This window comes from Vicugna pacos, chromosome 3 (assembly GCF_048564905.1).
Source record: "Vicugna pacos chromosome 3, VicPac4, whole genome shotgun sequence".
NCBI classification, from domain to species: Eukaryota; Metazoa; Chordata; class Mammalia; order Artiodactyla; family Camelidae; genus Vicugna; species Vicugna pacos.
In genome coordinates, this window is record NC_132989.1 from 10,936,932 (window position 1) to 11,081,110 (window position 144,179).

Here is a 144,179-nt window from a genome sequence, read left to right on the forward strand (position 1 = left end):
TCATTTTACAGGTGAGGAAACTGAGACTCAGAGAGGCCAAGGTCAGGAGCTGGTGGGTGGCAGCGCTCAGTCTGAACACACCTTCTTCCAGGATCTCAAGACCTCTCCTCAAGAGCGCTTCCTTTACTTCCTTTAAAGGAAATCAGCCAAGGAAGCGGCCACCTCATCCAACGTTGAAATTACAAGCTGAGCAATCCCTCAAAAATAGAATAGAAAGAAAACCCAGAGGACCAGAGAGAGATTCTCATTTGCTCAAGCTCTACTGTGTGTCAGAGTTATTAGTGCCACAGAGATACATAAAGCTCCTATTTGAAATGATTAGAGAAAAATTAGCTGTTCTTCTAGAGAGTATTGATCACGTATGCTAAAAGAGTTCAGGAAAAAAAAAAAAAAACTAGAGACAGATTAGTGGTCAGGACCAGGAAAGAAATCCTGGGTGGGAGAATCAGTATAAGGAGATAGGGACAGACAAAGCTTCTACATGTAGCAAAATAGGAAGTAGTGAGGAATAAGGTATGAGAGGAGCAAGATCAAGGTGGGCCTTGGAGGTCAGGTAGCAAGGTTTGATCAGTGCACAAGACTTGGGCGACCAGAGAACATACATATTAAATAAATATCTGGAATACTGGGGGAAAAATATTGGTACCTCTGAAAGGAGAGATGATAAAAAACAGGAACAAGTTGTGTAAAATGTAATCTGTGAATGAGTACTGACTGTTTACTGAGCCTTGCACTGTGCAAGGATTAGGCAAGAAAAGACTGGCCAACGGCCAAATAAAGTATGACACATCTAGCCAGTGGAACAGCATGGCAGCCTTAAAAAGAACATGGTAGCTCTTGATGGTACTCTATGGAACAATCTCCATGTGTGAGTGCTAAGTAAAAAAAGCAAGGAGCAGAAGAAGCATATATGATGTGCTACTTCCAAAGAGGAGGAGTCATACAGTTTTGTATTTACATAGACAAGCTCTGGATGTATATACAAAACACTAGTCCCAGGAGTTGCCTCATGGGAGAAAAAGAGGATGAGGAAGGAATAAAAAAAGAATTTTTACTGTACACTCTTATGATCCTTTTGTCTCTTATATTAGATGAACATATTGCCTACTCAAAAGTAATTTTTAGGTGGGGAGGGTATAGCTCAAGTGATAGAGTGAATGTTTAGCATGCACAAGGTCCTAGGTTCAATCCCCAGTACCTCCATTGAAAAACTAAATAAATAAACCTAATTACCTACCCCTTGCAAAAAAAAAAAAAAGTAACTTTCAGAGATGTAAAAATAAAATTCAGTTCTTCTTTGGAAGTCTCACCAGTTCATGTCACAGATCCTGTATTCTCATTTCACCTGTTTCAAAATATAAACTTAACCTCTCCAGATGTACCTTTCCTGCATCTAGACTCAAGAGGAGTAGTTGATGTATCTCTCCCGCCTTGGCTGCCCTCAGCAGCAACTGAGCAATGAAAAAGGAGAAAATGAGGTCCTTTGGCCCAGGTATTCTTATCCACTTGAACTGCCCTCCTTCCACCTTCAACACTATCTGATACCCATGACTCTTATTGAAACTGCCTCCTACAGGACAGAGACATTTTCTTAAGCTGAGGAAGATGAAGGAATTAAAAAAAAAAAAAACAGGGAGGAGGAGGAGGAGAAGTTCGGTCACATGTGTTTTGCCAGCCCTGGATTGAACTGCATATTTCCTCTTAGCTTTCAGGAGATGTCCTTTCGCAAGAAAGATGTTTTTACCTTCAGTCAAAATGAACCCAAACCTTTTCTCTTATCACGTGCCTGGCCTGAGCCAGTCAGCTGCTCTGTAACATGATCACCTCAGCCAGCCTCCCAGCTCACCGGGTAACCGCGGGGTGAGGCAGCAGCTGGCGACAGCATCCACCAAGGAAGGAGCTGAAGGAAGAGAAAGCAGGCTTGAGCCGCGGCCGGGACCTTGGAGGAGCTGGGAAACAGCCCACTGCAGAGGTGAGCGGGAGCTGCTGGGTGGGAAGCTGGTCGCCAAAGTCAGGATGCACCCAAGTTCGCTTAAAGAAAGGCAAAGCGCATCCTTCTCACCTCCGCCACCTCTCTGCCCTCTCCACTTACAGTACAGGTGTGTTTTGCCTCTCATCATTGTCCTGGGACGTTTCCTTAGTACACAGAATCCCCTGCATGTCTCGCTAATGTCTGTATCCTCTGCCTGCGTTTGTACCATCTACTTCCTGTATAGTCTTGTTTTTCTAGCAATAAATAGGTAATTGTGTTAACCGCACAGGATTTGGCTTCAAAACCATGTGAAGGAGAAACTCCCATGTCAGAATTCAGAAGAGCAAAATCCATCTGGAAGAGACTGCCAGGAAACAAATGAGGCTGAATTGCTTCTCCTCTCTCATCTGCCAGGGTCACCTGGAAGGGATGGGACCAATTACAACAGGCTTAAAATTGCAAAGGCCTAAGACAGATGTGTGGGCTAGGAACTGGACAGACATCTCAAAGCTGTTTTGATGCACCATACTGGGACTTATCAACAGAGGCTCCAGTCTTAGACTTGCTAGTGTCCTGGTAGTCCCGCTGGAAGAATTCCAGCAGAGGGCACTGGAGAGAGGGATAGTCAATGTGTATAGATGGGGGTGAACAATGAGCCAGTGGTTATCAGGGCACTCATTCAGCTCCTTCGGGGCTTAAGGTAAACAAGACAAGGTACAGACTTCTAGGTTGCTTCAGTTTCAGGTGCAGTTCCGACTAAATTTCTCTAGATATAAAGATTCGATTCAATTTGGTAAAACATACTTTGAGCATTAGCTTCTGACCTTAGAAAGGAGAGTCTGCAGTACAGGGAAAGGTGCTGAAATGTCCAAGAGCAAATGCTGGACACATTCTGAGGGCAAAGAACAACACTTTTTATTCTTTTCCCCTTCCTTGGTTTACCTGACTGCCTGCTACGTGCCAGGCTTGTGTTTGGTGCCAGGGGTCTCATAAAACAGGCGGGCCTTCACCCTGCGGGCATGCGTTCACGCGGCACAGCAAATCACAAAGGTTTTAAGGACCCCCGGCAAAAGCAGTGAAGGGAGCACTACTGAAACTACCCAAAGGGAGTCATTTTTGTCTGAGTTTAACCTTTTCTCTCATGCATTTTATCTTCTTGGATGAACATCGTTTCTCTCTATAAAAGCCTCACTTCCATACAGACCTTGGTCATAGCAGCTCCTGAAAACCCTCTTCACCAAGACTTCAAGCTGTGTGATTACATTTCAGGACAGTCTCCTCAGCCCTGGAGGCAGATGGCTCAGCTTCTCCCAAGAACACAAACAGCTGGAGAGCAGAGGCTGGCGTAATGGGAGTTGTAGTCCTCAGGAGAGCAGCCCCCTCCCCGTCATTTCCCACTTAGGAAATAGAATTTGTGCTTTTCCAAAAACACATGTGGCACAAGAAAAAGTGTTAGGAAGCCTGGATTTTGCCAGAAACTGTGTGGAGTTTGGAACAAGTCAGTTCTGCTATCTAGGCCTACCTCCTTAGCTATAAAATGGAAGAGGGAGATCAGATGATCTTTGAGGTCTTTTTTTTTTTTTTTAGTTCTAATAATTTCACAAGATATTTACACAGGAACCATGCACATTTATATAAAGATGATATATCTTAACACCTATAAAATCGGAAACTTCATCAACCATCGAGCATATCCAGGAACCCAGAATCTGAAAGAATCAGGCTGCAGGCAAATAAAATTTAAAATTAAACTGTCTGCTTCTCCCACCCCTATCCCATTCCCCTGCCCTGTATTCAGATTTTTGAGGTCATGAACATCACCTATGGCTTCACTGTGTCATTTACCTAGATTGGGGATTCTGCAATAAAAAGCCTGCACAGTCAAAATCATCTGCTTTCAGAAGAACCACCCTTAAAAGTATCCAATTTGGCTAATCTCACAATATATATCAAATTCCCTTTAAGAAGGAATCAGTTCATTGTTATAAAGGATTAGAATATTTACTTTAAGTGTATTTCATTTCCTTCTCTTCTCTGAATGCATTCTCATAGTAAATGCTAGTCCCTATTCTCTTCCTATATACTTTCTCATTGGAAAATCAAAGTTACATAGTACTACTTTAATAAACAGGGCCAAGAAGCATGCCTTATACATCTTGGTATCCCCTGTGGCTAGCATTGTATCTGGCACACAATAAATGTTTCTTTTTTCTTTTTATTTTTTACAGGGGGGAGGTAATTAGTTTTATTTATTTTGTTAGTTTTTCAATGGAGGCACTGGGGATTGAACCCAGGACCTCGTGCATGCTGAGCACATGCTTTACCACTTGAACTATACCTCGCCCCACAATAACTATTTCTTGAAAGAATGATTAATATCTTAGAAAAAGACATGCTCTATTTTGCCTTTTGTATTAAAAAACAAAACAAACAAAAACCACACACACACACACACACACACACACACAAAATATCCAATCCATTATTTGTGGCTAATAGAAGCTGATCTCATGCCTTTGTGTCTCTGCAATCTGAATGCCCAGTCCTGTATTTACTGACATCAGTGCAGTCTGTACTTTTTGCAGACTCAACTGGTGTAAGAGCACTGAATTCAAGTTCTCCCACTAAGTAGCTGTATAATTTGAAGCTGAATAGTGAATATTTCTATGCCTCCATTTCTTCAAATTGAAAATGTGAGCATCAGAATAGATGAGCTTAAGACATCTTCTAGTTCTGAGATGGGAGACTTCAAAAGGTAGAAAAAAGAGAGAAGCAGCACCATAAAAATGTAATGATTATAGAACCTTAACATATTACATATTTAATCATTGTTATTTGCCGTATTTTATTTGCCAAAATTTCTAACTTGAGCACTACCACTGGCAAACAATGTTAAGGAACTTCTTTGGGTGAAGACACATCTGTCCACTATATTTGAGGTCTCCCCTAGAAACTTTCTGACTCGGTTCAGTAAAAATTCAAAACAAGTCTACAGACATAGAGGGGCACAGAAAACAAGCTGCTTTGGCATAAAATATTCAGAAGAATGATACGGTTGTGTAGCTTAGAGGAGTCAGCTATCTAGATAAACATCTCGGGACATAGCACATGGGCTTACTGGCTCAGCCAAAGAACAAAAGGTATATTAAGTAATACTTCGTTGCTTCTAATGAAATCAGAGGTCAAGCAATAATACTATGACTCATACAGTTAAAGGGGCCTTCCCACCACTGGAAGATACAGTCACTTTCCCTTTGGCCAGAAGGCTTATGTGGAGCAAAGGGTTCCAAGTTTAAACTTATATATCAGCCCTTAATCACTCAGTCCCAGGAACACGAGAAGGAGGGGGAGACTCAGAAAAATTTATCCTGTCATACATTCAAGTGGAAATCTCAAACATATTCCTAATTATTCTCCTTCTAGCCAGATCTTGTTTGTATTTTAAAAGGCATTCATGCATGGCATTCCTATCTGTTTACTTTTCCACAGAGCTGTTCATTGGTTTCAGAAAAACCATGGTCCTTGTTTTGAAACTAACCAACAAACAAATAACAAAGAATACAAAACTGAACCAACTCAAGTTAGAACTACTCTTTAAATCCTGGTTAAATCATTCTTTTCTCTTACAGCAACAACTCTTTTTTTTTTTTAAGCAACTCTTTAATTACTGGGGGGAAATGAAGAGGTAATGAGGAGGTAATAATTAAGTTTTTTTAAAGGCTTATAATGTGTTCTAAGCATTGCTAGACCTAGCGCCACTCGTCCCCTCTCCTCCACTACTTTTCTTCCTTTCTGGTGTTTTCCTGGCTAGTCCTGCTTATTTGTTTCTTCACTTAAATTTTAGAATGAGTTTGCCTGATTCCAGGAACAGCCACAAGCCAACAAATCTGTTGGTGTTTGAACTGAGATAACTCTGAATTTCTAACTTAATTTAAGGAAAACTACTGTCCTTATGATGCCGAGTCTTTCCGGCCAGTTATGTGGTGTGTCTTCCTGTTTGCTCATGTCCACTTTTGTGTCCTTCAGGAACGGGAACATTTTCCTCATCTAGGTTTTGCACATTTCTTGTTAAAGTTACTGAGTATTTTGTTGTTGTCTCATCCGTTATTTCTTCTAACTAGTTACATATACATATAGGTTATTGATTTCTGAACCTCCATCTTACATCTTACCAGCTAATTCACTTCTCTTACTGTTGTGTTAGTTTTACAATGGATTCTCATGGGTTTTCCTGATATACAATCATAGTATCTAAAAATAATAATAGTTTTACCTCTTCTTTCCCAATTCTTTACCTGGACTTATTTTCTTTTGTCTAAGTGCCCAATTATCTTAACACCTGACTCCATGTTAAAAGTAGTGGTGATGGTGAGCATAATTCTCTTGTCCTGGACTTTAACAGGCATGTGCTATCTTAAATTTTAACCCCAACTCCAGGCCCAGTTCCTCTCCATCCCCATCCTGGACCCCTTCTTAAAAGCCGTTCCCTCCCCAGTCACTGGGCTTCATCCACTATCCTGTATTGCTAGATTTGGTCCCAAGTGTCCCGGTCCTGTACTGCCCTGTGAGCCCCAGTGTATCCACTCGGGGCCACAGGGCCTTCCACAGAGAAGGACCCCAGCCAGTCATCCTTGGTTGATTACAATAGGTGCATTAATTTCATCATGTTGGTAATACCTCCCTCAGTTTTGGAGACTTCGGGAAGAACCTGTCCTGAACAATCCAAACTTCCAGCTTCTGTTTTCTGCCAAGAAGGAGTGGGAGTTGGGAGTAGGTGAGGACATTTTCAAGAGCCAGCTCCTGCCCCCTGCACCTCCAGTGACGGCCAGTTCTCATCTCACTCTGCCCTCGTTACCTTTACCCACCCACAGTGCACTGCCTAATCAGCCTGGGCAGGCAGTGAAGCCCCTCCTTCCCACTGCCAAGGCACTCGGCCAACCCCCAAGGGCAAACGGCTGCCAGACTCCAGGGAGGCTCACAACCACCTCAGAATGAGTCTAAAACCCGTTTCTGAGGCTCCATACAGAGAGATTCTGACTTGGAGAGTAGCCTGGAAATCTGGCTTGCAGCCAGCCCCTAAGTGACTCCAATGCAGGGGTTCCTGAGGCACATCTGGGGAAAACACGGGCCGATGAACCACACCCTCTGCTTGATTCATCTGCTGCACATATGCTAAGCAGATACCGTGTGAAGGCCCCAGGAAGGATACACAGGGAGCCTGCGCTTATGACATTTACTGCCTCCCAGCAGAGACCGCAGGAGTGGCAGACACTTTCTCCCCATTTTCCTCTCAGGAAACTGTCCTTGGAGAGGACAATCTGACCAAGATCACATGACTAGTAAGTGACTGACGCAACTGACATGTGACCTTGAGAAAGGTGTCAGATTCCAAGGTTCACTGTCCCAATGATTTCTGTATATAAATATCTTTTGAATCACGTTGAGCAGTTTACGAAATGCTTAAATTTCGGTCAGCATTACAAATCCAGCCCATGTGTGTGGTACTCTTGACTTCACAGAGGTTAAGGAGGCTGTCCAAGCGAGTCTCAGGCAGGACCCTGGATCCTTGAGGCCATGTGAGGTTGGCACTTAGAGTACAGTGGGGGTTCAGAGGACAGAGACTTCTTCTGAATGAGATGGGATTGTACTGAGGCGGAGAGTGAAGCTATTCAAAAAAAGGAATCCTCATAGCCCATCTCTTAGAAAGTCAACCAAAGTACGACTGCCAAGCCCCCTCAGTCATGTTACTGATGCCCAGATCAGTTCAGTCTCTGGAGGTGGCACCCACCAAAGGCTGGGTTTTTTCTTTGTTTTCAGTTTGTTTTGCTTTTGAATTTGGTTAACTCCCAGGTGATTCTATTGAGAAGTCAGCAATAAAAATCACAGCTAGCCCACCACAGCCAAGACATGGAAACAACCTAAATGTTCATTGACAGATGGGTGGATAAAGAAGATGTGGTGTGTGTGTGTGTGTGTGTGTGTGTATATATATATATATATATATATATATATATATATATATATATATACATATATATGTGTGTGTGTATATATATATATATATATATATACACACACACACATAAATACATACACACAATGGAATACTGCTCAGCCATAAAAAATAATAAAATAACGCCATTTGCAGCAGCAACACAGATGGACCTGGAGATCGTCGTTCTAAGTGAAGCCAGAAAGAAGAAAAAAATACCGTATGATATCACTTATATGCAGAATCTAAAAGTAAAGGACACAAATGAACTACTTACTATTTATAACTTAGATAATTGATTTCTTGAATATGTGTAAGCACATTTGACTGTCCTTTATGACTGGATTATCACATTCTGTTGATTCTTATTTTGTGGTTGGCTTTATTCCTTTGATAACTATGTAAGTTTAAAAACCTAAAGCTCTAAACTGCTCTTAGAAACAATGAACAGTACATATATGTAAATTTTAAAATGATTTTATCTCTCAGTGAGTTGCTCCTCCTCGGAAAAACTTTACCAAAAAAGAAAAAGCACATTAAAAAAATTCTGACATAATGAACTAATGCTGAAGAAAGAAAATTCTTCTAAAAAAAAAATCACTGCTAGCCATTCACCTCAACTTTCTCCATTCCCTACTTCCTTGATTGCATGGGACAGTGACCTCCAGACTCAGCTGTGCTGTCTTATTCCAGATGAAGGGAGAAGCGGGAAGTACGCTGCACAGTGAGAAGCCAAAGCAGGTAAATGCCAGCACCCAACCCACCACACTGGTGAGAACGCAGCAGTGTCCCCACATCTGCACTTGCAGCATTACTGACATCTCCCACGAGGTTTAGGGATAGTGATCCCATCAGTGATGTGCTTGTTTCAGTAGCTGAGCAGAATCACTTGACTCCAAGCTGCCTTAAAACCAAAGCCTCTTTGCCTGCAGGAAATTGCCGGAAAAGCCCCATAGCTGTCCTACCACAGTCTCTGGCCGTAGAAAACCCCACACTTCAGGCGTGGAACCACTTCTTTCTACAGCTGCTCAGGGAAAAAGGCCCACTGGGGGTTGGGAACCATCTGTTGACTCCAGATAAGTTCTGTGCTGCTGCTCCTGCACCTCACAGAGTCCTCTGTCCTGTCTGCTCCCTGCACTAGGGCTGCTGCAGAGAGAAAACAGCACAGTGCCCGGAAACAGATCTAATCCTAGACGTGGAACTGATGTTTTAAATTTGACTTAGCTTGATTTGATTAAACTCAAATGAAAAGTTCCTAGTGGCTGGAAAAGCTCATGAAAAGCATCCTGTGAATCCTTAAAAAAAGAATAATTGGGAAAGCCCAAGGGTGATCTTTCAATGGCCTGTATGAAAGAACAAGTTTTTCTGGTCCTGGCAGTCCAGCCCTCAAGGGAGGAGAGAGACTCTGGGGAGAGATACTGAGAGCAAGAGAGACTAGGAGAGAGAGGAGGTCCTTTTCAGAGCTCAGGACCCTGAGGAGTACTAGGCCTTCAAAAACCTTTTCACTGATCATACAAAATGACTTACTATCTTCTTTTTGGTCTGTAGATCAAAAGTTGGGTGGGGTAAGCTAAGAAGAGATGATTCCGGGCAGATTTAGGTTGCTCTGAATGGGTCAACCAAAACAATGTGCTCCTTCAGACCTCCGAAGCCTGGATTAAAATGTCGGGTCCTGTTAGGTCAGCTTCCCCCACAGCAGTGCCCAGGCCCGGTTCACTAACTGCAGATGAGCGGCAGGCACAGACCTACAGGGACCACCACCTCCAGTTCACTCTCATGAAGAACACAAGCAGGCTCCATCCAGCCTTAGAACCATAGGATGTAACGGACATCTGTCATTCCTGTCCACGGTACTACAGAAATTGGTGACATACCTGGTTTTTCTTCTCCAAATCTGGGACCTTTTTGTTTGACCACTGAGCTCGCAATGATGGCTGCTGTAGGCATTTGGAGGAGATCGTACAAGGACATCCCAGTGATTGCTGGGAGTCTGTTCGTTGCCCCTAGAACCACTCACCATCATGTTCACCTGGCAGCCTGGTCTAATCTACTAGAAAGCAGAGGAGTAATTACAAGTCAGAAGATGTGTTTATTCACTCTTCTCATCAGGGGCAAAAGAGGTGATAGGGTGGGAAAACAGGCCTGGCCCATGAACACAGTGAAGTTCCCGTGTCCTCATCAGGGATTCAGCAGGTCCTTCTGTGATGGCCGTCTTAGCCTTGCCTGCCCACTGGAATTAGCTGGGGAGCTTTAAAAAATAGGGAGGCCCAGGTCCCACCCCAGACACTCTTATGTAATTGCTTGGGGGAGGAGCCTGGACCTAGGGAGTTCTAAAAAGCTCTGAGGTGATTCCAATGTGTAGATAATCAGCACCTCCGTTCAACAAGAGGACTGGTGCTGAAATCCCATGGCTCTTGGAAGGATCGCCTGTCCTCCTCTGGGTGACAAAATTATCTGCTAGTTTCTCTGAGTCAAGTTTGCTCTCTCCTCTGCCCCAACCTTGAGCTCTCATTATCACACACACCCACACAGCCTCGGAGATCCTGATAAGGAAGAGGCTCCCATAGAAGCTGGGACAGGTCAACATGTGCACCGCATGGGTGTGACTAACATCCTGATATCACAACCCTCCTGCCAGGCCTCAGCAGGGAGCTGCATGTATAGGCAGGAGGCTTGTTGGGGCCTGTCACTCTCTTGTCCTCCCCCAGGAGGGACACCTCTGGGGCTCCATGAGAAGGACGGCTTTCATCCTGGGCTCTGGCCTTCTCCTGCTTGTGGCTCTCTGGAACTCGGTCACATGGTGAGTCTGCTCCACCAGCTCTAACTCAGGACCTGGGGGCCGGGGGGTCATGATCTGGGGGCAGGGCATGGATTAAGGAGCTGTCTACTCACCAGTCTTCACCCAGAAACTTGAATGAGTTTTCTTCCAAGGCATATTCAGAGATTCTGGGGTGCTTCTGGCTGCTTTTGGCAAGCCCAGTGGGAGAGGCTGCTGTCTACATGCGAAGGGCAGGAGTGGATCCTCTACATTCTCGGTGAGATTCCCAGGCCACCAGCGCTGAGGTTTGGGTACATGGTTATAGCTAAATCCTTTTTCTATTGTTTTGTTCTTTACTTCAGGACTTCTCAGTGTATTATTCCAAGGAATGAGGACTTAACGTTTAGAACAGTGGGAACCCCAAAGAATGCTAAACTTGTGGGCAATCTGGAATGTGTGTCTAAGTAAAGAAGTTGAAATCCTCTCCTTCCCCCAAATAGAAAAATAAAGAAATAGTTGGTGTGAGAATGAATGCATGTGTAGAGCAGTAATTACGCTTGTAGATGCGCCAGGGCCACAAGTGCCGAGGACTGCTCTGTCTCACGTGGCTTTACGTCCTTGGAACTGGTGCAGTCTAGCTCTTGGGGCTCAACAGCAAATGCTCACTCAGTATTACTGACAGTGCCAAATAAGTATTGACAGTCAAAACAAGTCTAGGAAAGCACAGAGGAAGAAAAAAGCCTATTGTAACACAGAAATTTATAACAGCATCATCTACACTGGTGACACTGTCCTCACACATTCATTCACTCAAATAATATTTATTAAGGTTACTCTGTGCCAAACTCATAAGGAGGGTATAGATATATTTACAATAAAGTCTTAAGGTATAGTGTCTATCCTGTTAAAAAAAATTATGTCACAGTCCTGCTGGAAGAAAATAAACAAACACACACACACAGAGAACAATCAAAAAAACCTATGTCCAGTCCAGTCCAGAAGGGGAGATTTTAAAAAAAGTGTCAGCTATCACAAAGCAAAAGTATAAGTAAAATCTTTCTGTCCAGTGTTTTTAGCTAGAAGGAGAACTTTGAAAATGGGCTGAATATGAAATATGGCAGGTAATGGAGTCTTAAGTTCTCATTGGAAAGAACAATGCAGATTGTAAACGTATGTGGGGAAAGTGGTGGGAAAACCCTTCATGCGTCTCTGTTACAACAATGGGAAAACTACCTATCACCTCAGTGATAAGCAAATACCAGAGACAGAAAATATTTGCAATTTGAGACGTTAGAGCTGGAAAGTGTCCAGGATCACCTCTGGTGACTTGCATTCTGTACTCCTCAAGGAGCCCTTGGATTGACAGGTAGGCGGACACCTCAGGGATGGCCTGCTAGGCAACCACCAACTAACATTTTTTTTCCCCAAATAAAATCGTTTCTTACTTCTGAGGATAAAAGTAAATACATGACCATTGTTACAAGTAAAAGTCAGACAATTCAGATAAGCATAAAGAAGGTTAAGGTCACCCATCCTTCCATAGCCAAGAAGAAGGCCTCTATTCATCTATCAGTATAAATCTCCTACATACTGGATATATGGCTGAACTTAAAAGACACTATCTTTTGACTGGTTTTTTTCCCACTGATTAGGCTATGGACATTTTTCCGTATCAGCTGATAAATACTTAATATTGTAAGCTGCCCTGTCTATTCCACTCTATGGAAATACCCTAATCAATTTCGTCCATTCTCTACTAACGGACATTAAGGTTACTTAAATGTTCTGTGGGGTTTTTTTAAATGCTAAGATGGACATTGGTGTGTTTGAATGCATGTGTCCTTTTTTTCTTCCTCCCTGTCTTTCTGTCTTTGACTCTCTGTCTCGCTCGCGTTCTCACTTCAGACACTGCCAAATTGCCTTCCAGAGTACATGTGCTCATCACATTTCCCCAGATTGCTAGCCAAGTATTTTTCAGGTATCAGCTGCAACAGGCAGGAGGGGCACAAGAGGAGGGATACAGAGACAGACCGTTAAGTAAGACACCCTTGCTCCTTGGGATATTAAATTTAGAGGTGGAGGCAAAGCACAGAAAAATAAAGTCGATACTACAAGAGTTAGATCACTGTAAGGTCACTAGAATGACTGCCTTTTGGGGTGGACACAGTGCTTATTTATTCACAGTCAGAGACTAGAGATACTTGGGATGACTTCATGGAAATGCAGGATGTGGAGCAAAAGGCCATATCCAAATTTTAAGTGTTGATCAGCATTTTCTAAAATATACTGCAGAACATGAGCACCGTGGGATGTTAATAGGTGGAATGGCCATATGATTTATCATCCAAATGGGCATTTGCAAGGGTGAAAAAGGGGTTTTAATAACAATGCTGGAATGTCGGATGTAAATTGAAACTGTCCTGGGCAAATAGGGACATGTGGCCATCCTATCCTGAGACGTTTTGAGAAAACAGTTCTGGGTAAAGAATAGCTTGGGAAAGGCTGAGTTTAACAAAGTCAAACGGGAGTTCCCAGAGCCGTTACCACAGTGGTCCGGACACTGACTCTCCAAGAGGGTAGGGTATGAAGACTTTTCCAGGAGCCCCTTGAGAGATGGGTTTTCCCGTTCAGGAAGTACTGACAGGACATGTGAAGCCCCTCCGCTCATTTCGTAAGGTAACGGGGGTTAGGCGAGCCCTACACACTAAGCTCTTCCTTTGCTTCCTTGTTCCTCAGCAATTCATGAAGGGCTCACAGGGCAGACTCCCAAATGTCAACCTCAATTCACTTTATCTACAGTGTGTCATATATCTCAGCATAAATCTTGTATTGTTTTTGTCTCCAACCACCTAGAAGGCTGTTGTCCCCATTTTACAGCTAAGAAAAGAAACAGAGACACTCCTTAAGTGACCTGTCCCAGTTCCCACAGCTAGTTTGTCACCCCAAGATAACGGCAGGACCCCTGGCCCTAAGCATGAAAATCTCCCTGGCAGGGGATCGTCTACAACACAGCCTCAGTCACCACCAAGCACATGTTCAGGTAATACACTCACGGCCAGAACCTGAGAGTGCCCTGATGGTTTCCTTCTGTTTCCCAACCTTAGGTGCCATCCAGGTGCCCTTTCTGGTCTACTGGAGCTTCAGTGGGCTTTTCCTGGTGGTTGACACAACGGGAAAGCCTAACTTCATCTCCCGCTATCGAATTCAGGTCGGCAAGAATGAACCTGTAAGTGTTGCTGGGCTTCTCTGGTCAAAGCACAGAAAACAAGAGCTAAAGGCACTCCCTCAGCATTCTCCCTGCTGGCCCAGGAGAGCCCATGGCCATTGGGAGCCAAGTGATCCCGTATAAGGCTACTCCAATTTAGAAAGTTCGAGAGAGGATATTCTACTCCCCAAATCCCAGAGCAGCCAGTCAAGACTAAAGTTCTGGTCTTCTGACTCCTGGCCCTGGCTCTCGAACTTGCTTGTGCAGCCTCAAGGCACTGCAGTCAGCACTTTAGGAACAGAAACGATTGTCTCAACCTGGCACTGGGCCGAGTCCCGGAGATGTCAGGCAGCTCTCCACATGTCCACAGGAGCAGGGACAGCGGTGGCGAGAAGCTGAAACCGTGGGAAACAGCCGCCCTTGTGAGGGAGGGAGACAGCTCCTAAAACAATGCAGCCCACTATTAATAGAAGGAGAGGATGAATTCTGAATGTGTGGGTGGTGGTGGTTTTCTAAGCAGATCTCCCCTCCCAGTTAGTCAGTTCAACCACCAGTGCATAGTTTATCCACAATAAACAAGGCCTGCACCCTGCTGACAAGGAACTCCTGGCCCAAAGCAAAGAGAAGGCCAGCCACACACATCTCCGACTTACATCTGGGCCTGGGAAGTGAGCCCCCACTGCCCACTGCTCCCTGAGCCTGGCTTGGTGCTCTGACAACCCCCGGGAGCCTTTTATTACACAACAAGGAAGTTGATTCTTAAACCCGGTTGTTTTATTCAAGCATCACCCAAACCATATCCTGGCTTTTTTCCCAGAGGAGCCAGTCATCTTTTACATCTTTTAACAACTGGCCTGGGTACCTAAGTGAGTCACCTCAGCTCAGGGAATTCTGCTCAGCCCAGAACTCTTGAAAAGCAGAGTGGCTGAAAAATAGTGCCCTTGACCCAAGCTTTCTGAACAGTCCCTTCCTGAAGCAGGGCTGCTGGCCTGGGTCACAGTTCCCCTCACTTAGGACAAAGCTGCCAGCCAGCCAGGGAGCTTCCTCCTGAACCAGCTTAAGCCGAAGGGTCAAAGCCAGTGCTTAGCCCTTGAGAACTTCTCACCTGCCAGATCACGGCAGTCTCCTTACCAGGCACCAATGACTAAACGCTTACAACCTCAAGGCCAAGTACTGTAATAACCTTCATCGTTCAGATCGGGAAATGGAGGCCATGAGATGACATGGGTTAGAAACATGATTTCCCCTCAAGCTGACTCCAGGGCTTCTGCTCTGAACCACCAGGCCACAACCAGCTCTCAAGACAATCACCTAACACGGGAACACTTCACAGGCTACAAGGAAGGGAGGGCCACACAGGGAAGGTCTCACTGCATTTTGTAGACGCCGAGGTTCAGAAAGGTACAGTGACGTGTTTAAAGTCAGACTGTTGCTAGGAAACAAAGTCAGGGCTCGTCTCATCTGACTCCAGGTCCAGTGCTCCTGCACTGTGTGCTCCCTCAGCTGGTTACACAAGTAAGAAGGGACCCCCGGAGGCCATTTAGTCTTTGACCCATTCCAGGAAGGCCTGACGCCTGACCTGAGACATCAGAAGCAGATCCTCAAGTGGGGCCGGTATGCTGCGGCATTCCTACGATCCGCCGCTGCTCTGTTCAGTCTCCCACTCTCCTGGAAAGGAGAGCTAGTTCACTCCTCCTCCCTCCTCACATCCCCAACCCCTCCTGCCTTCCCCTCCTCCCAGAGGACCGCCTTACCTCCTACTTCACTAAGGAAATGGAAGCAGACAGAGGAGACGCCCACAGCTGCGCACACACCAGCCTGTGGGCAGCACCTGCATACACATGCTCTGCCTGCCCACCTGGTCTAAACAGGTGGCCTCTGCCAGCTCCCATCCACAGCCTGCTCCGCCACTCTCTACGCTACACCCATCACCTCTTGTTCACGCCAGGAAATTGCTCCAGCAATTCTTCCTTCTCTTTCTCGTATCCTTTTCTTTGGACTCTTCTGGATTATTCCTCTCGGGCTTATTACCAACATGCTATAATTTTCCCCATCTTAAAACCACACCAAAAAGAACCCCTTGCCTCCATCCCCCATATTCACTACTGCTCATATTTTGGCTCCCCTTGGCAGCAGAGCTCTTTCGAAGAGTTGTGAATACAGTTTCCAGTTACTCTCTGTCCACTCTTTTTCCTAAAATTTTGTGATGACGAAAACCTGTAAAGATATATTAAAAAGTTGAAAATTGGGACACTGATAACCCATTTACATATCACCTAGATTCACCAATCTGAAACATTTTATAATATTTGTTTTCTCTCTATATAAAAATATAAATATCTATGCATCTGTAATTTTTTCTTAATCATTTAAAACTAATTTCCAGACATCATAAAACTTCATCTAAATCCTTCAGCCTGCATCTCCTCAAATAATCACAAAACCATCGTCTCGCCTCCTCCACAGACCTCCTCCAGTCAGGCCTGCACCTCCACTGCTCCACCAGAATTGTTCTGGGCAAGGTCACCAGGGATCTGGTTGCCAGCTTGTCTCATTACACCTACCAGGAGTGTTTTCACAGGTGCTCAACCCCAACCCTTGTTAAAGCTTCTTACACTGACTTCCAAGGCCCCAGTCTCTCCTCCCACCTCACTGTTCACTCCTTCAAAGTCTCCTTTCAGGTTCCTCCTCAACCTCCTCCGTCCTCTTCTCTGTCCTCATCCCTTCATTTACTTCTTCAAGTGTCATGACTTTAAATACCACCTAAATGCCCACAGCTCTAGCGCAGAACTCCTTCCTGAATCCCAGGCTCAAATATCCAGGTGCCTCTTTGATGGATGCCAGTGGACATCTCCCATCCAATGTGTCCCGAGGAGAATTTCTGTCCTCCCACCTGCCAAAGCCTTTGCTACCCACAGCTTCCCCAGTCAGAGCTGGGGAGCCACTCGGGCCAAAAGCCTTGGAGTCGCCCTTGACTGCTCTCTTTCCCTCACACTCCACATCCAATCCATCAGGAAACCGATTTCCAAAAGAGAGCCAGAATCAATCATGTCTTACTACCTCCATTGCTACCTCCCTGGTCTGAGACATCCTCTCTTGTCTGTATTTTTGCAATTCTCCTTGGTCTCCTTGTTTCTATTCTTGTTTCCCTACGGTCTACTCTCAACACAGCAGCCAAGATAATCCTGTAAGATCTTGTCCCTTCTCTGCTCACAACGTTGGAATGACCCCCATTTCCCTTGGAGTAAAAGCCAAGGTCCTCAAAGTGGCCTGCGGGCCCCTTTATGCACTGGCTCCTCCCCACCTCTTTGATCTCACCTTCTACTTCTCCACCCTCACACCTCACTCCTCTCCAGCCATGTATGCCAGAAATGTGCCTGTCTTAGAGCATTTTCCACCAGCTCTTCCCTTCCCTAAAAAGTCTTCCCCCAGATCTCCGTTTCCCTTACCTTCTGCACCTATTTGTTCATATCTCACCATCTCAATGAAGCCTACCCTGCCCATTCTACTGAGTAGAAACTCAGTGAGGGCAGGAATCTTTGGTTCATTGCTCCCTTGCTGGTACATAGAACACTGCCTAAAACGTAGAGGGCACTCAGTAAATATATCCCCTGGATGAATGAATTAATAAACATATGGGACATCTTCCTCTCAGTCCCAGTTTCCAGAAGAGGTGCGTGGTTTCCTTTACAGGTGCCCTCCAACCAGGCTGGCCAGACCTGGCTTCACTATGGGATGGAACTGAAGGCTTAGAGAGTGAATTCTGGTCACTCAATACATGCAGTGCCTGGAGAAGCTGGAGGAAGAGGAAGGCCTGAAGTCTGAGGATCACTCTAAACCTGGCCTCACCCTAGGGGCAGCAACCCTCCACCTTGCAGAATTTCATAGGAATAAATCCCTTTTGACAATCCCAAACCAGTTCATCAGGACCCAAGAAGTGACCTATGGTCACAGGGCTATGTATTCCCAGGAGTTCTGGTGCTCTGACAAAGGGCTCAGGGGGTTTCTGGTTCCTGTGGAAATGCTGGCTATAGTACTGAGGCTGGATGGGGTATGAGCATGTGAGGCCAGCTCCCCACAGTGACCTTGAGGAGAATGTCCAGGCAGGCCCCCATCCTGACAGCTCCACCCTTGAGAACCAGAAAGACCTGGTCACAGGAAGTTGGTCAAGAGGCCAGATAGGAGCTCCCTGGCTCACATCCTTCTTTGTTCTGGGCCTGGTCCAGTGCGATTGGACCACAGGAGGAGGCAAATAACCTTGACCTCTGCACCTGATGGTGCTCAAGGCTCTCTGGATGAGGAGGGTCTAAAAGGCTGACTGAGGAATCCAAGAACCCAAGAGGCTCCCCAAGATGCCTGTCGGGAATACATGAGGTCAGGCCTGGCCAGAGAAGCGGGGAGGACAGTGGTAGAAGCTGCAGAAGCCTGAAGAAGGCTGACTCAGGCAGAGACTAAGGCTGCGGGAGGGGAGTTGCCAAAGGCAGGGCATTGCCAGATGGTTCCTCCCCTGGGCTGGGCAGCAGTCAGGGGCTGCTGGCCACGGCCAGACATCACTCCTAGCATCCACCCAAGTGAGGACCTCCCGAAAGTGGGTCACAGAGGAGCCTAGTTCCTAGAAGGGAAGGACCTGCTTCTCACACTCTCGTGCATCTCTGTTCTTCATTCCATCCCTTGGGCAGGTGGACCCCGAGAAACTACACCGGGCTGTCCGCACAGTTCTCTTCAACCAGTTCGTGATCTCCTTACCAATAACAGCCTTCCTCTATCCCATCCTCAAGTTACGGGGAGACCCCTGCCGCCGAGAGCTACCCACCTTCCACTGGTTCCTCCTGGAGCTGGCAGTCTTCACGCTGATTGAGGAAGTCCTGTTCTACTACTCACACCGGTGAGTGAGTTGCTGCCTGAGCACAGCTGGCTCCTCGCTCTCACGGGTTCATTCATCAAGGAGAGAGGAGACCTCCAAGTGTAGGGGCAGGACCAACAGCACCAGGCCTCAAAAGCCTCCCGTTACCTAGTTAACACGGAAATAACTATTTCTTCCTCAGCTGACAACTTGGGACCGCTGATGGGTGTCCAGAATCTCCATCCATGTGTGCAGCAGGGCAGTTTCCCATTCATTTCCTCATTGAATCCTTTCTGACCATTATCCCCAATTTGCAGCTCATACAACTGAGGTAGAGAGAGGCGTCACCCACCTCAAATTATGCACCATAAGAACTCAAAGGCAGATCTGTCTGAGTGCCAATCCACTGTGATTTCAACTTTGCCCTGTGGATGTAACCTCTCCTTCCTGCCTTTGGTTTCTCATGGTCTGGTTGGGGAGGGAAATGGGGGGCTGGAAGATTATTAACTGTTACCTATTTTCCCAGGCTCCTTCACCACCCAACACTCTACAAGAATATCCACAAGAAACATCATGAGTGGACAGCTCCCATTGGCATCACCTCTCTCTATGCTCACCCTATCGAGCATGTGGTGAGTAGACATTTGCTCCCCCCAGAGGAAAGAGCAGAGGCCTCAGCCCCCTTCCCTAAGCTTCCTGCACAGAATTAGACTACACCGGCTCTTTCTTCCTACAGCCACTGTTTCTTGTGGACCTGGCATATGCCCAACATAAGTTGTATCGCTTAATCCTCCCAACAACCCTTTAAATCCTCATTTTGCTAATGAGGAAGTTGATGCTCAAACAGTTCATAACTTGTCCCAACTTACAAAGCTGAGGGACTCCAGCAAATCAAGCTCCAGAAACTCATCCAGCTTCCCCAGATCTAAGTCAAAAAAGTTTACCTGGTACCACCCCACGGTGAAGTAGACACCAGCCTGGGTCCCCTCCGTCTTCTGGGCTCCACCTTCAAACAGCCTTCTCCTTGCAGGTCTCCAACATGCTGCCGGCGATGGTGGGTCCAGTAGTGATGGGTTCCCACTTGTCCTCCATCACCATCTGGTTTTCCTTGGCCCTGACCATCACTACCATCTCCCACTGTGGCTACCACCTACCCTTCCTGCCTTCACCTGAATTCCATGACTACCACCATCTCAAGTAAGGCACCCCTTGCCAGTGTGGGTCCCTGGGCAGCAACCTCCACCTTCACTCTTGGAAATTCCCATAGCAGACACTGGTGTCTCTGTTTAAACATGGGTCTAGTGGAGGGAGAGGTCTGGAACGACCACACTGGAACCCAGACGACCTTTCCCTTTTCTTTTTTTCTGACACTGGATTTTCCTGCAACTATGAGTTTTTACCTGTATTTAGGGCCTTGAGCCTTTGAGTATCTCGTGTAAGCTATGGACACTGCCAGAAAAAGTGCACACATGCACAAATTCTTGTGTGCACTCCAAGGGGAGCTGTGTGCTCTCTGGAAGCCTACAGTTTTTGTCGTGAGGTTTAGGAACCTCCGGCCCCAGAATCACCTGAGACATTTTTTTCGGATGCAGGCTCTTGGGTTCCACTTTGAATTGAAGCAGCAGGGGCAGCAGGGCCTGGGAAGTGCATTTTTTGAAGTGCACCAGGGGATTGTGATGGAGGCGACCCAAAAACCTACCTGAGCAAAAGATGGGCTCGGCCACAGGTCCTGACTTATGTGCCTCAAAATCACAGAAGAGAGCTGTTCAAAGGAAGACTGTAGATTCTGCATCCTGGAGCGGCCCCAGGAGTGTGTGCACAATGCCCAGGTTACTCTGAAGCACGTGGTCAACATGGTGGGGACGGGTAGGGGGTAGGAGGGCTGAGAAATGGGTGTGAGGCTGGTACAGATGAACGGAGATCAGCAAGCTGGTCTCCAGCACTCTCCTCTCTCCTCCAGGTTCAACCAGTGCTACGGGGTGCTGGGGGTGCTGGACCAGCTCCACGGGACTGATGCCGTGTTTAAGCAGACCAGGGCCTATGAGAGACACACGATCTTGCTGGGCTTCACCCCACTCTCACAGAGCATTCCTGACTCCCCAAAGACAGAGTAAGAAGCGGCCCGAGGGCCATCCTGGCTGCCCCTCAGCAGAGGACGGCTAAGGTGGCCTGAGCCCTTCTGGTCACACCTAACAACTTGCTCCTTCAGCCACACGCTGTAACGGCGACCCCTGAAGGGCAGGGGGGAGGTCAGTCCTGGAAAAGCAGGGCCAACGATGGAGCCAGGGCTCCACCAACTGCCCCTGTTATTCCTCAAGGGGATGGGAGAGTAGATTAAGGAAAGAAAAAAAAAAGTTCCCCAAAAGGGAGGCCAGTCACAGGGAAGAAACCACTTTGATTGGGTTCTGGGTAAGTCCTCCTGGTCCTCTGTTGTGGAAAGGGAGAGGGACCCCAGATGACACCTTTGTGGCCTAGACAAGACAGAGTGACAAGGGTGGCAGCAAGACAGGAAGCTGCGTGGCTCCAGAGAGCTCTTCCTGGTGCTGGGGTAACCTAAGACGCTGCTTTGCCCCTTCCTGTCCCCAAAAGCCTCTCAGTCCGTTCAGGCCAGGGCCTGGACACCCCAGCAGCAGTTCTGCAGTCAAGTCCCCACTGTCCCCCAGCACACACACACACGTAGTAAGTATATCAAAAGCCCCACTTCAAATGGACATCATCCCTCTGAGAAGAAAGATACCAATCCCAGGAGTCCCTCCCGGGGTTACACCGGAGATACCAAAGAGGCGCAGTCCAGAGCCCAGTACCTTCAGCTACACACGGAAACCAGAGGCCGAAGCCCGCGGCCCTGCTAAGCTGGGTCCCCTTTACCCAGAGTTGCTGACCCTTGGGGACATCCAACTGAGGCCCCTTATTAGTCTCTGAAGGACCAAAAGGGCTAGAACCCTCTTCCTCCATGAAGTCAATAAATACATGGCTGAATGAAGGGCAAAATCCTCATTTCCCTCAAATGATGAAACCATTGTTTCAGCACCATTTTTATAGGATGCATTTAGCAATGATGCCTTTTCAGATGAAACCTCACCATCTACAACAAAACCAGAGCTGCCTAGGTTGAAGCAGTCCCGACCCTGGGTTCCCAAGAACAATTTGAAGACCACTCTGACCGGAAAGACCACTATTATCAGTTCCTAAAGCCTGATGCATTTCTGAACTTTCAGATCGCCTCCATCCAGAAAACCACCCACTGTAGTTTCATAAAATACTTTAACATCTGATAGGGCTGAGTCTCCAGGCAGATCTGACAAAAAGGACCTCTCCCTACCCAGTAGGCCAACCCGGCGGGTACCAGGTCACGCTCTCCTCCGCCCCTTCCCGGGACAGCACGGGTCCTTAGCTTCAGTACAGCTCCTGGCCCATCAGTGCTGTAAGTGCCCACAGCTGAGGCCTGCACCCACAACCTGTTCCTACAAATAAACAATTGGAAAACAGCCCATCTTCAGTGAATGGAGCAAGGGTGGGCTACGTGGAGTGTGGACAAAGAGGCGGAATGGATACATTTCTCCCTTTAAGGACTTTAGACCTGGAGGTGCCGTCAGGGCACAGAGGGATGAGGGGCGGTGTTCTCTTACCCTTTTTCTTGGGCAGGTGGTTGGGCCTGGCCCTGAAGTTGTTTCCAAATGGGCTCAAGCAAAGGCTGAGATCTCAACACTCTCAGCAGGAAATGTGAATGTGCAAGAAGGCATAAGTAAACTGATCTCCTTTTAATTCCAACGGTGACTCCAGTTTTTCTCTCCACTCCGACGCTCGTTCTGGCACTCACACCACAGGGTGTCCAGGAGCCACCACAATGTGGTCAAACACTGGACCTCTCTCCTTGGGTCCCTAACAGGCTGGGGAAGTGAGGTTGAGCTCACTGTCTTCCCCTTCTAGACTTTCCTCTGGCCCCTGGTGGCCACTGGTAGTGTGAAAGTTCCTGCTCACCTGATACAAGGTGGAATCATCCGGCAAATGCTCTGGATGCTCAACTACCAAGGCTGGGGGACAGCTGTCAGTTGAATGAAGAAATAAGGCTCACTTTAAGTTTACAATGACACACCTGGACCATTCTAGCATTCAGAATGTTACCACTGCCAACGCCTGGCCTCACAGGCTGAGAAAAAGCCACCAATGGGCCAGGGGCCAGTCACGGTGGGGGTGCTCATTGTGAAGGATCCCAGGGCTCCGTGGCCAACCTGGATTACATTAAGGCTGGAGCGTCTGTCACTCATTCACACCCTGCAGGGAAATGTGTTTGAGGAGGTATCACAACAACTTCTTTCTTCCTGGCTGTTTCCAGACAATGCCAGGGCACAGAGTCCTGGAATTCTGTCTGCTGGACTGGTGTCTATTATGCGGCACTGCCCACAGCTCCCACGTCTCGCTGGAGAGAAGGCGGCATGGATTCAAGGCTGGCAAACTCTCAAGACCACAGAGGAACTTGCCTGGAACCATCAGCAGCCTTAGAAGCTGGGCAGGATCTCCAGCCTCAGATGGACTCCCCAACAGCCAGTGCCAGAGCCTCGTAAAGGTTTCACCAGCCCATCCCGAGTGCATGTTCCTCTGGATCTGGTGTCGGAACCCTAACCAGGTTCCATCCCTCACTCCCAAAAGCCGTACCCAAGATGGGAGACCAGCCAGCCTGTTGCCTTTTCAAGTTTTTATTTTTATACATTTTTTTGTATTAAAAAGAAAAGCATAATTACCACAAATTACAAAGGACTAAAGCAGGACTAGAATAATGAATGAATCACTTCAGCCTGGAAAGCAGATACTCAATAATATTAATGTTATAATACAAGCTCATTCAAGTATTTTACAGTTTTTTTTTGTCCTTTTAAAATGTGATATCCTAGCACATGGTAAAGATAACGTATTATGAGCATAAGGTGGAACCTTCTCCGCAAAGCCAGATGACAGGTTTTCCTCTCCAGTCAGAAACGGGCTGTACCTTCTGATCTTCTCTGCCTCTGCCAGTAACATGGCTGAAGGCGGGGGGGGGGGGGGGGGGCGTTGGGGCAAGTCCAGGGAGCCTTCTACACAGGAGATACTCTGGGGTCCCACTCAGGACGGCACCAGACGATTCCGACCGCTCCACCAAAGGCTTTTGGCAAAAGCCCGCCCCACCCTCCCTAGCTACTTGACTTCCCTGCCCTGCCTCCGCACTTCCAGGGCGTCCAGGGCTTCTTGAGCAGCTTTCTTTTATAAAATCAATCTTCAGGAAAGGGAAAAAAGAGCTACAACAGAACAAAACAAAAACGTAACAACTTTGACGAGGGGGCTCCGCACCTCGATCTGAGCCGGGGGGTCCAGGCTGGGCAGCCCCTCCCCACTGGTAGTGCATCTGCTCCCAGGTTCAGGAGCGCGCGACAGTAACGTGCCCCTTAGCAGGGCTGGGGTATGCAGACCTTCTGATGTCTGATGCCCAAAGGTTCTGCTTGCATGGACCAATCTTGGAAGGACAGACAATGAACAGAATGATTTGGGCAGGCTCTTGCTTTATGTCAGATCTTGGATCCCCATGGAAGATGGTAGGTGTGAAGTGGCATGCCCTGATGGCCCTGGCCACTCCTGGCATGCTTGTCACAGATACATCGGTCCTAAGTTCAAGTGTCTTCAGAAAGTGAAGATGTAAACTACTCTTTGCAACATTTAACTCCTAACATGTTACCAAAAAAAAAAAAAAAAAAAAAACAAAGAAAGAAATAAAGAAAAAGAAAAAGAAAAAAAGCCCTCTCCCCCCACACCCTCAGCCCATGTTGAGTTGAAGTTCTCACCTCCCCTACAAAGGGGCTTCCTCTTCGGGGGTATCTGTGGGATCAGGGAGAGGATGGCAGCCCCTTTGGCCTGGGAGTAAATGCTAGGTAAGAACAGCCTTTCCCTGCACCCCCAAGGACTCCTTGTGCCCCCAAACCCAGCAGAGGACAAACACTGAGGTTTCTGTGGTGCTGGATACAGTACAGGGCTGAGCGACCCAAAGGAAAGGAAGGGGGAATAAAGGAAAGAGGGACGCAGGAGTCCAGTGTCTGGCACGTGGTGGGGCAGACACCAGACTGGGCAGGGAAAGGCCTCAGACCCCACTGTCAGAGCAGAGACCAGACACTCTTTCTTGGCTTTTGAGACAACTGGCTCATAGGAACTGAGGTGGGCTTGCCCATGCTAAACAGTGGAAGGGCAGAAAAGGGGGCACAGGCCAAAGCAATGAGGTGCCCCAGAGGGCAAGCCCTTGCCAGCCTGAGATACAGTCTCTTACTCCCAACTTTTGGGCCCAAAAGAGGAAGCAGTTGAAAAGAGGGCCAAAAAGTGTCAGTGCGTGATCAACACCACCATGGGTGACCGTGTTGTCTGTCACGCCCACACCTGGCACCCAGCCCAGTCCGTGAGGTTCAGTCCTCAGTCACCCTCCCTAGCTTCAGATTTCAGGAGACTCCAGCCATTCCGTTGTCATCATAGCCCAACCCAAGCAGTCAGCGGCCGGAGAAGAGAAGTCAGGTATACTCTATGTCCACATATACCTTTCTGGAACCAGCAGGATTCCCCCCACCCCCAAAGCCGCCTTGCCTCCCGTTCCCCGGTAGGATCAACTGGAGGGTGGGCAGAGACAGCTTGCAGAGGACGGATGCAAGATGGGGACACCCTCCCGACCTGGGGGAGAATGGCATCTTTCTCCACCTTTGTGAGACAAAGCCTCCTTGAGGTCTCAGAGAAGAACTGTTTCCAAGCCTCAGCTGCCCAGTGTCCACCTTTCCCCTCTGAGGTGGGGGAGACGGTCAAGCTGAGGACAAGCGTGTCCCAGATCCAGGCCAATACTGTCCTTCAACAGTTTGAAGCAAACCTGGCCTTGGGGTTCCAAGGGTAGGATGAAGGGTGTCACGGCAGGATGGGGCCTGGCGTGAGGCAACAGCAAGCAGAGCGAGGACATGACAGTGGCAGCAGTGTACAGACACAGGACGTCAGCTTCAAATGATGCAACAGAAGGGACATTTCGAGCACGGCTCTGATCTGAGCCGCCCCCAACTCTCTTGCCTACAGGCAGGAGGCACTGTACATGCAACTCGGTCCAGAGAAAGATTCTAGCCAATCCAGCCCAGGCACATCCAGAGAAGGTGGGAGCTCTTCCAGGTGACTCCACCGAGGAAAACAGGCATTTGATTATTTCAGATTCCCGCTCCACAATAAGGCAACTTTTAAAAAAATATTTTTTCCAAGAACAAAACAAAAAAAAAGAAATTCCAAGAGTAGGGGAAAGACATCACTTTCTGTGGATTAGGTGGGGGTTTTCTGATGGTTTTTTTTTTTTTTTGGTCTTTTATGGTCGATTTTGTCTTTTTTTTTTCTTCCATTTTCCAAGGATGGAAAGGTCAGAGAAAAATAAAATAAATCATCTTTCAATAGTCTTTTCTGGTATGAGCAGCGTCTCTCTGGGCTGGGGAGTAAAGGGTATGGGGAGAGGGGAGTGGAGAGAGGCTGAAGCCCTCCCCACCCCCACTTTTAGATCCTTTGGTTTCCTTCTCCCAAAAGATGGCAGAAGGCTGTGGTGGGGACAGCAGGGAGAGAACACGGTGATGGCAGGCCCCAGATGACCCAGGGACACTGCCAGAGCCTTGCGTGGGGCAGTGCTGGGCAATGGGGCCCACAGGACCTTCTTGTGGGCTGCATAGTTGGCTTGAGGGGGAGCAGGAGGAGGCTGTGGTGGGGACCAGGGTTGCGGCCTACCAGCCGTGGGCAGGGCTAGAGTGATTTTGGTAATCCAGACGAACTATCAATAATTTAAAACTTGATATATATATATATGTATATGTATATATATATATATATATATAAAAAAAAAAACCTTCCTCCTTAGCCTCCCCCCCCTTTAGAAGAAGCTAGGACATGAAGAAGAGTCATGGGGACAGAAGGGGGAGGAGGTGTGTGGAGGCTCCTGCCCAGGGATACCTCTCAAAGCCGAAATGGTATACACACTGCTACTCAGCACAAAGGCCCATCCTAATGACTTGAGGCCTGTCCCTCCTCTGTCCCCTCTCCTGGGACTGGGCACCCCCATGGACTCTCGCCTACCCCCCAAAACCCCAGGGCTAAGGAGCTTTTCACTTTCCCAAAGTCTGTATGTCCGAGTGCTGGCTTGTCCATTTAGCATCTTCCCGGATGGGCTGGCCAGTAGGTGGTGTGGGGGGTTGACTGATCACGGTGGCGGGCCTGCTGGAAGACTGGGAGGGGCACCGCTTCCGGCCCTCACCACTGCCACCTCCTGCTGCCACTGGGTGTCGCTTGTGGTTGCCCTCCTCACCCATGGGGGGCTGTAACAGAGGAGGGAGTCATGGGTGATTAGGGAGCACTACCCACACCCCCTTCCTTGACAGGACTGTCTAGAAACCCCCTACTTCCTAGCTCCTAGTGCAGATAATGACTAGGTTTATAACCCTACAAACCAGTTACCAGTTTTATTAAGCACATCTCCAGGTCAAGATGCCAAACCTCATGCTGATATATCTACATTCTCTCATAGGGTCTACACCACCCTTTGATGTAGACAAGATCATCTGATTTCACAGAGGAGGAAAGTGAAACATACAAAAATAATCTGCCTGGGGCCACTGAGCTTGTGAGTGGTGAAGACAAAATTTAAGCCAGGTCCATCTACCTCTGAAGCCCAGGACTTAATCCCTATGAGTTTCTCCTCCCCTTCTAAGAAGGGGCGTTGCTGCTCAGGAGATGATACATGGAATGTGACAGGCAACATGCTGGGACGCCCCAGCTCAGAAGGCCCAGATGCTCTTGGGAACTGCCTCATCCCACTCAAGGGATCCCCTAAAAAGGACACTATCTTAAGAATAGCCTAGGATTCAGTCTAGCTTCACCAATGCCAAAGGTCTGAGGATGCTTCCTCCCCTTGCTGGGCGCCACTGCTGAGCCCTTCTTGTTCTACCCCCAGTAAGTCTTCCTATGACAAGGCTTCTCTGTATGTGTGCCCTGCTGCAGGCCCCCAAAGGAGAAAATCCTTCAGGATGGTGGACAACAGACTCATCTTTCTATCAGGAGGCCTGAGCAGCACTGCCACTATCCCACTGGGTGGCCACAGGCTTCAGTTCATCCACTGCTATAGTGATGGTAACAATAAACCCTGTCTGCTTCACATTTTAAAGGTTAAATGAGATCAATGTAAAGTGCCTAGCACAGTGCCTGACACATAATAAACTCAATGTCAATTTTTTAAATACATGTAAGGACTATCATTTACTTCTATTTGCCCTTTGGCTAAAAGGTTTCATGGAACTAAGATGGCTGGCATCTCCCTACTACATTATAAACTCTTTGATGGAAAAGTCCCCAAAGCACCTAGCACAAAAAACCAGTAGCAATAACCCTGATCCACCACTGGATGTCACTGTTGAGTTGCTGCTCCAAGAAGAGGTAGGTAGAGGGAAGAATTGGACATAAATACTTCTGGGGTTGAAACTGAACTCCCCCAGAAAGAGTAAAGACATTTACCTTGGGTACTCATCTTGATCTTCTAACTAGGGCACAGCAGCAAGGAGGATGTGAGGTAGGAGGGGAAGAGCATCATGATGGTTTAGCCACATCCACCATGGGAAAGGGAGGGAGGAGCTACCATACATCTTCCAACTAGCCTTCACTGCCCACTTACCACCCTCTATTTCACACAGAAACGGAGGCCCAAATGGGGGCGGGAAGTATCCCTGGGCTAGTGGCACCAAGACCCAGGTACCCTGATCTCTGGTCTAGTTTTTTTTCCAGGACAACCAGGGTGGGAAAGATGAGAGACTTCCACTCACATCCACTCGGAAGTCTTCGAGACGTCGGAATTTGCCGAGGTATTCTTGAAGTTTGGGGTCAATGTCCAAATTTTTGGCTTTGGAATATTTCAAGAAGGCCCAGAATTTCTCCAGCCCATAGAGTTGGCCTGCAGGAAAAGAGGAGAGACAGGTAGAGAGAAGCTCTGCTGCAAAGCTGAGTAGAGAGGCCCAGAGGACAGAGAGGTGTGATGTGATACGGACAAGCCCAGGCTTCTCAGAGGAGCTGGGGGCCGAAAAAGAAGACCTAGATGACCAGGGCTCACAGAGCCCCAACTCTGACTCTTACCAGCTTCGTAGTCCTTCACAGTTTCCTCCTGAAAGTCCTTGAATATGTCCAGCCGGAACTTCTTTTCCAGGCCGTAACTGTAGTATCGAAAAAGGCACTCCAAACCATATCTGTAGGAGAACACAAGTCAGCGAAATCAGAACACAATTTACCTGTAAAACAGGAAATACACCTGGATGACAGATGACCTATGAAACAGTTTCAACACATAGTTTATTAAAAAATGGTAAGAAAGTGTAAGCCTTTGAGAAGGCTAATATCTAAAGCTAGCTTATATGGGTCCAGAATTCAGTGTTTGCCAAAAGTCAGTAAACATAGGTCAAATGAATCACAAACAGCCCCCTGCCCACACCCACGTGCTGACAGAGCACCACTCACTGCTTTCTGCTACGAGAGCAGAGTCTGAGTAGCTACGACAGAGACCTTAATGTCCCAACAAGCCTAAAATTGTTGTCTGCCCCTTATGATACGTTTGCCAATCCCTGGCATGAGGAAAGCCATTTGACCATGCCAATTAGTAGGTTTTTTCTGACTCAAAATTTCACTTCTAAGAACATATACCAGAGAAACAACCAAAAATGTAAATTTAGATTTTACAGACATACAAAAAATTGTTCATGATAGTATTATTAAATGAAATTTAAATGTCTGAGGGAAGCAATTAAGAAAAAATCATGGTAACTTCATACAATAGAATAATAAAACCTATTAAAAATTGTAACATAAATATATACTGATGAGATATAATGAGAGATGTTTATAGTATGTTATAAACTAGAAGTTATGTTTCAAAGTGTTATATGTAGAATGAGTCCATTTTTGTGGGAAAAAAAAGTAAAGCGTGTAATAACTTCTGTAAGGAGGCAAAAAGGTTAAATGTTTTAATAAAATGGAAAAATGTTCATGCTTAAAAATGATAAATAAGACACAAAAAGGCACTCATTGCATCATTCAAATATATTAAATACGGTAGAACATTAACACTGGCTGTCTCAAGACTGAAGGGTGTTTTCCCGTAACTTCTTTAAACATTTCTGTCCTTTTCAAACTGCTTTTAGAGGTAACATTTTGTTTTGGGGAAAAAAGTGCCTTTTTAAGTTTTGTTTTTTTAAAATAGCAAAATATTGAAAGCAGCCAAAGTATCTATTAATAGGAGACTTGTTAAATAAATTACAGTGTAAGACCATACATTGTATATAGTTCAAAGCCATAGAAAAGAACAAGGAAAGTTATTTATATATGGAAATGGAATGATCTCTAAAATATAGCATTAAGTGAAAAAGCAAAGGTGCAAAATAGTATCTAATAGAGGCCATCTTTTGTGCAAACAAAACAGGGGGTGTGGTGTGGTGTAGGAGACTACATAGATATGTCCTTACTTACATAATAAGCAACGTACTTTTAAAAAGGACCCACAAGATTCTAACAATACTGGTTGCCTGAGGGGAAAGGAACTAAATGGCTGGGGAACTGGGATGAGGAGACTTCTCACTATATAACTTCCGACCTCTTTGAACCTTGAACCATATGAATATATTAGTCATTCAAAAGCAATAAATTTTTTCACAAAGTAAATGAAATATATGTACAATAGGTTTCCAAATACAGTTCTGGAAGCAGACCCAACCAGGACCCCTCACTATTCCCCAAGCACCAGCGGGAGACTCCACCCCAATCCCACTCACCTGTAGCCTTCTTTGGCATCCTCCAGAGCCAGCTGCTTGAACTCCTCATACATCTTTTTGTTGAAGTGATCTCGGAGGAAGAAGGACCAGAAGCGGAAGAGAGTGTTCATCTCCTGAGACTGGCCAATGCCCAAGCGTTTCCGTTCTGATGGGGGAGAAAGGAGTAAAGACGTACGTTAGGCCCAGGCTCCCTGTGCTCTGGGGGAGAGCTGATCCTGAGGCTCAAGGACCTAGGTCTTTTCTTCTCCCGATTTACTGGCTTATCACTTGCCTCTTTAGTCTTTGCAGAGGTATTTATCGAGCCTAACTACCTCTGTGTCAGGCCCTGCTGCTTGGCACTGGGCCTGAGTCACCCCAGAAATAGGTGGCATCAGCTTCTGAAACCAGGTCATCTTAGCTCTCTACTTCTAACGTTACTGCTTTCAAGTGTAGTTAGAACAAGGAAAATTACAAACAAATAATCTGTGCATTCCAACGAATTATATTCCGCTATATTACCAAGAATGATTTCAGTAGTCCTACAATATTAGTAAGTCCAAAATAGTTCCATTAAAAAATACTATAATACCAAAGTACAAGAAACACAAGAAAAAATACATTAATTTGATATCATTAAAAAAATGAAGAATCTTTGTGCTTCAAAGGACATGATCAACCTGGTGAAAGAACAACCCACAGAATGAGAATAAACATTTGCAAGTTATACTATCTGATAGGGACCTGTATTCCGGATATATAAAAATATTACAACTTTATAAGGAAGGATCTGAATAGACATTTCTTTGAAGAAAATATACAAATGGCCAATAAGCACAAGGAAAAAAACGCTCAACATTATTAGCTACCAGGGAAACACAAATCAAAACCATAAAAAGATTTCACTTCACACCCACAAAGATAGCTATACTCAAAACACAAACTATAATGAGTGTTGAGAGGATGCAGAGAAATCAGAGCCCTCATACACTGCGGTTAGGAATATAAAATGGTGCTGCCAGTTTGGAAAAGTCCTACAGTTCCTTAAAAGTTTACACAGAATCACCCTATATGACCCAGGATCCCATTCCATGAAGATAAAGAAAACCTAAATGTCCACACGAAAACGTGTACAAGAATGTTCACAGCAGTTTTTTATTCATGATAAACAAAAAGTAAAAACCCAAAATGTCCATCAACTGATGAATGGATAAACAAAATGTGGTATATCCATATAGTGGAATGTAACTTGATAATAAAAAGGAACTGACACATGGTACAACATAAATGAACCTTGAAATTATTATGCTAAGGGAAAGCACCAGTCAGAAAGGACCACATATTGTATGAGTTCATTTACATGAGAAGTCCAGAATATGCAATTCCATAGAAACAGAGAGTAGACTTATGTATGGCTGCATAGACCTGGGAGGAACTGGGGTGAGGGAGAGATGGAGAGTGACTAGGAAAGGGCACAGGGTTTATTTTTAAGGTAATGAAAATGTTCTGAAACGGATTCTGGTGATGGATGTACAACTCTTGAATGTACTGAAAGCCACAGCATTGTACACTTTAAATGAATGAACTGTATGGTATGTGAATTATATCTCAATAAAGCTATTACACACACACACACAAAGATGGAAGCAGATTAACCAAGCATTTAGCAGCCGTATGTTGCTGAATAAACAGGGGCTGAAGTGGCTTAACAACTTTAATTTAAGTGAGCATTAAGATCGATCGCGTATCTTTAGAGACAACTGACAGAAGCCTGCAGTTAAAAGACACCTCCTTTTGTGATAAAAAGAAACACGTGAGAGTATCCAGAGGTTCTCTCCTTACACTCTCATCTAGAGCAGGGGTCAGCAATCTTTTTCTATAAGGAGCTGGAGAATAAATATTTTAGGCTTTGCAGGTCACATATGGTCTCTGACATAAATCCTCCCCTTCCCCACACAATCACTTAAAATAAATGTAAAAAACTGTTCTTAGCTCCAGGGCTGTACAAAAATAGGCTGCTGGCTGGATTTGGTCCATAAGCCATCGTTAGGCAACCCCTATTTATAGAATATATGCTGCCTCATGCATACCCTTTTGTGACGGACAGAGGACCACACTGGACAATGGGTAAGTCGGCGGTCTTGCCACAAACAGGAAAACTCTTGATAATTTTTATACCAATAGAGAAAGATCAAGGAACAGGAATGTTCTAAGCACCAGATTCTTTTCACCTCCTATACTCTAAAACTACCAGGTCTGAGTCTAACTTCAATCCTTCCTGCTGTAATGTCAAGTCACTTCTTGCTCTGAGGTTAGCGAAAACAGCTATCCGCTCCACCACCCCTCACAGCGGATCCGAGTAGGGCCCCAGGAAGCTCAGCCCTCTCCCTCTACGCTTCTTACCATTAAGGCAGCGCCTACGATACTTGTGGTAGACGTGTTGTGTGAAGCCATTTTCCTTGAGCAGCTCATGGGAAGGATGTTGAAACTTGGGCAGCGACTGAGGGGTACAGCCATAGCTACCAACTGCAGGCGTGCCTTCTGAGGGGCTGGAGCTAGAGAGACCATGAAGAAGACGGTATCAGCAGGGTCCCCAGGGCAGGCAGCCATCAGGTTAGGTGGGGTTCCTCTGGCCCCTTCCAACAGCCAAGACTCAGCCTCTCATAGTGCAACAGAGACCCAGGTACTGTGCTGGGCACTTAAGTTATTATTACATTCATGGGTATGACTTACTTTTTGCATCAGCCTCTGGATGGTTTTTACCGAGAGGTCACTGGGGCTCACAGAGACTAGGAGTCTCACCCTGGGTCACACAGGGCTAATATTTAACACCCCAGATCTGTACCCAAACCTGAGCTTTTAGCTGTTTATTTAACCTCCGTTAACATTTAACTTTCCTTATGAGCTATAATGGGTTAATGCATCTATATTTTTCTTAAAACCATGCCTATCTTTGCAGGGAGTAGAGTGCATAGGTCAGTGGCTCTCAAACCTTGCTCTGGAACATGGAACCCTGGGGCAATTTTTCTGAAGATAAATAAAAAGGAATCTGGGTCCTAGAAGTCTGTATTTTTATTCAACTCCCTGGCTGTCCTGAGGGAGGCAGCAGATACCCACTTTTGAAACCAGCCAGCTCCTTTTCTTCCTGAGAGAATGCCATGCAAGCACAACAGCACATCAGAAAACAGCCTTCCTCTTCCTGGAATCTGCATTAAGTTCTCCAGACTACTCCTGTGTTTTTAGATTTGGATGAAGGTTCTTTCCTTAAATTTTCTCTAATTCGCAGACCAAAGAGCTTCTCTCTTCTTGGTCCTACAGATGTCATGGCTTTCCGGGCCACCCTGCAGCCAGCCTAACCTCCCCTCTCCAGTGCCCGTACCTGATGGAAGCAGTCCGGGGCCTGTGCTCACGGGAGTCCATCACCCAGCCCACATGACTTTCCAAGGGCGGGTTCGAGCTGTGTCTTGTTTTCCTTTTCCGAGGCATCTGCAGAGGTCAGTCCAGGATTTGTTACTAATGACTCTGAGGAGCATCAAGTACTTGTAGGATGAAGATCTCTTTCTATGTGTGAGTTACCTCAAATTTACAAAGAATTTTCATATCTATTCTCACACGATGTCCATAACTGTAAGCCAAGAGCTTATTTCACAGGTGAGGAAACTGAGGTTTAGGAGCGATTTGCCCAAGGACCCACACCTGATCCATCCTCCTTAGGTTTTATTGTGACTACAAGGGGCCACCACTCCCACGCCCAGTCCGTCCTGCAGATGTGGTAACTCAATCCTGGGTGGGCCCACCAGCCTAAGACTACAAAGCAGGTGTGGGACTTGGCACTTCCTTGGCTCAAACAAGGCAAGGGAGAGAAGAAGAGCCCTGGAATGCAGTAAAGTGTGCCCAAGACTCTTAACAGCCCAGAAGGAGCACCTCACCTTAGCATCTAGTGTCCGACCTTCCTTCACCACTGGGTAAAACCGTGAAGTCTGGCTTGAGTCTTTGAGCTGTGGTGTCCGGGGAGTGCGGGGGGTCCTGGCATTGCGGTAGTTTGGTGACTCTGGGACAGTGGTTGGTAGAGAGCGGGCAATGGTGGAGGGCTCAGGAGCACCAAACAGCTTGTTGGCCAGGGCATCAGTGGGAACTGCCAAGACAAAGTGGGGACAGTAAGCAGGGGGTAGGCCTGTGATGGCCTGTCCCTGTAAGGTCCCCATCGGAGGGCTCCCGACCCTCCCACCCAGGCCAGGGTCCTAGATGTTGCCTCTCACCTTGCTGGAAGCGGGGTGGTCCAGGAGGGACCTCCTGGTTGGGATCCACAGGAGGCTCAGGGGTTAGTGTGTCAAACTGCTCCCGACTGATCATGTTGACTTTCTTGAAGTTCTCGACTTCTTGCTGCAGAGAGTATGAGATGGGTGGGGGAAAGATACTGGTAAGAAGACTGTCCTAGCTGTTTAGAAATCAAGACGTACAGGAAATGGAAGACGGCAGCTCCCATGTCCACAAACGTGGAATTCTGGTCCCCAGGCTCTCGGGTGCCCTATCACCATGCCGCAACCCGTTTCCCTGGAGTGAGTGTGCTAACCCAGAAGGAGTGAGTACTTGCCCAGCCCTCTCCACAGCAGCACCGAGGCCAGGACTCCAGTTCCCCAGAAGCTTGCTGCAGACTCCCCTCTGACTCTCCTTCTGCAACTCTCTCCTAAACTCCACCGAACACACTACTGCTCACTACACAGGCTCACCAAAGGCCAAGCCACCACCACACATATCCACTCCGTAAACATCTACAACCTAAGTTTTGTTTCCAGGAAGCAGTGACTTTTTTATTAAAAATATTTTTTTTGTATACACAAACACACACACTGAAGTATAGCTAGTATAGGTAGTATAGATAGTTTACAATGTTGTGTCAATTTCTGGTGTACAGCACAATGTCCCAGTCATGCATCTACATACATATATTTGTTTTCAAACTTTTTCCATTAAAATTAAAAAATATTGAAAGTAGTTCCCTGTGCTATATAGCAGAAACTTTATGTTTAAATCTATTTTTATATATAGTGGCTAACATTTGTAAATCTCAAACTCCCAAATTTATCCCTTCCCACCCCCCTTCCCGGTAACCATAAGAGTGTTTACTATGTCGAAGCAGTGCTTTTTTAAAAGACCTACCTGTTCCCCATCTTCCACACTCAAAGCAAGTTACTTAAAAGGTTTTTAAATTTTGATACATGCCTAAATATTTAAGAATAAAAATAACAATCTAGGAATAGAAATGACAATTTCATCCTTTCTCTACTCATAAAAGTGCCTAGCCAACTTACAACATTAAATGCGAATGCCCAAGACACAACCATCACCTCTCATACAGGCCCAGCTTACAGTGTTTACAGATCTCTTCTCATTCCTAGTGCCTAACAGTATCAATCACCACCCCCTTTTATTAGACAAGGATACTGAGGTTCTATGCCCACGGTCACACAGCTTGTCAGCCTTCCTCTTCCTCATGTTACACATACCCTGGGCCCCACTGCCACAGCTACGCTGGAGCCTCACCTTGATCTGGGAATACTCAGGTTCGAACTTCTCAGTCCACAGGTCCTGCTCGTAGTAGAAGAGCCCATCGTTAATGACCTTGGCCAGCTCAGCGCTCATCTTGGCACGCGAGGTGTGGTTGCCTGTGCGGTCCCCCCCTGGGTGCCGGCGCATATAAGGTGGCGTCTGGGTGACAATAAGGATCTTGTTGACATCTCGGTCATCAATCTCATAGTCAGAGTCCTCATCAGACCAGGCAGTGAAGGTGTTCTTCCGCCCATCCATCTGCTCCATTTCCTCGTCAAACAGGAAATCCAGTTCCTCTTGTTCATCCTGATCCTTGGACATCAGCTGCTGAGAGGGCAGTTGCTGAGGCAGAGTGGTCGCGTGGAGGAACCTGGGCTCCTCTGACTTCTATAATGGGGGCAGATCAAAGAGAGACGGAATCACCTCAGACTAGGCTCTGTCACTGTCCTAGAGAGACAGAAGCCCCAGCCCCTCAACACAAGACTGTTACAACTGTGGCCTGAATAATGCCAGCAAGTCACAACTGTCAGGCCTGGAGTCAGCTTCCCGGGGAAAAGACATCCCATAGGGCTCCAGGTTTCTCCTCTCACGGATCACATCACAGCCATTCACAATGAAATGGCAAGTTCCCTGTATGTAGGAACTGTGCTCTCATTTACCTAAATATATATCCCACACAGCACCTGGCCTGGGAGTGGGCGCACAGCCTAACTTCGACAAGTTGATTCATCCATTTATCCAACCTTAATACCCCCCAACAGACTTGGAAGCTTCATCAGGCAAGAATCACAGCTGCCTTGCCTTCCATCAAATCCTCAGGGCCGGGGACAGACCTCACCTACCTTGGGCCGTGCTGGGGAGGGCCGAGGCCTTTTCTTCACTTCAATCCAGTTTTCAGAATCCAGGTCAGGGAGGCTGGCAGACAGGCCTTTGGGCAGTGTCTTTAGATTGCTGACCTCCTCTGTTTTGGTTGGCACTGGGGTGACCGCACGGGGAGAGCCAGGCGCCGACTCTGAAGGGTGGGAAGAGGAGGTCTTCATTCCTCCAGTCCTCCTCCTGATGCCAGCCCTGAGGAGGGCTGATGGCGGAGGACAAGGGCAACAGAGAAGCATCCACGTGCTAGCCTACCTGTTTCCTTCTGGTAGTGCTGGCGTGGCACAAACTCTGGGCAGTTGAGAAGCTGGGAGAAATCGGTCTGGGAATAATCCACTATCGGAGGACCAGGAAGAGGCCATTTCTCCGGCTCCTCCCTCCTACGGACTTTCTCATCAACGATCTCCACCACCTTGCTGTCCTTTAGGGCCTGCAATAGGGAGAAGGAGGGAGAGGATGCAGGGGAAAGATGCGGACAGATTGAGATCTTGGAAGCTGTTGAATGACTGAGTTCCATGAGCTCAGGGATGAGCCCAGAGCTGGCAGGAGTGTAAGAAAACTGGCACCATCTTCCATGATTGGAGAAGTGAGATGTTCAAACTTTTAGGTACTAACATGAAAAACACCTGTCCTCTGACCCTGTAGTCTACTTCCAAGAATCAGCCCCAGAGAAATATCTGTACAAACAGGTGACAATATGTGTAAGATCTGGATAAAATGCTATCTATAAAAGAAGAAAAATGGAAAACAACCTAACTTGCCACCACATTGCCAATTTAAACCAATTATGGCATATCCATTCGATGGAACACTACTCAGGCTCAAAAAGTAGCTTCAAATGCGCTCAGCTGGTAAGAGCCACAAAAAAGTTGGTCTAGGTCAGTGAGCTTAAGATCCCACCAGTGTTTATTTTTTAAGTAAAAACATACAAATAGACACAAATTTTTCTAGGATCCAGATAAACTGCTATGGATGTTTATCTGGGGAAAAGGAAAAATAAAGAGGGGAGGGGCAACTTCTTTTAAAAATCTTTTATATGGAAGAGGAAAATATTTCAACATGTGACAACATACTCTGTTGGTGAGGCTAGGGAAAAGAGGCACTTACATATTGCTGGTGAGAACACAAAGGCACACATGCTAGAAAGGGAATCAGGCAACACCAAGATTACACATGCATCTGCCCTTCAGTTCAGCCATCCCACTTCTAGAAATCTACACTGAAGACACACTGGCTGAAATATGAAAAGATACATGTATACCTGTGAACAGGAACGAGGACTATCTCTCTGTTACTACCAGCACTATACGGTCAGCTCCCAGACATATTAAGTGAAAGTATAAAAACAGGTGAAGAAACACGTGCTGTAGGTTACCATTCATCTAATAAAGGTGAAGTATACAAATACACAGAGATATCTACTTTTTTTTTTAATGGACGAATTCAAAAAAGGTTGCCTATAGTGAAAGAAAGGGAAAAAGGTAGAAGCCAGACTTTCATGAATACATCATGCTGACTTTGGAACCATGAAAATGTCTTCTATAAATGTAAAACAACAAAGGAATCAGGGGGAAGAAAGCAATTCCTGAAACCCGAGAGCAAACCAAAACTAACATAACTGAGTTACAGCAAGTTAAAGACACAAGCATGTAAATTAATTCAAATAGCTTGAAAATGTAGTCATTGTATAAACAGAAAAAAAAAAATTCAGGAATAGGAAAGGTATTACAAGTATAATATGTATAAACTGTAGAGTAAGACAAATGAATAATTATGTTAATGTCATTAGGAAATGGTATTTTTGGCAGGGGAGAAAATATAGTAGTTATAAATAAAAGATCCTTTGGATCTTGAATTTTAATAAAAAATAGCAGTATAATCTCATTATATATATAAAGCTTTGGAAACAACAACCAATCAAGTAGCAATAAACACCTCTATATAATTCGAACTGCAGTATCTAAATACCATAAACACCATTTCCTCAAAACAGAGGACCAAGAGTTCCTTGAAAAAATGGCCAATTCCAGATCTGGGACAGGAAATACACACGATGAACCAGGGTCCCACCAGCCAAAGGTGGGGCAATTTGATTCAACATAGTAAACGTAATAAACTGAAATAAACAAAACGTTTGATTCTATAATTTTGTAATGACACTGACACTGAAAGAAAAAACAAACACACACCTGGCTGTTCACCTCTGATGGTTATCAGGGATCTGCTCGTAATTCTGAAAGCTGGTTATCGAAGGGAAAGATCAAGCACTTACTGCCCGTTCTATACAAACTATATACTTCTTGGTAACCAAACAGTGGATAAGGCAAAGTGCTTCCTTAAGGAGGTAGTCATGGTCCCACAAGTGTAACAAATGAAGACTGGAAGAATACAACCATTTTTAGTCCCCACTGAAGAAACAGGCAATGACTGTCGACAGCAGCTTGTATGGCAAAAGAGAGAACCAGGCGGAGCACTATGCACCACCTGAGAGAATGTATCACTACCTCGAAGTATTCTTGACGAGGAGGAGAAAAACAAAACAAAACAAAAAGCAACCAAAACCAGAATCTTAGCAGGCCTCTCAATTACCAATTTACAAAAAATGTGGAGTACAGAAGCTGTGAAATGACACCACTGAGACCTAAGGAAAATTCTACAAGATACACAATCCAGCATAGTCAAATCATAAACTGCAAGGAAAAAGAGGGGGAGGAGGAGACGTAGTAAGATAATGTATTAGTCTTATTTGGATCCTGATTATCATAAACTACTAAAACAAAATTTTTAAAAGTGGGGTGAATTTGCAACTGATTAAATATTTATTAAAGAATTATTAGTATTTTTACATGTGATAATGATACTATGATTTTTTTTAACAAGTACTTATCTTATAGAGATAGGTATATTTTTAAAACAGGTCTTATCTTTTAGAGATAGGTACCGAAATATGGATGAAATGTCAGGTTACCAGAGACTTCTTCGAAGTAGTTTGGGAGAGGAAACAAACAAGGAGATAGATGGAATAAGACTGACCATGAACTGTTAATTGCCGAGGCTGGGTGTTGGGCTCATTACAGCATTCTGTCTACTTCTGTAAATTTTCCATGTCTGAAATTTTCCATAATATAAGGGGGAGGGGGAGAAAGAGAGAGAAGAAGGGATGGAGGGAGGGAGGGAGAGAGGGGGGCTGGCCAAGCCTTGGAACCTTAGCATAAGTAATCAGATGGAGACTCCTCCAGGGTTTTCTGCCTTGGCCCAAATTCCAGGTCCGTTAAGTAAAGACCTTTCTTTCCCCCTGCATCCCTGCCCCAGGGAGGGAGACATACCGCAAAGATGAGTGAGATGTCAGTGGTGAGGGCCTGCACTCGATGGAAGGAAGCAATAAGAGTGATGGGAAGGAAACCGTCAGCATCCATCTTCCGACGCAGGAAGAAGTCTCGCTCTAAATTGTCCACGCTGAAGTAGTACTCACTAGGTGGAGGGGAGAAGATGCAGGACTGCTTCATCATTTATGAATACTCCTTCCTTGTTCCATACATTCCAGAAATCTCACAGAGCCTCTGACCAACCCTGGCCCTACACACTCAGTCTTTAGGGCTGCAAAGAGATGATGTTATCCTTTCCTGGCTCCCTAACCTTGGGTCAAACCATTTCCTCTCCCCTTCAGCCTCTTTGTATATACCTTGTAAGCGCCTCACTCTCCTTTAAAAGCCAGTTTCAATACTGTTGGTCACTTTCTCTTCTGCTCCTAAAACACTTATCACACTTTACTATAATTATCTATTTCTTTGCCTGGCTCCCCCTGGATTTGAGAGACAATACATTGGCGAGGTAAGGAGCTAAGGTTTTGTAAATCAGAGAGAAATGGACTCAGATCTGTGCCCTGTCACTTACCAGTTGAGCAAGTTACTGAGCCTGTTTGCTCATCTATAAAAAGTGGATAAGACCCAGCTCACGGGAATTAGGTAGATAACTACAGGATTAAATAAGAGAATGCCTGTAAAGCACTTAGCACCGAGCCTCTCCAACAGCGAGCACTTGCAGCACTCTTGACAACACTGCTGTTTTGAAGAAAGGCATAAAGCAGGGTAGAACCAGGCATTTCTTCCTCCTTTTTATCAGTGGTAATTTCTAAATTTCTTAAAGGTGACATTATTTCTGTAGTCAACATTAAATTTATGAAAAACTGGCTTGAAAGGCAGGAGAAAGTTATCTTTTTCAACTCCAGCCGGAGGCAGGCAACTGCTGCCAGCAGCAGAAAGGCCTACCCAGCCCCACTCTGCCCGGCTGCCCTCCTCGGGCAGTCCCCAACCTCACCCACACTTCCAGGAAGAAGGTTCCTGTCCACTCACATCTGGCGTTTGATGTAGTCTTTGAGCAGCTCCTGGTCCACGCTGTAGAGCTCAGTGCTGCTGACATTGTCAAAGTAGTAGGTGATGTTGTTCATGTACTTGGGGGTGCGAGGCCCCTCTGCACCATCAAACTTTCGGTAGCCAAACTGGTAGTCAAAATGGGCTACGGGGGAAACGGGCCCTATGAGGGAGAGAAGACCCCTGCCCACCACCCCGCCTCACTCCCTCGGACATCCCGGAGCCCAAAGGGGCCTCACGTACTTCGAGTGCCACCCCGGCCGCGTCCCCGGCCACGACCACGCCCCCGTCCACGGCCACGGAAGGAAGCCCGCGCCCCACCAGCCCCATCACTCTTCACACTCGATGTCTCATCCTGGTCGTGCCAGGCAGGCTCCGATTTGGTCTCTGGTTGCCAGGCTGGGGTGGGGGGGGCCACGGGCACAGGCACGTAGGTGGCAGGTTCAGACCCTAAAGGGAGAGGGGCACCAGGTCAGGGTTGAGGGTGACTCCCACACCCAGGCCCTCCATAGTGGGAGAGGCAGACCTTTGATCTCCCCACGGTTGGCAGGCGTGTGTCGTGGCTCCGGCGGGCGAACAGGGCGCGAGACCAATTTCTCTCTGGGCACTTCAGGCTTCATGTCTATTTGCAATGGAACCCATTTGTGTTTGTTCCCTGGAGGACAGCACGAGCATGAGAGAGGCTTGAAGGAGAGGTCCATCCTGTATATCCCTAACCCCAACCCTTCTGCCTCTCCAGGGCTTCACGCCTGAATCACCACCAGGTGACCCTGGGCAAATTCCTTTCCCTCACTGGACCTCATCATGATGGACACTCCTGGTGGACTCCCAACATCAATTTCTCCAGGGCCAGAGAACCCCCTTCGGAGCCAGACACATGGCTCCCCAGAATCAAGACTGCACCTCCAGGCTCCCTTAGAGACATGTCGAAATTCTGCCCAGTAGAGCCACGTGGAAGTACTTAACTCCAGGGTAAGTCCCTAAAAGGCAAGGAGCTACTCTCCCCTTTCCCCATCTTGCTAGGTGGAGTGAGCCATCTGGGATGAGAAAAGCCAACACACAGCAAGATAAAGGAATCAAAGAACTGCCATTCTAGGCCTGGTCTACTTCCACTGAGCTCACAGGTGAGAGAAACAACCTTCCATCTTGGTTAAACCACTGTTACTTTGGATCTGCAAGAGAGCAGCCAAACCTGTACCATTATGGTACATTTCAGCCAGAGCAACGGGAACTCCTGTCTTTAAGTGAAATGTAACATGGAACAGTAATATATCAAAATAAAGAATAATCTGAGGTGGGGACCTCTGTTTTATGTGCTGTTAGAGCCCCAGTGCAGAGAACAGGGCTTATCAAATGCTTGTTACAGAAGACAAGGAACTAACAGACAGACAGGTGAAGTCAAGCCTGCCAGGTGAGGGGCCCAAACCAGCCTCCGAAGGACTTCTTGAGGGCTCCTGAGATTGCTCCAGCAGCCCCCGGGTTCTGATGTTCCCAGTCCTGTCCTGCCACCTTCACCCAAGTCTTGCTCCAAGTCACTCACCTTTCTTCTTCTGCCCTCCTCGCTGGCAGTCCTCGTCCCCATTCTTCTCCTCCCCTGATTCGTCCGATTTGGTTTTCGGGCTCTCTTTACTTTCGTTCCCCTCTCCTTTCTCCTGTTCTTTCATGTCCTTTTTGGGTGGCAGTTTGCGGGCAGGCTGAGACTTGTGGGGCTGTGGCTGCAAAGAGAAGTAGAGGAACAGGGAGGGGAGGTGAGTCTGAGAGTTTCTTGGGATGGGAGGGAAGGGAGCTCCCTGTCACTGGAAGGACAGGGTAGAGGAGCTGGAGCATGTGATGGGATGTTGGCCTGAACATACTGTAAGGTCCTATTTTCACGCTTGAGATGCTTTCACTGGAGAGAGTAGTCAGAGGCAAGAGGTGGAAGACAACCTGTCTCTCCAGCTTCCTTAGGTCTAAGTGACAGAGGCAATTCCCAGGACAGAGGGGCTGTAGCCCTCAATGGCCAGCTGTTTACTCCCTACAATAGGACCACACAGTCCAGGTCATCTGTGGCATGGAGGAGATGCTGGCCCCTGGCCTGTCCACACCAACTCTGGGAACTGAAGGCCATAGGCCAGAGCTGCTGAGGGACCTAGGCCCAGAGGAAGAGGACTAACCAGGAATCCATATTCTGGTACAGCTCAGGCGAGCTATATATATGCTTCCCCATGACCTGTGGTCTGGAGGTGGGCATCTGGCTTAATGACCACTCTCCTGTTTCACTCACAGGCAATCCAAGTGTAGTGATGGAGAACACAAGCTTTGGAACAACACACCTAACTTCCAATCCCCACTTGGCCATCGAGGGCTAGTAATTAACCTCCCCCGCCTCAAGGGCTTCATCTGTAAAACAGAAATTACTGGAGGACCTATCCAGGAGTCACTGAGGGTTAGACAAAATGATGAACAGACAGCACTTGACAGTCCCTGACACACAGAGAGGGTTCAAAGTGGATGATTCTTAGCTATTTTAATGTTGATACAGTACCAACCACTCCTCTTAAAAAACTGAGAAAGGTAAGACCTGAGGTTCTGAAAGCTTGAGGCCAAACACGTACATGTACATATACTTCAAAGCTGCCCGTCCCTCCCCACAGACTCACCTGCACACTCTTGTGGGCTATCTCTCCAGGCGTTGGCCAGTTGATTGCATCTCCAAAGTCACCAACCTGCAAGGCACATTCTGTGAGGACCCCAGGGTAACCCTGCCTCCACCGTTCAGCCCCTCATTGAAAATACAGCTCCACTGAGATAAAAGGCCAAAATCAGCCTAGCCACTAGAACCATTCACAATGAAGGCTCAGAAGAGGGACCCCTGCTATTTAGAGAGAACGCAGAACAACCTCAAGGCCCAGAAGTACTTGATACGACAGAAAAGAGGCTACCCACCTCCAGGAAGTCCCCCTGGGTTGGCAACCCCCATTTCTTACCTTGCTTCCTTTTCGCTGTTTAGGAACTGCTGCCCTCACCACCTTGGCCGGAGCAGAATGCTCTGCGGGAACAAGAAGGGAGAGATGGTTATGCAAAGCCTGTGGGAGGAAGCCACCACCAGCACCTCACCCTCATCACCACCCCACTCCACCAAGCAATCTGCAGGTTCCCAAAGGAGGAAAACATGGTGGAAATGGGAAGGGCACGTGCTCAAACTCCAGTATCAAGTTTACCAGCGTCTTTCTGAAGAAATCATGGAAAGTAAAATCACAGCAACAGCTAGCAGCCAAATCCCCAGTCAACTTGGAAGACTCTCACAGCTCTATACCCTCTTGTGAAAAAGGGACTGAAGCCAGGAGAAGGTAAGTCCATGGCAGACTGAATCCATGCCAGGGTTAGCTGTGTAATTCAGAGCTCCCGAATCATAGCTGATTCCACAAAGGAAAAGGCCCTCTCAGGCTCTAACATTCTAGAAGTCTCTGTATAAGCAGACTTGGGAAGGCAAGATAAGAACCCTAAGCTGGCAATCAAGAATTCAAGGGACCTCTTCCAAGCTCCCCCATGCCAGGGCCAGCTCTGTCTGTCCTCAGTGACCTTGTGGTCAACGGAAGGGTGAGCCATTCAAAGAAGATATGCTTGCCTTCCAAGTTTCCAAAGAAAAAGTGAGACCTCATGCTGACTCAATGGTTCCACTGTTAGGAATTCATCCTAATGATACAAATCAGACAAGTGTTTAGGGTTATGTGCAAAGATGTCCAAAGTGCTATTCATAATTCAAAATACTGAAAACAACCTTTATGTCCAACAGTAGGGGGAACTGGTTAAATAAATTAAAGTTAAACCATTTTTAGTGGTCATAAAAAGATAATCATATCTACTGATACGAAAAGATAAATACAATAAACAAGAAAAGTTTTAATTTTTTTTGTAAAACAAATTGAAAATGTATACATACACATACACACAGTAGGAACTCCGGAAGGACACATAAACAAGCATTACCGGGAGTTAAATAATACGTTTACAGTGATTTAACTGTGTTTGGGATTCTCCAGTAGTTTCAACAAGGACAGACAGGGGCTTTTTAAAAAGAAAAAAAAAATTTTTTTTTAAAGGAAGTGGCTCTAATAGGTCTGGTCCTTTCTACACCTACATTTGTTTTTCCAACTTGCTTCTGAAGACCCAGAGCTTCAGCAACACTCCTCCCTGAGACCCATGGGGAAATGCCAGGGCGCTCTGCTCATCCACTGCTCTCCCATCACCTTGCCTCCACTGTTGACCAGCCGTGCCAGGGCAAGAGCTGCCCGCAGTTCCCGAGCAGAGAAATTTGTCCAGCTGGTCTCAAAAGGAATGTTCTATTCCTTTACCAGACACATGTTCCCTTAATGAGCAGAGAGTCCTTGCCTCACTCCTAACTATGAGGCCACTGCGTTCTTGGCTTCCACCCCATACCAGAGCCACTGCACCCTCTAGACACCCCACATGCCAGAAGAGAGCAGGAGCTCTGTAACCCAGCCCACAGCACCCCCATCCCCAGTGCTGGGCAGTGGAGAACCAGAAAATCTCAGTCCCAGGAGGATGGAGTCCTTAGGCCCAGGGAGCCACTTACTCCATGCTGATATTCTTGCTAATCCTGGGCTGGCCCAGAGAAGTCTAATACCACCCAGTCCCCTGACCAGGACCCGGCAGAGGCAGCCATTAGAGGATGATCTTCCTCAGCTACACAGGAGCTATGGCCATAATCACTTCTCTAGGGACCCATTCTCCAGCCCCCAACAACACTCCCTGCATGCTACCAGGACAAGAGCAGGCCAAAAGGCCCACAACATCAAGGTCATCAACAAGAGCTGGAAAGGGGAATCAGGTTCAGAGGGCAAGGTGTTCCTGAAAACTACCGGAAAAGGTTTAAGGCAACGTTTCTCAAGTCACTGTCTATTTTTTCTAATAAAATTTTTTTCAAAATTGGGAAGAATTAGATCCTGTCATCACCCTGCCTGACATTTTGTTCACCACAATCACAAAGGGACATGGTAAAGTATTAAAGTTCAGTCTTCAAACAATGGGAGCACACTACTGCCACTAAAAGACCCCACTGATTCCCCAGTCCTCCGTTAAACCTAAGCTGACCAGGGTATGTGGCCAGTCTGGGCACACACAGGAAAATCCTTCCATTAGCCCAGTGTGAAGTCTGCTGAAAAAGCCTCACCTCCCTCTGTCCCCAGGACCCACAGCGCCCTGCTCTGCTCCGCTTCCAGCCAGGGCCTCAGGCTGCCCCTGCTCCAGGGAAGAACTTCCCCAGCGAGACAGAAAATTCCTCCAGGGACAGAGAACTACTTCTGCCTTTAAGCAAAAATCTCTACATCTGTTAAAATTCTGTGGGGCCTTAAAAAAAATTCTGTGGGGCCTAGGGGAACCCAGGAAGGCTCAGCTGAGCTGCTGTCAGGACTTGAGGCAGGCTGGAAAAAAGACCAGGTTTCCTGACTTCAATTACACATCCCTTTCTGGGTTCCCTCCCAATCACCCACCGTACACAGAGTATAGATCACAATATACAGGGTCTGGCATCTGAAATGGCTCCCAGTGAAAACCAATCCTTTGTGCAAGGTGCCAGCCCCTACGTCCAGCACCATCCCAGAACATCAGAGGACAAGCCCCCCTCCTCCCACATCTCTGGTAGCCTGAAGCTGGTGCCAGTCGCCACTGACCCAAGCCCAGCTCAGGAAACACTCCACTCACCACCCTGCACCTGCCCAAGAAAACAGATGTAGAATGTCTGAGCAGCAAAAAGGACCATGGTTCTAAGCCTCTTTGTTTGCAGATAGGGAACTCAAGCCCCCAAGGGGAAGGGGTTTCCCCAGGGAAGAGCCAGGATGGGAGCTAGAAGCCTCAACTCCCTTTGTCCAGTGTGCCTTCCAGCTCACCAGAAATCCTAGTGTCCACTGGTGGGCAAATGCTGCAGCCTTAGGGTACTTTCCTGGTAAGGAGTCACTGACGGCAGGGGAGAGAGAGGCAGAAGTGTGGTGAGGTGGGCCCTAGGTGAGGCCCAGCATTTCAGGGGAGCAGGATGGCAGACAGAGGCTCTATGAGTGTCTTCCTCCCCAACCAAGGCAAGTCAAGGGCTACCGGCCACATGGGAAAGGAGAAAAGCCACTTTCTGTCCCACAAGACCGCTGTCAGCCAAGAGCCAGTACTGGCTGTAGTTCCAGGGGGTCAAGGGGCTTCCTAAAAACACACATGCACTTGTGTATTAAATGAAGCACCCCAGAACCTCCATGTGCAGTCGGGGGTTGGGGGAGAGGCCAGGAAACTTTTCGTGAAGCTCTGACTGGCAAACTCAGTATTTTCACTCCAGACTGACAGTGGTGGGGAGCAGGAGACCTAAACCACTCCGAGATGATGAGAAACAAGGGGCAGAAGGTGGGGGCTGAGGGGTAGCAGGGCAGAAGGGACTCAGTGGGGTAGTGACAGCAAGGAGGGCAGCTCCCCTGGAAAGCGGGGGTGGTACCACACCACTTCGACTGTCTAACCTCTGGGATTCTGTCTCTATGTGCCTTAACTTCCAAGTGTGTGATACCCCTTCATTCAAACAATGTGCAGGAAAGCAATACAGCCCACAGTGAAGCGTGTGGACTTTGTTATCTGACTTGGTTTGGAGTCACTACTCACTCTACCCTGCGCAGAGCCCCTATGAACTTAAGTCTCCTCATCTGTAAAACTGATGTCATAATGATCTCACAGGGCTGCTTTGACTATTAAATGAACAGAGCATAGTAAGAATGCCCAGCACACAGTGAATGCTCAATAAATGCTATCACAATTCAAATTCACAAAGGAAGTTTCTTAATATTTTCCAAGCAATCCCCATCCTCATCGATAAAAAAAACCCATCAAACTATGTCTCAATGTGAAAAAGATTAGTGGGTGAGAAAAAAAGTCTTGGAGATCAGCTGGCTCAATTCACTGATTCCGATCACAAATGAGCCCTCCTGTCCCCACAGCGCCTGGCTCTTCTTCCGGACACTGCCCTCCAGGGACAGCCTAGACCAGGGCAGGTCTTCCCAAGCAGGCTTTGGCACAAACCCCTGCCACACTAGAGAGGAAAGAAGGGAAGCGGGAAGGCCTGGGGTTCTCCTTCAGTTGGAGAAATTTAGTCACTCCATATTTTACTCAGCACGGAAGAGGAAGAGAGCCAGCCCCAAGGAGTCTCTCAGCCTACAAACGGGCTAAACCCATAAACACACGGTACAGAGCTAGGTAAAAACATCCAGTACAGCTGACCCCTGAAAAACACAGAGGTTAGGGGGTGCCGACCCCACCCCCAAGCAGTCAAAGACCAACACTGTGTAGTACTGTTTTTACAACTGAAAAAAAAACCTGCTTAAGTGGACCTGCACAATTCAAGGCGGTGTTGTTCAAAGGTCAGTTGTACTTTCTATATTGCTTGTTCTGGAAAGATCCTAAACTGCTGAGCTTTTAAAAAAAGAAAAAAAGCTGCCCAGAAGGGCCAGATCTAGGAGGTCCAGTGAGCAAGGACCTGGATAACCAGTGGGAAACTAGTGAAGGATTTTAGGGGGAGAAGGCACATGGGTGAGTCAAGCTCATCAGGTTGTGGTGATAAGAACTGGTAACGGAAAGACAAGAACTGGAAATGAAACTGAGGGACAAGTATGGGTGCCGAGTAAGAAGGGGCTGGGCTAGATGGGGGAAGGCCTGTAGGACTGAGGGGCTGGCTGGAGGGAACTGCTAGATTTCAGGCCTTAGTGCCAGGAGAACAAGGAAGGCCAAACATCTACTTCGGGGCTGGTACCATCTCCTGGAGATTGGTGAGGTACCTGAAAAGGCTGGGTTTACCCTGATTACAAAGAACTTCTACCTTGGGGAACAAGGTAACTTGTTAGGCTTAGGGGCAGCATTCCTTGAGTCCTTAATCACCCATCTGGTGCCCATACCTGACCATTAGGTTGGCCTTCTTGGGGGAGGCCTCCAGATCCCAGGAGAAGTGCCAAAGGCTCTGTGCTTTCACTGCATTGTTAGCTGCCTGGTTAACCCACATCCCACCCCAATATGCAGGGGCACAGGCAGCTTCAGAGCAGGGAACAGGGTGCTTTCACCGCAGTGATCTCAATGTCTAGCTCAGGGCAACACTGCTGACATTTGTTTAGTGAATGGCATTCACACACCCATCTCTAGGATTTCACATCAAAGAAGAAAAGAAGCTTTGCTTTCTAAGCGCTAGTTCCTGAGGCTATGGTCTCAATCCTCTCTGCCTTCAACCAGAGCTCCCCTCTAGGCAGAGAGGGCGGGGTTCCCTGAGGAATCCATGCCCCAGCCCTGCCTTGACTCTAGAAGCAACGGATTACTGGGTCCTAGTCCAGACTCATCAGTTGTAAAACCCTGGTGACAATACCCACCACCCTCCCCGGGCCTCACTTTCCTCAACTGAACAAAAGGTTTATCGTGGTTAGAAGTAGAGGGGAGAGAGGGCAAGATCTCAGGCACTGAGATCATCAAAGCAGAAACAATGCTAGCAACAAGCTGTGGTTGTGATAGCACTAACGGAATAAGCACTTACTAGATGTCATGCACTGTCCTAACGCTGAGTTAGTTCCTCTAATTGGTCTCATTCTACAAATGAGGAAACTAAGGCTCATACTGGAAAGGTTATTCACCAAGATTACAGACAGCAAGCAATAGAATAGGATTTGAAGCCAAGTAATCTGACTCTAAAACCCGTGCTCTCAACCACTAGGAGGAGGGTCCAAGTTACCTCCTCACTGTGACCAGCCAGGCTGTGGGGAGTCATTTCTACAGTACAGAAAACCAAGGCCCACTGCAGAGAAACCTAAGGTCACAGAGCAAGGAAAGTGACACTCCTAGGATTGGACACTGACAGCTTGCGAATCCTTCTCTCCCCGACCCAGAGGAAGGCAAGGGAAACTGCCACCAAGCACAGCTAGCGGTAGTTCCTAACCCCTCACACCCCCGCAGCCCTGTAAGGAACAAGGCACTGCTTCCAGGCCCGCTCACAGTTCCTCCACTCCTGCCTCTGCCCAGTGAGGTGGGGGAGGGGGTCCAGCTGACACGGATTCTGCCGCCACCACTGCCTGAGCTGCATGCAGCCTAGGACCCAAACTCTGGAAGGCAGAGAAACCATTTAAGGGGAGAGGGAGGCAGGCAGGAGTCTGGATTACATCACCCACCTGTGCCCGTCCCTCCCAGGCCAGCCTGGGCGCAGATAGAAAAGCCTGGTGTATTCTCAGCTGTCATCCAGCCTGGGGGTGGGGTGGAGTCACAGAGGAAGAGCTTGGGGACCAAGGGCCTTTCATCCCATCCCCACTGATCCAATACCACCGCCACCCCTCCCCCAGCAGGAACATTCATCTATAGAGTAAAAACAAAAATGCTGTGTTAACCATCCTCACCTTGTTTACCGATTCCTACTGTTGCCACCACCTCTCAGAAGCCTCTCTCTGCCCAGCCTTCCCACCCTAATTTTCCCCAGACCCGTAGATGAAAGAGGAGGGGGTTGAAGGATGCCTGTGTGGAAAGGAGTGGGCAGAGAGGGGGAAACATTCAGGTCAGACCATCCTAAGGCTCCACTCAAAGGAAGCTTCTGCAGAGTCTGCGCCCCTTGGCCTGGGAGGAGGGGCAGGGGCGCCGGGCTCTGGTCACATGATGCTGCCCGGCCCAGGCCCAGCCCAGGCCCAGCCCAGTCAACTATCTTTAGCCTGTGGTGACCCAGGCAGCCCAGTGTCCCCACTCTCCCTGCCCAGACAGGGACCTTGTTGTCCGGGGGTGGCTGTGGTCACACTACTGGTACCAGTTCCTGAAGTCCTGCCCCAGAGCTAATTAATACTCATCACAGCTGAAGTACGACAGCCGCCAATGAAGCCCCGGGCCTCCAAGTGCCAGCTCTCTAACCCAGCCTTCCTGAAGAGGACATTGGTTCTATTTAGAATAGTAATCCTAACAGCCACCTTCGAATGGGTGCTGACTAGGTGCCAAAAGCTGGTCTAAGTTGCTATGTGTGACTTCGCTTAATTGCTGCAAAAAGACATTCCAGTTGTTCAGAAAATTAAACTGAGGGAAGAGACTTGCCCACGGTCACATAGTATATAATTCTGTGTACATTACTCACAGATCTCAGCATAAATTCTTCTCAAGGAGGCCTTCCCTAACTCCCCAACTAGCAATGCTGGATCAAGTTCTAATTCAGTCTATCATGTGGAGTTCTCAGAGCACTCATTAGCCCCTGAAACAGCTGCATTCCCACTAGACTAATCAATCACTGAGCCCACAGGCTACCCCTGCAAAGTGCTGAAGTTCTTTACATGCAGTAGCTCATTTATTTTTCACAGCCATGCTAGGAGGCAGTAAGATGATGATGACCCAGTCTGTAGATGAGAAAACTGAGGCTCAAAGAGTACACCTGCACAGTAGGAAGCAGAGCTGGAACTGAAACCCAGGTACAGCCTGACTCCACCCTGGACTTCACTAACATGCCCTATGTGGACGATGACTGGGAGTTTCACGGAGGTGGGGATCTTCTCTACCTTGCTCTCTGGCCCCTGGAGCCCAGAACTGCAGCCTGTACAAGAATGGCCCACAGTAAGTATTTGCTGAATGAAGAAACTTACACTGGTATGGGTGCTCATCAAAGGACTCCCAGAGCATTGTCTTCTGGGACAAGAGGTTAATTACCCCTTTGGATTATGTCTGAACGGCACAGCTGTGCAGCCTGGCAGCTGCAACCCCTGGAGACCAGACCTATGCCCTCTTCTTGGAGTGGGAATCAGTGTGCTTCAACCCAAACACCAGACATCAGCTGTGGGAAACAGGACAGAGAGGGAGTGCAGCAAACAAAACAGCACAGGAACTCTCCAGAGGTCCCAGACTTAACGCCTCCAGGCCCCAGGACATACCGTAAAGATTACATGGCTGGCTGGCTGGGAAGCACAGGCACCAGCTAAGGGGGCATTTAAAGAGCAGTCAGAGCTCCACCCATGAACACAGGCTTACGTTGCTAGAGCTTCTGAATTTTCAAGAAAACTAGAAAAATAAAATTGATATGGGAGAGAAATTTCCCACTTTCTAAATACTGTTAACGGGTTCACATTAAAAAAAACCAAAAAACACAAAACACCCTTCTTTAAGCCATGTTCAGTCTGTGGGCTCCCAAGCACTCTCTCAGGTCCTGAGAGGCAGGCCAATCCTCAAGGCAGCCTGTGTGCTCTGCTGCCCTCACCCGCCCCGCCTCCTCATCCTGAAGCGGAAGACTGCAGACATCAAAGCTGGTGCTCTCTCATCCTTTTGGGCACCCACCACCCTCAGGAAACGCAAACTCATTTTTACTGTCCCAAATCTAGGACATTCTCTGCTGCAAGAGGCTTCTGAATCCCCAAGAAATTAAATTACTTTGGATTATCTCTGTTATTGGACTGGAGAAGCTGGAAGGGATCTGAGAACTCATTCTACTGTAGATAGGAAAACTGAGGCCCAGGAGGGACTAGGCTATGCCCAAAGTAACCAGTAAATTGTTGTGGAGCTGGCACTGAAAAATCACGTTTCTGCCTCCCAACCCAGAGCTTTTCCCACAAGTCAGGAAGTCAATTTTCCCACTCAGCAGAATAGGCTCTGTGCGCAACTACACCCACTCACAGGGTAGGGGACAGGGCCTCAAGGGACCAAAGCATTCCAGGTACTGCTCCCCGTAAGTACTGATGGTGCTGTAATAGAGTCCCGGAAAGTTTCTCTGATTCTGACATGGAACTGGAACTCATGACAGAAAAGGAGGGGTGCTCTGGTTGAAGTGGATGGGACTCCACCGGCGACTTTACTTCTTCACACTTCTCCAGGGAGGCTCTCGGCTCCTCTGGAAGGCATGGAGGACCTGACCAACCATCTATGCAGTGTGGCAGACTGGGCACCCCCACAAGCCTCAGTTTCCTGCTCTCCGGTCCTAATGGCTCTAGCCATGCAGGCTGGGGACACTTGGTAACCGGAAAACAGCAACAGAAAATGGGAGAGACTCATCAAATGGCTCAGAAGCACAAGGGGAGTTGGGAGTTCTTGGGGTAAAGACTAACTCCCCCAATTCAGTCCAGCCAGATATAGGCCTTGCTTCCCAGAAGCAGCTGATCTGGCTCTGCTGCTGAGTTTGGGCCAGCCTTGGAGGCCTCTTCAGTGCTCATACCATACCCTAACTGGGAAAGAGCAGAGCCCTGGGACGCCATGGATATGAAGACAGGGTGTCCACCTGCGGGTTCCCCACCCTTGCTCACAGTTGCCCTATTACATCTCTCCCTCTTCAGCAAATGTAGAGGGGATCTGACCCCTACCCAAAACCCACCTCCTCCACCACCAATTTACTAGGCCGCTGGACTAAGAGACAAGACAGAACGTGGACTCTGGAGTCGATATGAGAATGTTCTAACCACCAGCTGCCATCAATTAAGTACTTCACAAGGCCAGGCGAAATGGTCAAATCTGACCAGTCTCTCATGCAGCTCATAACCTGACTGGCATTAACTGAGCCACAGGTTCATCAGGAGGCAGAAAGGCAGCTTACATGGACAATACTAGAGCCAGACTTCACCTCCTGTTTACTGAAACTATGAAAGGGGTTCATGATAGCTGCTTGTCACAGGATTGTTTAAGAACTTAAATGAAGTCCCAGTTAAACAGAGCATGGTAGGTGGGTTTTTTTCTTAAATCTCTTTGAAGCAATTCTTCAATCTGTATGGGGCTTCAAAAAAAGGACTATGGTTGCCAGATTAAGCAAATTTCAGATAAACAAGTCATTTCTTAGATTAAGTATGTCCCATGCAATATTTGGGACACCTTATACTAAAAGATTATTTGCTGCTTATCTGAAATTCAGATTTAACTAGGCATCCTATCCTGTACTTTAACTTGCTAAACCTGGTCATAGCAGGAAGGAAGGACCATTGCCCCCATGTTCCATGACAGTGGGGCAGTGACGTCCAGGACCCAGAGCTAGTAGTTGGGAGACTGATGCCAGTCCTGGCGCAAACACCACAGCCCTTGCTTGACGAATTCCCCTCTGAGTGCCTTCAGTTTCTCCACTCAGAGGCCTGTGGTTGGGGTGGGGGTATCCTGTCATCTGCAATCCTAACATCCTTTGATTTTACCCCTACATTCATTGATAATGCTAATCACAACTTAAGATGAAACCACTTTCCAGGGATACAAACTACCTACGAAACCACTGCTACAAAAGCCTTTAGTCCTAAGATTCCAGGATGCAAAAGAATTATTCATCTTCTGAGGAGCTTGTCAAAATGCAGATTCCTGGGTCCCATCCTCCAGAGATTTTTGCTCAGGAATGGTGGGGCCAAGAATCTGCTTAGGAATTCTAAGGTAGGTTTTCTCTGAACACACCTGGAGTTATTTTGATAAACCCAATGAGTTTCAACTGTTAATTCTGATAGAGGTTACTCAGAACCATAGTATCACATTTGGTATTTTTTAAAATTTTTATTGAAATATAGTTGATTTACAATATTGTGTTAGTTTCAGCTGTATAGCAAAGTAATTCAGCTATTTTTTTTCAGATTATTTTCCATCATAGGTTATTACAAGATATTGAATATAGTTTCCTCTGCTATCCAGTAAATCCCTGTTGCTTATCTATTTCATATACAGTAATGTGTATGTTAATCTTATACTCCTACTTTGTCTCTCCCCCGTTTCCCCTTGTTTGTTTTCTATGTCAGTCTGTTTCTGTTTTACAAATAAATTCATTTGCTTTATTTTTTACATTCTATATATAAGTGACTTCATATAATATTTGTCTTTCTCTGTCTGTCTTACTTCACTTGGTGTATCTCTAGGTCCATCCAGGTTGCTGCAAATAGCAGTATTTCATTCTTTTTATGGCTGAGTAATATTCCACTCTCTCTCTAGGTACCACATCTTCTTTACCCGCTCATCTCTTGGCAGACATTTAGGTTGCTTCCATGTCTTTTAAATAGTGCTATTGTAAACAGTGCTGCTATGAACACTGGAGTGCAGGTTTCTTTTCAAATTAAGACTTTTCTCCAGATATGTGCCCAGGAGTGGAATTGCAAGATCACATGGCAAGTCTATTTTCAGTTTTTTAAGGAACTGCCATACTGCTTTCCATAATGGCCACACCAATTTACATTCCCACCAACAGTACAGGAGGGTTCCTTTTTCTCCACACCCTCTCCAGCATTTGTTATTTATGGACTTTCTGAGGATGGCCATTCTAACTGGAGTGAGGTGATACCTCTTTCTGGTTTTAATTTGTGTTTCTCTAACAATTAGCAATGTTGAGCATCTTTTCATTTACCTGGTGGCCATCTGTATGTCTTTACTAGAGAAATATAGCTTTTGGTCTTCTGTCCATCTCTTGATTGGGTTGTTTTATTGATACTGAGTTGTATGAACTATTTACATAGTTTGGAAATTAATCCTGTATTGGCTGCATCATTTACAAGTATTTTCTCCGATTCTGTATTGTCTTTTTGTTTTGTCAATGGTTTCCTTTGCTGTGCAAAAACTTTTAAGTTTGACTAACTTCCATATGTTTATTTTTGCTTTTATTTCTTTTGCCTTGGGACACTGATCTACACATTTAGTATTCAGAACTGTGCTTCTTTTTTTTTTAAACATTTTTTATTGATTTATAATCATTTTACAATGTGTCAAATTCCAGTTTTCAGCACAATTTTTCAGTCATTCATGGACATATACACACTCATTGTCACATTTTTTTCTCTGTGATTTATCATAACATTTTGTGTGTATTTCCCTGTGCTATACAGTGTAATCTTGTTTATCTATTCTACAATTTTGAAATCCCAGTCTATCCCTTCCCACCCTCTACCCCCCTGGTAACCACAAGTCTGTATTCTCTGTCCATGAGTCTATTTCTGTCCTGTATTTATGCTTTGTTTTTGTTTGTTTGTTTGTTTTTGTTTTTTAGATTCCACGTATGAGCAATCTCATATGGTATTTTTCTTTCTCTTTCTGGCTTACTTCACTTAGAATGACATTCTCCAGGAGCATCCATGTTGCTGCAAATGGCATTATGTTGTCGGTTTTTATGGCCGAGTAGTATTCCACTGTATAAATATACCGCATCTTCTTTATCCAGTCACCTGTTGATGGACATTTAGGCTGTTTCCATGTTTTGGCTATTGTAAATAGTGCTGCTATGAACATTGGGGTGCAGGTGTCATCCTGAAGTAGATTTCCTTCTGGGTACAAGCCCAGGAGTGGGATTCCTGGGTCATATGGTAAGTCTATTCCTAGTCTTTTGAGGAATCTCCACACTGTTTTCCATAGTGGCTGCACCAAACTGCATTCCCACCAGAGAACTGTGCTTCTTAAATTGGTAGCAGGTAAATGGGTTCTTGTTTCAGTGTTCTTTTACTCCACATTTATGTTTTTTTGTATTTAGTATTTAATAATTTCTTGAAAAGAAAAATAAACAGCAGAACTATTCTGGCAGAAACAGAACCTAAGCCCCCTTTCTACTTTACCTCCCACTCAGCTGGATTTCCTGAGCAGAAGGCTGTATGAAAAACTCTTCACAGCAGTGAAAACAGGAACAGGTGAGCTAGCGGGCTTGCAATACCACTTCAGTAATCTAAGTTAAAATGCAGATTCCTGCCTCCCCCAAGCTCCAGGAATCAGTTTGGGCATCTGCGGTTTTAACAAGACTCCTGTGCAATGCTGATGCCAATTAATGTTTGAGAACTGAACTGCCGATGAGTGAGACTGGCAGGAAGGGACCCTGCTCTCCAAGTCCCAGTCCAGGGTCTCCCGTTTGCAGACAGGAATTAACTAGCTCATTAAGAGTAGGAGTGTTTTAATTACACACACAGACAGCAGCCAGGGGAGGGCTGCATGAGGAGCTCAACCACTCTTACCCACCATACAATCTCCAGCATCAGGAACCAAGACTGGCAGACCAAGCCACAAGCTGAGTGTCCTGACAGACGTGAGGTCGCAAAAAATCAGTCTAAGCTGGGTTCACGGCTTTGTTTCACAAAGGGCTTCCAACTATGGCTGTGCCATTAGAAGAATGAAGTTTCTGAAGGGAACTGCCTGCCTCCTCCTTAGAGCCAAAGAGCCCCCACTCTTCCCCAAAGCCTGGCTGTCTGCTCACCCAATGCCCTGAAGTCTGGGTCCGTTAAATAATGGCTACCACTCAGTAAGCATTTGCCTCAGGCCTCCTGCTGCAGGTTTTGGGCATTTTAAAAAATCCTCACAATGTCGGAGCTATCCCAATTTTAGAAGAGACTCAGGCCAGGTGCCTAGCTAAAGGTCACATCCTGAGACAGTAGCTGACCCCAAGGATCTGGAAGTGCGGGCTACCCTAGGCGTCTCAGCACTGCGGGAGACAGACACTATGCTCTTTACGTCCCCAAAGGGCTCCAGCTCAAGCAGATTCTGCACGGGACTGAAGCCATCAGCACCAGAATCCAATTCTCTGAGCCTGTTAGTTCACCTGCCAGGCAAGGATAATGCCACTCAGCACAGGAAACAAGGGCAAAGGACAGTCAGGAATCAAAGCACTGTTTATTGTGAAGACAACGCTCTAGGGCCACCTGCAACCCAAAGGCCTGGGCTCTGGCCAGCACCAAGCCCAGGAGAATTTTTGGCTCCTCCAGCAGATCAGAAAGGAGAAGATGAAAGAAACTGCAGAGACCTTATAGGACAGAGTACAGGCAGGAGAGGTGAACAGAACATAAACCACCCTTTCAGATAAATTACCTTTCCTTATCCTTGGTGACCACGGCTGATCAGCTCATAAGGTACTTCTAACCTATCACTGAAGCTAAGTCTCAAAATCTCAGTCTGAGGTATGAAGGGTAGACATGGTTCTCCCCGTATTACAGAATGAGACAGAACTGAGACACAATGAGCTTCCTGGCTTGTCCCAAGAATATCAACTTGCTTTTGGAAATGCCAACCCTGGGTCTCTGCCACTCTATCATGGAACTTGACATGAAGGGTCTATGTGACAAGCACTGGGGAAGTAATGGGAAACAAGACAGTCCCTATCCTTTGAGGGCTCAGCTCATGTAACACCTTGATCTTAACTCCACCTGTAATTGTAACTGGTTGAACTCAGCTGCTTGAGATGCTGTACTGAGGATTCTGAGACAGGATCAATTAGTAACATGTGCTGTGGTCAGAAGGGACAGCAGCCAAAACATATTTACTAATACGTATAAAATAGATGAACAAATTCATTCTGTTCAGCACAGGGAACCATATTCAATATCTTGTAGTAACTTACAGTGAAAAAGAATATGAAAATGAATATATGTATAATCCTGTATGACTGAAGTATTGTGCTGTACACCAGAAACTGACACAATACTGTAAACTGATTATACTTCAACTATATATATGTTAGAATATGAAAACAAAACAACAAAAAAAGTATTTACAATTCCAGTTTGGCAATGACTGAAAAATGTTCTTCATCTCAACAACTTTTTAGCCCATACTATGTACTGTGGATACAGAAGTGGGTAACACTGACAAGGGTCAGCCCATGAGACTAATGACTAACAGGAGAGCTGGGTGGTGGTGGGTTCAATGCACTTTCCCTCCAGGGATCACTCTGTCCTCACCCCAAGAAAGACCTGCAACCCTTAGGCCTAGGGTCTTCCAGAGAGATTAAAGCAAGGCCCAGGAAGAACAAAATGCAGAAAGAAACACAGATGAGAATTATGGAATGGGGGCCGCCTCTGTGGAGAGCACTGGGCTGCTACTTCCCCAAGGTCAGCCTGGCTCACCCTACACCCCCACCAGCAGCAGGGCGGTGCAGTGGTTAAGAGAGACCCTGGGCTCCAGAGCTCTGGCTCTGCCACTTCTATCTCAGTGATTTCTGTAAATGAGAAGAGCTTCTAACCTACTGAGATTCTGAGGATTAAGTGAGCTGATATTTGTAAAGTGCTTGGAAAAGTGCCTAGCGCACAGAAAGTACTCAATACTTGTTAGCTATTATTGTGGAAGTTTATAGGTATCTCTGAGTTATATGATTGAGGCCACTGACAATTTTTCCCACCCTATCTCAAGCTCATTGGTGACCTTATTAAGCACCTAATCCTGGATGTTGCTTAGTGCTCCTCATCCCTCTCAGAACCATGCTTTAAGCTCTGTCTTGAAGAGCTCATCAGTAAGGCAGAGGAGAAGGGTGGGCCTGTTTTTCAGGACATTTTGAGCACTTCTGAGCAATACTTCCATTTGGGCAGGCCTTCCCTGGCTTTCTAGGGGCTCGGGGGTGTCAACGGCTGGCCCAGTGTGGTGGAGGGAAGAAAGGTGAAGGCTTATACCGGGAGGACCAGGTTTGACAGCATCTGTACAAGGTCTGCACTGGGGCTTGTGCTGCCAGGCCTAGTCCCTCTTCTAAGCGCTGCTCCTTCAGCACCAACCATTCGAAGGGCCTCCCATTTCTTTCCCTGAAGGAACAAGGCAGAAAGAGAGAACTATAGCATGGGTACCCTGATTCCTTTGGTGCCACCTGAAAGACTTTGGCTAATAGATAGCCTCAGTTTCCTGCAAAATGAGAAGCGACCAGATGGCTTCTAAAGCTCCTCTGGACCCTGGCCTTCCTCAACTCTAGGATCTCCAAAGAGCTGCCACCACAGAGGGGCAGTGACGTGGTAATGCAACTTAGCAAGTGTGACAGGGAAAACCTGGAATGGCAGAGAACATCCCAGAGCAACTACAAGCCCAGCTGCAGCCAATGGAGAGCTCTAGCAGCCTCTCCACTCCCAGCTAGGAGTCTGGCACTCCCAGGCTGCCACTGCCCTCAAACCTCTCCTTCTCCATACTCAGCAAGAGCCTCCCGCTCAGCAGATAAACTGCTATGCCCACAGTTCCTGGATAGACAGGTTGGCAAAGTCAAATATCTTTAAAAAATAAAAATCGTGAAGCTACTATTGAGCCCTTAATAAGTATGAAAAGTGCCTTCTTTGCAATATCTTACTTAATAGGAAGACTGATGCTTATCTCCTTTTTACTCTCCTAAATTTTTTCCTTGTTAGTTGTGCTTTAAGGGGACTGGCTCTGCCAGTTTCTAACTCTGAAACTGGGCAGGTCCCTTAATCTCCATGAGCCTATAGAGAAAGAATTTCTCCATAAAAGGGGTCAATTACCACCCACCTCAAGGGCACTGTGAGATATGAATAAAGTGTTTTGTAAAGTCTCAAAAGGCTATTCCAAAGGCAGTACCAACCCTTTCAATCCAAGGATATGATGAGTGACTAGATCCCAGAAGATAACAAAGGATGGTGGCTTAGAATCCTTAGCTGTGGCAGGCCACCTTGGACAGTGTCCCACCTCAGAGCAATAGAGTGCCCAGGAGTACAAACCAAGCCACTTCCTTGTTACCTGAAGCAGGCCCCTCCTAGCCTGTGGAGACTTGGCTCAAGGCTGCTGGGTGCTACAGTGATGGGGGAGGAAGGCTGGCTTCCGTGGATCCAATTATCAGTAATCTGGTCACCTTTACCTGAAGGCCAATCCAAGGTCTGCTGCTCATCCCAGCTCTCCTATGAAGGGGCAGGGGATGGCCAGCAGCAGACTACTAATATACTTAGAAGGCAGCCCCATTTTACAGGCTGAAAAACCAAGGCACAGATTTGGGTGTGGGGAAAGAAGGGGAGGAAGAAAAAGAAACCAAATCTCAGACCTGCTAAGGAATGAAGTTCTTGCCACAAAAGTGGCCTGGTGTGAGGCACATGTGTCCTTGCTGTTCTGGAGGGTCGGGGAGGCACCATTTGATAAACTAATCGATCATTTAAGGTTTCTAAGTCCTGACCTCACCCAGGGCAACCCATGTCCCTTTCTGCACCTACTCTAGCCTAGTTAGTCTTTTTCCTATTACTGGCCAGCCTCCACTGGGGATGTGCTGTGGGCTTGGGGGCACCCTAGGACAAACACAAGTACAGGCTTCTGCCCAACCCTCACTAGTTTCCTCTTTGTACTTGTGTATGTTTTAAACACTGCATCCCTGTATGGCGCGCCTGCTCCCCTCGGCAAAGGGTGGTGTGCATGCACGCAGTACCATGTGAATTCTGAAACGGGCTCAGTGGTTGCAGACAAACTCCAGGAGCCTGCAGGGGGCAGTGGAAAAGCAGAGACCTCAGGCAGAGAGCTGGGGTGTGTGAGTCTGCACTGGCAACTACGTAGTACTTGGCCAGTTTCTTCACCTTTCTTATCAGGACAATGTGACCTTCCTTACCAAGGCTGCTTTGAAGGTTATAAAAACCTGTGCCTCCGAAAGCCTATGTTTCTAAGTGGGGGAAAAAATTTGGCTCACAAAATATTATGATCTCACTTTTTAAGTGTGTGTCTATATATAATATATACAAAACATACATATGGGTCTGTGTATGCATGACTCACAAAGTCTAGAAATGTGCTGTCCAATTCAGAAGTCATTAGCCACATGTGGATACTGGACACTTGTAATGTGACTAGTTTGAATTCAGAAGTGCTTTAAGTGTAAAAGACATATCAGATTTCAAAGCCTAAGCACAAACAATAATTTTTATATTGATTATATGTTGGAATGAAATCCTGATTATTTTGGGTTATATTTAAGTTGATTTCACCTGTCTCTACTTTTTAAAAATATGACTACTAGAAAATTTTTCATTAAATACGTGACTTGCATTATATCTCTTTTTTTTTTAACTGAAGTATAGCTGACTTACAATGTTATGTTAGTTTCTGGTATACAGCAGTGATTCAGTAACACATATATTAGTTTTCACATTCTTTTTCATTACAGGTTATTACTAGCTATTGAATATATAGCTTGTAATAACCTATATACAACTTGTACAGCCTGTGCTCTACAGCAGGACCTTGCTGTTTATCTGCTTTATATACAGTAGTTTGTATCTGTAGATCCTGAACTCGCAATGTGTCCTTCCCTTCCTTGCACTGTATTTAGGTAGCACTGATCTAAAAGCATATGGTTGCTTAGCAGTATTTATGGCAGCTGATGAGATACATTATGAAGGGATTTGTTTTCTCTTCACTAAAACATACTCGGACATTTTTCTACAATGCACTGGCGCTGTCTGAATAAGTAGAAAAGATTTCCCCTCGAAAGAAGTTAAAAGACCCAACACATAATATTATTTCCCATTCCCTTTGGAAACCCAGAGCCAGAGAGCCTCCCAATGCCAGTAGAGAGTCACCCCAACCCCTCCCACTGGCCCAGAGGCAATGCCAGAGAAACCACAAGGTCAGCACGGCTCTTTCTAGCAGACTGCACATGGCCTGACAGAGCTGAAGGGGACCATCTCTGTGGGAAGAGGGACTAGGGCTACCAGCAAGATCCAGGGACTGGCTCACACCCACAGAGGGTGGCCAGGGAGGGCAGGGTTGGAATCTGCAGGCTGAGCCACCAGGGCCGTGTACAGATTCCTGCTGTCTGAAGATTTGTGTGGATCCTCTCCCAGAAAGTTTTCCGGGTAAAGTATGTCTACTTCTGTGCTCTGGGAGAATACAAAGCCAAATGGTAAGTAAGGCAGGAACTCTGAAATCCGTGTACTATGGGCTGGAATCCCAGCTACTAGCTAACTACTGTTCAGCCTTGAGCAAATTACTGAACCTCTCTGAACTTTCTGGTCTGTAAAATGAAGATCGTACCTATAGCTAGATCCCATAGGGTTGTGAAAATGAACCAATATAATGAATGATGTGTGTGATGGCTCAGAAGTCTGATAATCAAGTGAGAACTGGTGAGTCTAGGGCATTCTGGCCTGGTTCCCTACGGCATCTGTCTTCAGCAAACTACCCACAAGGCAGGTTCAAGGACACCTGGCTAAGCACAGGGACATGATAAAGGCACATCAGTGATGGATCAGCAACATACTCATGAGCACAGATCCAATCCCTTCATACAAGTCGTGAGAAATGAGGCCCATCCAGGAGAAATTAGAGAGCAGGGCTGAAATCAGAACTTGGATCCCCAGACTTTCAGCTCAGGCAGCTTGCTCTGACCCCACCCTGAAGTTCTTACCTGAAATAAAAAAGCCACCACAGTTTCCAACAAGAAGTCAGGAACAGAAAACTATGACAGAGTCCAGGTGGGGCTCATTCTCTGTCCCCAGACCCCACCATCCCTGGCCCCATGCTGTTGACCCCACATCCTCCCTCCACCTCCAACCCAAGCATGGAGACTGTAATTGGCCTGGGGAAGCAGGCTCAGGCAGGGAAACCATTCAAACTCCTCCTGGCTCTGGGGCCAAGAGACCCTGCCTGCCTCAGGCCACCCTTCTAATTAACTGGCACAACTGATCTGGCTTCTGGACAGTATGAAAAGAGGGGAGGAAGTAAGTAAATACCAATCAGAAAACTTCCTCTTAAAGTGGCCAAGTCTGGAGCAGGGGGCAGGGTGTGGGATGAGACAGGACAGTAAATTAGCTAAAAAAAATCAGACCAAAGTCACCATGCCATCATCCATTCCTCTCCATCTCTTTTCTGGACGACTGCAGAAGTCTCCAAGGAGTCTCCCTGCTTCTAACCTGACCTCTTCCTGCCTCCACCAGAGTCCATTCTCCACATAACAAAGAATCCTGGGTCCTAATGAAATCAGATTGTGCCACCTCTTCCCTTGCTTTCCGAGTGAGATCTAAACTCCCTGAGCTGGACTCCAAAGGCCTCTCATGTCAGTTCCTTGGAGAACTCTGAACTCATTATCACCTAGTACCTGCTTTCCTCTAGGCTAGAATGCTCATCACCAGGCTTCTCCTCAATCTCACCCTGGCTCACCCTTGGAGGCATTTCTTGACACCCTGATTGAAGATGCCCTCACCATTTCTCCCCTGGTTGCCTGACTTTGCTTCTTTTACAGCACTTAACCACTATCAGAAACTGCCAACCAGCATTAGAAATGGCAGCAAATTGACACTCCTCCCATTGAAAGGCAGGGTCCATGGCCCCTTCCCCTCATTCTCGACGGGTTCTATGACCTCTATCAACATAATACGGCACTACAAGGATGTGCTGTACAACACAGGGAATATAGCAAATGTTTCATAACTATACCCTAACCTTTAAAAATTGCGAGTCACTATATTGTATACCTACAACATGCAATATTGTACATCACCTATACTTCAGTTAAAAAAAAGATATTGTAAAATAAAGTTTTAAAAGTTAAAAAAAAATAACATGGCAAAAGTGGTGTTGTGCCAAGTGCTTAGGCCCAGGATTTTAGAATACTGACTGTATTTACTTCCTGTCTCTTGGAATACTTCCTCTGGGAACCCCAAGCCACTAAGTAATAAGTCTTACTATTCTGAAATCACCACACTGAAGAGGGCACCAGAAGGCACTCTGGTTCCAGCTGAACCTAACCTTCCAGCCATCCCTGTCAAAGTTCCAAACGTGTGAATGAAGTTGTGGTGGGCCATCCAGACTAGGGCCTGCCAACTCTATCACTGCCATATAAAAAACAACCACCCTCCAAGGGGAAGGGTATAGCTCAAGTGGTAGAGCGCATGCTCAGCACCCAGGCGGTCCAGGTTCTATCCCTGGTACCTCCTCCAAGCTGAAATCAATGAAGAAACCTAATTATTTCCCCCTCAGAAAAGTAACCACCCCCCCAGCTGAGCATTGTCCAAATCCTGCCCCATGAATCAGTGAATACAAGGGTTGTTTTTTATGCTACTAAGTTTGCAGTGATTTTTTCAGGCAGTAACAGATAACCAGAACTACCTGGTGGTTTACTGTGTCACCCCAATAGAATGTAAACTATGGGGGCAGGCCCCTTCTGTCTTATTTCCATGGTCTAACGACACTTAGCAGGTTACTGAAATAAATGTGTTAAATGAATGATTTTCACTTTGGTGGCAGCCAAGTTAGTTCCTTTCAGACAAACAAACGCCAGACTCAAACCCCGTCCTTCTCTCAGGTAAGCCTGAGGACTCTGAATACTCAAGACCATCTCTTGAGATGGATCGGCTTTCCCATCTACTGAACTGGTTGATACTTGGACTCTGGCCTCCACCAGTGCTAGGTTCTATATCTCAGGGCCAGAAGGAGGTTCTCAGCAACTACTCAATCTAACTCGGCACAGGACGTCTAAACCTTCTTAACAACGTTCCTGTCAAGGGATGGGCTACCACTGTTTGCATACTGCTGGGGGCACTCACAACCTTCTAAGGCAGCTCACCTCAGCCCAGAAGTCTAGGGCAGAATCTCATAGCTTCAGCCAAGCTCTTGGGGATGACACTAAAGCTGGACCAAACAGGTGGGGAAAAGCAATTCCCATTAGATGAAATCTCTCTCAACAAACAGCAGTTAGCTCTCAAGACAGCTGTCTACTGCTGCTGTGGGGCCTCAGGCCACAATGCCCAGTGGTGTCCGGTCTCCCCATCACATCCACTCTCCCTCAAAGAGGTGGGTAAGGAGACCCCCTTCAGGGACTGCAGTTCCTGCCCTGGGCCTTAAAGTCTTCCCCACCCTCTCCTCTCAAACACTTCTTGAAGAAGACTGCTCCACAGCTTATGGGCTGGACAGACTGCTGTCCTCTCTTCTTTGTATGATACAACATACAAAGCCTGGGCCCACAGGCCTCATGCAGGCATCCTCATCTAAAAGGAGCTAGATCTTGCTCTCAGGGAACCTAGATCCTGCCACTGGACAACAGTCATAAACAGAGGCTCACTGTGACCAGGTCTTCTCATTTTTTCCCATAACAGCTTTATTGATAAAATTCACATACCATGTTATTCACCAACTTACAGTATACAATTCAATTTTTTTGTGTGTGGTAAATTCAGAGTCTGACTTCTAAAAGAAAAGTTGTAAATCTCCAGGTTTCCAAATACATCTTGATTTTAAAACATGGACGATTATTTTATATTGTTTTTAAATGTAAGGCCAATCAAACCTTGTCTGTAGGCTGGACTGGACTTCAGGAGGTGAGGGGAGTATATGCCCATTTGTAATTTCTGTCTTTCAGGATAAAAGCCCCATCATGGCAGCAATGTCTTGTTTACTCCTGAATTCTGAGGCCTGACACCTAACAAGTACTCAAAAATTTTGGAACGAACAAATCTAGGAAAGTACTCTGTACAACTTCACCACTGCAGAGCCCTACAGCAAATCGCCATGCAAACTTTTCAAATACTATCACCATGTCAAGGAACTCAGTACCTGCTGCGGCAGCTGAATCCATTTGGGAGCACTGCTGGAAGTTTCTACTTGACCAGAGCCAAAACCTACTGACCCCGCACCTCCCACTTGTCATCAGCGCTTTACCCATAAGGCCACATGAAGCAGGTCTATTCGAACACTGTAATTCAGAACAACTGGCATTCCCACCCTCCCTAAACTTTGATTCTCTGAGGAAAATAATTCTAGTTTCTTCAATCATTCCCTCCTCACAGTAAGGTCTATGTGTCCCAGTGAGCTGCTGCCTCTGTTTATTTCCTGGTTTCCTGTCTGCCTCCCACATTCCCTTGAAGCAGCATCCAGCCTCCTACACCCAACCTGGTTCTCACCATGTCCAAACCCCACCCATTACACTCATCTCCACTCTGGGCAAAACCCAAACCATCCATGCAACTGGTCTCTCTTCCTCATATCGCTGTAAATATGTATACAGAACAGGAAAAGCAGAGACCTCCACTCCCCCAAACAAATCCAAAGCTGCAGAAAGAAACCGAAGTCAGGGCAGGAGAGTTTCACTACAGAACACCTGAGCCCGTCTCTCACTAACATCCTACCACTAAGGTATTCTCAAGTGCCACAATGTGTGCTTCTCATAGCAGGATTAGAGCCCCCAGTAATCCTTAAATTCCCTTCCACTATGGAGTTGCATGACAGCCTAGGGCAGGGTCTGAAGAGTTGGCTCTAAGTGGCATGAGCTGCCTTCCTGTGTATGCTCAGGACTAAACAGCAGGGATCAAGGAGTAGAGAGGACCCAGGAAGAGAGGAAGCCTGGCTTCAGCACTTGACTTCTGTTAGCAAATTGAAGACCTGGGTCTAATTCAAAAGTCCTCAAAAGAGGAACCATCAATACTCATGATTATCACTTACCAGCCAGGCTCCGGCTGAGCGCTCACATTCAGTGATCCCAGTACGTGAATACTCCAGATATAACTCCATTTACTGAAGCCCAGAAATTACCAATCTACCAAGGGCATTCACTTGGTAGGTGGCTTGGCCAACTCAAACTGGATGACTAACTCCAAAGTTCACGGTCAACCACCCCAGGCTACTTAATCCTCCAAAGGTGGAGTGAAAACAACCAGAGTGGGAGCCAAGAGATTTGAGTTCAAATCTCAGTGGAGGTGGGTGGCTTCTGATGGGTAGGAAACCTTGTGCACACAGCTATCTGTGGAAAAGCCCAAAGAGGCGAGCTGCAGAGAGGCTGGTGGCAGGCAGCCTAGCTATAGACCTAGGAAGTCCTGTCGCATGGGGCTTCCCCTGGTGGAGGTGGGGATTCCCACCTGGAAGCCTGTCCCCTTGCCACTACTTTCAGGGCCACCACCTCCTCTTCCCGCCTAGATGCAGCAGTGGTGGCAGGCGAGGAGCGGATCTCCACTTGAGCGTGAACTCAGCCTTGGCCAGTCCATCAGCAACTGTGCTTCTTCCAGCAACTGAAATGCATTCCAGCTAATGTGGCCTTCTGAAAGGTCAGAGAAATCCCATAAACTGGAGCTGGTCCCCAACCCTGAGGGACGACAGCTGATAACTGCCCTAGACCTATACTTCAGAAATGACTTGGAATTCTGCTCCCTTTTGTAATCTGGGAACCCTGCCCCAAAGGATCAGACAGGACACCCCAAATCATCTATTTTCAACCTGAGAGGTTCTGCCATGTGCCCAAAGCAACCTTTTAAAAGTAAAACCAGACCATGTCCTTCCGTACTTAAAATCTTCAAAGGCTCTCCACTGCCTTCCTGTTAAAATCAGAATTTACCTTTCCAGTCATCTATACTACAGCCACAGAGAATTACTCACTTTCCTGAACCTCAGGGCCTTTCATCAGCCAAGAACGAGCTCTCTTCCCAGGCTTTGCTCAGATAACTCCTACCCATCTTTTCTATTTCAGTTTAGGCATTGCTTCCACCAGAGAGACTTCTCTGACCTAGACTGAACTGGGTGCTCCCTGCCTAAAGAATTCTGCAGCTTTCCTCCACTCTGCATTCTGAGTGTGTGTGCTCTTTGCCAACGGAGATTTTTATCATTCACTGTGGTATCCTCTATGACAGACAAAATGTGAATGATGCTGTTAAAAGTATGAGATTCATCCATTCATTCATTAATTGAATGTTCACTTAACTGCTTACTATATGGCAGGCATGTTTAGGTGCTGGGGATAAAGCAGTGGTCAAATACCAAAGACTATCTGAACCAATGGTGATAAAAGCTAAGGAGAAAAATAAAGTAGGGTAAGAGAGACAGGGATACAGAGTACAGGGTATAGGCTTGCTATTTTATATAGGGTGGTCTGGGGAGGCCCCTCCATCTCAGTGATATCTGAGAAGGGACACGAAGAAAGTGAGGGTGAGGGTGTGGGCTGTGCGACTTCCTGGAGGAAGAGCATCGCAGAACAAAAGCCCTGAAGCAGGAAAGTGCACAACATGCTCCAGGAAAACAAGGACCAATGCTGTTGAAAGAGAAAAGTGGTGAAAGATGAAGTTAGAATTCAGGGTTGGGGCAGGGGAGGTCTGGGGAGCCAGATAAAGAGGAACCTCCAAGGACTACGGATTCACCCACAAGGATTTAGGGCTATACGGAACCACGAGGGGATTCTGAGCAGGAGTGTTAGGAGACCAGTCCAGAGGCTACTGCAACCATCCAGGTGAGAATCAACAGTGTGTGGACCAAGCTGGCAGCCAAGTAAGTTGTAAGAAGTATCTAGCTTTCATCGCAGTTTTTAGGAGCCAAAAGGATGTACTGGTAAATCAGACATGAGGTGACAGAGAAATAGAGGTGGAAAGGATGACCCCAAAGTTTTTTGGTATGAGCAATGAGAAGGACACAGCTGCTTATTAACCTGTCCTGTGTTTCACTTTCCTCATCTGTGAATCGGGGATAAAAAGAGCGCCTGCTTAGCAGATTACATGGGATAATTGCAGTATCACTATTACTCATCTTGGGGTCATCAGGAGCTTCAATAAGCTAGTGGATGTGGAAAGGAGAGCAAAAACCACAGATCCCAGGTGGACCATGCATCTAGACGGCTCCCGGCAACTGTGGGACTTTAGTTCCTCTGAGAAGCTTGCAACTTCATGTTTAAAGCAGGGAAGAGAAAAGGCTACCCTGAGTTGCTGGAATGTGAGTCCAGAGGGGAAGGTGGTTACCCCAACATTTGGAAGGTTGTTACAAAGCACCCTGTTCACAAGGCCTCTGATTAAGGGGTCATCTGAAAGTGAGATGGTGATGCCCCTCGCCACATGTCGGGTTCATCTGGCCAGCTTTACAAAATTCACCATAAAAGCCCACACTCCTCACCCCCAACAAGGGCTTTGCCAGTCCAAAGGTGCAGCCACAGGGAAGGTGCCACGTCAAGACGGTCCCTCTCATTCTCCATAGGCTATCTGTCGTGAGAAATTGGCCAGTTGGCCCTGGCAACTATTAAAAATAGTGCTACCTGAAAATTAACCTAACTCATGATAAGCCAGCCTCACTTAGGATAGGCATGGTAATTACCTCAAACTACATATACAGCTGACCCGTGAACAACTCAGGGGAGTTAGGGGCACTGAACCTGGGCTCAGTCAAAAATCCACGTGTAACTTTACAGACTGCCCTCCGTATCTGCTGCTCCTTCACATCTGCAGTTCTGTATGAGCATGGACTCAATACAGCAGTGTAGTAGTTTAGAATTTATTGAAAAAAAATCTGTATAAATGGACTTGTGCAGTTCAACCCCATATTGTCCAAGGGTCAACTGTACCTGGCTTTGGAATGGATCTTCTGGAATCTAAACCACTTACATTTGTGTGGGAATTTTTTTTAATTGAAGTAGTCAGTTAGAATATGTCAATTTCTGCTGTACAGCATAGCCAGTCACACATATACATATATTCATTTTCATATTTTTTCATTATAGACTACTACAAGATACTGAATATAGTTCCCTGTGCCATATAGAAGAAATTTGTTTTTTTAATCTATTTTATATATAGTAGTTAATATTAGCACTTCTTGAACCCCCAATTTATCCCTTCCCACTCCTTTCCCCTGGTAATCATAGGTTTGTTTACTATGTCTGTGAGTCTGTTTCTGTTTTGTAGGTAAGTTCATTAGGGTCTTTTTATTTTTTTTAAGATTCCACAAGAGTGGTATTTTTCTTTCTCTTTCTGGCTGACTTCACTTAGAATGATGATCTCCAGATACATTCACAACGCTGCAAATGGCATTAGTTTATTCTTTTTATGGCTGAGTAGTATTCCAATGTATAAATATACCAGCTTCTTTATCTAATCATCTGTCAGTGGACATTGACGTTGTTTTCCTGTCTTGACTACTGTATACAACGCTGCTATGAACACTGAGGCATGTGTATCTTTTCAAATTAGAGTTCCTTCCAGATACATGCTATGTGGGACATTTTAAGTCATGAAATGGGCTATTCCATAACTCAGTATCAATTTGATTCCCAAAACAATCTCAGTACAGGGGTTAGTCCCATTCTGTAAACAAGAAAAACAGCATGTTCTGATTTAAACCTCATCACCTAGCTCATTGCTCCTTGACCCTGCTGTTTACTTATTTTCTTTCATGAACCCCTAGCAAGGTAAGGCCATCCTCTCTCCTGGCCACTCCCTTAGATCACTCCAGACCAGCCAGAGAGGTCTGTGAGCCCTCTGGAGGCCCCAACACCCTAATTACCCGCTTTGAGGTTGTCTTGGATTTTGCAAACAGGGGCACTCCCATCTGCCGACCTCTCCATTTTAAAGGTTTTTGTGGTTTAAAGCCAGCTCCTCCTCCTCTCTCTACCCTCCTCCCAAAGGGAGGGAAAGAGTGCTGAGTAACATCTCTGAAATGCTTACTCTAGCCTAGGTTCCATTGCAGACAGGGGGTGGGTCAGCCAAGAGACTCCGCCCCTCCGGAGGTTCGGGGATCTAGACTGCTGAGAGTACTCCCAAGCCAAGGGCCCAGAACCACCTTTGAAGCACCTCTCCTTCCAGGCAGACACTCATTTCCCAGTTAGTGTAAAACTTAGACTGCCTGCCCAGAAGAGGGGGACAGGCAACTGAAGGTTCCTGGGGAAGGTCTCTTCCCCTTCTCTCCTTCAGAGGGTGTCCTGATTGTGTTCTTTCTTTATAAAAGAAAGTTACTTGAATACAGAAAAAGAGCTTTAGGCCCTCATTTATGGAGGCCAACCTAGCAGTTCTTTGCCGGAGGTGCACAACATAACCAGTTATGTCGTTTAAAACAAACAAACCAAACAACCATAATGCCATTAGCAACCCTGAAAAGTAACTCCTTAATATAATCTAAAATGATCAGATATCCTCAATTGTCACCAAAATTTCTTCTTACAGCCTATTTGTTTGCATCAGGATTCAAACGAGATGTATGTACATAATGCATTTGATTGATATCTCAACTCTTCATCTATGATAGTTTCCTCTTTTAAAAATGCCATTTATTTAAGTGTAGTTGGTGTACAATATTATATAAGTTACAGGTGTACAACATAGTGATTTCACAATTTTTAAAGGTTGTATTTCCACATATAGTTATTACAAAATATTGGCTATTGTCCCTGTGTTATACAATATACACAGCTTATTTTCTACATAGCTCATACCTCTTAATCCCCTAGCCCTATACAGCCCTTCCCCTTCCCTCTCCCTAGTGATAACTTCTAGTTTGTTCTCTGTATCTGTGAGTCTATTTCTTTTTTGCTATATCCACTAGTTTGCTGTATTTTTAAAAAATGCCACTTATTTATTGATACAATAACTTGTCCTGTAGAATTTCTCATATTCAGAAATCGGTTAACTGCTACCTCACAGTCAATCAATGTGTCCCTCTATCCTCACAGATCTATGGTTCTATTAGTTATGGGTTCAATCTTTATTTGATGGGGGGAAATTTTTGTAGACCGCACTGTGTACTTTTCTATTATCATATTCGTTGTAAGGCACCTAATTCCAGGTTGCTACCATGTTGCTCTGATACGCACTCCCAAGCAATTGGCCTAGGCTCCTGAAGCCAGAAGTCTCTCCAGCCCTCATAGAGTTTGGATTCAAAACTGGAGTTCTTCTTAACATACATGTATAAAAAGCTCTGCTTTGTAAAAATTGTGAATCACGATGTTGTACACCTGAAACTTACATAATATTGTAAATCAATGACTCCATAATTTAAAAAAAAAAAAGCTTTGCTTTGGTTTCTTTTGTAGAGGGGGGGTTTATTGGGAAAATAAGTGTTTTTGATACCACAAAAGCTTTGAAGACATTTAGACCTCATCCAGTTCCCTCAATTTACAGATGAAGAAACACAGGCACAGAAAAAGTATGAGGGTTGCTAGTGTCCACAATGCTGGACACAAGCAGAATCAGAAGTGGAATGAACATTCCTAATAATACTGATCATTTATTATAAATTTTTAAAATAGTAATCATTAAATACTAGCACTTATTAGATGCTCTGTACCTGGTATTATCCTAAGGGCTTTATAAACATTACATACTTTGATTCTCACAACCCTATGAAATAGTTACTACCATTATTCTCATTTTGAGGATGAAGGAACAATGGCTCAGAGAGGCTAAGTAATTTACCCAAGACTGCACAGCAAGTTAAAAGCAAAGCTAGAACCCTAAATTACAGACTATTTAATTCCAGGGCAGAGCTCTTACTTCCACCCAGTCCATTTCAAGTGGTGGGGAAGGAAGAAGCCAGGGTATGAAGTAGCTCTGACGCTGAGATCTCCACGCAGTGAAGACTGATACCCCATATTCACATTTATCTCCTACTGAGTACAACCTTACAACGGAAGGTGGGGGAGGGGAGTGCCCGGGAAAGGGCCGGAACTCAGGAAGGAAACTGAGACAGAGAGTGGAGGTTTACCTGGGGCCAGCTCAGTGAGGCAGAAGATCGCTGGGGTTGCCATGGGTTAGCTGGTATTACATTTTTATTTTATGCCATCAGTCAGCTGCACTTCAAAGGGACACAGAAAAAAATGATGCCCAGAACATAAATTTTCAAATCTCAGACCCTACCCCTGACTTTCCTTTAAAAAGAAATGAAGGAAAAGATTACAGTCCTGGTTAGTCTTCTTAGTACACAAAGTTAGAGGTGTCACACAACCAATCGGCTGATTCCCCTCTAGGGTTGGTAGAAGCTTGTAGGGATGATACATTCTCAAGCACCAACCTACGGCATGTACACTAGCCACAGCCGACGTTTAGTTCAGTTAGACTGGCCTCTCCCCACAGCCCTGAGAGCACATGTACACTCTGCCAAAAGGTAATCTTTACAAAAGTTAAAATAAATTAAAACTTAATTTTAAACATTCTTCATAACACATTGTGAAGTAAAAATAGCTAATTCTTTGAGTCATCAACCCATATTATCCATACTATGTCTTTCTTGTCTGTGGATAAGGAAGAGTCCATTTTTAGGGACATAGATCCCATATATTTCATGAAGTATGGATACAATACCAGAAAAGGAAAGTACTGCATTCACCAACCCCCTCATTTTATAGGTGGAGAAAATGAAAACCCAGAAAAAGTCCCAGAAATTCCCATAGTTTCAGTCTTCCAGACATAGTATAACAGTGAACACATACCAGGCACTGGGCTAAATACTTTACACATATTATCACAGCGAATGCTCATTCAGCCCAATGAGGCAGATAAAACATAATTTAATTTCTATTATACAAATGGGGAGGCCAAGGCACAGAATGGTAAAGTATCTTGCCCAAGGAGACAGAGCTCTACCGCTACCACAGAACTGTGGTGGCAGTACAGCTACCATGCAGTTTTGACCCCAGAACCTCTGCTATATATCATTTCTTCTTTTAACTAAGACATCTTGCCTCTCTCATACTTCAGAGTTGTGCCTAGAACAAGGAAACATTTTTAAGCATTTTCAAAATATTCCAGGGGAGGGAAATAAAAAACCAAAATGCAATTCCAAGACTTAAAACTACTAAAACACAGAAGCTTAAACCAGAAGAGAGACCCCCCCACAAGAAAGGGGAGATATCACAAAACATCTTTCATTACTATTTACTGCATGTGTCCCTTAAAGAACTAAAATACTGGCATCTGAGCCAAAAGGAGAGCTAAAAATAGGCATCTGGCAAGCTTTGGAAAGCTTTTAGCTTGCTTATGAGGCACCAAAAACATATGCATCACAGAACACAAAATTTCCCAAGACCACACTGCCACTCCATTGGTGTCACATTTAAACTTGTCCAAGCTGCAAATAAAATCAGGGCTGGAAAAGGGCCTTAGCGATCCATGCACTTCAAAAGAAAGGGCCACCATCTAACCTGACCACACAATTCTCTCGCAAAACCATCCAAGCCCTAACAACAGGCTTAAACAGGGAAGCTACTGGATCAATTCAGAGCTCTGTCAAAGACTTGTAAATGTTCAAAACCAGTGAGTAGACAAGACATTTTCTTGCCTTAAGATTCCAGAAAAGGTGGGAGGCTATAGCTCAAGCAGTAGAGCACATGCTTAGCATGAACAAGGTCCTGGGTTCAATCCCCAGCACCTCCTCTAAAAATAAAGAAACCTAATTACCTCCTCCCCACAAAAAAGATAATTAACACAACTATAAATAAATAGAATAAAGAAAAAAAAAGATTCCAGAAAAACAAGGACAGAGTAAGTCTACCCGGTTTAGTCCTGCTTTGGGCACTTAAAGCAAGTTGGCTTATTCTACTCAGAAGTAAAGGCCAGATGCCAGCCAAGCTGTCTTCTTCCCACGATCAATAACCCCAGTGACGCACCCTATCAAGGGCCCCTGGATTTGCACAAAATGCCAGCTCAGGCACCCAATACTACCTGATGTCATGGCTGATTTAAAACCCACAAGGCAGGTTCACCATTAGCTAAGCAGCAGCAGCAGCTACGGTGAGTAGCCCCATTTAAACTTCTGAGGAGTGTTCTCTCCTGGGGATGATTATACCCCTTAGAGTTTAAAGAGGGGGGTAGGACCAAAGAGTGTCTTAAAGTTGCTTTCCCTCCCTCTGTGGGTGGATCAGGAGGGATTTGCAAGAAAATGGAGGTTTCAGCACTGCCCTTTGCATAAGAGGGTTCTGGAAGGAAAAGGGGGGAAGGGGAGGAGGGCAAAAGGAAGAGAATATGGTTTGAGGTACTATTAGTAAACCCCAAATGTCCCCTCCTACAAATGAAGCAACCTTAAAAGAAATAAAAATTACAACACGCCATTTTCAGAATTGGCTCTTTCCCTAGGACTACGAGTGATTCTATTCTTTTGCATGTGAAAGCATTAAGCTCCCCTTTCAACTTTCCCCATTTTGATGGTTTAAGCCAGTCAGCTTCAATCAGCGACTACAGAAGGGGAGGAGTTTTGAAAATGCACTAGGGCTATAACCAAAAGCCATCATTCTAGCTCCAAGCGCGTTTATTAGTACCGGTCCACTACAATAGGGCCAAAGAATCGAGCCCCACGGTATCTCTACATGCCTGCAAAGGGAGGAGCGCCGGCGCAATTCCCACCAAAGCCGACGATCTGTTCTCGGTAAAGGGAGGCCGAGCCAGGGGCTCCATCTTCTGCACCGCCGCTCTCTCCACAATGACACGGCTCTGCTGGGATTTCCTGCACGCCCACCTCCCCCAAGGGGCCAGGTCGAAATGGACCCAAAAGCCGAACAGGGAGAAGGAGGGCGCGGGGCGCGTCGGTCGGCGGTCACATGTCGCTCCCCGCGCGGGGAGGCACCACGTTGTCCCGGCTGCGGAGGAATGCCGGGAAGGGGGGACGCGCACTCACACCGGCGCGCACACACACACTCCCGGCCGCGCCGCCCGCCCGCACCCGCCTTCCACCCCTAGCGCCGCGGCGGGCGCCGAACGCCGAGGCCGAGTGGCCACGAGCGCCCGCGGGCCGGCGGAGCTGCGCATGGCACCCAACTGTCACCCGCCCGCCGGGCCCGGCCACTCCCTCCCCCGCCGCCACACGCCCCTCGCGTCGCCGCATGCCCCCTTAATCGCCTCACATTTTCCGCCAACCCCTTCACTGGATCCCCCACACACTCGCCATCCGGCTCCCTCTCAAGGCGGAAGGTCCCCAGGATCAGGGAGGGAAAGCACCGAATTCAATGACACGTTGGGTTTCCTCTTCTCTCCATTCTCCCCGTAACCGACCCCTCAACCCGTCGCCAATGGTGATTCTACCGCTTACCACCACCTACTCGGGAACAAAACTTGTTAAGTTTTAAAACCTGAATCTGTGCCGTCAGTATGAACTCATCGCCGGGCGCTTTGCTGCCCATGACATATGCTCATTAAACATTTACAACATGGGGACGATCACAACGCTACCAAAACGGGGAGCATGAGGCGGGATGGTAGGGGGCTTCCCGAAGAAGGTTCAAGCTAGAAACCGTCTCTTACACCAACACGCGGTAAGGGGAGAGGGCCCTTTTCACCGAAACCAGCGCCCACCCTCTCCCAGCGAGGTAGGCCCGGACCACGCCGTTGCCCACTAACCGCTGCGGCCCAGGCAGTAGCCGTGGCCTCCTGGCGACCAGGTCCTCCGGCAGGGACAGGTTCCCGAGTGCGTCGGGGGGCAGGGCACGGCGACCCGAATTAGGAGGCAAAAAAAAAAAAAAAAATCCCGAGTCACCACGACCAGCGGCGGACCCCTGGGCTCTGGAGGCCGCTGGGGGAGGGGACGCCTATGTCCCCGGAAAAGGTCCCCGAACCCAGGATATCAAGCAGAGAGACCCACCTGGAGGAGACTGTCCGTTCACGGTGGCCAGGACGGGCGGGAGGGCGTTCTTAGTCCACGGGTTCACCTTGGGCGGAGGGGCCTCCACGAAGTCTCGGCGCCCGGCGCCCGCGGCTCCTCCGCCACCGCCCGGCTCGCCGCCGCCGCCGCCCTCCTCTCCGTCGCTGACGGCCAGGCCCTCGGCGCCGGGCGGCTGCGGCGGCGGCCGAGGGCTCTCGCGCTCCAGCTGCCCGGTGCCCTCCTTGTGTGTCTTGGCGCAGGACAGCCGAGGTCTCCGGGCGCCGCCGTCCTGCTCCCCCCCTCCGACGTCGTTCGCCCCGGGCTCGCCCTTGCCCTCAGGCGGCGGCGGCGGCGGCGGCGGCGGCTTCTTCCTCACCAGCCCCCCGTGCTCTTCGGCCTGCAAGAGCGGAGCGCCCCCGGGCAGCAGCGGCTCCACCTGAGTGGCCATCTGCGCGCCCGCCCCCCCGGAGAAGCCGGGCGCGCCCGAGGCTGCCTCCCCCGCCTCGAACTTGGCTCTCAGAGCGCCCGCGACGCCTTCCTCCGGGGCGCTGGGCCCCAGTCCTTGCGGAGAAGGGTCGGGGTTCACGCTAGGCGCGGCCCCCCTCCCGGTTGGATGCAGCCGCCGTAGATCCAAGGCCCACTGGCGGGGCGGGGGGGGGAGGAAGGCCCCCCACTCTGCGGTCCAGGCCTCCTCGGCGTGCGTCCCCCCCCCGCCCGTTCCTCACGAGGCGCCCCCACCCCGAGCCTGGCAGGCTTCTCGTCCCGTCCCTCCCTCCCCCCAGCCCCCGGGGCGGCCCGGGCTTCCCGGCTCGGGGGCTGCAGCAATATGGACGGACGGGGGAGAGGCGCGGCGAGCCGAGCTGACCACGCGATCCGCGGCAGGCGGCGGGCGGGCGCGCGCCTCGCGACGCAGCGGGCGAGGGGAGGGGACGGCGCAGCGGGGGCGCGCCCGCCGGGGCCGGCCCTGGGCGACGGGCGGGCGAAGGCGGCGGGAGGGCGCGCGCACGGCTTCGCGGCCCCGCCCTTTACCCCGCCCCTCGCCGCCGATTCCCCGACGCACCTCGGAGCCTGGGGGTGAGGGGTACTCAGACCCGACGGGGGCGAGCACGTGCCTGATGCAATTCGGGAGGGGGGGCGGTGAGCGGGGCCGGAGAGGTAGGGTGGTAAAGAGGGGGAAGTGCCTTAAAGGGCCAGCGCGTGAAAGCGGACGCAGGTGGAGCACATGGGAACGGGCCACGCGGCCGGCCGGGCCTGCTCGCGCTCTTTAGTTTGGGTGCGCCAGATTACGCTGGGAAGGAGCCATTAATGTCACCCTCGATTTACAGGATGATGGAGAGGGGTGCTGCCGGCTCTCGGGTGCCCCGTGGGCCTGGCCCCTCCAGGCCCCGCCTGGGTGACCTTGGGCGAGCCGCCCTCACCTCCGCGGACTGTGCTCGGCTCCTCCCAGCCCGCCCTGCCGGGACAGTGTCCCGAGTTGGATTTGACGCCCGGCCCGGAAGGCAGGCCTTTAACCCTTGGGGCCATTGGGCACCTAGGAAATGACCAGGGAATTACTAGCAGACCCCAACCCGGCCAAGCCCCGACACCGAGAATTAATGGACAGGAAATGTCTTTTTTGTCAAGTGGATTTCATTTTTTATAAAGATTGCTTGCGGCGGGGGTGGGGGAGGGTAGATAAACCAAGCCTGATTGGCACTCTGGAGATCTGAGATTTTATCCGGACCCTGCCCCTTACCAACTCTGCAGCAGTTGGGCCTCAGTTTCCCGATTGTAAAATGTGTAAGTGGTATACGGCAGCGGTTTCAAATTTTAGTGCAATTAAATATTTACCGACCTCGTACTATGGGGATTCTAGGAAGCAGGGTTTGGAAATAAAACCAGGCTAACAAGGTCCCTGTCCTCATGGAATTTACATTCTAAGGTGGAGAAAAAAGCAAATTAACTGATAAGCAAGTGCTCGTTTTGTATCTGAAGACAATAATTACTACAGTAATAGGTTACACTAGATCCGCTATTTTAGTTTGTACGATGAGGGGAAACCCTGAATGCACATTCTGACGCATTTGGAATCAGGCATGTCTTGGACTGGATCCAGAAATCTGCATGTCTAACAAGACCCTTTGGGTGCTTGTGGCCCCACACTTCACTTGGCAAAGTCCTGGCCTCTGGCACATAACCAACTGGACAGAGGAGAAGGCTGATTGAAAAGCCTCTTGGAACTGCCCCAAGGGAAAAGGCCAGTTGCAGGGTTGTTGTAACCAGGACTACTGCAGAGAGGTGCTGGTGGCAACAGCCAGGCAATCTGATGTCTAGTCCCAACCCTTCCATAATTTGTAATGTGGCCTCCACACCCTGGCCAGCTCTCAGCACTTCGCCTGGGCCCCCTTTCCTAGTTGAAAAATGGGATAAATTATGCTTGACTTGCTCCTACCTTCTCAGCTCTTGTGAGGAGTCAAGTGATATGTGAGTCAAAGTGCTGTGTAAATTAGAGACTGAGGCTTCAAAAGAGGTACCAAGGGAAGTAATGATTAAATGATTAAATGGATCTCAATGAATTTAAGCAGGATTCTTCATAATTATATGTAACCTTAATCAAAGGCAAATTATTGTGCATTGCAACTAGAATGCACTGTTTTTTATTTATTGATAAGTATTTCCTGAAGAGGATTCACATTAGACCCTCTCTGAACTTTTTAAGACAGGACACAATGGTCACTGTTGGTCATTCTTTTGTATATTCCTATAATTGGAGGCAGAGGGGAGAGGTGATCTCATACAACTTTATGAGGGAACCAGGGCTCTGTATGGACAAGTAACTAGTTCATGCCACCTAGCACTCAGTCCAAGCTGAACAAGTATCACCAGGCCCTGTATGGAGATTGGAAGGGCACTGGGATCTGCATACCAGTGCAATGCCCCAGAGAGGGGCTCCTGAACATTCATGTGCCGTTTTACAGATGGGCAAACTGGGGCCAGAGAAGGTAAGAGACCGGCATGAGACTACATCTTAGACTGAGGCTGTTAGAGCTGGAAAAAGGAATCTTAATGATTACTCAATCCCCTTGCTTTTCAGGAGACTGAAGTTCAGAGAAGTTACTTACTTATCGTTTTTATTTGTTTGGGGAGGAGGTAATTAGGTGGGGGTTTTTTAACTATTTTAATTGGAGGTACTGAGGATTCAACCCAGAACCTCATGCACGTAAGGCATGCACTCTACCACTGAGCTATTACTCCCCCACCCCAAAAAGTTACTTAACCAAGGTTACATAGCTAGTCCATGGTAGAGTCAGCTGTCACACCTGAATCTCCTGATCCTAAATCCAGTAGCTTTTCCTACTAGAAATGATAGAATGGGGATTTGAATTCAGTTTTTTTTTTAATTCCTGCCCCATTATAGCATTCTATATACATGTGTTCTAAATATTAATGATCAAATAGTGCAGAGTAGCTACTTTCATTAAGTAACTACTAACTATATGCTAGGTTCTGTGAGAAATATGTGACATTCATTGTCTCCTTTAATCCTCACAATAACCCAATGAGATAGGTATTATTTCCACAAATATCTATTGTGTCCATACTATGTGCCAGGCACTAGGCTAGGCCTTGGAGCTGTTATTATCTTCATTTACAAATGAAAGCAACTGAATTTCAGAAAAAGAAAGTAAGGTGGGTGCCTGCAGTCCCAGGCAACAGCTGACTATCAAGTGGGCTTCTTCCAGGCAGTGTAACTCACCAGGCCTGTTCTTACCCACCACACCACACTGTGAGGCCTGCCTCTCTTCCCTCGGCTGTCATATCCACAAGTATTTATGGAGAACTCATCAAATACATAGGACTGGGAAAGATACTAAAGCACTGAATCCTGTCTGCCCAAAAGATAAACTCTAATTGAGGGGACCAAGGAATTAAGTAATAGGTGATCTCCGGCCAAAAGAAAAGATAAATAAGATTAGCTTTAGGCAGAAAGCAACAAGGAACAGACTAACTTGTGCTGTGTCCTGGGCTTCAACACATCACAGGCTTAAAACTCACAGACACACAGAGTGAGAAAGTCAAACTTCAAAAATAAAAATAATAAAGTGGGTCCAAATACCAATTTGTAATTAATTATGTGCGTGTTTGCTCTGGGTGCTGGAAACTTCCTAAAGGAGACGGAGGAGGCCAGATGAGGGACAAGAGACAGGAGACCTGGTTTACAGCCTGGTCCCATCTCTGGCTCGGCTGAATGACTTGGGCAGCCTCCTGAGCCTTCCTGGACTTTCATGTCTCCATTCTCAACACGGGAAGCATACCTGCCCATCAGGCTTATGGATGTGAAGAAAGATATAGTTTCCCTGAAACTATTCTTTTGGGGAAGCATAGGTAAACGGAGGGTGGGGTTCATGACGTTATCTATGCCTGGTGGGAAGGAAAATTTAACACATTTGGATATTCAATTTTATTCCTCTTTGGGTTTGATTTTTCAAAGGACTTTGTGTTTCTGGAAGAACTTGGACTGTATCACTAACCTGATACCAGGGGCTCCTGGGCTTAAGGCCTCTTTATACGGATGTGGAGGAGTAGTGGGGTTAGCAAGGGAGGGGCCTCAGCCAAAGAAACTGTATGGGCTGGGGAGTGTGCTCCCAAACCCTAAAGACTCTTGGGCCTTCTGGCACATGCCAAGAAATTTATTTCAGTTCATGAGAGGAGACTCAGCCTAGATCTCCTCTTGTGAAGTAGAAGTGAATAGCAATTGTTTACTTAAGGGGGCTAAGGAGCACGGGAGGGTACTGGCCATTCCCTTAATACCTGGTTAACCCCCAGGGCAACCTTTTTTTGTAAGAATGATGATCCCCATTTTATGGATGAAGAAGTAGACTTAGAAGCCACCCAATCCACCTGGCAAGCTTGGTGAAAGAAGAGGATGGGTTTGCAGTGAACGAGGTCTGATAGAGATGAGTTAGAGACAGGCACCACCCGTGGCCTCTTTTCACTGCATTCTACCTATACAGCCCCTTCCCTCCGCCCCACGACCCTCCCTGCACGTTCTCAAGTCATCCCCTGATGGGCTTCCCCACTAACTGTTCTCCCTGCCATGCAGCGTGCCCCCACCCTGCCTGACCCATTTCTCTGGGTCTTTGATGGACTTGGACAGGCCCTGCTTCTGCTCAAAAATCTCCGAACTCACATCCCTGCCTATACTGTTACTTCTAGCCCCACACCCTACACTACAGCGACAGTAGACCACTCCCTGTTTCTTTCATTTGACAAGCATTTATTAGATATCTACCATGTGTCAGCTACTGCCCAGGCCCTGGACATGGAGAGGTGAGCAAAACACACAGCTTCCATTCCTTCAGGAAGCTCCCCATCTAATGCCCTGTGGGCCTCGTGTTTTGCTGCCTCAGTCGGTTACTTCTCTCACTGTGACATAGCTGTTCATAGTGAGATCCTCTGTGAATCCCAGCTCGACCGTCTTGTGACTTTGGGCAAATATTTAACCTCTCTCTAAGCCTCAGTTTCCCCATCTGTAACTTGGAAATGATGATACTACTTTTCTCATAGAGCTTCAAGTGAGCCTTAAATGAGAAAATGTGTGTAATTCCATAGCACAATGCCTGGCATGTAGTATGCGCTAAGTAAACATTACCTTTCATTACTTTCTTATTGCAGTAATGACATCCTATTTCCATTTGTCCAGAATTTTACCAGTCTTTCAAGGCTCAGCACAAAATGCCAACTTCTTCACAAAATTTTATTTAGTCTCCAGAACTGGAATAGATTTCTCCTTACTCTGAATTCCTAGTGGCAATTTCCCTAAAGCATACAATATTCTTTACTTTCTTTCTACCCTCATTTATGGTTATTTATGAATATGCCTTAGCCTCCATCTAGATTATAATATGCTTCTTGAAGGCAAGGATTGTACCCCATTCTTCTTAGTGTCCCTTGTAATAATCATCAGGGCTGCCTCTACACAGTGTGTTTTCTGGACAAAGGAATGAATGAATGAATGAATGAATGAATGCAGGATCACATCTGATCACACCAGTGTTTTGGTAAATAGAACAATACTGTCAAACTTGTGGTTTCCAAGGGGGCAGGGGGTGGGAATGGGATTTCAAAAAGTAGAATAGATAAATAAGCTTATACTGTATAGCACAGGGAAATATACACAAGATCCGGGTAGCTCAAAGAGAAAAAAATGTGACAATGAATATATATATGTTCATGTATAACTGAAAAATTGTGCTCTACTCTGGAATTTGACACAACATTGTAAAATGATTATAACTCAATAAAAAATGTTGAAAAAAAAACCCAATACTGTCAAGGGCCAAGTGCTAAATTTTATATATAAAATACATAATGTATATTATATATTGAATGTACAATATTTATTATACATAATAAATGTATAAATTATATATATACTTTTAAATGATAAAATATAATACAAAATGAGCTAACTTTAGCAAACAGAAAAAAAAAATTTAAGCCCAGAAACACAAAACCCACCTATAAGCTCACAAGCCAAAGGCAAATCCCCTCCACATAGTCAGTGAAGTATCATCTATTGAGCACCTATGGTATGCCTTACCTGACAGCAGCCCACCTTCTATTTGTATCACACTGTATTTCCCAAAGGGCCTTCATGGAGACAGGACAAACGTGATTATCCCCAGTTGGCAACTGAAGAACAGAGCCCCATAGAAAAACAACAAGTTTATACTGTATAGCACAGGGAACTATATTCAATATCTTGTAGTAACTTATGGTGAAAGAGGATAAGAAAGCGAATATATGTATGCTCCTATATGACTGAAGTATTGTGCTGTACATCAGAAATTGACACAACATTGTAAACTGGCTATACGTCAATAAATATATATAGAGAGAGAGAAAGATAAAAGAAAAAGAAAACAAAACAGAACAGAACCCCACAGAAATTCCATGACTTGCTCCAGGATGCTGGGGCAGGAGAATCAAGATCAGAAGCCAGGTCTCTCCCCTACCATTCCAAACCCCTGCACATCACAGGTAACATATACAGCACACACTGAGAATGCAAAACTCCCACAGTTGAACGAAGGTAACCATGTTTAAACATTCCAGGGTCAAGAAACATCCAAGTTCACGGAGACAGGTGGAAATCAGCAGCCAAAATGAAGGCAGAAAGCAATTTTCCCGGCAGCATGACCGTAAGTAGTCACAGGTACTGAGCTCCAGGACAGAATGGCCCTGACTTAGGGACTGGAGTAGAAACAAGAAAGGGCAAGACGTGTTGTCTGCCCCAGGGAACAAAACTCCGTATACCAACACACTGTTCTCTTCACAGGCCACTTGACTGTCCTTTACCTGTGGCACAGAAAAATAGGGGAAAGGTTTTGGGGTCAAAGAGTTGGGTTCAGGTTCAGGTTTGCCCACTTCCTAGCTGTGTGATATCAAGCAAATTACTTCACTTCTCTGACCTTCAGTGTTTCCATCTAAAAAAATGATGAAAAGGGAAATATTTGCCTGATAAAATTCTGAGAATGTCAAATGAACCATTATTTGTGTAAGGGTTTTATACTCCCAGCTCTACCACCCACCAGCTCTGTAACCTTGGGCAAGTTCCCTCATCTCTCTCTGCCTCAGTTTTCTCATCTACAAAATGGATATAACAGCACCTACCTCTTAAGATTATTTTGAGAACTGAGTGAGTCAATACTTGTAAAGTGCTTAGAACAGTGCCTGACAAATGCTAAGTGCTGAATAAATGTCTGCTATAATTATTAAGAGTGTAATAGTCATTGGCCTAGAGTCAAGGCAAACATTCTTCAAATCCCAGCAGAAAGCAGAGCCAGTGTTACCCTAAGGTACAGATAGGGAAATTAAGGCTCAGAAAAATTAGGTATTTATCTGGACTCATGCTGCTAGTTGGAAGCCACTCCATGAGGTCTAAAGATTCCAAATGCAATGCCTTCCCCTCTGGATAATATCCTAGCTGTTGTGAGCTGTCAGCCCTATGGCCAATTTCAGCCCACAGGCATGTTTTGTTTGGCCCACAGGATATTTTTTTTAAATTGAATTTAACTGTGATTAGATGGGCCCAGCACACACTAGTGAGCCTCAGGCCCCAGCCTCCCCAGGCCCCAGGTCTGTCACTCCCAGCTAACCACCCTCATTTAGATCCCTGCACAGGTAGATGCCATGCCTGTCACTGAACACCTGGTATAGACAAGTTCAAGAGACTAAAGGGGAGGCAGAGAGGAACACAGGCCAGAGCGATGGGGAAGAGGCAGTCTGGGAAGACTTCTTGGAGGTACCTGAGTTAGGACTGAAAACTGGAGAATGGGAATTGTCTAGATTAAAAGCGAGGTGGGGAGAGTTGGGGAAGAGCAGATCAATTTGGCATTTGATGACCTTCAGGGATGTTTATGAGTTTCCCTGCCAAGACTTTCCCTGCCAAGATTTCCCCAGGCCTCTTCCTCGGTTGAGAAGAGGAAAGAAATGAGTTGCCCTTTAGCTCTGATGAGGTCATGTGACCCAGCAAGTCCACAGTCAATACATATTGTCAATGTTGTCAATGTTGATTGGATTACTGATCTGTGTCATTACCCCTGAAGACTCAGCACTGCACAAGGCACCTGGAGGGAGGTGTGATCTCAGAAGGCAAAGTATGAATTATGGCCTGTCTAGCTGTAGCCATCTAGAACTAAGTTTCTTCCCATCTGAGCAGTCTTGACAGCAGTTTCTAACATTTCACACTTCTACAGCAAAGAAGGTAAGTCCTGGTTGCAGGAATGAGCTGGAGAAAGGCTGTGGCAAACTAATGAAGCTGCCTGACTGCCTGTCCCAGTGGCAGTCACTGGATCAGAGAGGTTTGCCAATTCCCACGGGTCCTACAGCATTTGAGTCTCTGGATCTGTGACACATGGTAGGAAGTGAGAACTTGAAGTAATGCGAGTGGCCTAATTACCTAATTGTGGGTAAAGGGCATAGAGATCACTGAAGACAAGGAATAGCCAGCCGGGCTCATTTTGCACTGGTAGCACTGCCTGGCGTGTTTGCTGCAAGCCTCCAGGGTGACTTGGCTCCCAGGGAGCCCCTCAACTGGGAAAAGCAGGAAATGTTACCGCTCATCTGGCACTCCCTTGCAAAAAATCTCCAATGGCTTCATAGTGCAATAAATATAAACTCCAGACTTGTCACCTCAGCCCACAAGACCCCATGTGCTCCAGACTCCATCCACCTCCGACTTGCCCTCTCTGCTCCCCTCTCCTGCCCCGCTGTGTGCCAGCCCCTCAAACATGTAGAACTCGGGGCTCTAGGGCATAGAATTCCCACTGCCTGGAACACATCCCCCCAACATACACACACAAACAGCAAACATTTCTCATCCTTCAAGCTGCAGTATAAATGGCCCCTTCCTGGAGAGTTCTCCCTGGATCTACTCGGCTGAAGTACTCCATGTTCTTCACAGCAGAGATCACAATCTCTGATTTTATGTGTTGACCTGCTTTTCGCCCATTTCCTCCACTAATGTGTAAACTGGGGCTTGTGGCTATTTTGTTCACCCTTGGTATTCCCAGCCCCAAGTACAGTGTTTGGCACAGTGACCCTTAATACTTTGCTGAATGAATGCTGTGTGACCTCTGGCAAGTTGCTTCCCCTCTCTGGGCCTCAGTAGCTCCACAGGTGAAATGCAGTGGCTGAATGAGGGGCTGCTGAGAACCCCTGGGGCTCTGACTGTGGTTCGGTGGCTAACACCTGGGCCTTGGGCCCAGGAGTGAGCCCGACGTGTTGCATCTCCACAGCACTGCACACAGGATACTGATTTAATCAGGCAGCAGACACCCTGTAATTTAGTGCTCTGCTGTCCCCTCCTCCCTAGTCCCTGGGCTGGAGACCATGCTGTCAGATTTCCAGGATGATCCACACACAGCCACCTGTTCTCCCAGCTCACTGATCCCAGTGCCCACGAGGATGGGCTGGTTGGCAGGCAGGACGGGCTGGGAGAGTATGTTCAATCTGGAAGCCTGAGAGCCAAAAGGACTTGTCAATGTCATGAAATGAAAGACTGGACTCTGTGAGAGTTTTCATTAAATCTTATACTCTGTGGTTAGAAGGGACCTTCCAGGATGCCTGACCCAACCCTCAGCCTTCAGCATATCTGTTCAGTGGTGATCACCATCACCGAGACTCCACTTGAAGTGCTCAGAATAGGGGCCTCACCCCCTCTCAGAGCTGCTCATCTTGTCAATGAATGGCTTTGTTTAGGAAGTTCTTTAATTAGCACCACAGTGAAATAGGAGGCAGCATAGCACAGGAGTGAAGGGCCAGGCCTCTGAGCCAGGTGGCCTGGGAGGAATCCCAGCTCTGCAACCTCCTTGCTGTGTGAGCTTGAGCAAGCCATGACCCCTCTCTGTGTCCCCATTTCCTCTTCTGTAAACAGAGAGAACCCTCATTGGGCTGCTGGGAGAATTACAAGTGTTAATACCTAGTGAGAAGGCAGTAAATGTCTGCTACTATTAACTGCCGCTATGACTGTTCTTGTTTTTATTGTTTTTAGTTCTTCAGGGACTCTGTTCTCTTGTTTGCAAAAGAGACAGTGAGGCCCAAAGACACAGGGCTGGGCCACCAGAAGGCTGTGCTCCCTGGTGACTGTGAGAATATTCACTTCATCTTTCCAGGCCTCAGGATCCTCACCTGAGAAGAGGAGAGGACATAATTCCTGTCCTGCTTCCCACCATAGAACTGATGTATAGATCGAATGAGAAATGGACAAGAAAGCTTTGAAAAGTGAAAAATGCTGTCTAAATGTGAGGGATTCATCTTATGTTCTTGGAGAAGCCCTGATATTTTCAAGCAAAGCACATTCGCTTCCAAACAGCAAAACAGCTAAACTCAACCTATTTGGCAATGTGTTTTGGGTACCTGTCGTGAATTTGAAGCTAATCCCTTCAGAATCTTCTTCCATTAATGTACCAGAGCACACAAATTTGAGAAGGGTTTACTTACAAGTATTTGTTAACTTCTTACAGGATATAGGGCTTGCTTTGGCTGATTTCTGCCATCTTTGTTTATTGTTACAATTATTGATTATTTCTTCTGTGTCTCTTCTTCAGCAATTTGATTGGCAGGTGAGATACATTCACTTTGCAAATGTTAGCAGGACACAGGAGCTCTGCATAACTTCAGGAAGTCTCGCGTGACTTTTGTCTAATAGCTGTCAGGCCATATGGACCTACAGTGGGAGAAGGCCCCTAGAGACAGCTTCTTCATTGTACAGATCAGAAACCAAGGCCTAGAGAGGCAAAGACACCAGCCCAAAGTCACACAGCATGTTGATGCCAGAGGCTTGACTAGGTAACCAGGTCTCTTGACTCCAAACTCCGTACTCTTTCCAATAGTTCTGTGGACCCCTGCAATTTCTCTAAATTAGCTGATTGTGTGTTAAGCTCTTGCAATTCATAGAGGTTTACGTTTGTCAAAACTTATTGAACTGTACACTTCCTAAGCCTGGCTAGGACCTTGGCATTCATTTAAATTCCTTCTTCTAACTGGAACATTTGTGTTTTATCTGTAACACTGGCATTGAAATAAAGACCACACAGTTAGAAGAAAAACCAAAACCTACTGAACTGTACACTTAAAATCTGTACGGTATATTGTAGTAAATTTAATTCAATTTTTAAAAAAAGATAAAATGCTATGGCAGAGTCCTGTATCATGGGGGGGGGGGGTCAATGTCAAAGGTTAACACTGAGAGCAAAAATAACAGATAACATAAAGGGCTCATGAAAAGCCCTTAGGAAGGAAGAACTTAAGAGCCAGCATAGTCTCTCAGACAGGGTTTCTGCAAGCATTGTAACAGCCTGCTGTTTCTTCAGGGGGACCAGATTAGATGCTGTCTGGTGTGCAGGGATCAGGTTGTAGAAAAAAGAATGCATCTCTACAACAGGGTGATAATTCAGTGTGGTGAGATGCGTACATGCAAACAAACACTGCTAAGGGAATGGCAGCTTGTAAAATCTTACCTTAGACACACACAGACATACGCTCACACACACACTCACACACACGGGTGCATGGATCCCCTTGAACAGGTTAGCCAAGGGCCTGAAGCCAGCGACCAAGATTTGAAGGCTCCTGGGGCCGAGTGTGTAAGTAAAATCAGGGGAATTTCAGGGCCTCAGATGGGGAGGGCTGCGGGGAAGAGGATGGAGTCTGGCTGGAAAGCTAGAACAATGGAGAACACCTCATTTAAGAGGAGAGGGCAGGGGTAGGGAACTGAGGAAGGAGGAGGAGATTGAAAGCTTGGAGGAGATCAAAGAGCGAGGCATTGGGAGGCAGCTTGGTTTCTGAGAAGGAGAAAGAAGTATGAAGCCCTGACTGGCTGCAGCCTCACAAAACTAGTAACTGTCCTTCGATAAGTAAACGCCCTAAAATTTGGAGAGATGGAGGTGGGAGAGGCTAATCCACAAAGCCGAACACTTTTACTGAGATTAAATTTGATACATTTCAGAACAGTTTGTTAGTCATTTACATATAAAAAGGAAGATTCCACACTTCTCAGTATCAAAAGGGTCTCCTCTTTTGAAGAATTTGAACATTCCCCCTAGAAGCGTGTTAAAACAATGCCCTTGTTCACCTCATACTCAATAGGATGGCTACTATCAAAAAAGGGAATGAAAATAACAACTGCTGGAGACAATGCGGAGAAATCAGATCCCTTGTACACTGTTGATGAGAATGTAAAATGGTGCAACCACTATGGAAAACAGTATGTAGCTGCCTCAAAAAATTATCCAGCAATGATCCAGCAATCCCACTCTTGGCTATATATTCAACAGGATGGAAAGCAGGGTCTTGAAGAGGTTATCTGTACATCCATAATCATAGCAGCATCATTTACAACAGCCAAGAGGTAGAAACAACCCAAATGCCCATCAGTGGAAGAATGAATAAACAAACGTGGTTCATACAGACGACAGAATATTATTCAGCTTTAAAAAGGAAGGAAACTCTGCCACATGCTACAGCGTGAGGACATCATGCTAAATGAAATAAGCCAATCACTAATCACTAAAGATACTGTATGATTCCACTTCTGTGAGACATCTAAAGTAGTCAAATTCATAGAAACAAAGTAGAATGGTGGTTGCCACAGGCTAGGGGAAGGGAGAAAAGGGTGCAGAGTTTCCGAATTGCAAGGTGAAAAAGATCTGGAGATCTGCTTTACAACAACGTGAATAAACTTAACATTACTGAGCTGTACAATTTAAAATGCAAAATTTGATGTTAGGTGTCTTTTATCACAATAAAAAAAAGAACAAACAAATAAACAAAAACCCAATATATTTTCCTGTAGAGCTTCCTTTACTCACTGAAAAACAGCTGGCTATAAAACAAAAACAAAAACAAACAAACAAAAAGCTTGTTCAGTGTGATACTATTTGTGTCAAATGTCCTATCTTGTTCTAATATATGCACATCATCATCATTAGGATGAGGCCAAAAGTAAACAGTAGTTATTTCTGGGTTCTGATTTTGTTAATCTGCAAATCTGTATTTTCTAACTTTTTTTAACAGAGTATTTTGTGACTTATTGAAACAACAACAACAAAAACTTCACCCCATTCCAGCTTCTGTCTTTGATGTCCACAAAATTTACAGACATTGAATCTGTATTTTTGAGTTTTATTTTATATACAATTAGAAATCACTGTTAATAACTAATTTTAAGGGGGAGGGTATAGCTCAGCAGTAGAGCGTGTGCTTAGCATCCACAAGGTCCTGGATTCAATCTCCAGTACTTCCATTAAAGTAAATAAATTAATAAATAAAAGTTGAATTACTGCCCCCCCCAAAAAACATAAATAAATAATTTTAAAATAATAGTTAATTTTAAGATAATAATATTAATATTTCCTATGTAGGGCAAGCTTAACCTGTGCCAGATACTTGTCCTTTCCATGAATTATCTCATACCATAACCCTCTGAAGTAGGGACTGTTATTAAACCCATTTTGCAGATGAGAAAACAGGTTATGTAACTGGTACAAACTCATTTATAAATGTCAAAGCTATGTTCAAACCCACAGCAGTCTGATTTCAGAGCCTGTGTTACTGGAAGCCTGACTATTTGGCTAGACCTGCATGATGTACTCACCTGTCATCCTGTTCATGGGTCCCTTCATCAGCCACAAACATAATTTATGTGTTACTTAAATTGTCCACACAACATCCTTATCATTCTCCCAATGGTTGTAGGGTATTTGTTTCAAGGATAAAACAAAGGTCAACCCCTCCAGAAATCCCAAGCCATGTAACATTCCAGGTGAGTCCAGACAGAGCTGATGAATGGGTCAGTCTTGAGTGGTCTGGGACCCTGGTACTGTACCTGGGCATTCCCCTTCTTCATCCATATACTGACCCCACTGCCCATACATACTGACTACAACCAGTCCAGACACACGCTCACTTCCCAGGACCAAATTCAACCCAAGGGGAGGGCGATGTGCAGAAGGAAATTACAATATGGCAATTGTAATATGATTTATCTCAAAAGAACGATTACAATTATGTAATTAACACTTTGTACTCAGACATTTCCCTCTCCAAGGATCTCTGACAGTCTTATGGATTATTTAAATATATATCACATAGATTTCTGGAGACAAGGCTATAGTTTTAGAAGATAATTAAAATTCCTTCCCCTTTGGAATTAAGAGAATTGCCTATTGGATGAATAGAATGCCCACCAGACATACAAAGAGATCTAAACCTGGCAACTCTGAACACAGGGCGGGAAAGGATCCTGAAGAGCAACTTGTCCAGGAAAGATAAGTAAATTTCTAATAAACACAATACCAATCTTGAACCCCCTGCTCATGGCAGAAATTATTAACCAACCATAGCACTCGATCACTAAGCCTGGCCTTGCCCTCAGCATCTTTCTCAACACAGCACTCTCAGCAGCCACCACCACCTATCGAAGTCAAACCCTATTTGCCATCCTGGAAATTAGTCCACTCTCATCCCTCCAACAGGGAACAGTTCCCTTCAGAGGGAACTGAAGTTCAGAGAAGTAGATTAATTTGTTCAAAGTTCCATAACTGGTAATGCAAAGCTGATTTTTCCAAATGTTTGCTTTCTTCTTAATCTCCACCCCTGATTCTTTGCTCTGTTCAAAATATACCTGGTGGATTATAGGTTTTGTACCAGATTCCTCTTACTTGAATGAGCTGTTTAGAATGTCTCTACCGATGCTCTGCTGAATGACAATGGGCCTATTGCTGAAAGTCTTTCAGGATCAAGTGCTTTTATGTTGAAAATAGACATAGTAACCTGGGTTCATATCCCTGCCTCTCTTACTGGCAAACTGGGGTACTCTTTTGAGAAATGTGAGCTGCTGATGAAATTTCTATGACTGTAGGGAAAGGATGAGAACATCTACTCTGGGTCCTCTCTAGGCTTCTCTGTGTTCCTGCTGAAATGTGATTTTGCTCTGGAAAGTGTAAAAATGAAGTAAGACATTGGCTGGCTGTGGTGATCTGGGTATGCTACTGGGAAGGAAGTGGCACTTGAGCAAGACTTTGTAAATCAAAAGGATTAAATGCTTCTTATGATTATAAAAGAATATGTGGTCACTACACAATTAATGGGGAAGATAGTATGTCAAGAGGAAAAAGAAATCACCCCTACTTTCTTTATAAACCATGTCAAAATTTTGTTTTATTTTTCTCTTCTAATATCTTTTTACTCCATACACTGGTATTTGGGTTCTTTTCTCTCCTTTCACATGGCTGTTAATCTATGTATACCATTTTATATTTTGATTGTTTTTTAAGATTTAATACACTGAGAGTGCTCTAAAGTCCAATAATTCTACTCCTAAGAAAAACCAACAGAAATGCATACATACATATGTTCACCAAAAGGCACGTGCAAGCAACACTTTTTATTAGAGACCCCAACTAGAAACAACTTGAACATCCATCAATAGAACAGATAAATCAACTACAATATAGTCACAAAATTGAAAACTACACAGTGATGAAAATAAACTATAGCTACACACAGTAATGTGGATGAATCTCACAGATATAATGTTGAGCTAAAGAAGCCACAGAAGAGAACACACTATAGACCTATTAACATAAAGTGCAAAACCAGGCAAAGCTCATCATGGTATAAGAAGTGAGAACAGTGCTTAACCTTCGGGGACATGGCTAGTGACAGAGCGGGAGGCATCCAACTGCAGATTACAAAGGATAAGCACTTGATGAAAATGTATCAAGCTGTACATTTATGACTCATGTAGTTTTCTACATATAACATTAATTATATAGTTGCAGGAAAATACATTATCAAGCAGAGAGGGCCAAGAATGTCACTTTGGACCGAGGAAACAGCACACACAAAGAAACACTCAAGAGTGGGAACTGGAAAACAATCCAGATTGCTTGCAACATTGATATTACAACAGTTTGCAAAAACAAACTATCCCAAAACCTAGGGTTTAAAAACAACCACATTTACATGCCTAAAATTCTGCCAGTTGGCAATTTGGGCTGGGCTCCGCTAGACAGCACTGCTAGTCCATCTGGGTTGCTCACACAGACGTATTCACAGAGGTTGACTGGGGCTGGATAGGCCAAGATGGTCTGCACTGTTTACCCTTTTTGTCTGCTCTAGGAAAATGGATCTGGGCCTTTTCAACATCTTTTTCTTTTGCTGGGGGCAGGATTATCAATTTTGTCAGTGGAGGGAGCTGGAGGGACATTAAAGTAAAAAAGGGTTTTAGCTTCCTGGTTTCAGTGGGAGGGCTCACCAGGCGCCTGCACTCTCCCATGCCCAGCTCCTGTAAAGGATGGCTTCTCCAGCTTCAGGGTCCTGCAGTGCCCAGCAGCCAGCAGCCAGCAGCTGACCCAGGAATCCCTATCAAATGCTTTTGTAGCAAAGTGTCTCTGGTGAGACATTTCTGTGAGTGGCTTTCCTGGTATTTGAGAGGGTACATTTCCAGCAACTTTCAGAGAATGATTTCCACCAAATCCACCGACCTGGCATGGCACCACAGTGACTTCTCTGCCATTCACTGGGCACAGCCATGTCCTCTCCAATAGGATCTGGATTTCAGCCCTGGATGGCAGGAGTTAGGTAGGGGAAGTGGGCTTTTCCTCAGGTGCCCTATGTCAGCCCTAGGGATAGTGGCTGCTCCTTGTATCTGCTATTCCTATATTCTTTAGATTTCTCTTTACTTCTTATTTGTTGGTCCCTTGTTACTTCAACCCCCATTATAATGAATAATTATTTATATTAAAGTTTCTCCGTCCAAAGTACTGAGTAGGTTTGCTGTCCTGGTTGGCCACAGACAGATCTACGCCTCACTCATCTCTCTGGTGGTCGATGCTGGCTCCTGGCTGTGCCATTCTCCCCACATCAGCAGGACAGGCTCAAGTTTGTCTGTCTGTCTGTTTTTTATGTGGCAGCTGGATTCCAAAAGGACGAATGCTGAAAATGCAAGACCTCTTGAGGTCAAGGCCCATAATATCACTTCAACTTCTATCTATTAGTCAAAGTGAATAAATGGATAACAGTTTGTAAATTGCTTTCAATTTCATAATTTTAAACTATAGGCAGAAAAGAATTACCTTTCTGTAGTCCTAGATATTGCGCCCAGAGAAGACTTGCCTTGACTAAGGTCCACTAAGAAGTCACTGGCCTTGAATCCAGAACCAGAACAGTGCGTTTCCCCACTCTGCCAGATTGCACTGTAAGGTAAAGGTCAAGAGCCTCGTGGGCTTGGGTGTCACGTAGACCTGAGTTTAAATCCCAGTTCTGCCACTTACCAACCGTGTTGCCTTGGGAATTTTCCATGAACTTTTGCAGCTTTAGACCCTTCGCCTGGTAAAGTGGAGATTATAATAACAGGAGATACTCGAGATAGTGCTATAGAGAAGATTAAAGTGAGCCCATGTGTATAAAGTACTTGGCAGAATCTCTGGATCTGTAAAGAGGGGTTATTGTTTAAGGGAGGTTCAGCATGTTGAACAAGGTGCCTTATTTCTGTGAGTTTCAGAGACTCAAACCAATGATGCAACATCACCTTTCCCTCCCTGGGGCTTAGGGGCTCTACTGGAGGGTCATGGTTCTCCTCATGCAAAATACCCACTCCAAGTCCTGCCGGTAATCTCACACCCTTGAAGGCAAGGGTGCAGGTATCTGTACTTCCTAAGGGTCTTCAGGACCCTACTGCCTGCTTCCCTCCTGCTGAAGGCCGCCCTGAAGCCTGGCAGTCTGGAGTGATGTCAGGGGAGCAGGGCTGAAAGATCCAGCTCTTTCTCTGCCACTACTCCTGGAGACAAATCCACATGACAAGTAGTTAAGAGCACAGAATCCAGAGGAAGGCAGACTCGGGCTCACATTGTAGCCCCACCACTTCCTAGTTGTGGGATATTGGCTCAGTCCCTTAATTTCCTTGACTCTGTTTCCTCATCTGTATAATGGAGTCGATAAAATATCTACTTAAAGAACTGTTTGAAAGGTTACATGAAACATAATAAACAGTACCTCTTATTTTTTCTCCTATTATTTTTTTCCTGCAGAACACACAAGTCAACAAACAAGAAACAGTAGAGCTAGAACCAGAACCTGTGTCTTCAGACTCTCCCTTTCCCCACTTCTGCCCACACCACCCCTAAAGTATTCGTGCCTTGGGGTCAAGGCAGTGCTTCCCAGCTGTTCCCATGACAGCACATGCCAACATCCGGACGCCCTCTGGGTGAACATAATGAGACTGTTTGAGGCCTACAGGTGACTGTCCTGTCAGAGCTGGGGGCTCTGGCTACCCTGGGCTCCACCTGAGACCTGCAGCCTCTATATCTCAGCATACTTATAACCTGTCACTCACTGTCCCCCAGCTGGGGACCTTTGGGTTAAGGTACTGACAACCCCTGGAGAGAGCCAGCATTGCATTGCCCAGAAGTGACATATTAATCCATTTTTGGTAAATCAGTCCTTGGCCAGTTACTCAGTTTCCTGGTGGGAGTCCAGAGGCCAGAGCCCAGGACATGGAACCTGGGAGGAAAATCAGATGTCAGCGCCAGTCCAGGCTCTGCCTCAAACTCGTGTGACCTTGGGCAAGTCATTCCCCTTTCCTGGGCTATACCTTTCTGTTTGAAGCAGAACGCAGTTAGAGGAAACATCCACACGGTCCCTTCTAGCTCTGACGTTCTAAGAATCAGGGATTCTATGAATTCCCCATCCCCCCGCTGTCTTCTGTTCCTGGTGATCCATGGTTTGGATGAGCAAATGGTAGACTCCCCCTGACTATGCAAGATGCTCCCCACTCTCTGCTGGTCTCTGAAAATAAACCCTTCCTGGTTCAGACAGAGAACAGAGCCACACCTGTCCCCTGACCCCATCAATGGAACTCCTCTGAGTCCTCTTCACGTTCAGCTCCCCCTGCCCCCTACATCAGCCTCTGGGGGGAAAGCATTCCTAGCTTGCTGAATTATCCAGTCTTCCCGCAGCTCCCAGGCCTTACACTACGTTCGGGACTCATGTGGAAGGCAGGGGACTCCAGCAACAGGAGTGCGGCAGCCTCCCAGCTGGAGGAGGGAGAAATGCTGGGAAAGGGAGAGTGTGGGAGGCTGGAGGCATATCCTGAGGAGTCCGGATTGCCAAGCCCTGGAGGTGGCACCCGGCCTTGTGTGCAGTGGGGAAACACCACAGGCCTTGAAGCAGAAGACATGGTCAGAACTTATGGTAAGAACGTGTTTGGGTTCCATGGAAGGCAGAGTGGAGCAGAGAGAGACTGGGGGCTGTGAGAGAAATGCAGGCCAGAGATCATGACATGGCAGTAGGGACAGCAAAGAGGAGGAGTTTAGGAGGTCAGCTGCAGGCAGGGTGACTAACCGACTGGCTGTTGCACCACAAAACTGACTGTGTCACCCTGCTGGGTGACTGGGATTCTACTGCGCGGGACAGAGGGTTTGTTGCTGTAGAGAGAAAGACCCCAAAGGAGAGTGGAGAAAAGAGTCTCAGGCTTAGAGACAAATACACTGAAATTCCTTCAGCAATTCTTCTATTTCCTTAAACTTTCTCATTGTGCAAATACTGTATGATATCACTTACAAGTGGAATCTAAAAAACACAACAGGAAGGGATAAACTGGGAGCTCGAGATTTGCAGATACTGACTCGTATAAATAAAATAGATAAACAAGTTTATGCTATATAGCACAGGGAACTATATTCGATATCTTGTAGCAGATCACAGTGAAAAAGAATACGAAAACGAACATATGTATGTTCATGTGTGACTGAAGCATTGTGCTGTACACCAGAAACTGACACCACATTGTAAGCTGACTATACCTCAATTAAAAAAAAAGTAAAAAACACAACAATCTAGTGAGTATAACAAAAAAAGAAGCAGACTCACAGATACAGTGAACAAACCAGTGGTTACCAGTGTGGGGAGGGAAGCGAGGAGGGGAGTGAGAGGTATAAACTCTTAGATATGAACTAAGCTACAAGGATATATTGTACAACACAGGGAATATAGCCAGTATTTTATAGTAATTATAAATGGAGTATAAGCTTTAAAAACTGTGAATCATTATATTATACACCTGTAACTCATGTAACATTATATAACTATGATCAATAGGACAAAGAAAACTTTCTCATTTTGTCCTCCCAGCATCCATGCATCATGGTGTCTGTTTTGTGGCTGAGGTCGTGGAGGCTGTGTCAGACCTCGGGCCTCGCGTTCAGGTCTGCTGACTCTTGGCCCCATGCTTGGCTGCAGAAGACTGCTCTCCTGAAACAGCCGGCAGACACAGGTAGCAGGAAGTTCACCTCGCCCAGGTGCTTCCCCCCACCTCCCCCGGACTTCACAGCCCAAACCTGTCACCAAATGCAGCGTGCCTCAGGATCCTTGCTCTGGGCCTTGGCTTGGCTTTAGGTCACAAGAAGAGTGGGCAGGTCCAACTGAAGGTTTTTAACATTCAGATACGAACAAAACAGGGGAACCCTTTTTTACAAAGGGATCTCACTGGACCCACCATCAAGAACTCAAATAAAAAACCTACAGGGTGGAGTGGCGGGGAGGGTATAGCTCAGTGGTAGGGTACACGCCCCTTAGCCTGCATGAGGTCCTGGGTTTAATCCGCAGTATATCCATAAAAAACAAAAATTAAAAACAAAGAAATAAATCTAATTACCTCTCCCACCCTCACCCACCAAGAAACCCCATAAAAAACAAACAAAAACCCTGCTCGGGTTGAGGAAGATGTGATGGACTCAGAGGCTCTCTGGTTGGACGGTGGTCCTGCCTGCCCCACACTTTGGCCACCTCTATGACACTCCCCAATGCCCAGGGTTCCATGGCCCACAGTTTGCAAACCACAAGCAGACTCTTGCTTCAACATCCTAGAGCAAGGGAGTCTGGGCCTGAGGCCACAGATAGAATGCAGGGTGTCTCTGAGCTTGGATGGAAAAAAACTCCATCTTTATTGTCACTAACCTCTAACTCAAGTTAAATATTTGAATGTAGGCAGTGGCCACAGTAGTACTGATGCTTCCTGTGACCGTGTCACCATGAGAAATCAAGGATATTTTTGTATCACATTACAAATTACATCAAGGATCTTCCAAAATTTCTTTTATGTTCATTATGACTATAAAATTACAATAGTTATGGTATTTGCAGTCTGATCTCAATGTCTTAATAAAAACATATTATTATATTATAAAAAATTAAAAAATATCTTGATAACTCTATTTCTATGACTGGTTTCCCTTGAGTCCTATGTGTTTTCTTTTATGCATTTAAAAACATTCTGAGAAAGGCCTGTCAGCTTCTCCAGATAGCAGAGGAATCCATGGCATTAATAAGGTTAAGAACCCCTGTCCTAGGACTTCTCTTCCAGAACAGAGGGGACTGGGGAGATTGTTGCCAAAAGAGGGCATGTAGGACCCAGGATCCCAGGAGGCAACGTGCCCTCCCTGAGCCTCAGGAAAATGAGACAGGAAACTGGGGCAGGAGCAAAGGGACTCTGAGAAGTGGAGCAGAAGCCAACAGGTCATCCAGCAGGGCTCAGTCTAGCAGGACAGAACTGAATTCCTGAGCCCCAAGCCCAGCCAGGCTTCTTGGGGGAGCCAGGACTCCTGGATCCTCGGCTTGCTTGTCATTTTCGCTTCCGTTCTCAACTTCCTTCTCTGAGCTAGTAAGAGTGGAGGCAACAGTGGCTTCAAGGTCAAGAGAGACCTTGCTTCTGGATCTGACTCTTCCTCGTCTTGCTGAGTGACTTCAGACAAGTCATCTCCCCTTCTGAGCTCAGTTTTCATTGCTGTGTAATTTCTGGCATCAATACTGCTTATAACCCTCTGCCACTTGTTAGCTGAGCAATCTCATTCAAGATCTGTAGCCTCTCTGAGCCTCAGGGCTCTCATCTATAAAATGGGAATGATAAAATGGGCTACTGTAAGGATGAAATGAGGTAAAGAATTTAGAGCACCTAGCACAATCTTTAGAGCGCAGTAGGAACTCCATAAATGTGGCTCCTCAACCAAAGCGCCTCTAAGCTTCATGATGATTGGAGAAAACCTTGACTGCCACTGCACCCCGGTCCCTCCACCACAAACTTATTCTTCTGTGAGGTTTGAGACCTTAGTGTCCATGGAGCTCTAACTCAGATACCCAAGGCCCTCACACATGCACACACACACACCCTTGGGAGGATTTTGAGATGCCACAGCTGGTTACCAAGGAAAGATGTTTAGGAGGTTCCCTGGGGTTGTTGGTTAGAAGAGACTCCTGCCCAGAGCAGGCAGGTGGCTAACATGACCTGTCGGGGGCCTTCACACTCTTAGAATTTTTCAACTTTAGTTTCATTAGCTCACGTGCACACACATGCACACTCTCACACACCATGTGCCCAAAGCCTGGACAAGAGTGGCTGCCTTTCCCTTTCCTGGGAAACTTCTGTTCTAGCTCTCACTCCACCTCACCCTCCTGCACTGTCACGACCCCTGAACTACATTCCCTATGACTGAGCTCAGCAGCGAGCAGTGGGAGAGGGAAGGACAGGATGAGGAAGCTCAAACGAACAAACAGAAGGGGCTTGTACCTCAGCTGGGCCCCCAAAGCCAGGAGCAGCAATAGCCCCGTGCGCTTGGGGGAATGGACGGGTAACAAGCACTTGCTCATCCAGCATCCCCCCCGGAGACTCCTGCTGCCCCATTTTCACCGAGAAGGTGACAAGGGTGTGAGGGGCCCCATTTTATAGACGGAGAAACTGATCACAGGGTCTCGCCCTGAATCAGTTTATCTAGCCCATTTGAATCTCTGAGTCTCGGTCCTAAGTTAAACCCAACTTATCAACAGCAACAATACCTACCAGTCAGTCAGTACTGCGGACACTCCCCCCACTCCATTTTAGAATTTAGAAGAGAGTGAAGTATAGCAAAGCAAAGTGACTTACACCCAAGGTCACCAGTAAGTCTTACAGTCTGCATTTGAACCCAACATCGTCTGACTCCAAAGTGGATGCTCTAACCACATACCATACTGCCTCACGCACTAGGGCCACATCCCAGGCTTGGGTTTCAGTTACAGGAGTCATTAGGAAACACCATTACTTGGCCATCATTAAAAAGTCCACAAACGATAAATGCTGGAGAGGGTGTGGAGAAAAGGGAACCCTCCTCCACTGTTGGTGGGAATGTAGTTTAGTACAGTAGTTACGGAAAACAGTATGGAGATTCCTCAAAAAACTAAAAGTAGACTTATCATATGATCTGGCAATCCCACTCCTGGGCATATACCCTGAGGGAACTTTAATGTGAAAAGACACATGCACCCCAATGTTCATAGCAGCACTATTTACAATAGTCAAGACATGGAAGCAACCTAAATGCCCACTGACGGATGACTGGATAAAGAAGTTGTGGTATATTTATACAATGGAATACTACTCAGCAATAAAAAAGAATAAAATAATGCCATTTGAAAGGAACATGGATGGATCTGGAGATTGTCATTCAAAGTCAAGTAAGCCAGAAAGAGAAAGAAAAATACCATATGGTATTACTTACACGTGGAATGTAAAAAAAATGAGACAAATGAACTTATTTACAAAACAGAAACAAACTCACAGACATAGAAAACAAACTTATGGTTACTGGGGGGTAAGGGGGTGGGAAGGGATAAATTGGAAGTTCGAGATTTGCAGATACTAACTACTACATATAAAATAGATAAACAAGTTTATACTGTATAGCACAGGGAACTATATTCAATATCTTGTAGTAACCTTTAATGAAAAATATGAAAACAAATACATGTATGTACATGTATGACTGAACTATTATGCTGTACACCAGAAATTGACACAATATTGTAAACTGACTATACTTCAATAAAAGAAAGAAAGAAAACACCATTACTCAGTGAGCTGTTTTCCCGTTTTTTGTTTATGAGTCTGCATTTCAAAAAGTCCCAATAAATGGTATTTTGAAAAAGGAAAAGAACTCAAGCAACAAGCAGTCATGATTCCATCATTATCAGAATAAATCTTTATCCATGGCAGTCACATTTTACGAAACATCCATTACTCTATTTCATTGATTTGAAAATGCAGGTTTATGAATTTTTTTAATCTTTAAATTTGAGGTGCATCTTAAAATCTCTGGAATCCAAGCTCCCATGAAAGACACTATTTTACTTGGCCCTAAGGACAATCCTGGTAGGCAAGCATTGCCAAGATTACAGTGACCACTTTACAGCTGGGAAAATTGAGGTTCAGAGGTTAGGTGACTAGCCTCAGGTCACAGAGCCAGTCAGTGCAGATTAGCCCTGTCTCCTGATTGCAAGCTGTGTCCACCGTATACTCCTGGCTTCCAGGCCTTGTGTTCACACTAACCTGTTCCCATCACCCCCCTAGCCGGCCCCCCAGCAGAGACTTGAGGGAGACCTCAGTTCCCCCATCCAGGGTTCCCCAGCCTCAGTCAGAGAGGGGATGAACCCAGTGTGAGGACTTGTGGGAACAGTCCAGCCCCACAGGGGAAGTTTTCAGACCAAAGGATCCCACTGTCAAGAATGCATCCCATGCAGGAGGCAGTGTGGTAGAGACCAAAGCTGGGCTGGGGATGTGAAGGCAGTATTTCTGCCTCATACCCTCATAAACCATACAAGCTAGATCCAGAAGCTTCCCACCTAGGGTCCTCATTCTCTGGAATTACAAATGTCCTAGTTCTCATATTTCAGAAGGACCAAATGAAAATCAAATATTGGCTCTAGATAAGACCTCAGAGACAGGCTAAAACACCATATGTCTTCGCTTTGCCTAAACTTACATCAGCTCAGCGGTACTGCCAGGGTTTGTTCCTGCTGACCAGACAACACTGATTGGTTGTGATAGGGCCCCAATTAACATACAAGGGGAAAAACAAATTAACGACTTCTTATGTAACAGGTACAGCTTGGCAGACAAAAGTTTTTCAAAACGAGGGGTGTGATGGGGGACACTAATAAAAGGGGCAAGCTGACATGAAGTTTGAGCTCCTCATTTTCCCAGATGGGACACGTGAGGTTCAGAGAGCTGGGGTGACTTGCTCAAGGTCACATAACAGGGCTGGAACCAGCACCCGAGTTTTCTGCCCCTCGGGACAGGCATCTTCCCACCACACCCTGTGTGCTGAGGTTCAAGAAGGCCAGAGCGGCAGGACTCACCAGGGTTGCTGAAGGGGGTCAGGACAGGGAAATGGCTTCTCCCTGGCACCTGTTGGCTCCTTCCTGGCGGGCAGCTGCCAAGGCCACGCTGCCTTTCCTCCCTGGGCGTCGGCCAGGGCAGCTAGGCATGAGAGCGCTGGGTAAGGTGGAGGCGGCCTCCCTGAAGAAAGCGCCCCCCAGGACATGGAGTGACCGGGCCTGGGGTCACGGCGTGGCCACGGAGGGCGTAGCTACAGCTAGCGTGTACAGTTGCCTCCTGGCATCCGCCCGGGAGCTCTCCAGGTGGCAGGGCTGGTTTTCCTGCCAGTTGCTGGGTGCCTTTAAGAGAACGATGGCAGTTCATTGGCTGAGCAAGGCTCCCCCTACCTCTTCACCTGAGCAGGTGAGGGCTGTTCGGCTATGGGCAGAATGGGGAGTAAACAAACTGTGGCAACCAGCTGGCTCTCCCCTCCTCCACAGCCCTGGTCCTGGCTTCCTTCCTCTTCCTCCTTTCCCACCCACAACTCTGGGAACGACCTGGGAGTAAAGAAAGGGCAAAACATTCTGCAACATGCTTAGTGCTGTTCAGTTTAGGAAGCTTCATTATTTCACAGTCACCCTAGACCAGAGTTAACAGTACGCCTGCTCTTTCAGATGGAAAACCTGTGCTTGGAGAGGTGAAACAGATCCTTGAGTTCACCGGGCTCTTGGAAGGAATGCTAATAGAGTAGGATGCTGTCAGGACCCAACCCTGAGTGCCCTGCCTTTGACTTCCCCATACAGTGGAATTGCAAGGCAAAGGCTCTGAGCAGGTGTGTTTGGAAAAAAGAAAGAAAGGCACTGTAGCTACAGTCTAATCCCCACCCCACCCTTGTTTAATAGATAAGGAAATGATGCAGAGAGATGACTTGCTCAAAGTCCCCTCCTGCAAATCTCTCCTTTCTTTTCTTTATCCTCATGTATTAGGGGCGGAAACTGAAGTCTGGAGCTCACCAGCATACGTGGATTACCAACGCAGCGATCATCCCATTAGCCTACGTTGCTATAACCTCCTGTTTCTCCACTCTCTAGACACCTGTTTACTCCCGGAGGGCAAAAACTATGATTTCTAAGAGCTGATCACACTGAAGAACCAAATCCTGACCAACAGGATACAGTAAGGACCTTCCTACGAAGTTGAAAGCTGAAGGTCCTTTCAACTTTCATTGTCAGAATTTTTCACTCTAATATTTAAACAGAGCTGCCTGTTTTCAGTCATCATATTGTTAGTAGTAGCATTGGAATTGTTGTTCTGAGACTGTTGGATGGGTAGTGTGGCATAAAACAAGTGAGTTATTACGTTGCTGGTGTTGAGAACCAGGACTTGATGTCAGAGAAAGGAAATACAAATGAAAGATGAAAGGGGTTAAGTGAAAACCCTATAATTCTGGATTTGAAATGGAAGTTTCAGTGTGAATTTCTGATACAGCTGATCTGAAAACAGACATCATATTCCCTACCTCTGCCTACTGTTTTCACATCTACAAAGCCCAACACTTTAAGAAGCACCTTTACTGCCTAGACCGCGGTCTCTAAATACTATTTCTCACTAAAAGGAACCAGAGCTCCTCAAAAAAAAAATAATAATAATACACAGAAACAAACTCACATAGAATACAGACTTGCAGTTGCCAGAGGGGAGGGGGGTGGGAATGGATAAACTGGGAGTTTGAGATTTGCAGATACTGACTGGTATATGTAAAACACATAAACAAATCTATACCGTATAGCACAGGGAAATATATTCTATATCTTATAGTAGCTCATGGTGAAAAAGAATATGAAAATGAATATACGTACATTCAAGTATGACTGAAGCATTGTGCTGTGCACCAGAAATTGACACAACATTGTAAACTGACTATACTTCAATTAGAAAAAATAAGAATACATAGCTAATACCAGCTTTGGGACAAAAAACGCACAATATATACTTAGACTATCTTTTAATGCCAAAAATCAAGGAAGCTAATCATGGCAAAGAGACACAGGAAGCAATGGAAAAGTCTCCCATTGGCCAAATTCAGGACAATTTGAGCATCAGTAAATAAGTACAATGAGTTGGAAAACATCAGATATATTTTAATCCACGAGTTCACAGTGATATTTTTAAAACAAACAAAAAAACCTCAGTGATCATCTTCAGAAGATATTAAGAAATCACTTCATTATTTTGAAAACTGGTAAATAAAGGGACATAATTAAGTATTTATTCTGTCTTTCCTGTAAGAACTATGCCACAGGCCACCAGAGATTAAAAGAGAGGAAGCCGCTCTTTACATAAGCATTCCCACAAATAAAATGAAAAGGGAATGGAGGCCTGACTCGGAATATCATCATTTGTTATGAATTAGTTGATCTAACTCAAAATATTACAAACAAGAAACAACCAGACAAAATGGGCCTTCTGATGGAATTAAATACCACCTCTTATGAAGAAATCATGCCTCCAAAGTCAAGCAGAAGTCTGATCAAGCCTTTCGACTCAGGGGTGGGCAAACAGTCTTTCTAAAGGGCCAGGTAACAAATATTTTAAACTTTACAGTTATATAGTCTGTAGTCTCTGTTGTAGCTGTTCAACTCTGCTGTTGCAGCACAGAGAGCAACCATAGGCAAGAACTAAACAGACGGGCATGCTGTGCTCCAACAAAATTCTGTATACAAACAAGAGCAGGGGCTAGATTTGGCTCATGGACCATAGTATGTCAATCATGTTCTTGAGCTCACTTCCAGTTTACAGGAAATAACAGGGACTGAGGAACACGGGAAATGACACCACACAGAGCCGCAATAAGCAAAAGCTAAACTAGGGAAAAGTCTAACAGAAAAATCAATCTGATTTCTTTAATAAACATCAAGATACTGAAAAAGAGAGAGAGACAGATGAGGGAGGTAACTACAGACTAAAAGAAACTTAAGAACTATTAACCAATCACAATGTATGGACCTTGTTTGAATCCCAATTCAAACCAATATAAAGAACAAAATTATACTGTAATTGGAGAAACATGAACACTGACTCAAGTATTTGATAATATTAAGGAATTCCTCTTGACATTTGGTGCCATATGATGATGTACTGTGGTTATATTTTAAAAGAGGAGTTCTGATCTTTCATAGAGATATCTGCTGAAATATTTACATATGAACTGTATGATATTTGGGATTTGGTTAAAACTAATGAGTGGTGGAATATAAAGGGAACAAAGTTGGTAAGGAGTCAGTAATTGTTGAAGGTGGATGACAGGTTCAGTAGAAGTTCATGATACTATCCTTTCTACTATTGTGTAAATACTTGAAAATTTCCACTATGAAAAGTTAAAATATGTTTATATAATTTCACACCCAACCACTTGACAAAATTTTAAAAATCTGACAAAGTCTAATTTTGGAAGGATATGGGAAAGGGTAGCTCTTACAGACGGTGGGAAAGTAAATTCCTACAACTTTGACAGGCATATGTGTACACCCCATGATCTAAAAACCCCACACCTGGATACATACTAAGAGAAACTTGAAAAATGGAAAACAATCAAAATGGATAAATTATGGTATCTTCGGATGAAGGGAATCTCTGAAATGTAGAGATACGGAAATGTCAACTACTTGTGAAGCTGGGAAATGCAGCCCCATCAGGACAGCTTCAGCTCAACAGATACTGACCTGCTATCTACTCTGGGCCAGGCCCTCCACTAAGTGCTGGGGATACGGAGGTGATATCCCTTCCAGGGCTCTAGATATCAGAGCTACAGGGAGCCTAACATACCACCTAGCCCAAACTACCCATTTCACAGATGCAGAAAATGAGGCCCAGAAAAGTTAACCAACTTGCCAAGGGCACACAGATGGTTCATGGAAGAACCAGGAACTGAGCCAAGTCTTTGATGCTCAGAGAAACAGGAGATCTTGGAGCCACACATTCTTAACTTGAATCCTGGCTCTGAAACTCACTAGCTGTGATCTTGGCCAAGTTCTCTAATGTGTCTTTCCTCCGAAGGATAATAATATCTACTTCAGGGGTTGATGTGAGGATTAAATGAAATGATATACATAAAGCTCTTGACTCAGTGACTGAAAAGAAATAAGACCTTAATAGATAGGTTATTTACTTTTATTATTGATATAAAGTAAGGCCTTGGCAAAAGGGCAAAATGCTACATTCTACATTACTCTCAAAATAGTTGACTCCAGGGGTGGGTATAGCTCAGTGGTAGAGCACATGCTTAGCATGCATGAGGTCCTGGGTTCAATCCCCAGTACCACCATTGAAAATAAAAAGGTTAATCTCACATTTCTTAGAGCTGGTATGGCCAAGGCTCTGAACCAAGTTGAGGGCTTGTCCCAAGTTAGCTGCTTCCTATTTCAGGCCCCTCCCCGCATGTAAGAGAATTTTCCCCACCCTCCCACTCTGCTGACTATCTCTGCCCTCTAAGAGCCTTGCCAATAGCACAGATCTGTACTCTGTGGGGATTCTGCTCCACTACTCTGAGCCTCAGCTCCCTATAAATTGACAATAATAGCAGAACCCTGAGGATTAAATGAACTAATGCCAAGTATATAGTAAGCCCTCAATATATGAGAAGTATGATGCTGACAATGCAAGACACCTGTCCCAGGGTGTCAGGCTCAGGAGCTACAAAAAAGAATCAACTGCATTTCTCACCCTCTAAGTGCTTCAGTCCAATGGCCACTCCTTCCTTCCCATTTCTACCCATGCTGTCACATTTCAGGCCTGGATCAGGGTCCAGGAGGCCAAGTTATTCTGACTGCTTTGCAGGGAGGCTACCAAGCCAAACCTCCTACACCTGAAACCACCCATATGCTCACCTCTGCCGGTGAGAACCCCATTCCCAGCTCTGCAGAATTGCTGACTATCTCCAGCTGCTGGAGCCAAAGCATCATATGCTCTGAATAATAAAGCCATCCAGAAAGTTCCCCATGGCAAACTGGGCACCACGCTCCAGCCTGCACCCTCGAGCCAGGCAGCCAGAAATACCAGCCTGTGCTCAAAGCTGAGCTCCCATCCCCAACAGGATGGAGCCATGGAGTCCAGGGAGTTACAATCTCCATTCCCTTCTCTTTCCTGATGCCTTCTTCTCTCAATGAGACCATATGTATTTTTCACCCAAGACTCTATTTTTACAGAGCATAATAAAACATTCTCAGTAGATTCAGTGACCATTTGCCCCGATTTTTTCAAACTTAGAAAGCAAAAGCCATTGAGGGTTAGAGAAAGACATGGTAAGACCAATATGAAGGAAAAGGAACCAGTTAAATATTTTTGGTTCACCTGTGGAAGCAGGCGTGGGTGGCATTGTTCTTTCAAGTGGATGTCCAAGCTGTAAACTTTGCAGGATGAGGGACACAGGATGCGGGTGCAAGGGACTGCTGGTCAGATGGTGTATTTGCTGTGCAGGTAAGCTCCTTAGGGGCAGGGGCTGAGCCCTATTCCCCACCGCACCCAGCACTCAGCACCAAACACAGTGCCTAGCCCTGAGCAGTCAGTCCAAAAACATCTGTCAAAGGAACAAAGTTGCTCAGTTAGACAGTCAGCCCAGGGGTTTAAGATGCTTCTATTGCACATTCTCATAACAGCCTGAACACTTCCTTCTCATAACTTATCATACTTGTAATTAAATAACTGCATGTGCAATTATTGAACATGTGCGTCCTTGACAAGACTGTCGGCTCCCTGGAGGCAGGACTGCTTCCAGTGTTGTTCATCATATGTACCCTCAGTGCTTAGAAAGGGATCTGGCATACAGTTGGCACTCAATAAATATTTGTTGAAGGAATAAATGAGCCTTGGTTCTGCCATCAGTGCGCTGTCACCCTGTTACCCTGGGAAAATGTTTTCCTCTCTAGTCCTCAGGTTTTCCACTTGCATATTAGCGACAGGGCACAATGAATGATTTTCAAGCAACAAAACCCAATCTCTTAGTTTAGAAAAAAAGTTAAAAATAGAGTTGTTGCTGCGGGCATGCTCTGAGACAGACCCATCTGCATCTCTGGACCTCCACCCATGCAACAGCCCTCCAAGTGTTCCATGGAACCTTAGGGAGTTCCAGGGGGCAAAGTATGAAAACTATTTAATTCCATGATCTCTAAGGTCCCTAAGCAAACCTGTTTGTCTGCTTGAGACAATGTAAACATTTCAATTCCTCCTGTCTATCCTTTATTTAGGTCAGTATTTCTCGTATTGGCCAGCAGTCCCCTGTCTCAGGGACACCACTGATGTTTTTATGTAAAATACAGTTTCCGTGGCTCCACCCTAGTCCTGCTAAATCTGAATCTCCAAGGAAGAGGCCAGGAATCAGCATTTTGAACAAGCACCTTCCTGTCAGTTGATGGTTGTCCACTGAAGTGTTTGGGTTATCCCCAACTAAGTTATTTCCACAGACCCTCATGAGGTATTTTATCCTGGAGCTTTCATTACAACTGTGCTTTTTTGAATGACCAGAGTGAGGCAAAAAAAAAAAAAAAAAAAAAAAAAGCAGGAATAGTCAGAAGAGCCCGGATAAATGAGTCAAGGTTTGTCAAGTGGGAAGAGATCACAGGGAGCTCTTCAGGGGCCCTTGACAGACAGATCATCCTGGTGGCTCCGTGCTCTGCAATCTCATAGTTTGTATCTGGAAGAAATCATCTGTGTATTTCTCTATTCTTCTGGAGTGGCATTGGCAACCTCAGGAATTATTTATTGAATTATCAGGTTTCTTATTAGTATATTAATGGATCCCTGGGAGTTAAAGAGTAAGCATGCCTGTAAGGCTGTCAAGGAAATTCACTGTAGTCTTTGGAAATATGGTAGGTTTTTGTCAACTTCATGGAAAACAGCCATTCATTCATTTGTTCATTTTTTTCCACTCAACTAGCTTGACAGATTCATTGGTACATAAATTACTTCCTCTTTTTTTTTTCAGCTTTATTGAGATAAAATTCTCACACCATACAATTCACCCATTTAAAATGTAAATTCAATTATTTTGATACATTAAGGGTGTACAACCCTCACACAATCAATTTTAGAATATTTTATCAACTCAAAAGAATTCTTGTACCCTTTAGCTATCACCTCCCAATCCTCCATGCCCTTAGCCCTAACCAACCACTAATTTACTTTCTATGTCTATGGATTTGCTTATTCTGGACATTTCATTTAAATGGAATCATACAATTGGTGGTCTTTTGAGACCAACCTCTTTCACTTAGTGTAATGTTTTGAGGTTCATCTACTTTGTAGACTGTATCAGTACTTCATTCCTTTTATGGCTGAATAATATTCCATTGTATGGATATACCACATTGTGTTTATCAATTCACCAAGTTGATAGACACCTGGGTTGTTTTCATTCCTTGGCTATTCTGAATAATGCTGCTATTTATATTTGCATACAAGTTTTTGTGTGGACATATTTTCTTTCCTCTGCTTTTGAAAGGCTCCTAGTCCAGCAGATGTAGATGCTAAAACAGGTACCTATATAATTACCTGTGCTGGTCAGATGCTGCAAGAGAGGGATGAGGCAACATGTGTGATGGTTAGAACCACATGTTTCTGCCATTACTAACTAAACGATCTGGGAGGCAAGCTTCTTCATCTTTCTGTGTCAGTTTTCTCATGTGTAAAATGGTATCAATATTTTCCTGACCTTATAGGACTGCTGTGAGGATTCCATGAGCAAATGCATGTTAGGGGCTTAGCCCCAAGCCGGGCACATAGTAAGTGCCTGATAAATGTTTGTCATTATCATTTGCACTCAGGAGATCACTAACAGTAAGTTTACTGATGGACCATGCACTGTAGCAGTAAAGTTTCATTAAACAAATGTTTCTTGAGCATTTATTATGAACTTGGCACTGTGAGAGAAATACAGTTGATCCACACCTGGATCCTCCTGCCAGGAGTCTGTAACCTGTAATCTGAATGGCAAGACTCACTGGCATACATCACCTCCATATACTGTGATGTATTCTTTACTAAAGGCCCCCCAAACTGCTGTGGGAGCCCTGGAGAAGGAACTTTTTTTTTTAAAGATATCTTTTTATTATGAAAATGTTCAAAAATACAGGAAAGTAGAAAGAATTATAAACTGAATACTTACATATGATCACAAAAATTCAACAACTGTCAACATTTTACCATATTCACTTTATCTTACTATATGCCAAATTTGTGGCTGAACCATTTTAAAGTTAACTACAGATATTCTAACACTTCAGCCCTAAACACTTCAACACGCATTTCCAAAAAATAAAGATTCTCCTCCATAACCACAATACTCTTACCATACCTCACAAAACTAATAACTGCCTTATATCATCTAATCCCCAGTTCACAGTCAGATTTCCACCACTGTCTAAAAACACAGTCTTTACAGCTTTTTTAAAAAAAAAGAACCAAGATATAATCAGGAATCACATCTTACACTTAAATGTTATATTCTAGGATCTCTTTAAATATAGAACCTCCTCCCCCACTACGTTTGCTTTGGTTTTATTTTCACATTGTCGACTTTTAAGAGATCACATCAGTGGTCTTATAAAGGATTCCGCATTCTGGACTTGTCTGATTGCTTCTCTGTGGGTTATGTAATGTGTTCCGCTATTCCCTGAAATTCTGGTAAACTGAAGCCAGCTCTAAACACCTGATGAGGTTCAGGCTCAGTATTTTTGGCAGGACCCAAAATAGGTGGAGCTGGGTAGTCTACTGCATCCTACTGAGAGGTACCACCGCTGGTGACCCAAAGCACGACCCCTGGGTTAAAATGGTGACATTTTAACCCAGGAGGAGGAAGGAAGTGGGAAGAAGGGAAACGTCTTCACAGGCAATGGCATCTAAGCAGGGCTTGAAAGGGTGTGTAGGAGCCTACTGGGTGGAGAAAAGGGAAGGGGAAGGACCTTCCAGGTACAGAGGCACAGTGTTGGGAAAGAGAGCGCTGAGCTTCAGGAAGTAGGAGGTGGTAGCCAAACGTGGTTACTTGTTATAACAATAACAGCAGGCACTTAACGTCTATTAGAGTTTACTATGTTCCAGGAACTATGCTAAGTGATTCATTTAATTCCTCACACAGTCCTATGGAACAGATGTTGCTGCTCCCCTTTTAAGGGTGTGGAAATCACGATTTAGTGATAGGTGGTAACTTGCCAAAGGTCGTAAAGCCAGGAATAGGCAGACTCCGGATTTGAATCCAGGGGCTTGACTCCTGAGCCTCTGCTTTTAAAAGCACAAAGCTCTATGTTACGGTGACAGGACAAAAGAGTTGGAGAGGCAGGTTGGGGGTAGGTGGAAGAAGGCCTTCTCTGCCATTCTGAGGAGTCTAGGTGTTATTCCCAGGGCAGTGGGGAGCCAGCGAAGGTTTCTTCATAGGGGCGGGCATGGCTGTGCCTGAGAATGGGCACGGCTGCCCGGTGAAGGCAGAGTGGAGAGCTGCGGGGGTGAGCTGTTAGACGCATGGCTGCGTGTCCCTCCAGGGAAGTTGGGCCCTTTGCACTGCCGGGACAGAGAACAGGTTGGGGAGGGAGTTGGGGGGAGGGCTAGGTTCCTCCTCCAACTAGACTAGCCAAGAGTCCTGCCCTGCACAGTGCACAGACACTGGATGTTCCACAAGAGCAGGGTGGGTGCTGCACCCACAGACACCCTCACCGTGCAAACAGCTCCAGTTTCTACCAAGTCAACCCTAAGGTCCAGTATCCTGTTGGCCAGATGGCGCTGGGATGTGAGCTGCAAAGACCAGGTGAAAGGATCAGCTTTAACCCGAGACCCAGAGAGGGAAAGTGACTGGCCCGAGATCACACAGTCAAATCGTGGCAGAGGCAGGACTAGAACTCAGGTCATGCCTCTTGATTCCAAGCCCGCTATTCTTTCAGGATGGACTTTATTTCAGAATCAAAGAGGAATCAGAATCAAAGAGGAATCAAGACACAATCACTGGCCGTGGGATGCCAACTGCTCTGGGAAATCCTTCATTTTTTTTTTTTCCACTAATAATTTCCCACATTGAGAATCCTCTTGGAGGGCTACAGGCACCCTTCCTGGCTGGCTGTTGCCACCACACAGCGCCTGAGTCAGCACGTCTCGCACAACTGGTCAGCTCCAAGTAGCGGGGGCAGTACAAAGCCTGGGCCTGGCTGCTCACCCTTCAGCCTTCAGGCAGAGAGGGTGCATGGGTAGAATGCAGGAACGGCTCTGGGATGCCTGCGTTCAAAACTCTGCCCTGGTACTCACTAGCTGTGCAGCCTTGAGCCTGTCACTCCCCCTCTCTGTGCTTCTGTTTCTTCATTTTTAGATCGATGAAAATAGCAGTGCTTCATACAGTTGGATGTGAGGATTAAATACCATAAACAGTGTCAAAGGGCTTAGTAAGGCTTACCTCAAGATAAAGGCTGGTATTACCATTCCCTTGGGGATCAGAAGGCTTGGGTGCCTGCCATTAACTTATCTATTTATTGGACAAACCTTTCAGATGCTGCATAAAATCTGCTTCTTCCACGAAGTACACCTGGATTAACTGTGCTCAGTTTAAAGCCTCCTTGATTCCCAGAATTTAAAGCATAGCTGGCATTATCTAAACTAACTGTAATGGGGGTGGAGGAAGGCAGATTGTGGTTGCCTCCCCACCGCCCCCCAGCACAAAGCCTGGCTCAGAAGGCCCGGGGTTGTACTCCAGGCCCGAGCTAGCTGCTGGCTAATTAGTTTGGGGTAAATCACTTCATCTCTGTGATAGTTTCTTCGATAAAATAAGGGTGATAATACCTGTTTTGCAAGCTGATAAAAGTCAGATTCCTGACTATACTTTGAAAAGGGAAGGAAACAGGCAAAATGTTTTTTCCAAAGCATATTTAATAAATCAGGAAAGTGATGCTAATATACTGGGTTTATTTTTCTTTTCTAAATTTTATCTTATTTAAAAAGTTCAACAAGAAGATGCATTAATATATTCTCATGGTAAAAGATTCATAGCATAGTATTAATCAAAAAAGGGCAAGCTCTGCATATGAAATGTGACCCCAACTTTGTTAAAAAAAAAACCCATAAATACACTGAAAAAAAACACACATAAGGAAATCCACCAACATGTTAACAGTCAGTAGGATTACAGATTATTATCTTCATTTTATTATCCTATATTTTACTTTTTTTTTCTAATAAGGATGTATTATTTTTATAAACAGAAGAAAATTACAACTAAAGAAAAATAAACAAAACCACAAGCTTTCTAAAGGGGCCATCACTTTCTGGTTCCAAACAATTGCTGCCTGGTGGGATCTCCCAATTTTCCAAGAGAATCCAGAAATCTGGATCTTTTTGTGAAATCTCTTGATTTTTAAAGATCGGCAGCTAATTCACAAGACGCATTTGACCAGTCTGCTGATCACAATTTGTGACCTGCTACAGGAACACACTGAACTCTCTTCTTCCTCTGCACCTTTGTTTTTGCTGTTGCACTGCCAAGAACACCCTACCACTCATGCAGGTTTCACGAACTCTACCTGTTCTATCAGGCCTGGCCGAAACACACCTCTTCTGTGAGCATCCCCAGATGACCTCAGCTAGAAGTGACACTCCCTCCCGGGGGATGGACCATTTAGTCCCCATCTCATATCATGGTTATTTTGATGAGTCCTATCTCTCCCGGTAGGCATTGAGCTCCTAAAATACAGCTGACCCCTGAGCCATGCAGGAGTTAGGGGCACCGATCCTCCATTCCTATAGCTGAAAATATGCCTGTAACTGTACAGTCGCCCTCTCTACCTGCAGTTCTGCATCTGTGGATGTTACCAACTGTGGACCATATAGTACTGTAATAGTACTTACTGAAAAAAATTCACATATAAGTAGAGCCACGCAGCTCAAACCTGTGTTGTCCAAGAATCAACTGTCTTCAATAAACATCCTGGAGCACCTGCTTCGTTGAAGGCACCAGGCTAGGCACTGAGAATACAGCTGAGGGCAAGATGGATAGCCTTTGCCTTGATGGAATATAGTCTAGTACAGGGGACTAGATTTTTAACAAATCATTCCCAAGACACCTAATTCCAATCTGTGATGAGTTTTACGCAGTTAAGAAAGTTTCTAAAAGGAACTTAATCCAATCAGGAGGATTAAGCTAGTCACCAGGCAGCTTGGGGAAGCATCAGCACTTGGGCTGCCACCTAAGGCTGCACAGTTTGTATTCTGCACAAAGGTAACAGGAGGAGAGGACAGGCCAGAGCAGAGATGCAGTCCCACCCAAGCTGGGCCAGTTTCTAATTTGCAAAAAGGCACTGTGCAGACCAGCAGGGGCAGTGTTTAGGTGTGGTAGTTCCTCCTACCATCTGACCCCCTTCAAAAAAAAAGCTGCTCTAAATAAACACAGACTCTTAAAAACAGTGATATCTGTCTGTCTGTCTGTCTGTCTCTCTATATATATCCTCAAGGGATGTCTCCCATACTCCCTTTCTACCAGAATAAATCCCCTAAAACCTTACTTTAGCAATTTTGAGAATCAAAGATGGCATCTCTGAGGAAGTGACAGAGGAGCCAAGATTGAAGGATAAGAAAGGGCCAGGCAGCCAAAGTATGAGGAACGGCAAGTACAAGGCCTCTGTGGAGAGAAGGTACCACAGATGAGGGACCTCATAAGCGGCCAGTGGGGCTGCAGGGCACACAGTGATGGGAGAGTGGCAAGGGTGGGCTGGATAGCATGTATGGCCTGGAAGGCCAGATTAACGGGTTCCATCCTCACCCTGAAATGTCTCTTATTTCCTTCTCCCTGATCATGTTGTTTATGGGTGTCACTGCCCATGGGCACCCCCACAGAGCGAACAAAATAACATAAACCACCTTTCCATGGCGCCTACCCTGAGCTACACACTGTACTGGGGCCACATGCCCAGTTCACTCTTCCTTCCCCATCTTCCTAAGGTAGGAAGGATTCTTTGATTCTAAATGAGCAGATGAGAAAACTGAGACACAGAGAGGTTACCTGGCTAATAAGTGGTGGGTTGGGATCCCAGGTCTGTGATTGTAAGCCTTTCTTCTTGGCCGCCTTGTAACAAAGACTCTTGCAAAAAAACAGGCACAAGGAGAGCCTGGCTACTCAAAGTGGCATCTGGGGGGCTTGTGGCATTGGCATCACCTAGAAGCTTGCCAGAAGTGTAGGCACTCCAGTTCCAGCCCAGTCCTACTCAATCACAACCTGCATTTTAAGATAAACAACCAGGTCCTATTGTACAGCACAATATCCTGTAATACGCCATAATGGAAAAGAATGTGAAAAAGATTACGAATGTATGTGTAACTGAATCAATTTACTGTATACCAGAAACTAACACAATACTGTAAATCAACTATATTCCAATCTTTTTAAATTTGTATTTTACAAGAATCACGTACACATTACAGGCTGAGAAGCACTAGACAAAACAGTAAGTCTAGACAACAATCCAAGCAAAGCAGCATATTGCCTTCACAGCCCTCAAACTACAGTCTACCGTCTCAAAGGCCAAGTCTCTAGTGACTTGAAAACAACTTATTATGACCAAATTTGCCAGAATTGCCAACGTTCCATCCATCCACTTGCCCCAGTTCTGTCTTCTATTGCAGCTCCAAAGGAAAGTCTGTGAGAGGCTACCACACCTCCAGAGAGAGGCTGCTGTACACTCTGATTCTGGTCAGTTTCTTAGTATGGATCTGCCCTCGTACAGGAAGAAATCTAAAGTTGTTTGACCCTTCTCCTGGTTAATCACTGCTCCAAATCATCTTCCACTTGGGGTCCACTCTGATCCCCAGATCATTTTCTGGGACCCACTTTTCACCAGACAATTCCTTCTCTTAGCCTACATACCAAAGAAGACAGAATGGTTTGGCAGAAAAGATTACTAGGTGATAATACTCAGCCATAAAAAAGAATGAAATAATGCCACTTGCAACATCATGGATGGACCTGGAGACTGTCACACTATGTGAAGTAAGAAAGAGAAAGTGATAAGATATCACTTATATGTGGAACCTCAAAAAAAAAAAAAAAGAGAGAGACAGACAGACAAAAGAACTTATTTACAAACAGAAACAGACTCACAGATATAGAAAGCAAACTTGGGTTACCAGGGGGTGAAAGGTGGTGGGGTGGAGGGATAAACTGGGAGTTCCAGATTTGCAGATAATAACTACTATATATAAAACAGATAAACAGCAAGGTCCTACTGTATAACACAGGGAACGATATATTCAATACCTTGTAATAGCCTATAATGAAAAAGGATATGAAAAAAACAAATATGGAACTGAATCACTATGCTGTACACCAGAAATTAACATACTGTAAACCGATTATACTTCAATTAAAAAAAAACTTTTTAATTAAAAAAACTTAGGTGAGAAAAATCCGCATTTTCCTGCATTAAGGCCACATGTTATACGGCTGGGAAACTCCCATCTCCACTTCCCCCTTTCCATCTGAGAAATGGGTAGGATGAACTAGATTAGGAATCACTAAATCAGGGGTTTGGCAGGTAACACAAAGGACGGCCTAGGTGAAGCAGGAAGGAGTAATGGGGACAGTGGCAAATGAGAGGATGAATGCCTTGACTAAAAAAGGCAGCCCCACTCAGCATTAGGCTATTGTTGTCACGGTCCAGCGTTGGCATATGCTCTAATTATTAGAGATTGAGAATCAGATGTCCCCCCCTGTGAAATATCCTATGGTGTTTAAACACCGGAATCTGGTTAAAACTCAAATAAACACCACTTTGTGGGCCGAATAAAGATCAGGTGCAGGCCAGATCTACCCGTGGGCCGCCAGTTTGCGATACCTAGCCTGAATGCCACCTAATTTTACGTGCAGGTTTATAATTCCATCCTATGCGCAGCTCTTCTAGAATGCTGCAAAGCGGCCTCGGTTAGGGCGACGAAATCCGCGCCTTCCGGGGCCCGTCGCCCCTCCCTACCGCGACGCCGCCCCCGCGGTGCCCCTTCCCAGGCCTCTCAGGGAGCCGGCCGTGCGCGGGGACGCAGCCCTGCTCGTGGTGGCGGTGCTTGACGGGTCGCACGGCGTCGGTCTCTTTACACCCTCCCTACCTGGTCGCCTGCTCTCCGGGCTACGCCGCAGCGATGACTCAACATCCCGGAGCCCAGGCGTGGAGTCGGGGGCGAGGAGCGGGGGCGGGGCGGGGGAGGGAAATGGGCGGGGCGGGGCGGGGCCAACGGAGGGGGGAGGGGAGCGAAGAGGAAGGAGAACAGAGGCGAAAGGGAGGGAGGCGGAGGAGTGGGAGAGGAGGAAGGGGTGGGGGAGGGGAGGGCTCCCGGGGAGGCCGAAGCCCCAGCCCCGCCCCTTCCCGCTGCCCGCCGACTTAGGGCTGATCCTGGCAAACAGGCCGAAGAACAGCGGAGAGGGCAGGGAGAGGGTGAGGCACCCAAGGGGAGTTCGTGAGCTACCCTGCATTCATCCCCCATCCCGAAGTGCCCTTGTTCACACGCCACACCCACGGACCCACCCTCGCCTGTTTGGATTAGTGCTGGGAGATGCACCTTTAGACACGGACCCTTAGTGAGCCCCTTCCTCCCGATGGAGGCCTTGGGGGGACTGGTCAATTAGAGATGAGAGAGACAGAGCCCTGCTTCCTGGGGGCTTGCAAGGCAGCGAGAAAACCTACACCGCCTATCCGCAAGTGGAAATTTGAAAGGAGAAACGATCTGCCGCTGCATTTTCCTGCGCTACACAATAGCTATTATACAAGGTTGAGTTTGGAAGATGACCCAAGGAAGTGTCCTTAGCAATTTTTTAATAGAGTAAATGAATCGATGAATGAAATGAGCATATCTGTGTGTATAGAAAGGACAGATTTTTAAAAATGTCTTTGTGTGTATATGTGTGTGTGTGTGTGTGTGTTTGGGAGGATGTACAGTTGTGTATCTTGAATGGTGTCTGCCATATGTATGCTTATGGATAGAAGCACACTGATAGCTGTGTATGAGTATGTGTGCTCAGAATGTGTCTCTGTGCATATGTACAGGCATGTATCTTTATGTGCCTAAATGTTAAGCAGGTGTGTATATCTGAGATCTATGGGCTTTCCTGAGTTTGTATTTAAATATGTGTGAATTTGTGGGCTTGTGAATGGGACTACATATACTTGGGTCTATACTGCTATTGTGTGCTAGTGTTGTATATATGTGTGTGGGGTGGGGATACTCCACGTATGTCTTGGTGAGATTGTGTTACGGTTGTGAATGTGTGTTTGTGAGTGTATGAGAATATATTTGTGCGTCTGTGACCAGGGCTGAAGTGTGCCTTAAGGTTGCCTGTGTGTTTAGATGTGTTTTTCAGAGTCTGCGTGGATATGACTGTGTATGAGTCTGGGTATATCTCTGCAGCCATCTATTGATTTAGTCTGCGATAAGGGCCAGGTGATTCTTAAGGGTTGGGCTGGACAAGGTGCTTCTTGGAGGAGGAGCTCTTGGAAGGGTGGGGACTGTGGAGGGTGTGCTGGCCCAGTGACCATCCAAAGCAATGGGAGGCAGGGTGAGCAATGTAGGCTGAAGCAAGATGGGGTGAATGAAGCAAGACCGTGAATGCCAGAACATGCTGTCCTCCAGGTCATCAGGGCCTCCTCTGCCCTCCACCCTCTCAAGCCTGCTTCTCTTGGGGCCTCCTTGCTGCCTACCTGGACATTGTTCTTCTGCAGAACGTATCCCCTGGGTAATTAACAACAGCATCACGATGGAGCATTTGCTGTGTACCTCCCCCCCAAAAGCAGTGAATTGGCATTGGCTCAGCTTAGTATCCCCAACTTTACAGAGGGGGAAACTGAGAAGATGAGGTGCCTGTTCCTGGGTACACAGCTAGTAAGAGCACCTCAAACTCCAGGGCTGCATGCCCTCTCAATGGCTGGACCAGGACAGTACAACCTCGGCACTATAGACACTTGGGGCGGGATAATGCAGCCTCGCAGGGCTGCCCTGTGCACTGTACGCTATCCAGCGGCATCCTTGGTCTCTGTCCACTAGATGCCAGTAGCACTTCCCTTTCCAGTTGTGACATCCAAAATGTCTCCATGTATTTCCACACGTCCGCTGGACACAAAATCACCCCTGATGGAGAACCAGTACTCAAAACTATCCTGCCTCCCTGGATAAATGTTTTCTGAGAGGCTGCATCCTGTCCAGTGGCTTCAGCTGTCCCTCTTCTTGCACAGTGACCCTCACTTCCATGCAGGTAGCACCTTGCTTCTGTCACAGTCAAACAGAAGTTTTGACCAGCTGGGTCACCTTGTTCAGCAACTCAACCTCTCTGAGCCCCAGCAACAGAAAGCACAGGATTGAGTCCCTAGGAGCTACCTCGTGAGCTCTTACTACTATCATTCAAGTCACAGGGATTCACTGGGGTCAGAGCTAGGAGGAAGAGGGCCCCAAGCCAGCTGACTCCCTCTGGCCCTGAGCAGTGGATGCTGCTGGTTCTGAGTTTGCTTTCTTGGTTCAGGGAGAAGGGGAGAGTGTTCCAGAGTTGGGCCCAAACTAGTGACGCTATCATATTTATGCTGTTTTATCTTTCAAATAAAACAGCTTGACTTTTCCCACCAGCAGAACCCGATATTAATGAGCATGTGCAGTGTTGTGGTCAGAACAGGTGCTCAGGAAGGGCAAGGCAGAGCCATCAGCAGGGCTCTTACCTGTCCAGGTCCAGACTCCTCCTGCTACAGACAAGACACAGCTGATGATGCCTGCAGAGGACTTCCATGCAGGGATGCCAGTCTCTGCCACTCAGGAAACTCTTTTCCTCTTGACTGGGTGTTCCTTTGCTGTGCCATCTCTCCCTCCGCTTCTTCTGTTCACCTGCACCCCTGCCGTGTTCCTGATGTTTGCAGGGCCCTCTGTCCAGTCCTCTCGGGAGGCTGCAGAGCAAAGTGGGCAAGGCTGAGAGTTCTTGACGCCTCATCCCCCAAGAGCCTGTGTGAGCTTGAGCAAGGCACTTCACCTCTCTGGCCTCGGCTTCCTCATTTTGAAAATGTGGATCCCACAAGGTCCTATCTGGCAGTAGGACATGAGATAGTACATATAAACGATGCTGGGCATGTAGTAAGCCCTGAATAAATAGTGGCCACCATTACTACTATCATTTTTCATTAACAATGAAATGCAAATGAGCACTTACTCATTGCCAGGGAGTGTGCTAAGCCCTGGACAATTCTTTTCTCCCTTGATCCCTTCAGCCTCTGCAGGAAGTTTCTATTGTTCGCCTCAGCAGGGAAGAGGAAGCTCAGGTATGGTGATGTTAAGGGAGTTACCCAAGGTGACAGAGCTGAAATGAATCAGAACCAAAGTATTGTTTCTGCAAAGCCTCACTGCCCTGCAAGCAGATTTCACCATAGGAAGGAGGGACCCTGGAAGTTTGAGAGGCCGAGAGAAGGCAGTGTGGGGCCTAGACAGAAGGAGGGGTTTAGCTCAAAAGGGATGAAGTTTCCCTTTTCTTGCTTTTGATGAAATTACCTAACACAGTGGGCTAGGGGGGTGGGTCTCATGACTCAAGAGGTGCTGCCAAGTTTTCACTAGTGCATAAAGTTTATTTTTATTATAAGCCAGGGTATATATTGTTCTGGTGCTTTTTGTTTGAATTGGATTGTAGGGAGGCACAGAAAGGTGTTAACTTACTATATAAGTCACAGGACAGACGGGAGGCCCACTTTAGAGCTGATGCCAGGGAAAGATGGTGTGTTTACCGGGAGCTGTGAGAATGAGGCCAGGTGAGTGTATAAGACAGGATGGTCTTTGTGGAAGGGTTAGTTCTTCCAATACATGTGCCAAAGGGGACAGAGAGAGCCATGTGATAACTGTTTTGCTGACTTTTCAAGATATTGAAGGCATTGTTTTCCTCCGTACTGTGATGCTGTATTTATTGCTATGTAGCAAATGACCCCACAGCTTAGTGGCTTAAAACAAATATTATCTCACACTTTCTGTGGATCAAGAATGCAGGAATGATTTAGCTGTGTAGTCTCTGGCTTAGCATTTCTCAAGAAGTGGCAATCTACTCGTCTGCCAGGCCTGAAGTCATCTGAAGGCTGGACTGGAGCTGGGGGATCTGCTTCTAAGATGTGCACTCACAGGGCTGTGGCTGGGAGGCCTCAGTTCTTCACCGCATGGCGGACTCTGCCATAGGGCTGCCTGGGTGTCCTCTCACCGGGGAGCTGGGCTTTCCCCAGAGCAAGGGAGAGCAGGGTGGAAGTCACGTTGTCTCCCATACCTAGCTCCAGAAGTCACACATCATCGGTTCCTGAATAACCTGATGCTTCCACAGGTCAGCCCTGCTCAATGTGGGAGGGCAACACACAAGGACATAATACCAGGAGGTAAAGATCATGGGGCCATCGTGGAGGCGGCCGGTCAGAGTGCTCATCAACGCCCACTTGTTTACTATTGTTTGGAAAACTTTGGATTCCAAACGAAATCCAGCATTCAGACTGGGCTGCGGGTTCCAAAAAGTTGAGAGCTGCTCACCCAACAGCTTGGTTTCATCTGGACCTGCCTGTGGGGGTCCCTTTGGGGGCACGACTCCAGCAGCGTCCCAGGATGACTCCATCAGAAATAAAGCGCTATGATCCCATGTCACTGACACTTATCTGCACCAGGGGCCAGCAGGGTACGGAGGTTAAGGAGCCTGGAGCTTGGAGCCAGGCAGAACTGGATTCAAGTCCTGACTCACCTACTGATGACTCAGGGGCTTTGGGCAGTTGGCTTAACTTCTCTGCGCCTCAGTTGTCTTCATGTGTAAAGTGGATGAAGATCAACTTCACAGGGTGCTTAGGAAGACGGAATACAGGATGACAGAGCAATGGTAATAGGACAGGAGTCATGTGCCCGACCAGTGTTGTTGACCCACAGAGTTGTTATTAATAGTGATGACAAGAAAGTAATAACAATAGCTCACATTTATCCAGCTCCTATTCTAGTCAGTCTCTGAAGCTTAGAGGAGTTAAGCATCCTGCCTGAGACACACAAGTAGGAGAGGGGGCACTCACACCCAGCTGTGTCTGTCTCCAATGCCAAACTATTGCATAACTTGCTCTTTTCCCTTAGTCATCTGTAATGATCTATGCTACATGGTTTTACCTCCTCCTTTCTTCCCCTCTTTTTGGCTGCTTAATAGTAAATTGTCATTGCATAATTAGTTAACTAATTCCCCTAGTGTTGAGTGTTTAGTTTCCAATTTTTCACGATTAACAGTGAGGCTCCACTGAGCATCTTTGCTGCCCACGCACTTGTCCAGAGCTCACCACGTGCCAGGGGCTGCACCAGGTACTTGACAGATGTACCTCGTTCAATCCTCCACAGCCCAAGGACACTCAGCTAGGAAATGACCCGTTCAGGTTCTCACTTGTCTAACACAGTGTGCCTTTATAAGGATTGAGAATCCCTTGCTTTTCAGTCCTGAAGTTCCTTCTTCCAATAGGGCCCCCAAGGAGTACCTGTCTTTCCTCTGCAGCATGGTCCTGAGAAACCAGAGGGCTTGGGGTGTGCAAACCCGGGTTTAGCAAAAGGACGGCTCTTGGTAGCTTATCACCAGGCTCGCAGCAGCTGCGGCTCCCCAAACGGCCCTGAAACAGACAGGATAGGCCAGGTTATGCTGCAGTGACAAACAACTCCAAGACAGTGGCTTAAAACATCTATTGTGGGGCTGCGACGGGCTCTGTTTTGTGTTGTCCTTACTCCAGGCCCCAAGCTGATCGAGCAGCCACCAACCTGAACACAGCCATGTGTCACTCGGGAGGCATGAGTGGATGCAGTCATGTGCACACTGGCTCTTAAAGCTTTCACCTGGAAGTGACTGCTTACTTTCTCTCACTTTTTTTTTTTTTTGGACAAAGCAAGTCACGTAGGCATGTGTAACTAAAGGCACAGAGATGTACATCCCACCGTGTGCCCTGAGTGGGGAGAACTAGACTATTTGGTGAACAGCACTGGTGACCACCATGGGCCTTGTCCTCTGCTGACCATTTAGAAAGAGTCTGACTGTCAGAACCATGTTTTTGAACAACTGAGTCCAGGCCAGAAGTGCCCAAGGATGCCTTAGCCTTCTGTCCTAGAGGAAGGACCCTTCTTCCCTCTCATCACCTCTTGCTCACATCGTGAAGCTGAGTTGGCCCTGCATCTCTGGGGACCCAGGAGATACAGAGAACAGAGGAGTGTGGGTCCAGGGAGGTGGACCGGGGGTGACCATAGGTGAGCTCTGAATTCTGAACTGGTCAGGCTAGAGGTGACTATGTGTCTGTGCTCTTGGGCAGTGGAGAGGGCATTTGACTCCCAAGTGACCTTGGAAATTCATCTGGAAACAACCGAAATGAACTTCAAAACAGAACAGCTATACCAGACAGGATACTAAATACTAAAGAGAAATGACAAAGAGTGCTTATATTTATACAGATATGCCTTCAAAACATGACGTTGAACGGGAAAAAAAGCAAGAGGCAGAATGATATGTGCAGTTTGATACCATTTATGTAACTTGGAAACACACTGAATAAAATACTCCACATTTTGTTTTTTGGTGCATAACATATGACAGTGGCTGTGGAGGGTTGGATGTGCAGGGAGTGGGGGAAGGAGCTAGGACACAGAATGAAGGAGACGTGGGGGAGGGTATACCTCTAGTGGTAGAGCGCAAGCTTAGCATGCCCAAGGTCCTGAGTTCAATCCCCAGTGCCTCCTCTAAAAAAATGAATTAATAAACCTAATTACCACCCCCCATAAAAAACTAAAAGAAAAAAAGATATACTAGAGAATGAAGGGGACAAATGGGGCTTTAACTCCATTAGTAGTTAAAAATAAACACATAGGATAAGCATATATAATGAACTTTTAATAGTTGTCAATTCTGAGTAGGAGGACTTGCATGCTTATGATATTGTTTGTATTTCTTTTGTGTTTAAAATGAAAAAGGGAAAAGTTTGGTCAGTCTGCCAGATCTGTTTCCTCCTCTCTAAAATCAGTTCATTGACCTAGAATTGTGGCTGGTTATCACAGATTGGTGACCTTTTTTAAAAAAATTAAAACAAAACAAAACAAAACAAAACAGGGATGTCCATTTAAAATTTTGCCCAGAATGGATTTTTAGATAACCGAAGTATATGTTCTGATCATGATTTCATAAAAAGAACATTTTAACATGAAATTAGTGGGAAGTATACACTCTCAGAATAGAGAGCTGAATAAAATTTTATTTTTGCTTTCCAATAACTTATTTAGTACAAGAAACACATATTCATTGCAAAATATTTGGAAAATTTATCATGAACAGAATAAATTACACACCCCGATTCTTACCACCAAGAGTGGTAATTGCTGTTAATGTTTCATATTTTATATGTATATATATTCATAAATATGTATATTTAGTGTTTCTGTGTGAGTGGTGTTTCTAATTTATATATGACTTCTGTTCCTTTTTTCTCACTGTGAAAATAATACATTAATGGGATTTAGAAAAAAAGATAAATAGAAGAAAATGGAGATATTAATAAACTGAGCTTTCTCCTCATAATTTATTTCTCTCATTTCACCTTGAACCAAAGAAAACTTCCCAGACTGGCATTTGGGAATAATACGTGGATAATAAATGATATTTATTGAGCCCTTACTATGTATCAAGGCTTGTGAGAAATGCTACATAGGGCTTATCCCACTTAATCCTCAGCACAACCCTGTGAGGGAGACACATTTACTGCCCCATTTCACAGATGTGGGACCTGAGGCTCAGGAAGGTGAAGTGACTTGCTCAAAGTCACATAGCTCCTAGAACCTGAAATCCAGAGAGATTTAGTAACCACTGTCAGTTCCTGCTTCCCATCCCGAGCAGTTTGCTCTCTCCCCACCCTGTGCCCTGAGAACCAGCAGATGGCCTGCGCAGAGTGTGAAGTTCAGCCCAAGGTCAGGGGACCCAGGGAGCTCTGGCTCCGGTCCCAGAGGAGTGTGGTCAGGAGAGTGGTGGCCCTGATCAGAGAAGTCGTCTCTGAGAGGTGCTTCTGTGGCTGAGCCACGGGGCTAGGACTTGTTTTCCTTCTCATCAGCCAAGGCCAAGGCCAAGGCTATCTCATCTCCTCATCCCTCTGAATCAGCCTCTGGCGCCTTGGTCCAGGGTCAGCCCCATCCGGGAGCCCCTGCGAAATCTGAGGTCGGTGAGCTGCCACAGTGTTGCACCTTCAAGTTTGGACTCTAACTCCTGTCTCCCAGAAACCAGGCAGCAGCCCCATTCCCTCATCTCTCACCTGTTCATTCATACAGCTCCTTGGGACTGAAGCCCAGCCACCTGCCAGGTGCTGTGACGAGCGTGGGGTGTCCAGTGAGGAATAAGAAGATATCCCTGCCGTTATGGACCTGAGTCTTGGGGAGAGAGTCTGACGGTGGAAAGAGAAAGGGTCCTGGTGTCTGCTCTCTGCTCACCTACAGGCTCCAGACCTGGGAGGGGGCAGGAGAGGGGAGCCTGCTAGCAACGCACCCCTCTCAGCCCCGCAACGGGCAGGTGAGGACAGTGCGTGCCACCTGGCCACAGCTGCAGCTTTGGTGAAGCCTGAAGCTACACGTTCTCAAGAGGCTTCTTTTGGGAAAAAGAGTGCAAAATTCAAAATTATAAACACAAAATTAGCACAAACACGAATGTTTACTTAGCATGTGGAAAGAAGGCACACAGCAAATAGTAAATTTTAAAAAATAGCTACCAATTCCATAAACATCACAGAATCCAGAGTGAAGACACACTTTTTAAAAAATTAACTGCTCGACGCATCTCTATTATATTTCATCCTGTGTTTTTGGCTGCAGACCCTTTGATCACCCTGTAGGCGCATTTCCAGGGCCCATCCCAGGGGAGGTAGCAAGGGCCCTGAAGTTTAACCTTTATTAACTTCTTAGTAAATCCATCCTTAGATTTAATTCTTTACCTGACTGAGTCCCAGAACAATCCTATCTTGCAGGCACTGTTATTACCCCATTTCATAGATGGGTCAACTGAGGCTCAGAAAAAGAATAGTTTGTTCAAGGTCATCTGCTCTCCACTTCAACCTTCATGCTACCGTGCCCTACACATGGCTCCTGGGTTTGGTAAACCCAGGAGCCCAAACAGCTGGCCCAAAGTGCTCCCAGGCGGGAAGGAAAAGGTGAGATTTGAAACCTAGAAGAAAAGAAGCCCTATCACATGGACCCCACTTCCCTCCCATCCTTCCGTCCAGGTCTGATCAATTTCCATCCCCTTAGAGGAAGCTCTCAGGGCTCCAGGGGCCCACTCTGGCCTCTGCCTCTTTGTACTGTTAGATGAATTTATATCCCCGCTCTGTTCTTCTCCCACTATGGTGGGGGAAAGTCAGGGTTCCTCTCTGGGATACAATTTCCTCAACTGGAAATTGGTCTCTAAGATCTCTTTCAACTATAGAAATGCAGGCTTTTTTTTTTTTTTTTTAAGAAAGCCTTGAATCCTTATGGTCCAGTATCAAGGCTGCAGCCCTGGCCCATCCAATCTATCACTAAGCCCTGTGCCCTATCTCTGACCCAACCCCTAGCTATAGCCTTGGCCAAGCTGCCCCTCTCTCTTGCCTGGATTATGACAACAGCCCCAGTCTCCATACAGCTGCTTGAGTGATCTTTTAAAACTAGAATAAAGACAGGAATCCCTGCTGTGGCTGCAGGGCTCATCTCTGCCTGGGCCCCAGCTCCTCTCTCTCTGCTGCCCTCCAGCCCTGGCCAGCCCCGTGGCCACATGACAACTCTTTCTCACCTCAGGCCTTTGCACATGCTGTTCCCTCTCTGGGACGCTCTTCCCCACACTTCCCCAGGCTAACTCCTATGCATCCTTTCCATCTCAGGTGCAGTGTCTCTTTTTTGGAGAGGGCATCTCTGACCCATCAGTTTAAATGAACTCGCTGAGAACAGAAACTGATGTTACCTACTACAATAGGCTGAGAAATGGCCCCCAAAGATATCAGGGCCTAACCCCTGGAACTTGTGAATGTTACCTTGTCGGGAAAAAGGGTAACATTTGCAGATGTGATTAAATGAAGACCTTGAGATGGGGAGATTATCCTGGATTATCAGGGAGGGCCCTAAATGCAATCATATGTATCCTTATAAGAGAGACAGAGGGAAATCTGACACATACACGATAAGATAGCAGTACAAAGATGAAGCATAGATTTGAAAATCCTGCCCTTGAAGGCTGGAGTGATGTGGCCGCAAGCCAAGGAATGCCAGCAGCCACCAGAAGCTAGAAGAGGCAAGGAATGGATTCTCCTCCAGAACCTCCAAAGGGAGGGCAGCCTTACTAACATCTTAATTCCAGCCCAGTGATACTGATTCTGGCCTCCAGAACTGAGAGAATAATTGTTTATTGTTTTAAGCCACAAAGCCTGTGGTAATGTGTTACAGTGGCAACAGGAAACAAATACACTGACTCAATATCCTTTCCCTTTCAGTCTTGTAGAATTCTTGTTTCATTTAGGATGCCCAGCTCAATTCTTCATTTAACAGCCTCCTTTCCAGCCAATTGTGGCTATGCAACTAGGTTTTGGCCAATGAGGTATAAGCAGAGGTTGTGTGGATAACTGAGAACACTCCCTAAAAGGGGGATAGAGAACCAAGATATACCCTTTTGCTCTCCCATCCTTTCTGCTTTCTCTCCGGAATACGAAAGTGAAGGCTGACACTCCAGCAGCCATCTTGGGAACATGAGGTACAGGAGAGTTCTCCATCCCTGAACTGCTGAACCGACACCAGCAGCCACTACCTCCAGACTTCTCATTATGAGAAGAAAATAAACCTTTACATGCTGATGCCACTGTCCTCAAGGTTTGCGTTAAAAAGGGCTGTTCACAATCCCCACTGAAAAATCTTTCCTACTATCATGTTTCATATCACTTTTTTTCATGTAAGTCACCAGAATGTATAATAATACCTGTGCTTGTGTGTGTAGCTGTTTAATGTCTGCTTCCTCTGCTAAACTATCATTTCCTCAAGGGCAGGGCCTGTGTCTGCTTTATTCACAGCACAGGATCTGACACAGAGTAGGTACTCAATAAGTATTTATTGAATAAATAAATGAATGAAAAAAATGCCTCTCCTAGTGATGTCTCAGGCTCATTATAAGACAAAGACCACACTTCATTATTCTCTTATCTCTAGCTCCACCCTGGGCCCCAAGTGAATGTTCCTGGAATCCTGATTAAGTGGAATGGAATACAGAGAATTGAAAATATCTAGGCTCCAGTCTGCCCTGTGGCTTGGTGACAGTGGGTTAGATGAATAAAGTTTTGTTGAGTATCCTGGCCTTCTGGAGAAGGACAAGGAGATTTGGGGATGGCATTGCAGTAGAATACGAGGCCCTGAGGGTCCAGTGTCTGCTGAATCTCCGACCAGCCATCAGATTTGCAGGGGAGCCAGGCTACCAACTCTGAGCTTGACCAGGCTGTGCTCTCTGTAAGTTCCTGGGAGCCGAGGCTCAGAGAGGGGCAGGGACGTGCCTGAGGTCACTCAGGATGTCGGTAGAGCGTGGGTAAACACACTGTTCCCAATCCAGCCCTTCCTCCTGTTTGGTGTCCTCCCCTCTGTGCCCTGGTGCTTTCGAGGTGAGAAGACAAAGGGAAAGCGGGCCTGCAGGCCTAGGGCTTCCCAAGCTCCAGCTGGAACATCAGCAAGCAAGGGTTTAACCTTCCTGCTTCCCAGATGCCGTCACTGAGGTGCCGTGAGACCAGAGTCTGCAGGGCTAGAAACCCAGACCGGGTGACCTCAGAGTGGGGCCTTCCCCACCGTCCCATCCTATCTCTCGCCTGTGCTGCTGTGACTCCCACCTCCCCAGGCCAGGGGCACACTGCTGCCTTCCCACGGCGGTTCACAGGCCCCAGCCTAAAGGCTGGCAGGGTTAGGACGGTCATGCTTTCTCCACAAGTTTAAGGTACCTGAGAAATGTGCTTACCTGTCCATCAGGTGGAGGCAGGGGAAGCCGAGAGGTCCCAGGTCTAGTCCAGGGCCACGCAGCACCGACCACAGTGGGACCAGGACCAGGTCTGCTCTGTCTCTGTTGGCCAATCTTCAACCACCTGCAGTTCAGCAGTGACCTCCAGCAGGGCAGGCAGGGGAGGGAGAGGTGGCCCTGGAGAAAGAGGAGGATGCGTGTTAGCAAGCCCAAGGCCAAAGGCGCATCCTTCCACAAACGCAGCCAGGGCCTAGCACTCACCTAGCTGTTCTCAAGCTTTTGGGTCCCCAAATTCCTTTATACTCTTAAGACGTACTGATGACCCCAAAGATCTTTTGTGTATGGTGGTTATACCTATTAATGTTTTTTTAAAAACTGTATCAGAAATTAAAACTGAGACACATAATAAATATTAAGTGATGTAGAATAACTATAAGCACTCTAACATAACCTATTTTATGAAAAATAACTGTATTTTAGAAAAAAATTAGTGCGAAGAGTAACACTGGTTTACATTTTTCCAAATGTCTTTAATGTCTGCTTAACAGAGGATAGCCAGGGTCTCGTATCTGCTTCTGTATTCAATCTGCTGTGAGATAACATGACACATTCTGGAAGACTCCACTGTACACCCACGAGAGAAAGAGAGTCAAAAAGGCAAGTCACATCTTAGCCTTACAGTGAAAACAATTTTGACTTCATGGATCCCCCAAAAGGGTCTTGGGGATCTTCAGGGTTCCCTGGACCATACTTTGAGAACCACTGCCCTACACTCTTGATTTAATCTTCACAACAACTCAGTGAGGTGGATCTCATGGTCATTCCCATTTTATAGATGCCCAAGGTGAGGCTCAGCAAGCTTGGGAGGCTTGCCCATAGGTACACAGCCAGTGAGGGGTGGTGTCAGGATTTGAACCCAAGATTGTCAACTCTGGGGAACCATGTCCTTAACAGCAAAACTGTATTCCTGTCCTGGGCTGATGGATGGATGTTGTAGGAGGGATGGGAGCAGAAAGGAACCAGAGGTTCCAAGGTGCCATTAAGTGGGGAGGGAGATGTGGTGTGGTGGTTAAGAGTGTGGGCTCAGGAACAGTCTCCCTGGACTCTCACACTGGCTCTGCCTTGTACATGCTGTGTGACCTAGGGCAAAGAACTCAACCTCTCTGAGTCTCAGATACTCTCTGTAAAATATGATAATATGATATTTACATCATAGGGTCATTGGGAAGATTAAATATTAATTCACATATATTATAACAGTGCTCAATAAATGTTGTTTGTCGTGTATTTATCTTTCAGTTACTGTAAATTTGAGAACAGGGCCTTGCACATGGTTTTGCTGAAGCTGGAGAGAGGCAGGGGGCACTGAGGGGTCCTGAAGGCAGGGGCTTAGGGAGGGAGGAGAGGAGATGGGTGCTCTGGAGGGCAAAGAAGGGGCTCAGGACTAGGAACATGTTGCTCTCAAGCGGCAGACATCCACTGATGCTCGACTTCATGGATTTCAGGCTCCCAAGCCAGCAGTGAAATATGCTGTGACAGGAGGGCCAGCCCTGTCTGCCCCAGGGGACAGAAGCCAAATCTCTTGCTCAGGGCCACCATTCTGGGCACTGGGGACTGAGATCAGGCCTCCAATTTCCCGCCCAGAAAAGCCCCCAAGCCATGTGGCCTCTCCTGACTCGGTTCAGGGGGTGAAGCCATGAGCTCCAGTCTCCCTTTTCTCCTGTTTCATCTCAGCTCTAGAAAATAGTCTAGAACCACATTGCCAAAGGATCCCGAGAGCCATCTTGCCAAAGTGTCCCCTTCCCCCGCCCTTTTTTAAAAAATGGAGGGACTGGGGATTGAACTCAGGATCTCATGCATGCTAAGCTTGCACTCTACCACTGAGCTATACCCACCCTCATCCTTTTCCCTTTTTGTAGGTAAAGAACCTGATCTCCAGAGAGGGAAGAGGGCGGCCCACACCATACAGCAAGTTGAAGACAGAAGGCCCAGGCTGCCTGGTGTCTGATTCAGGTTGTATCCACCATGACACTCGCCGCCTTCCTTGCTCAGGAGGAGCTCAAGACCATGTGCTTTTGAGAGTGGTGGCTCTGGGGCTCCCCTAATTAGCGCAAGTCTCAGCTCTGCTACTTCCTGGCTGTGTGACCTCAGGCAAGATGCTTAACCTCTCTGTGCCTCAGCTTCTTATCTATTGAATGGGAATAATAATTTTATCTTCTTCACTGGGGTACTGGGTGGAGTAAAGTTTGCTGATCCATGCACAGCATGGAGGACACTGCCTAGCATTCAGTCTGGGCAGTTAACATGGTGACCACACCTCCATCACCATTGTCATCATCATCACTGCCATCATTGAGGTCTTGAACACCATTGCAGGATACACTGGGGGTATTCCTTGCAGAGTGTCCACCCTGATTTATGCAAGGCCCTGGGGAGAGGTGGGTAAAGGCAGAGCTGGGTTCTGGCCTCCGCATGGAAACTGATTCACAGGGTGACTTGAGGCATGTCGCCTGCCATGTCTAGGCCTCTGGGTCTCCAGCTGAAAGAAAGGGGCCTTTTTTTTTTTTTTTAATTTCTATTATACCTCTAGCATCATGACACTTGGCCATGATGACCATCGAGTTGTGTATGGCTACTCATTACAGTATCATTTAAAGTTAACAGTAAACATTTGGAAACAATCTTAATGTCCTCCCTTACTGCAGTTTTAAAAATAAGAGATGAATAGCCCTAAAATGGAAATAATCCAAATGTCCATCAACAGGTGAAGGGAACCCCAAACTGGCACATTCACGCAGTGGAACACTCCTCTGCAATGAAAAGCAGTGCACGCTGGTGACACCAAAGGGGATGCTCAGTGAAGAAGCCTCGTCCCAGAGTGCCTGCCGTATCATCCATGCAAACGGAATTCTGCAAAAGGGAAATCTAAATCCTAGGGACGGGAAATAGTTTAGCGGTTGCCCCAGGCTGGATATGGGGAGAAGAAATTGGTTACAAAGGGGCATGAGGGTATTTGGGGGTTAACAGAAATGTTCTACATCTTGATGATGGTGGTGGTGATCGTTTTTGAAACTCATTGAGCTGGACTCTTAAAAATGGGTGCATTTTATTGTATGTAAACTGTACCATAATAAAATTGGTTAAGTAATAAATGATGGTTCACACATACAAGGAAAGCTCTGAATTTGTCAAAAAGAGTGGGCTCCATCTTTGGCACCAATGTGGAAAGATACATATGCTGTATTGTTTAATGAAAAATAAAGGCAGCTGTGTGACAGCGCTGGTGACATTGACAGGTACTGAGAGCTCTCTGCGGCTGGGCCAAGGTGCAGGCTTCACATGTATTACTTTGTGTGAACTTTTTTTAAAAGTGATTGAGTTATATATATATGCGTGTATATATATATTCTTCTTTGTATTCATTTTAATTATAGGCCATTACAAGGTATTGAATATAGTTATTTCCCTGTGCTGTACAGTAGGACCTTGTTGTTTATTTTATATATACTAGTTAGTATCTGAAAATCCCGAACTCCCAATTTATCCCTCCCGCTGGTAACCACAAGTTTATTTTATATGCCTATGAGTCTGTTTCTGTTTTGTAAATAAGTTCATTTGTCTTATTTTCTTTTAGATTCCACATATAAGAGATATCATATGGTATTTTTCTTTCTCTTTCTGGCTTACTTCACTTACAATGACAATCTCCAGGTCCATCCATGTTGCACAAATGGCATTATTTTATTCTTTTTTATCGCTGAGCAGTATTCTCTTGTATATATACCACATCTTCTCATCCAGTCATCTGTTGATGGACATTTCGGTTGCTTCCATGTCTTGGCTATTGTAAATGGTGTTGTTATGAACATTGGGGTGCAGGTTCCTTTTCGAATTAGAGTTTCTTCCAGATATATGCCCAGGAGTGGGATTGCTGGATCATGTGGTAAGTGTATTGTCAGTTTTTTAAGGAATATCCATACTGTTTTCCATGGTGGCTGCACCAAACTGCATTCCCACCAGCAGTGTAGGAGGGTCCCCTTTTCTCCACAGCCTCTCCAGCATGTATCATCTGTGGACTTTTTAATGATGGCCATTCTGACTGGTGTGAGGTAATACCTCATTGTGGTTTTAATCTGCATTTCTCTGATAGTTAGCGACATTGAGAAATTTTTCATGCACTTATTGGACATTTTGTGTAATCTCGACAGCATCCGTGCAAGGTTTTACAGAAGAGAAAATTGAGGCTCAGAGAGATGAAGTAACGTATGACACCAAGAAGCCACATGGTTAGAACCTATTATATGAACCCAATCCTGCAAATAATTGCCAGTGTTAGTCTATGTGCACCAAAAAATCTGGAGAGATAATCCCAAACTGGGCCAAGGATTATGCCTGGGAAACGGATTTATAGGCACTGTCACTTTCAACACCATCTATTTCTGTTCTGTTAACTTTGTTGTAACACGCCTGAGTTAACTTTCTAATCAGAGAAAGCAATATAGATTTTTTTTTTAATTTCTAAAAAAAGTCCCTGTCCTATATCTCATCTGCCCAGGACCTCAGCACTCTCTCCCCACTGCTCCCTCTTCCAGACACAGCCACGTGTCTGACCAGAGCCCCAGGCCCCACTGATAAAGGCCAGGGCCCACTGAGCGAGCCCCTATCAGGCCCGTGCAGATCCTGAAGTCCCATCCACCTGGTGCCCCCAGGGAGGGTGGGCCCTGTCCCAGGAATCAGCAGGCCCTGGAGATAACAGGAGGTCCAAGGGGTGGGTGGCAAGAACCAGCGGGGCCAGGGTCTGCAGCAGGGAGGTGGGCTGAGAGCCAGGGATGTTGGCAGGCCTCTCCCTACTGGACAGACGAGGCCGCTAAGACCCAGAGAAAGTGTGACCAGGCAGGTCTATGTTTGCAGAGCTGACTATGACTTCCATGTGGCCCTGGGCACGTGTTATCCCCTCTCTGAGCCTCAGCTTCCCCTGGGATTCTTTGGTTTCATCTTAGTCCTCTTTTAGGAAGTAACGTGGGTCCTGAAACCATCCTTGAAAACCCCCCAGTGTGCTGGCTGACAGCCCAACAAACACGATGTCCTGGGGCCCCCAGGATCAACTCTGAGTGATACGTGGAAGCTGGAAGGCCACGTGACCCCGAACACATGGGCACAGGCCTGCCTGGGGCTGCCCATGGCTGCAGGCCCCAAGGACAAGCCTGGCCACCCTGGGCCAGGCCAAGGCTTGTTTACATGTCCAAAGGTCAGATGCTGCCTTCCAGGGAGGGCCTCAGCTGGTGAGAGTCTGCAGCTGTGTGCCCAGGACACAGATAACGTGTGCCCCGGGGAGGGGCAGGCAGATCCAGAAGAAGGTAAAGCGGGAATGACACTCAGGTCGCTGCTGTGGGCCCGGCCTGGGAGTGTCTGCCTCCCCTGCTGGTCCAGGAGAACCTTTAGCCCTCACCTGGTTGATGCCACTTAGCCCCGTGTCCCTGAGCCTATGACAGCTCTGTATTGCCCACCACTTCATTTTATGCCACGGGGTGCATTCACTGCCCTAAACCTCAGTTTCCTCATCTGTAAAATGGGAGAAATCACTGCTCTTAGCTGATGGGGTGCAGAGAGGAATGAGGAAGCGAAGGCCTGGGGGTGTCAGGTGAGTGGGAGGGACTTACACAGGAGTCCCTCACTTGAGGGATAGCCCCTTTTTCTGAGAGCCCCTGCTCCACCATAAGGAGGCTTGAGAGATCTCCCCTCTCAGAATCTCAAAATCACAGGGAGGGGCCTAGAAGTCCTGCCTGTCTCTTTAGCTTTCTCCCTTGAGGTATTTTCCAATGCCTTTCAAATCCTGCCTCCCCCTCTCCCCTGCCCCCTGCCCTATTGTGTGAACAAAAGTGTAGAGGGTTCCTAGTCTGGTTGTTGTGTTGGGATTTGTATACTGAAACCTGAAAAGTGGCACCTCTCAACGCGCACGCACACACGGGGGTCCACTCTGCTGGAGTCTCTGCCGGGGAGGGGACTGGGGCCATTCCTCTCTTATCTCTCCCCCCAGGGCACTCTCAGTCATCCAAACTCTGCTCACTCGAAAGGAAGAGGGAAGCTGAAGGTAGCTGAGTCTGTTACCAAAATATTTAACCCAAATTTCTTATGTTAGATTGGCAAAAGCAAGAACATGGGTCACCCCTGAGGTTGGCACTGCCATGGGAGGTGGGCTGACTCCCACACGCTGATGGGCAGGCCCACCTGAGGGTAATTAGCATCTCCATCCACACACAACCACACACACAACCCACAACCCAGGACCACACACCTAGGAGTCTCCGGGACACAGACGCTACAACAGAGGCATTGTTCATGAATGTCTGTGGTTTTGGTAAGAGCGTAACAATATTGGAAATATTTCAAATGACTACCCACAGAAGGTCAATTACCGAGACATTCTGTGATCTGACCACACTATGGAATACGATACAATTGCTGGAAAGTTTGGAAATGTTTCCAAGACTCACTGGCAGGTGAGAAAAGCAAATTGAAGAAACATATGTACGAACAGAGTTCTGAAAACATATCTAAACAAAACTACTCTTTCTTGACCAAGGTATCTAGCAGCTCGGGGACACTGGCATGGAAAAGTTCTGGCAGGAGTCACAGCAAGCGATTAACTTAATTCATGCCCTTTTTCTAACTGTGTGACCTTGGGAAGTGACTTAACTCTCAGCCTCAGTCTTCTCTTTTGTAAATTGGTAATAATAGACCTCATAGGGTTGTGACGAGCATTAATACAACTAATTACTGCAAATCATTTAGCACATAACAAGCATTCCATAAATATTTAGGCAAATGAGGTAGGAGTCGATTTTCAGCTGCGCGTTAAGGTGGTGGAGGCTCGTCTGCCTGTCTTTGCTGCCACCTAGTGGCCACACGTGAGAAAGCACACACTGGAACGCCCGTCTTCCCTTTCATTCAAGTCACAATTTGTCCAGGGCCTACAAAGCCTCAGAGACACACAAGTCCTGCGCCTTTGAGTGGAGTGTGGCGGGTCTCAACGGTCCCAGGCCTCTGTGAGTCTCAGTTTTCTCATCTAAAGAAGGTAGGTAATAACAACTTATATGTTTGTAAGGATAAAAGGCAATAATGCATGTAAAATATTTAACAGTGGCCCTGCCACGAAAGAAAGCTCTAGAAATGGTAATTATTGGTATTTACACACATTATCTTATGTAGGAAAACAGTATTATACCCATTTCACGGCTGAGGAACAGGAGGCTCATAGAAGTCAAAGTAATTTGCCCAAAGCTGTTTAGAGAAAGGGCTGAGATTAGAATCCAGGTCTGTCCCTGGGGCTGCCTCACCACCCTTAAGATAGCATCTCACACGCTTATCTGAAAAGGAGTAGGAATAACCTGTTTTTACCACCACAGACACCTGAATTCCGGATTCCCACAGGCCAGGAACATTAAAAAATTCTCAGCTGTATTGGTTGTCTATTGCTTCATAACAAAGTGACCTAAAAACTATTGGTCCCTACATGCCCCAAATGCCTTACCCTAGTCCGGCCCTGCAGCTGGGCTGGGGAACTGTCCGCTTCCATGCTCAGGTGGCTGCTGGCGGGATTCACCCCCCAAGCTGTTGGCCAGAGGCCACCCTCTGCTCCTGGCCGGATTGTCAGTCTTTCAGCCATCACAGTTTGCTTCATCAAAGCCCCCGGGGCAAGACAAGAAGGCACGGGCAGGGGTCACCTGTCACGATGGAAGTGACCATCTTTTGCCACTAGTCAGGAAGTGACTGTGGCTGTGTTCTGGTCTTAGAAGTGAGTCACCAGGCCCAGCCCATCCTCCAAGGCAGGGATTACACAAGAGCTTGAACGCCAGGAAGAGGGGATCCCAGGGAGCCGTTCTAGAGCCTTCCCACCACACCAGAGTTTTCAGCTCTTCATTTTGCCCCAGAAGAACATTTAGAAAATCAACTACGCCCTCTGGTTACCATCATTCCATTTAAGAAATAAAAAAGAATTTTTACGATTTGCCTAGATACAAAGGGATACTTTCAGAATAAAAGAGACTCTCTTGGGGTTAGATAAACGTAGCTCTAGCAGAAAGGTCCCACGTGGTCCTGAGTTTGCTCACTCTGCGGCGCTCTGGTGCCCGGCCTCACACTGGGAACCTCCCGCCTGGAGCGAGGTAACCCCTAGTTTGAGGGAAAAAAACAGAGGAGGGGATGGGGTCTACCTGAGCATGTCTGGGGCCCACACAGCGCCTAGCACCCCAAAATACACTGGCCGAATGAATGAACATGTGGATGAAGACCCTCATGCAGTGTGTCACACTTACCCCCAACTCTCAGACGAGAAATTGGGCCCTGTAAGGCCAAGTGACAGATGGATCTAAGGTGGCAGGGCTAGAAAGGAGATTAATACCTGCAGGGTGGTTGGTTTGACATAAATCCCTTCTACATCCATTAGCTAAACCCAGAGTCTCCACAGTCCCCAGTCAGAGGAGGGTGATTCCATTTCCCATTTTGGCACTGAGCAACCAGGTCCAGAGAGGTGAAGCAACCTGCATGGAGGGTCTCAGTGTGGCCGTGGGGAAATGGATCCAGAGGTGGTCCAGGGAGGTTCAAAAGAAAAGCAGCGAGGGGTCACTGAGCCGGGAGGGTCAGGCCTGGGGTCATTTGGCCAGGCTGCCAGACTGGGAGTCAACCCCAGGGGGGCGATTCTGATGCTGAGGACACCAGCCATCCCCACCTGTCCAAAGAGGGGCAGACGAGGTACTGTAGCAGGTAGCAGTCTGGGTACCTACCCAGATGGCCCCCGCAAGAAGGCAGGAGACTCTGGAGCGAGCAGGCAGGTCAGCCTTGGAAGCGCAGAGCTCCTCTGCTCCCCTTTGCTGGGCCAAACCTGCCCCATTCATTCCCAGCCCTCCACAGCCTGGCCCCCAGGGTCCCTCTGCTGCAAGGGGTACACTTTCCCACCTGGCCCTTTTAACTGCATCCATATCCCCTGGTTTATGCCTTCCTTTCCTGAGAAGCACCCCGCTGGGGCTTCCCCCAGCAGCCCCAGGCCCCTGCCGAGCACCTGATCAGTGACATCACTGGAGCCGCACGACCACTTTGTCCAGCATTTCTTGTATCCAGGAGTGCCCAGTCTAGATGAACCCACAAACAAAATCCCAACATAGCACTGCTGTCATCCCCGCTTTCATAAGAAGGAAACCCAGGAGCCAAAAGGTGAGCCGGTGTGGCCAAATCACACAGCTAGTCTTTGGGGCCACAGCTGGAAGGAGAAAAGGCCATGTTTTAAAATCCTGGTTCCTGTGTTTGCTTTGGCAGCACAGATACTAAAATTGGAACGATGCCAAGAAGAGCAGCATGGTGCCTGGGCAACGTTGTACAGCATATCGTAGTTTTAACCAACGTTACCCCAATTAAAAAAAATAGAAACAAGTAAATAAATATGGTTAAGATGGTAATAAAAATGTTTTAAAGAAAATCCTTATTCTTGAATACAATTCATTGCGCTAACACTTAAAAGAAAATTTTCTTTTTGGAAGGGAGGGAGGGTATAGCTCAGTGGTAGAGCACACGCTTAGCATGTACGAGGTCCTGGGCTCAATCCCCAGTACATCCATAAAAAAATAACTAACTAAATAAACCTAATTACCCCTCACCCCCCAAAAAATTTTAATTGAAATATAGTTGATTTACAATGTTATGTTACTTTCTGGTGTACAGCATTGTGATTCAGCTATACATATGTATGAGTTCTTTTTCAGATTCTTTTTCATTATAGGTTATTATAAGATACTGAACATAGTTCCCTGTTCTATACATTAGGACCTTGCTGTTTATCTGTTTTGTATATAGTAGTTTGTACCTGCTCATCCCAAACTCCTAAATTTATCCTTCCCCACCTTTTCCCCTTTGATAATTGTTAATTTGATTTCTATGTCTGTGAGTCTCTCTCTGTTTTGTAAATAAGTTCATTTGTATCCATTTTTTAAAGATTGCACATATAAGTGATATTATATGACGTTTGTCTTTGATTTATTTCACATAGTATGATAATCTCTAGATCCAACCATCTTATGGCAAATGGCATTATTTCATTCTTTTTTTTTTTTTTTACAGCTGAGTAGTATTCCATTGCGTAAATATACCACAGCTTCTTTATCTGGTCATCTGTCGAAGGACACTTAGGTTGCTTCCATGACCTGGCTATTGTAAATAATGCTGCTATGAACATTGGGGTGCATGCATCTTTTCAAATTAGAGTTTCCTCTGGATATATGCCCAGAAATGGGATTGCTGGATTATATGGTAACTCTATTTTTAGTTTTTTAAGGAAACTCCAAGCTGTTTTCCATAACGGCTTCATCAATTTACATTCCCACCAACAGGTAGGAGGGTTCCTCTTTCTCCGCACCCTCTCCATGTGCTAACACTTTGTAGGCATTATCTCAATCACCAGCACATGGTGGCCACTACCAGTAACTCCACTTTGCCCTTGAGGAGGTCAAGGGACCTGCCCAAGCTTATCAGGGTGGTGAGTGGCTGGAGCCTGCTACTGGCCCTCATCAACTGAGCTCTCCACTGCAGAGCTTGGACAGATACAGTGGTTACTTCACTTATTAGGAGGCAGGGTACTGGTTTTCCATTCTTTTTTGTGGTCCTTGTCATTGCATCCCTTGCTGGGTGCCATGGGTTGAGGATGTGAAGTCTAGGATCAGTCAGCCTGGTGTAGGATCCTGGTGGTCCTTCCAGGTCCGGGATGCTGGGCAGGTCACTCAGTCTCCTTCAGGCTCAGTTTCCTCATCTGTAAAATGGGGCTGACACCAGTATGAACCTTGTAGGCCTGTGATGTGGCCCGAGTGAGGTAATGCATGTGTACACTTAGTGCTGAGCCTGGCTTCCTGCAAAAGCTAACAATAAATTGTTGTTAATTATTCTTACAGCTTATGAAACACTTTTGCATACATTGTTTGATTTGGTTCTCACAATAGCATTGAGAGTGTGGGGCAGGCAGGACTCATGATTCCAATTTTTTAACATGAGGCAGCCAAAATTGGCAGGGAAGGGCTTGTTCAAGGTCACAGGGTCATGAACTTGGACTTGTTCAAGCCCAGGCTCACCGACTCCTCCCACCACTCCAGCACTCTTCACAAAACGCAGTCCAAGGGAAATATAAAGCAAGTCACAAGTATAATTTCAAGTGTTCTAATAGCCACACTGAGAGACGCAAAAACAGGTGAAAGCAGTTTTAATAAGATATTTTATTTAATCTACTATATACAAAATCTTCCATTTTAACATGTAATCAATATACAATTATTAAAGAGATATTTTACATTTTTTCAAAACAAATCTTTAAAATCCAGTTTGAAGAGTGATTTATTTATTTATTTAGGTTTTTGTTTTTTTGGGTTTTTTTTGTGGGGAGTAATAAGGCTTATTTATTGCTTTATTTTTACAGGAGGTACCAGGGACTGAACCCAGGACCTCGTGCATGCTAAGCATTCGCTCTATCACTTGAGCTATTCCCTCCCCCTAAAATCCAGTTGGTTGTTAACAAATTAAGATGTATTGCAAGTACAAAATACAAATACTTAATCAGTATTTAAACTATAAAATTCACAGCTGAAAAATAGATTCACAAACCCACACTGTTCCAGACACTTAAATAAGACAATAAAAAGAAAAAAGAAGTATAAATCTTTGAAAGGAAGACAAAACTTTTTATCAATGATTGGATCAAGCATCTTAAAAATCCAAGAGAATTGGTGCTCAAACCTTTAAAACCAATCACAGATTTCAGCAAGTGGTTAGATATGAGGTCAAGCTGGAAAAATCAATAGCCTTGTTGAAATCCATCAATAATAATCAATCCTAAATAGATAACAAGAAAGAAACACCATCCCCCAAAGCCAAACAAACAAAAACTCCCAAGAAAATTATACAGCTAGAAACAATAACCAAAAAACACCTTTCTAAAAGCAATTATAAAACTTTACTGAAGAATGTCAAAAAATAAAAATCTGCTTAATGACAAGATATATCATGATCATGGATAAAAGATGTCAGTTCTTCCCAGCTTATAAGGGTTAATAAATATAATCAAAACACCACCAAGGTCTTTTGCAGAATACAATGCACTTATTCTAGAAATACGTGGAAAAGTAAACAACAGTCAAGAAATCAATAAAACTGAAAGACCTTCTCCTATCAAACAGCAAGACTTAGTATAAAGACTTGCTATATATAGTTAGGAGTCTCACCCTGGGAATACATATTAAGAAAAGGCAAAGCACAAGGAAACCCTGCCTTCCTATTTCACCACTTTGGGCACGAAAGAAACACAGCTTAAAATGAGATAGCCTTTTATACCTAACAGGCTGGCAAAAATTAAGAACAACAATTTCCATTGTTGGAGGTAAATGGGAAAACACATGCTCTCTACACTGCTAAGTGTGGGGGTTTATGGTGCAGGAATTGAGAATGAATCAAACTTCTCTGGGCAGCAGTTTGGTATCATATGTATCTAAATGTCACATGCCACGCTCTGACCCAGAGGTCTCCCTTCCAGAATTTATCCTTATGAAATGAAAGATGTTTACCACAGCATTGTTTATAATAGGAAAATACTGGAAGCTGCTTAAATGTCCATCAATCAGAAAGGGTTAAATAAATTATGTCTATATAACAGAATATCATAAACTATTAACAATGATAAGGTGGAACTACAGCATTGACAGAGATTATTGAGTAAACATAATATAGATTGCTTTAACCCTACCACTCAGAAATAACCAGTGGTTAAATTTTTATTTTCCCAGCCCTTTTTCTGTACATGCACACACATTATTTTAAGAAATGGAATTATACCATATGTATTACTTAATAATTAGCATTTACTTAACTATATATTGAATACTTTAATTTTTCAAGAAGCATAAATTAGCCTTATACTGAAAAAGCTACTTTTATTAATTTTTAACTTCATATACTGCATGCTCATTTAACAATGCAATCCCTATAGGTAAAGCTAAAATCTGTTTACTTCTTTCCCCAAAGTCACCGTGTTGGGTGTGTATCCTTTCAACTCTTTCCTCAAACTTTTCAGACCACTTACATTCATACATATGTACATGTACGCATATGGAGTTTTGTGTTTATATTATTCAGTAACTTGGTTTTATAAGTTAACAGTATGACTTGACAGTCAGCCAGAAACCAGACAAATTTTAGTATTTTATTTGTTGCCTCCTACTCCATTTCCTGACTGATGGCTATTTAACAGTGAAAGAGTAAAAACAAGCAAACAAATGAAATTTAAAAATAAAACAATGATGAGTAAGGAAGGGAGGGAGGAACAGAAAAGGAAAACAAAAAAAAGGAGTATCTTCCTTGTTAAAACGGTTTTAAATCTCCCTTGATTTCCACTAGGGGGAGACAGAGACACACGGACGAGAAGTGCCCCAATGCACGGTAATTGATGGGAGGTTCATTAATTAGACAATTCAGTTACCCTTTCCCGATATTCCATCACTTTCTACCCTCCTCCTCCCACCATACCAGCCTTTCAAATGCGCCATCTCTATCTCAAGATTCGGGACTACTAGTTTTCGCGGGGCTTCCCCCTCGTTCACCCAAGACACCCAAACTCTGGGGAGCCCACACCCTCCCCCCAGCCCCGACACGCTGAGAAGCGCACCCGGAAGAGCTGTGGCACAGTCAGCAGATGCTCGCTGTAAGGTCGGCTCGCGGTGGGTTAGATGCCCAAAGCCGAGGGAATGTCAAGGATCCTGACCGTTTCGGGGGCCCCAGCCCTGGGTCTTGGTGCTTATCGCCCCCTCGTGGCGGGATTTATTTGCGCGCCCCGCTCACACCCAGGCGCGCGCTCAGCGCTGGTGCAGCAGGTGCCACGAGCCCCAGGAGCAACCGAGGTCTCGGTGATCGTGGGGCTGCAAACACACCGGCTCGGAGAAATTCCCCCACTTTCCAACATTCCGCAAAGTGGATGTGCAGGAACAGCGGAGATACTCAACTCCACCCAGGTGTGATGGAGCGCCGTCTCTCTTAGCCAGAGAGAACAAGTTTGTCAGCATGCATTGATTTTCCACATTTCCCACGTGTCCAGCTCCCTGATAAGTCCTTGGGTGTGTGTCCTTGGTGGGGGGTTAGGGGGGTATACAACATAAGATCAGACTCTGCCTCTGTCCTTAGTGGCTTCTCGTCGCCTTCAACAATTCTTTTATTTTGATTGCTTGCCCCTCT

General features: G+C 46.1%; 2 protein-coding genes and 1 non-coding gene across 7 annotated transcripts; 2 read left to right on the forward strand and 1 right to left on the reverse strand.

Annotated features, from left to right (window-relative positions):
• The first annotated feature begins 1,815 nt into the window (after positions 1 to 1,815).
• FAXDC2 (fatty acid hydroxylase domain containing 2) lies at positions 1,816 to 22,541 on the forward strand. 4 transcript variants are annotated; one of them, XR_012066714.1, is made up of 10 exons: positions 1,816 to 1,972; positions 8,623 to 8,705; positions 10,673 to 10,764; positions 10,896 to 10,999; positions 13,827 to 13,948; positions 18,607 to 18,812; positions 19,297 to 19,402; positions 19,801 to 19,967; positions 20,363 to 20,599; positions 20,731 to 20,867. XR_012066714.1 is itself a non-coding variant. In XM_072954090.1 (9 exons), exons 2-9 carry the CDS (start codon positions 8,658 to 8,660, stop codon positions 20,882 to 20,884), a joined length of 900 nt encoding a protein of 299 aa, XP_072810191.1. In that variant the 5' UTR covers positions 1,816 to 1,972; positions 8,623 to 8,657; the 3' UTR covers positions 20,885 to 22,541. The 4 variants fall into 4 exon arrangements, 3 of the variants coding, with proteins under 3 accessions (XP_072810191.1, XP_015103933.1, XP_072810183.1); XM_072954090.1 differs by lacking the exon at positions 20,363 to 20,599 and having other exon boundaries at positions 18,706 to 18,812; positions 20,731 to 22,541; XM_015248447.3 differs by lacking the exon at positions 20,363 to 20,599 and having other exon boundaries at positions 1,819 to 1,972; positions 20,731 to 22,541.
• A 910-nt stretch (positions 22,542 to 23,451) lies between these two features.
• LARP1 (La ribonucleoprotein 1, translational regulator) lies at positions 23,452 to 103,184 on the reverse strand. 2 transcript variants are annotated; one of them, XM_006214969.4, is made up of 19 exons: positions 102,982 to 103,184; positions 44,331 to 44,392; positions 44,004 to 44,069; positions 42,905 to 43,079; positions 41,891 to 42,019; positions 41,608 to 41,814; positions 41,347 to 41,509; positions 40,321 to 40,465; positions 37,250 to 37,424; positions 36,964 to 37,133; positions 36,116 to 36,508; positions 34,831 to 34,954; positions 34,501 to 34,706; positions 33,951 to 34,057; positions 32,975 to 33,126; positions 30,596 to 30,740; positions 28,911 to 29,020; positions 28,604 to 28,731; positions 23,452 to 27,106 (listed from the first exon to the last, which is right to left on the reverse strand). In XM_006214969.4, the coding sequence occupies exons 4-19, from the start codon at positions 43,026 to 43,028 to the stop codon at positions 26,897 to 26,899; spliced, it is 2,688 nt and encodes an 895-aa protein (XP_006215031.1). In that variant the 5' UTR covers positions 43,029 to 43,079; positions 44,004 to 44,069; positions 44,331 to 44,392; positions 102,982 to 103,184; the 3' UTR covers positions 23,452 to 26,896. The 2 variants fall into 2 exon arrangements, with proteins under 2 accessions (XP_006215031.1, XP_072810168.1); XM_072954067.1 differs by lacking the exon at positions 102,982 to 103,184 and adding an exon at positions 77,269 to 78,038.
• A 4,007-nt stretch (positions 103,185 to 107,191) lies between these two features.
• Positions 107,192 to 107,264, forward strand: TRNAA-AGC (transfer RNA alanine (anticodon AGC)). The gene has a single exon. It is a non-coding gene; the product is annotated as a tRNA-Ala (tRNA).
• Positions 107,265 to 144,179: the final 36,915 nt, after the last annotated feature.

What these genes read in the sequence shown, in the direction of transcription:
- FAXDC2 (XM_015248447.3), top strand. Translation starts at nt 8,658, where the DNA reads ATGAAGGGAGAAGCGGGAAGTACGCTGCACAGTGAGAAGCCAAAGCAG. An exon ending in CTCTGGAACTCGGTCACATG is followed by an intron (nt 10,765 to 10,895) that starts GTGAGTCTGCTC and finishes TTTTCTTCCAAG; the next exon opens with GCATATTCAGAGATTCTGGG. An exon ending in CATGACTACCACCATCTCAA is followed by an intron (nt 19,968 to 20,730) that starts GTAAGGCACCCC and finishes TCTCTCCTCCAG; the next exon opens with GTTCAACCAGTGCTACGGGG.
- LARP1 (XM_072954067.1), bottom strand. Translation starts at nt 77,716, where the DNA reads ATGGCCACTCAGGTGGAGCCGCTGCTGCCCGGGGGCGCTCCGCTCTTG. An exon ending in GAACGGACAGTCTCCTCCAG is followed by an intron (nt 44,393 to 77,268) that starts GTGGGTCTCTCT and finishes TTGTTCCCGCAG; the next exon opens with AGCATTCTGCTCCGGCCAAG. An exon ending in GTCGGACACTAGATGCTAAG is followed by an intron (nt 34,058 to 34,500) that starts GTGAGGTGCTCC and finishes TGACCTCTGCAG; the next exon opens with ATGCCTCGGAAAAGGAAAAC.